At 39.8% G+C, this 144,179-nt stretch overlaps 5 protein-coding genes across 14 annotated transcripts; 2 read left to right on the top strand and 3 right to left on the bottom strand.

Moving 5' to 3' along the window:
• The first annotated feature begins 38,915 nt into the window (after positions 1 to 38,915).
• glrx2 (glutaredoxin 2) lies at positions 38,916 to 48,451 on the top strand. 9 transcript variants are annotated; one of them, XM_063500482.1, is made up of 7 exons: positions 39,037 to 39,153; positions 39,760 to 39,840; positions 39,965 to 39,993; positions 40,094 to 40,160; positions 41,357 to 41,533; positions 47,565 to 47,700; positions 48,197 to 48,451. In XM_063500482.1, exons 1-7 carry the CDS (start codon positions 39,136 to 39,138, stop codon positions 48,331 to 48,333), a joined length of 645 nt encoding a protein of 214 aa, XP_063356552.1. In that variant the 5' UTR covers positions 39,037 to 39,135; the 3' UTR covers positions 48,334 to 48,451. The 9 variants fall into 9 exon arrangements, with proteins under 9 accessions (XP_063356555.1, XP_063356557.1, XP_063356552.1 ...); XM_063500484.1 differs by lacking the exon at positions 39,760 to 39,840; XM_063500480.2 differs by lacking the exon at positions 39,760 to 39,840 and having other exon boundaries at positions 39,086 to 39,153; positions 39,965 to 39,997.
• Positions 48,452 to 48,906: 455 nt separating this feature from the next.
• On the top strand, positions 48,907 to 60,035 carry uchl5 (ubiquitin carboxyl-terminal hydrolase L5). Its single transcript, XM_063500479.1, has 11 exons — positions 48,907 to 49,123; positions 49,544 to 49,607; positions 49,684 to 49,789; positions 50,343 to 50,468; positions 51,796 to 51,857; positions 52,058 to 52,188; positions 52,438 to 52,501; positions 52,590 to 52,692; positions 58,688 to 58,801; positions 58,934 to 59,032; positions 59,658 to 60,035. The coding sequence occupies exons 1-11, from the start codon at positions 49,048 to 49,050 to the stop codon at positions 59,700 to 59,702; spliced, it is 990 nt and encodes a 329-aa protein (XP_063356549.1). The 5' UTR covers positions 48,907 to 49,047; the 3' UTR covers positions 59,703 to 60,035.
• Positions 60,036 to 63,865: 3,830 nt separating this feature from the next.
• On the bottom strand, positions 63,866 to 65,966 carry LOC134647041 (regulator of G-protein signaling 21-like). The gene is made up of 5 exons (XM_063501170.1): positions 65,862 to 65,966; positions 65,672 to 65,749; positions 65,249 to 65,310; positions 64,875 to 65,041; positions 63,866 to 64,731 (listed from the first exon to the last, which is right to left on the bottom strand). Exons 1-5 carry the CDS (start codon positions 65,951 to 65,953, stop codon positions 64,537 to 64,539), a joined length of 594 nt encoding a protein of 197 aa, XP_063357240.1. The 5' UTR covers positions 65,954 to 65,966; the 3' UTR covers positions 63,866 to 64,536.
• Positions 65,967 to 74,977: 9,011 nt separating this feature from the next.
• LOC134646846 (regulator of G-protein signaling 21-like) lies at positions 74,978 to 78,269 on the bottom strand. 2 transcript variants are annotated; one of them, XM_063500835.1, is made up of 5 exons: positions 78,063 to 78,269; positions 77,701 to 77,760; positions 77,335 to 77,396; positions 77,015 to 77,181; positions 74,978 to 76,847 (listed from the first exon to the last, which is right to left on the bottom strand). In XM_063500835.1, exons 1-5 carry the CDS (start codon positions 78,140 to 78,142, stop codon positions 76,659 to 76,661), a joined length of 558 nt encoding a protein of 185 aa, XP_063356905.1. In that variant the 5' UTR covers positions 78,143 to 78,269; the 3' UTR covers positions 74,978 to 76,658. The 2 variants fall into 2 exon arrangements, with proteins under 2 accessions (XP_063356905.1, XP_063356904.1); XM_063500834.1 differs by having other exon boundaries at positions 74,981 to 76,847; positions 77,335 to 77,399.
• An 8,062-nt stretch (positions 78,270 to 86,331) lies between these two features.
• Positions 86,332 to 88,876, bottom strand: si:ch211-117l17.6 (regulator of G-protein signaling 21). The gene is made up of 5 exons (XM_063460401.1): positions 88,800 to 88,876; positions 88,620 to 88,715; positions 88,483 to 88,532; positions 88,216 to 88,382; positions 86,332 to 86,517 (listed from the first exon to the last, which is right to left on the bottom strand). The coding sequence occupies exons 1-5, from the start codon at positions 88,874 to 88,876 to the stop codon at positions 86,332 to 86,334; spliced, it is 576 nt and encodes a 191-aa protein (XP_063316471.1).
• Between the last annotated feature and the right edge of the window lie 55,303 nt (positions 88,877 to 144,179).

The following is a 144,179-nucleotide window of genomic DNA, read 5'->3' as shown; positions in this document are numbered from 1 at the left end:
AAGAGTTCAGCTAGTTTAAGACCTGGAAGTTACATACATGATTTATACAGTCTGTCCATACTGTATGTCTCCATGCATCCGGAGTCTGTACTGGTCAGCATGATAAGCTGCCAACCAGTGAACACAATATAATAATATTTCTGCAGTAAAACCATTCAAGTGTTTGTCACTGAGGACTCACATGAAGTCCTAATAATATGGTCCAGTAGCAGCGGCAGCAGGTGCTTCTGCTGATTAAACCTCTCTCACTGAATGTGGTCTAATCAGTGAAATCCAGTACTGAAGTACTATTTGGCCTGAAAGAAATGTTCCACATACATCACAACATCATGAGTTTTTTTGTCCTGCATGCTAGCGAACTGTATCCACAGCCACCTTGAACAGCATCTTTAGACAAGGAGAGTTTAGAATCAGCCAGAACTGACTGGGCCTTCTTTAAAGTCCTAACCTTTTAAATATCAGGAAGGTCATTCATTTAACAAGACCTTGCAGTCTATTTTTATTTTCATTTCAAAGTTTCAGTGACCCACCATGCCAGCTGATAAGTGGGACCTTAAGAAAAGATTCAATAAGACAGAAATAAAATATTCTCATAAAGGTGCTGCTGACATAAAAACCATGAAGCTCAGGATAAACGTACATGCGCTGGTGGCAAGCTCTTCAACAAATGGCATCCACCTGAAGATCAAAGGTCAGCTCATCATCAATTAAGTGCAAAGGTGTTTATACTGCTGCACAAACTCAAAAGGCTCATGGGATTTTTTTACTGAAATCCATGACCATGTCTTTAGTGTTTGGCACATCCACTACATGCTGGTGAGTTATTATAATGCAACTGGGTTTTCATTTCTGTTTCCTTACATTTAATGAAAAGCATACAATAAAAATATGGGTTTACAACATTTCCTAAAAACAGCCACCGCTGACTGTGGATAAAAATGTAAGACGTGTGTGTGTATCAGTAGGTGCTTGTCTATCAGTCTTAGTTATTGCAGCACAGAGTACTAATTTAAAAAGGAAAAACAAAACCATAAAACTGGAGAACTGTGACAAACAAAACAAAACTCAAGTGCGTCATTAGTTCTTCTACCTGCTGAAGGGTTCCAGCAATATAAAAAGTAGGGGCTGGCTGTTTTATTTACAACTAGTAAGACTGGAATATTGTCTAGTTGTTAAAGTATCATCACAAATCAAAACAAATTCCAAGCTATTTTGATTTCCATCTGCCATTCCCAGTCGTTGGATGAGTTGAAAGCAGCTGCTTGCCATGGTATTTAGGCTACAGTCTGTGCAGTCACAAGTTACACACTTGGACCCTATTGCATTAAGTATTAAAGGGGACATGAAACACTACACACATGATAAGGCTAATTTAATTTGAGCCCTGCTCTCAAAAACTGACATGTAACTCTGTCGTTGAAGCTGAATTTTAGAAATAAGTTCTAAAAGTTAGTTTTAAAAACATGTTTAGCGCCATCTTCTGGGGTCAAGTGGTCAGTTGTTTGGTTGCAGCTAACAGCTAACGCTAACATAAACTAAGTCCAACTAGTGACAGAATCGATAACTCAGAGGGAAAAAAATGACAGTAAAACTACAAATCAGCTTAAGGGGATCACTTTTGTGCTGCCCCTGGGCGCAACAATGAGTTTTATGTTAGGAAACCAAGGATATACTGTTCACTTTCACTCTCTGTGTTTTTAGCAGTAGGTGGCTATTTGCTGTTTGGCTAGCTGCACTCAAACAGGAAAATCCAGCTGTTAGCCGTAATGTTCGGGTTTGTAAAGCACTTTAATAATGAGGACTGTGTGGAGGAGAGACTGTTTGAACCAGATGACAGGTGGTTGACCGGACCGACAGAAACATATTTTTCCTTCTCTGACTCAGTGTACCGAGCGGCGCAATCAGATAATGCAAACAGCGCTATTAAATGAAATAAAATAATCTCGCTCTTCCCAAGCTAATCCAGGCAGTTTTACAACATAACAGCCGGCACATCAGAAAATTTTCCTTGCAGACTTGCTTATGGATGTTGGGATTTCCAATCGTATTCGATGTGATACGCATGTAGTAATCTGAGATTTTGTAAACTATTTGGTTATGTTTGGGAAAAGAGTTTTAGTGTCGTTATTTTCCTCTGAGTTGCCGATTCTGTCACTGGTTGGCTAACATAAACTAATGTAAGTCTATTAGCTGCAACCAACCAACCAATTTTAACTTTAAGCTTTTAAAACTTTAAATTTAAGCACTTATTTCTTAAATCTAGCTTCACAGACAATGTTACATCTCTGTCAGCTTTTGAGAGCAGGGCTCAATGCTGTTTATTACCCTTTATGTGTGTAGCATTTTATGTCACTTTTAATCGGGTAATGTAGGTATGTTTATGTGTATTCAATATACAGAACACATATCTTCATTAATTTGACTGACTGAACTTCAAAACTCTACACTCACCAGCTACTGTGGTAGGTACACCTTGCTAGTATCAGGTTGGGCCAGCTTTGCAGTCAGAACTGCTTTAATTCTTCATAGTGTAGAATTAACAAGGTAGTGTAAACATTCCTCCAAGATTTTGGTCCAGATTTACATGATAACTGCTGCAGATTTGTCAGCTACACATACATGATGTGAGTCTCCTGGTCCACCACATCCCCATGCTTTATCCAGCTGGGTGAAGCCATCAGAAGATGGGTACACTTTGGGCATATAGGGATGGAAAAAAAACTGATTAGAAGACAATCAGCTGAAAGTGTCAGTGTTATTTTTCTGATATGCAGCTCTGTTTGGTTTCAGTCAGCAGTGAGTAAAAATTCCATTAGTCTTATTATGACTTTGAATCAGATATTCTACAGTTCTGTTTTGCATCTGCCATGGATGGAAAAGGGGGAAAGTCAACATTTTCATTATTCATGGCACCAGCACTGAGGCTGGGATTTCTGTCCACAACATTTTTCAAATGTATTGAAATTCAGCATGAAGAACTAGGCTTGTATTTAACGTATTGCCTGGGGCCAAACTGTATTTGCAGTGAAGTTGCCCAGTCCCCTGTGTTGCTAGCTTTCCCAAATGTTGAGTCAGGCTTTACACCACAGTTAACAGTTTATGAAGGCCTTTGTCACCCTCTTGCTACAGCTTGTCCCTTGAAAAGACAGAAGATTTTTTGATACACTCTTTGTCCCCAAACAAACCCTGGAACTTGCTGTACCAACAACCACAAAAGACTGTGTTCACTGCTTAAATAGGAGCCACAAGTTAACACTGTCTCAGTTGTAAATCCACAATCAGCATCTCATTTGTCGCTATATTTTTCTGCATTACAATGGAAAAAATGAGCAAAATGATTACTGACACAACGCTGTGAGCGAACAATCATCAGGTTTAAAAACTAAAAGCACAACAAATTGAAAACAGGAGCATAAAGAAAAATAAACACAAAAAACATAAACCTCAAAAATGTCTTAAATATAAGTCCCAGACTTTACTAGGCTGTTCCAGGGGAAAGCTTTCTTCTCTGTATACTATACTCAGATTTGCTGGCCACATCGCCAGATGGGGGAACAGGGAAGGAAAAAAAGCAGGCTCTGTGTTAAGAGGATTAACTGTCACATAGCTGAATGAATTTGCAATAACAGGTGCCCAACTGTCCTGTTTTGTGTACAGTACAAGGCATTTTTTGATGAAACATAATCAGCCCATTAAAGTTGATTGTATAGATTTTTATAAAAACTGTAATGACAATGTCCAAGTAATGTGACAGCGTGAAAAGGATCTCTGGTAGTGGACAGAAAATCTCATGACGCTGTTTTTGGATGCAGCAGGAGGCTGTTTTCAGTTACAAAGCTCTAAAAATCCACTGGATGTATCCACTTCCCAACGAACAGAAGACCTGCAGAGGTAGAGATGAGTTGGTGAACTCTGTGAGGCACAGCCAGATAAACCTCTGGAGGTAGTGATAGAAATGGTGGCTAAAACAAATTGAATATTGGAGTTACTTTCTTCAGATGGACAAAAACATGACTTCAAATGAACAGACTGCTGCATATGTGCCAGACAAAGCTGTGGTCCGAATTATTCTGTTTCTGTAGTTTGACGACAAAGTTGCAGAGTTACAATACAGTATGGGGGCTGCGAGTCATTTGGGTAAATGACTTGAAAAAGTCTAGGGCTCCCAAAGTGTATTTAGTGGAGAGAAACAGTGAGACAACACAGTAATACTCCAAAAAAATCCATTAGTAATTGCAGACCAAGGATTCTTTCTGTGTTGCTCAAGATAATCATTATATTAATGATTTCCTGCACACTGGAGACTCTGTCCATGTATAATAATCATTTATCTAATATCAGCAGTTATAGCACAACTAATTTTACTGTCATGTTAAGAGGTTACTTATTACTTTATTGACTTCAACGTGCACATGCTTTGGAGACATCTATGGTTCCGATTTTTGAGAATCACCACAGCTGGATGATCTAAACACGGAACAAAAGAGGGCAGCCCCAAAGTAAAAAATCCAAATCTTTAATGTGAAAACATGAGTGGAGTAAACACATCCAACAAGGCTCAGGCAAAATGCAAGAATAGACCATCGGGTCATGCAAAGGGTAATCAACAGTTACACAACGGAAACGACATGGGATTATAGACACACTAAAAATTACTATGTTTGACTACAGGAAGTGCAAGACGATCTGACAGGAAGTACGTGAACAACTGGAGGTACTGAGGAGTGGGCTAGGCTAAGGACAACACAGGTGCAACTAAAGCAGAATTTATGGTCCAGCATAGCAAACACCTTCAACTGACACATTTGTTGGACCATGAATTACACTTAATCAGGATAGGGGACAAAATCAGAAAGGATTAGATTAGATGAAACTTTATTAATCCCTCGGGTGGGTTCCTCTGGGAAATTCAGTTTCCAGTAGCACAGCAACAACAGAAGTTCCAGAATATGAGCAGAAATATACCATATATACACATATACACATATATAAATACAGAGACATGTATAAATATAGAGTATATAATAGGGATAAATAGAATAAAAGGAATAAGAATACCAGGGAATTGCACATTTCAACTATTGTGAGTCTATTGCACTGTTGGATATATAAAAAAAGGAAGGAAAACTAACAAAGACAGGAATACACAACAGCCAACAATAACCAAACAGAGCAGGAAATTGGCTGACAGGAACTAAATATCATATCACGATGAATTATTTAATAAACTGAAAGGTTAGGAAAAACAAGTACAACTTAAACTCCTGTTAGTATTTTTGTATCTGGTTAGTTTCTTTGTTAAGATCTTCAGACAGTCAGAAAATCAAGTATGCAAAGTTAAATCCTATCTATTCCCCCCCCCTAAAATAATGCAGTTGAACGGTGCCTTTATTTAGTGTGAGATTTCTTTGGAGAGTGTTAATCCAAGATTATACTCTGTTACGGGCACAAACAGCTGGAGGTCAAATGGCCAAATTGTAACTCTTGTTATACTTCTTTAAAGTCCAGTTGAAGTCTGTAAATTATGCAAATTCTTTGCAGTCAGCCCAATTGACGACAACATTTACGAGACTTGGACCCAAGCAAACATAAAGTATAATGCAGTCTTAAGCACACAAGGGTGGAGGTAAGAAGCCCTGTTTTGCTAGAAATGTGACTGGAAGCCATATCCATATCATACAATGTTAGTTAGTATAGCTCCTGACACTGTTCTTTATCATCATTCTTTCTTAGAAAATATCAAATATAATAGGATGGCCAGATCAATTAGCATTCATCAAGTATGCTAGCACAGAAATTCTTTCTGGAATATCTACAGAAATGCCAAGGACATAAGCTTCTGCGATACAGGAAGGAAATAAAAGCTTAGCTAAAGCTGCTGCATAGAAAAAGTGGATAGCTTAACATTGGGATTTAAACAGTGGGCTAAATAATGAAATGAATATCTAAAAATAGTAAAGGGCTTCTCATGAAAATGTTCAGTAAAGATACAGGCCTACCATGTGGTTTAATGTACTAATTTACTTACTACAGCTTGTACTGCTGTCATTCCAAACAATGTATGTCATTACAGTTAATATGCATGTATAGACTCACCAATCACTGCATTAGTTAATTCTTTGTGGCATACATTCAAGAAGGCGCTGAGTACATTCTTCACAGGTTTTGGTCCAAATCAACATGACAGCATTGCACAGATGCCCCAGATTTGTCAGTTGCACATGCATAATGTGAATCTCTTGTTCCACCACATTCCAAAGGTGCTCTATTGGATTGAGATCTGATGACTGCAGAGACTGTTTGAGCTCCTGTTCAAGAAACCAGATTGAGATTATCTGATGTTTGTAAAATGTTGTCGTATTGGAACCAGCCGCAATATGATGGGTATAATGTGATACGGACATGGTCAACAACAATACTCAGGCTGGCTCAAATGGTATGGCCTAAAGTATGCCAAGAAAATACAAACCATAAATACATGGCAGAATGGGTCCATAATTCCATGTTGTTTTTTGTTTGTTTGTTTTTTACACCAAAATGAGACCTTATTTTTCTGAATACCATAGCGGAAATGAAGACTCATTAAATTAGGCAACATTTTGTCAATCTTATACTGTCCAACTTTGATAGGCCCATGTGAACTGTGGCCTCAACTTCCTGTTTTTAGCTAACAAGAGTGACACCTGGTGTGGTCTTCTGCTCCTGTAACCCACCTGCTTCAAGGTTTAATGTTCTGTGCATTTGGAGATGCTCCGAATGTGGAATGGTTGTTGATGGCAGGCTGGCTGGTCTGAGCATTTCACAGTCACTTAAATGCCCTTTCCCTGCCATCCTGATACTTGGTTTAACCGATATGCTTAAGTGCACTGAGTCAGCCAGGAACTGACTGATTAAATAATTGCATTAATGAGCAGCTGAATAGGTGTAGCTAATGAAGTGGCCAGCAAGTATATACTTAAATTGTTATATGAATCTATATAAAATATAAAATAAATATAAAAGTAGTCTACATCATTTTAATTCAATAGTAACTGAGTATATGGGCATTACATAAAAATGCATGTGCATGTACTTTGAATTTGTACCCAGGTCCTGCAGGACTGAAAACCTGATGTGCAGTCAAAGTGAATTTCCCTAGTTTTTCCAGTACTGTATAATTTCCCTGTGGCTGCTCATATCAAATTCAAACCCCAGTGCTAATGGCAGTGTAACCTTGTATTGTCCAGGTTTCACTTGCACACCAATCCTCTTTTCTCTGCTATAACTGGCAGCTCTGCCTCCTCTATGGTGGCCTGGACTTCACTCAGCCCGGGCTTCAACTCTATTCTACTTGGCTCTCCAATGGTGTGGTGACCTTCCCAATCCAGGACTGCAAAGTCACTTACTGTCTCCCACAATACCAACAAAATGAGGCTTTATTTGTGAAAATCACTCAATCTTGCTAGCTGTCAGGATTATTGGCTGCCAGTTATCAGATTGACAGAATGTAATAAGACAGTGACAACAAACAGTAGTGCCAAAAGATAGTGGGGCCTACCTTATTGCGTTATTCTTTATCATCAAATATTACAGAGCAGCTGTGTTGGTAATGAGTTGTGTGCTGTGTGCAGTGTATTGACATCACCTCACATCATTTCAGGGTAATGAAGATGAAAATTTGCTTACAGCCTCCTCTTGATAACATGTTGCAATGCAAATTGTGTGGTGTGACTGAGCTGTAAGCATGCGCAAAATACTCCCAACAGCTCTATCTGATGTATGTAAAGCAGTTAAAGCCAGTTTTTAATGTTACATTTCTTTGTGACGCAGAGTGTAGTTTTGGATAATATTGCTGGATACATCTCATGCTGTAGATATTCCAGTATTACATCACTATAAAGACAATAACCTTGTGTTTAGGCAGATAGAGAGAATTCCCTAACATGCTAAATACACATTGAATGTAACCTTTGAAACAAGCTAGTCTGTCTTATTTAATTTGGGGTTAAAATAATTCATTTTTCCATCTCTCCAACTCAGGGCCAAGAAGACCTGGGTCCATATTTTATTCACATTGCAAAACAGAAAACAGATCAATTATTTAAAATGAAAAATTTTATGTTGTCATGAAAAATATTACCTCATTTTGATTTTGATATAAGTGAAGTGTCTCAAAAAGTTGTTGGTAATAAAAAGAGAAAGAGCTGGCAGAACGCTTCACAGTTAATTAACTGATAGCAGGTCAGTAACACAAGTAGAAAAACAACATCCTAGAGAGGCAGTTTCCCAGATGTGAAGATGAAAAGATTTAAATAATCTGGAGAAATCTCTGTGCGTGAATGTCTTCGATCTTCAGGCCTTAAGAGATTGTGTCATCATTGTGATTGGAAAGGAGGCTTAAAATGAAATCATTTTAAGCCTCCTTTCCTTTGCTTTCCTTGTTTGAGTCTGGCAACTTCAACATTATTATTGCTGGAGGCCCCTTTTTGAGACAGGTTGCAGTCATCTTTGGCATGCGTGCTGCCACTAAAGAAGACAGTTTATGTGCAAAAGGCAGAGAGTCACTGTTATGCAGAGAGGTGTGGTGTGGAAACAGCAGACATCACTCATAATCCTTCCACAGAGGGAAAAGAAGAACAAAGATTAGTTTTTACAAATAATATCAATCACGTCATATATACACATACACAATTTTAAGGTCATTTCACATTCTCTAATTACTTTTTCTATAAATGGTTGACCAAACTACTCTTGCCAGCTCACATCCTATAAATGAACTGCATTTGAGGCGGGCTTCCTCTTTACTGGAAAGCCAAGATGGCTACCACAGAGGCTTGACCTGGTTAACTTACAAACATTTTGCTGCATTAGTGCTTCCCAACAGTCACGTTTGTCACATTTGATTGTTCTTGTTTATTCTTTTTCTTTTTTTGTTTTGCTGGCCATAGCTAAAATGACCATAAGTACACTAGGAAATGGCATCCACTGCAAGAACAGAATCATTGTTAACATACACATCCAGAGTCTAAGAATTTCCACACAGTTTAACAGATATATGACCGTATGTATAATACACGACTTTTTATGAATGCACCTTTGTGAGCTACATCAGGGACCTTGTGAGCTTGAGAAATAATTTTAAGTCCTGTAATTTTACCATCAAAACTTTCTGTCAGTTTAGCCGAGGAAAATCTCTGAACAGGTCAAAATGAATCAGGGGGAAAAAGGGGAATCTATTTGACTTTATTCACGTCTTCTAGTTAGTTTAAGTAAAAAGCTGTTTGCCACACTGTGAATGCACTGCTTTCTAAAGTGTATTTAAGTCTGGCTTTGTCACCACCATCAGGAATAAAAGGCGCACCACTTTGCTTTCATTGGCTGAGAGTTTTTAGAGACTTTGATGTGCAGCCGAACAGTCTGTTCAACCTCTAAAGAGTCTTTATTCAGTACATCCTTCACTGGCTATCCATCCACTGTAACATTTTATGAAGTGCAACTGCAGCTGTCGCAGCTACACTAAAGGCACAACTTTCAGAAGTAATGCAGGAATTCAAGGTTGGCTGCTTCCTGGTCTGGGCGATATTACCCTCTGGAGGGAGGGGGCATCAATCACGCTCGTCTGGTGGAACAACAGCACGTATGTGTGTCTGCAGCCTGGGAGTTTGTTTTTTTCTTAAATTTTATTTTTTTTCTTCTTTTTATTTATTTATATTTGCCTTCTTTTGTTTCCCTCCCCTAAACATCCTCCACTGACTTTCATTAAGAGCTCTGTAGGGTTCTTGAAAGTACTATATCACACAAAAGTGAAACAAACAAAGTATTTTCAGACATAATGCATAATAAATTCCAAACATTCCCTTGAAGACTTTATGCGTGCATTTTTTAAAATATATTTGTACTTTTATTTATAAATTTTTTGTCAGGAGACTGCAGGAAGTTGGCTCATTTTCTCTGGAATCTCTGTTGAATAGAAAATGTGGGAAGCAAAAAAGAAAACGGCAAGAGCATTTCAGCAGATGATGAATAAGTGATCGCTGAACCGCAGGCATCAAGAAGAGTATTAATGGGATTTTAACCTCTGCTCTGATGCTTCACTCCCTTCACTTTCCAAGAAACAAACATTTAGAAGTACTATGTTGTCAATTTTGACAGTTTATTCCCAATCTGGCTATTTCCTTTAACCGCTCGATGACCTCCTTTGCCGTGTACCACCAGTACTTACAAACATAATTAATCTTCATTTCAGTTAAACTGTATTTATATTGAGCCATTTCACAACAGCGATTTCCTTTATACTTTAAGAGCCTACAATAATACAAAGAATACCCCAACAATCAGACGACCCCCTATGATCAAGCACTTGGTGACAGACGGGAAGAAAAACTCCCTTTTAACAGAAAGAAATTAGTGAAAAAATTCAGGATTACCTGATCCAGAGCTAATTAATGCTTTATCAAAAAGGAAAATTTAAGCCTAATCAAAGTAGAAAGGGTGTCTGTCAGCTGAATCCAAACTGGGAGCTGATTCCACAGACGAGGGGCCTGAAAGCTTTTTAATATCCTAGGAACCACAAGTAAGCCATCCCTGTGAAAGCAAAGAGCTCTATTAGGGTGATATGGTACTTTGAGGTTTAAGATAAGATGGAGCCTGATTATTCAATACCTTGTAAATGAAGAGAAGGGTTTTAAATTCAATTCTGAATTTAGCTAGTAAAGAGAAACCAGTATGGGAGAAATATGCTCTCGCTTTCTAGTCCCAGTCCGGAATCTCGCAGCAGCATTCTGGATAAACTGAAAGCTTTTCAGGGAGTTTTTAGGATAGGGTTAGGGTTTGTACCTTTGAAACTTGGCGTTGAGCGTCCCAAAGCCTCCTAAATATGATGCAGTTTGCCTCTGCCAGCCTCATCATCCTGTCTTCATTGTGCGCTGCTTCTCATTACCGTTGCCCAGATATTTCTCCAGCACAAGGTCAGCCCCGGTGCATGTGATGTACAACAACAGTTCACCGTTCCCTGCTGGAGAGATAATAAAGTTTGGAGAAAGGGAGCTCCATCCCTCTTGGTTTATTATTCAAATTACCTGGTCTTACTATAAATATACCCAGAATCAGTCAACGCTGGAAGTTGAAAGGAGAAAAAGCAGGAGAACTCAAGAACAGAGGAAAGGTGGAGGTTGGGGTACGTGTGGAAAGGCGGGGTTGATGGGTTTTAAGGAGGGAAAAGTGACAAAGGAAGTGGGGGTGGGTGAACATGTGGGTGGGTAGAAATAAAAAAAAAAGGTGTGAAATGTGTTGGGAAAGAAGAAGAAGTTAAAAGAGAATGAAAGGATGACGAAAAAAGAAAAAAGATCCAGTCTCCCCCCAAACTAGATCAGTTCTGCTCAAATAGATTATCCTCTGATCATTTTCACTCTGGCCACACAGGAGCTGTGCACGATTAGTCACGAACCTTTGGGGAGAAACGTTTGTAACCTCCAAACAAAGCTCGGCGGTGAACAAAGGCAAAAAATGTTGTTATTCCTCCTGATGATGGGCTCCTCTGCTGCGGTGCGGCCAGAATTTTAGAAAAATTTCAATAAACGGCCGTCACGCAAGCGGTGCCTTTAACTAGACGGAAACAAAACAAGCCTGACAGCGCTGCGTGTGTGTGTGTGTGTGTGCGTGTGGTTTTTATTTCTTTCCTTTCCTTTCCTTTGAATTTGGTCATTATTCTGCACAGAGCTGAAAGGAAGCCAAGTGTGGCAGGTGAGAGCATCTTGACTAGACAGCTGTCAAAGCCGCTCGGAACGGGAGGGCATCGCGGAGAGCCGCATCACCGGTGGAGGCCTCGTCGCCCTGACTGCTGAGAGGCAGGTACAGTCGGTGTGTGCAGCACACTGTACGCAGGAGTCGTTACGACACACACGCACGCACCCACACTCAGACACACACACACACACCTGCATGGGTGGTTTTATTGCCATGGCAACCAGTGATTGATCCCCTGAGTTATGCTGTGAGAGAGGGAATATTAATGACGGAGAGCAAGCAGCGCTTGGTGGAGGATGGAGAGAGATGGCGCGGTGGGTGAAAAAGCTGCTAATATACACACAGAGAGTCTCAGACTAATATACGGAAGGATCAGAGAAAACAGCAGAGTCATTTTTGTTTGGCCGACTCACACTGCAGCCCTTCATCCCCCATGCCTGCTTCTACTTCTCATTGCACTGATGACTGTAAGCTGCTGGTTGGCGTGTGATGATTCTGGCTCATGCTAAAGGGTTGCCTTTGTCACAAGGCTTCATTTTGCCATTGATGTTTAATTGTTAAAGGGGAACTTTTTTATAGTAAAGCTTTAGATCGCTCATGGAGAGCAATACTGTAGCCCAGGGATGTCAAACTCATTTTACATCGTAGGCCACATACTGCTCACTTTGATCTTAAGGGGGCCGGACCATGAAAATTCCCCTTTTCTGTCAGTGAACCGAAGTGTAACTACACGCTTAAACATCTTAATGTAAGGGGGAAAAGGTGTCTCAGTTTTTCCACATGATACAGAAATGCTGCTGCAGTATATGAAAGAAATCTGTTGGCATGACTGTTCTGGGCTTAAATTGTAAGAAAAGTTGCCAGAAACAGAAAGTTTCTGTTAATTCACATAAAATGACATTTTATTAGTTAATAAATTGTTTATCTATTATTTAATTACTTTGGTGTAAAAAAAAAACAGCTCTCAATAATATGAAAGACAAATATTTATTTATTTTTTAAAGTGTATTATGAAGAACACCTTACTCTAGAAAAGGTTATTGGCAATGGCACACAGCAGCCGGTCTTGTTTTGTTTCTTTGCACATATTTCTGAAGACTCAATGGCACATGAATAAACCTTGTTCCTGTCTACCATCTGCCTTCACGTTTGCAGCGTTCTTTAAACCGGCATCAGCCAGAGCTCACTTCACTGACTCCAGCAGATTCAAAATGCTGCCGTCTGGATTCTAAGTGGCACCAAGGAGTATGAACACGTCACTCCAGCGCTGGTAAGTTTATACTGCCTGCCTGTCACATTTCGTATAGATTTCAGAATTGTGAGAATTATTTTAAACCATTGAAAGGCCTAGCTCTGAAGTACATGAATGAAGGACATTAACCCCTTATGTGCCTGGGCTTTTACTCAGATTGGTGAATGAGGTCTCTGCTGGTTATTCTGAGGTCTTACCTAGAAAACAAAGTTGGTTATGTGTTGGCCTTCAGAGCTCCTACTCTAAATTGTGGAACAGTCTGCCCACTTAGAGCAGAGCTGGAGCTTCTTCAGTGTCATTTAAATCTCTTCTAAAAATATTAGTTTTTGTCAATGAATATTGGATGGAACAAATGGTTACATGGTTATGATGGTTACATAATTTCCTCTAGGATTAATAGACTATTCTGATTCTGAAATCTTCTCATGTCTTTTATTTTATGCCTTGTTTTTTTAAATAATATTTTTAGATGTCTCTTGAATTTTCAGTATATATTTAAATAATACATTTTCAATATATTTTCAATTTCTTTCTGTGAAGCACTTACTGTTGCTAACAGAAGTGCCGTAACAATAATAATCTCCACTGCTTCACGGCCATTGTGTGAGGACTCTGAACTGAGGAAAGAGGGCTAGGCTAAAAATGATGCCAGTCAGCTCTGCCATTAAACCTACTCTCCAAGGGTCACTTACCAAGAGTTTCAGCCATTATTATGTTTACCTTAAACACAGACTGCATAGGAGAAAATTACAGTATGAGAACAGTTCCTGTTTGTACTCTTGTAACTTGAGGGCACACCGAGCGCTGTCTTGCGAAGAAAGGAAGGGACATGCTAACTTTACTACACATCTCTGTAACACAATGTGTAGAAATCTCTGATTTTTCCAAAAACAGATTTTCTTCATGCTTGTTTACAGAGCACCAAATCACAACAGCAATCAGCTCTGCCCCCACCCCAAACCCTCTTGGCAACAGTGGGGAGGAAAAAATTCTTTTTACCAGGAAGAAACCTCCACTAGAACATGAACGTGACTAAAACAAGACAGGAGCAACTGAAACGCAAGTGTGATGGAACAAACATCAGTATGATGGGCCATGCGTAACTGCTCCTTTTTGCATCCATAATTATTATTACAAACATGTGACTTTGCTGACATGCCCATGCTGGGATACTAGAGAACATTTCTTCACTTCTTTTACTGTTGACTCAGCAGCCAGATTTGTAACGTGGTAAGACCAAAGGATGCGAAAGCAATGTAAAAGCCACAGGTTGTGAAGGTGAAAATAAAAACCATCCATCCATTTTCTTCCGCTTATCCGGGGCCGGGTCGCGGGGGCAGCAGCCCAAGCAGACGACAGACTTTTTGAAAGATAGCAAATGATTTGAAACTTACAATAAACAACAAAAGCAAAAAAAAAAACAAGTGAAAAACATCCCATCACTTCAACTCCTATCTATTTAATTAGGGGGCCATGGAGTTTGGCCTAATTCATGTTTTGAAACACATATTTACATAATGGATAGTCCCATATAGGCTGTTGTGTAGTGATCACAATGCAGGGACTCCAGCAACACTTAACACTTGCATTGTGATTTTTTTTCATCCTCTTCACGCACCTTGGAAGCAGGTGAAGTTGTGACAGAATTTTTTTGTTGTGTAGGAATGTCATTATGAAATCCACAATGCACAACACAAAGCTCAGAGCAAGGCATACTCCATCTTTGGTTCAAGCAAACTGCTTAAGCTGGGCATACACTGTGCGATATTTGGCCCATTTTGAGACGATTTTGGGGAACGGCGCGAGTTTCACCTTAATCGTCTGTCCTGCATCGTGTAGTATACATGGGGTAATGAAAAGCGATTAACACCACACGACCAGCTCCCGATCAGCAGTCGTATGGTCACAAGAAAATTAAACCTGTTTGAAATCCTGGTCGCTCCTCGTGAGGGTATCGCACTGTTTAAGCAGTGCCACGAGCCGATTTAACGCGATCTCTCACACTGCGCATGTGCAAACACAGAAATGGAAGTGAAAAAGACAGAGTAGCATGGCAGTGCAGCATGTGATCCGGACACAAGCGATGGAGGCCCAACATGGAGAACTTTGGCAAACTCATCAGAGCCTTTTCGATGGCCTCACAAAATTATCACGACCGCAACAACCGTGAATAGAGTTGGATGGACATTCCTGCTCAATTGCAGCTGCCTGGACGTTTCTGAACACAGAATGCCAAGTTTCTCTTTGGTGAGCATTCTCAAATTCTCAGATTACTAACTCCCCACTTCCAGGTTCTTCTTACAGTTCCGGGAACAAGAACACCACGTGTTGTGTATGGACGCACAGTGTGACCACTCAGGTCACATCAGAGTATAGTGTGAGAACATGCAACGTGAGCTACGAACTTCTAACCCCTGCAATTCAGTCGTACAGTTTGAGCAGGAGCTGAATAACGCAACTGAAGAAATCCCAGCTTTATGCCCAGCTTTACACAACTAGTGGGATCCTTAAGCGTGGAATATTATTGGAGTATTGCAGGGCAGAATAATGGCATGTATTGGAGGAATTATGTGCTCATGTAAAGTTTAGTGTGGAGCTCATTGTTGAGGTAGGGATTAAAGAATTCCTTTCAGATTCTTCTATGGGAGGCAGAGAATCCAGCATTTCTGGTACTTGATCCATAGCTTCTAAAGACAGAATAGCATCTGCAACTATTTTTGCAACTCTGTCGTAGCACAGAATAAAATTTATGGAGTTACCCTCATGCATAAAAATGCAATCAAACAGATGGATCACAGACTCAAAGGAACAGTATCAAAGGTGTAGCCCTCTGGCCCTAGACAGTCATTACTGTAATGATGGTTATTGCACCAACATGAAGCTGTGGCTGGCTGGGTGAAACTCATTACTACTTTTCTTACTATTTTATTTAGCTGTACTTCATTGTAATATTGATCAGTATGCCTTAAACTCTAATTGGATGGTGAAGTTCCATTGACTGTGTGCATACTTTAGATATCAGAACAATTTTTCCTGAAGAATTAATCTTTTCCAGCCTGTTTCCAGCACATTGTGCAACACAATATGTGATTTGGGGTTTTAACGGTAATGAGGTGTCTGCAGCTGACTATTATTTTCCCCTACCATTGATTACCGAATTCAGCAGCCATCTACTTGCTTTAACACTAATGAGAACTACATGAGTTATCAGTTCCTAAGCTCACTTATTAATGTGACATACAGTGAATCTGAAACAGAGAAATTTTAAAGAACAAAATGGCAACCAGAATTTCACTTTCCATCCATTCATCCATTATTTACAGTGCACCCCTTTTACTCAGCCTCTGTGGGGGCTGCTCCCCAAGCAAACAGACACACAAATACAAGACATTTTTAGTCATCAATTAACCTTTATTTGAACTGTGGGAGGAACTGCAGGGGGAACCAAATCTGGTTCCCCCTGCAGTTCATTTGTAAAAGTCATGTTTCAAAAATGATTAAAAAGTTCAGTCAGGGCCACTGACATTTCCATCTCAAATAATTTATATTTGGACCTTTCCACCCATTCCATGTCCACACATAGAAAGCTGGGTATGGAAAGAGCAGCAGCAATACACCAGTAGATAACAGAGAAGGCAGTAGCGACAACAGACACAACATTAAGTTCACATACAACATTAAATGGAGTTGGTGGGTTGCAAAGTGGCTTGCAGATGTACAACAGCACTTTAACACATAATAGAGAAAGTATCACTGACTTCACTATCATATCAGTGATATGATAGTGAAGTCACATTGTACACAAAGTACACAAAAGCATACAGTTTGGATATGGTGATAGGTACCACCTGAAAATCAATCAATCAGAGAGTTGGCAAAAACTTTAAGAGCGGCCAAATAACGAGTCTGGGGCATTCATAAAAAGAAGGAATGCACGGGGCTGCTCAGCAATACCAAAAGTAAAGATCAAAGAAGACAACAAAATTGGAAAAACTGAAAAACCACATCCCAACAACTAGTCAAGTCAAGAGCTTTCTCCAGGAGTTAGGAGTCTTATTGACAAAGTCTATGAATAAAAGACACCTTTATGAATGTAAATACAGAGGTATTGTACACTACTAATTACACACAAGAATAAAACAGAATAAAAAGGACTGCATAGTTCTGGGGGAAAAAACAGAGGACACCAAGATGAACTCGTACCAGAATCATGGCAAGAGAAAAGTATGGAGAAGGAAAGGCTAATAAAACAGCTAATGAGCTGAAGCAAACAATAATACTGTCTGTCAAATATAGTGGAAGCAGTGTTAATGCGTGGGCCTGTAATGCTGCCATGTGGAACCAGGTTACTATTTGGGATCAACTCCAGATCTTTTATCTTTTATCTATTTTCTTATTTCTTCATGAAATGATGCGGAAACCAGCCTCTATTGATCTATTGATTAGTTCATTTAAAATCCACTGTGGTGATGGTGTAGAAAGGCAAATGTGTTAAAGACGTGATATTCCAAAAACCCTAAGGACCTGACTGTAACACTAAGCTTTATTGGTTAACTACTTGGCACTTAGATTTGATGATTTTTGAATGAAAACGCGAGCAGCTCTGGTGCCGTCTAAAAACAGTCGTATCAGATAGACTCACAAACAAAGGATGATTTTTTGTTTTCTTTTTTGAAAAAGTTTCTCATGATGGTCCAATCGAATGGTTGACTGATTATTTCAATGGAAAAATGCTAGCTCACCCAGAGTCGTATTCTGTGACAGACTCTGCGTGCCCTCACAGCCCTGCAACAACTGATATGTCCCCCCTGAGAAGTTAAAAAAAATCACACACACACTTTAATGCAGTGTGGATACTGTGACTGAAATAGCAGGAGAGAACAACAAAAAAACATAGCCTGCAGATAAGAGACGTATCAGCCACAGAGAAGAAAGCGATAGTGAATTTGTTTTTCCTGTAGGGACCAGGAGAGAGGAGGACAGAACATCTCAATATCAAGGAATGCAAAATCTGTCACACATCAGTTTGTGTAGCAATATCCAATCACTCTGATGATGTAGACAGTCAGCTTCATATGAAAAATAACACTGAGGCAACATGAAAGGATTTCCCTGTCAAGTCACGCTTTTTCTTTTGAGAAGGAATAAATAATGTGTAGAATCAGAACTGAACCCTTTATTATCTACTACCTGAATTCTCGCACTTTAATTATTAATGTTTTTTCCCCCTCTCTAACCAGTTAAGCTGGCTGCTGCAGTCAGTACGTTTTCAGCTTTCTTATGTCGAGGACAATGAGTCTCAGCATGTAAGAAGCCTTGCTGTCTCCGACTTCAAGCCAGCCTTTGGGTTTTGGCTCTGTGAGCAACCCCCTCCCACGGAGAGCCAAAACCCAAAGACTGGCTGTAGCCCCGCAACCCGCTTATTTTTCTTCTGCCGATGCGCCTTCCCACGAAGAAGATTATTGCGTTTCTGATAAAGTGTTTAAGTTGCCGCAAGGTCAACGCTATTCCTGCTCCAGATAAAGCAACACATAGAAACCTGGAGCTCTGCTTGGGGGCTCTGAAACCAGCTGATAAAACTGCACTGGGTGTGGAAGGGGGGGGGTGTGTGTGTTTGTGTGGGTGTGTGTGGTGGTGGGGGGTCCTGAAAAAAAGATAAGAGTGAAAGGAGAAAGAAGGGAAAAAAGAAGAGGAAGAAGAAGATGGGAAAGGTTGGTGGGAGATGGATCGCCAGCTTCCACAGCCAACAGGACATCATCTGTGAATGCTGCAGGCCACCCACACAGGAAGAGCAGCAGCGACAGGCCGTTTACTTATCTACCTTGGCCTACTGAGCCTCGGGGGTCGGGGATTATTAGAGATAAATGCTGCATTTTCCCCTCTGATGTGCAGTAAAGCTGCACACTCTGATGCTTTATTAGTAATCATCCCCTTTATGCTTGCTTCGTACAAAGTCTGCTCTTAAACAGGTGATATTAAACCAAAGGAGACTGTTCTTGGCTGAGCACGCTGCACCAGCAGCAGGCAAATTCAATAACAGCGCGAGAGGTGGTTGGCTGTCTCTTCTGCAAATAAAGTTTTTCACCTCTCTTGATTAGACTGTTGGAAAGGTAAATATTCAGCTCGAGTTTCGGTGCCTGTCAGACAACAAAGCAACTCTGCCCTCCGCAGGATGACATTGAAACTGCGTGAAACACACCTCGTATGGCACTGATGAGGAGACAAAATGGTCACACCTTGTGAAATGAAATGTCAGCTCTATCCTGTTTTTCCTCCCTGAAGTGAACTTAAAAGAACAAATTAATCTGTCAAGCATTCATCCAGAGTATTTACATTTTTATTATTCATTTATGTCTTTTTATGATCTGCATCATCAGTCAAGAGATTTAAAAAAAAAAGAAAAATATATATTATTCTTATACATTTTAATGGTTTGACTCACTTTAAATTTATTATATATGGCTTGAAATAAAGACCATTAGTGCAGGGCAATAGTGCAAATTTTGATTTTGAGTTGATACCAAGTAAACTCAAGGCCAATATTGCCGATACCAATGCCAATATACTGCAAATAGTTTTAACTTATAAAGGCAGCTTTTGCAGGGAAGAGCTGTGTGTCATGACTAATGAGATGACTCGTCGTCAATTTGTGATTTCTGAACACAAAACTGAAACGTAGATGTGCCTCTTTCACTAAAGCACTTTCGGGTCAACTTCTTAAGTGTAAATGTGCTGTAGGCTATAAATAAAACAGACGCGATAGTCAACTCAAAAAGGTTTGGTAGTCTTTCATTTCCAGTACAAAAACATTTGTTTAAACACAGTTCAGTGGATTAAGAGAATTAATTAATTCCCATTCTACTTTTAAATACTCTAGGAAAAACAACTAAGCCTGCTGGATTTAACAGGGAGCCAATGAAGGGAAGCCAATATAGGAAAAATATGCTCTCTCTTTCAGTATCAATCAGATCCTACTGTGCTTGTGTCAATCCGATACCAATACCAGTGTTGGTGTTGAAACTATCTATATTTGGATCCATCTGCACAGTTCATGAGAGTTCCTCTTTCGACATTCCGCTCTGCCCTGGCTTTAAACTCAATCAAACATAAAGGTAACAAAATGACAAAGAGCATCAACATCTCGTGCTCTTAACTGACGCGTGAAGGCGTTGCTGTATCACTGTGGAGCTGCCGTGACTGTCCGGTAAAAGTGTTTAATCAATTCAGAGAAAATAACACACTACAGCAAGGTGCCGCTGACCTTATTTGTGGGGGACAAGAGCACTTCACGGTGTGGTGCGATACAGATCAGGGGAAGCAGGGTTCAGTAAGTGTTTCAGCATCTTCCAAGGGGGTCGTTTTATTTGCCATCTTGTATCAAGAGCTCCAGGATTACTGTGCTCAAGGAGCTGTGAAATCTCTTCCGACACCTCAAGCCACTGAAACAACTGGTGTCCGCCTCCTCTATCACAGAAACACACACTGGTCAGCATCTATCCTGAATAACAAGGAACAAAAAATATAAATAAATAACCCACACGCATCCACACACACACACCAACAGTCAAAAGAATTGGGACCTGTCCTTTTTAGACTTTTAAACACTAACCTGACATGCCACCAATCCAATTTGTGTCAACTGCGGTCCCTCCACCCAGCCCCCCTCGACAACAACAACAAAGACAGCAATTGGTGCTGACAGCAGTCAGGAGAATACTTACTTGACACATTGTCGTAACCTTCCCTAAAACAAATGTCACCGTCGATGGCGGGGCTCATCTCGGCTGACACAAGCCATGTCCGGTCTTTCAGCAGAGGCATTTAAAAAGCAAAGATGACACACAAGCAGGAAGCAGGGCAGCAGAATTCATTTAAAGCCTGCAAATAGAATTGTGAAATTGTGTTTCTGATTTCCTTCAGCTTGATCTTTCATACCGTGATTTGCTTTTTTTATTTTTTATTTTTTGGGGGGGGAGTGTGCGCTCCTGCTGAAACATGTTTGTCCAAGATAAGGCCATACAAGAAAAAAGGCATATATTTGGGAGAGACTTTTGATAATGTATAATTGAGAAAATAATATACTTGGACAATCCCTTGAAAATGTTTCTCATAAATAAAGGAAAACATTCTGCTATTAAGTGCAGCATCAGTGAGAGGCCAAAAATAAAATAAATATATTTTCAACTGTAAGCGATGGACATGGATGTGCTTTAACCGGAAAATAATATAGTACAGTCTGACATACAATGCTGCACAAAACTCCTGAGCCATGCTTCATTTCTTTAAAATGTTCTTTAAAAATTTACTAGAGAGTCTGGATTCTTAGAAGAAAAACAAAAAGTGGTCTTGAGCAATAGTTCTCCAGGTTTTTCTGAACATCTTTCAAAGTGTGCTCTCATTTTCAGTCCAGTCCTTGATCCTGAGTATTTTCAGATCAGTGTTTTTTTGGATGTTATGTCATTTAACACTGACCTATAAATCATTCAAGCATAAAAAAAGATATAATTCAAGGGATGAACCAGTATTGTCCATCCATCCATCTTTCTCTGCTTATCTTCCAGATAAGCCAGTCTGAGCTTCTCTCCTCCAACTTGTCCAGTGGAACACCAAGGCATTCCCAGGGCAGCCGAGAGATATAATCTCTTCAGCGTGTCCTGGGTCTGCCCCGGGGCCTCACCCAGGAGGCGCCCAGGAGGCATCCTTGTCAGATACCCGAACCACCTCAACTGGCTCCTTTCGATGTGGAGGAGCAGCGGCTCTACTCTGAGCCCCTCGCAAATGGGCAAACTTCTCACCCTATCTCTAAGGGAGAGGCAAGCCACCCTTCAGAGGAAGCCCATTTCCGCTGCTTGTATTCACAATCTCGTTCTTTCGGTCACTACCCACAGTTCGTGACCATAGGTGAGGGTAGGGACGTAGATCGATAAATTGAGAGCTTTACTTTTACACTCAGCTCTCTTTCACCGCGACAGACCGGTCTGCAGCTGCAGCACCAATCCGTCTGTCGATCTCCTGCTCTCACATCACTCATGAACAAGACCATGAAATCTTCCACTGGGGGCAGGAACTCGTCCCTGGCCCAGAGTGGGCACTCCACCCTTTTCCGGCTGAGAACCATGGCCTCAGTCTTGGAGGCGCTGATTCTCATTCCCACCGCTTCACACTCGGCTGTGAACCCTTCAGAGCGAGCTTTAGGCCATCACCAGATGAAGCCAGCAGAAACACATCATCTGCGAAAAGCAGAGATGAGGTTCTGAGACCACCCAATTGAAGGCCTTCCACCACTTGGCTACACCTAGAAATTCTGTCGTAAAAATTATGAACTGACTCGGTGACAAAGGGCAGCCCTGGCGGAGCCCATCACCCACCAGGAACGAGTTCAACTTATTGCTGGCTATGCAGACCAAGCTCTTGCAATGGTTGTATAAGGATCAAACTGCCCTTCTGCCCTCCGGGTGTATGTTGTGTCTGGCCCATTGCTACAATGGGCCAGACACAACATACACCCGGAGCCTGGAGAACCACTATTGTATCTATGCAAAAAACAGCTTGGCATTTTGTTGCTAGCAGCCTATCACAAAAATGCAACATTTGTTCCTATTTAGTTGAATCTCCTAAAAAATGTCAAAGATAACAGATATATAAGTACTCACATGGAGTAGAAAATATAAAACTGGTTTATATTTGGAGCTTTTGTTTTTGGCTCAATCCAGTGTTTGAAAGGTTTATGGTCACAGCTTTCAAAAAAGGGCTATCTCAGAAGCTTAGTGTTAGCAAATCAAAAAACAAGCCGTGAGCATTAGATTTCTTGCACATGCCAAACCGAAACAGACAGAAGAGGGACAGATGAGAACAGGTGTAGTTGACATGTAAATGAAATCAAACCACAAAAATATAGATGCATATTTGTACACATAACTTTACCTATATGTAGTGGCAATACCTGGACCCTACAGAGGTTGCATAGTCCAACTCCTCCACATTAATAATGTAGAGGAGCTAAACCGGGCTGTAGAAGATCCTTGACCCATCATATGCTCCTGTGTGCAAGGAGGAACAGGATGAACACTGCCAGAGGTACCTCAAGCAGGTCACTGATGTGAGTGTCTCTGACCAAACAATCAGAAAAAGACTTCATGAGGGTGACCTGAAGGCCCGACATTCTCTAGTAGACCCAGTGCTCACAGCCCAGCACAATGGAGTCCAACAGGCATTTCCCATAGAATACCAGAATTGGCAGGTGACCCACTGGTGTCCTTGCTTTTCATAGATGGGAGCAGGTTCACCCTGAGCACATGCGACAGATGTGAAAGGGTCTGGAAAAGCTGCGGAGAATGTTATGCTGACTGTAACTTTGTTCAGCGTTACCAGTTTGGTGGTGGGTCAGTGATGGTCTGGAGAGGCATTTCCTTGGAGGGACATGCATATGTCTACAGGCTAGGCCACTGCACCCTGACTGCCATTAGGAATCAGGATGAAGTCCTTAGACCTACTGTCAGACTCAACGGTGCAGTAGGTCCTGGGTTCCTTTTGTTGTATGATAATGCCCAGCCTCATGTGGCAAGAGTATGCAAGCAGCTCTTAGAGAAGGGAGGAAATGATACTATTGACTGGCCCCCACTCAACCCTGACCTAAATCCATTAGAACACCTCTGGTCCATATGATGCATCTACACATATACATATCTACAAACATATAGATGAATATCTGCATATGGATCAAGGTAATTTTGGACCCTCCTCTGCATTTTAGTGCTGCATCTTGAAACAGTGTAAAGTACAGTAATTTAGGAGAGGATATGTAGGCCAAACTACACGAAGAGATGACAGTATTGCTGGTTGGAGGTTCTAATCCTCATTGTAAAGGAAACTATTTGGTTAAAAACAAAGACTCTACAAAGTTCACAAAAAGCCAAAGATGTGCATAAAATTTTAACCCATGCAGCAGTTGGCCAGATGTTTTAGTCTGAACCACATAGACTATCCTGCTGGTAGCACTAGAGGCAAGGCCAGAGATTCATGAAAGTTATTGGCTGGAAACAGTGAAAGAGTCTGTTCCAGTACTTTATCTACATCTCTCAGTGAGTATAGCAATGGTTACACTAACAAAAGTTCTATGTTAAAAAGAAAAAAGAATGATGTGGAAATGCTTAAATTAAACTGAAAAATATTAGCAAGTATTATATTCGGCCTTCGGAGTCTTTACTGTCAGCAGGATCTCGCAATTTGTTTGGCTTCCACCAACTAAACACAAAAACGCTTCATTATTCCATTATTCAGTGTCAAACCCCCGCCTGCCTTCCTTCCTTTTAATAAATTTTTTCTTGTGAGGTAATTTGCATTTCAAAACAGTCTCACTAAATTTCCAGAGACAAAGCTGCGCCAAAGATAACCAAAAAAAGAAAGAAGGCAAGAAAGAAAGAAAAGACGACGCTGTGCGTGATTGCACCCTGACAGCCAATCGGCAACCTGACTCATGAGTGTAATCAGGAAGGGCTGCTGGATCTGCTGCGTCCTGCTGGCGAGCCAGTGATTGTCCACTGAAGGCGGGGTGGGAGGAAGTTTGGGATGGTGGGGGTGACTTTGTGGCTGGCGAGATTCATGTCAGCCTCCTGCAGAACCTTGTGGACTGATTACACGTCCAGGAAAATGCATGCGGCAAATGGATATTAAATCAGCACAGCTTATTGCCATGCCAGTATAGGACCGACCCTGAGCATGGGCAAAATGCATCTGCAGCCAGCCCCTATAAACAGGCAGTGGGAAGAATTACATTTCTATGGGGGCTCCAGATGAGTTAGACGATCTTTCTTTCAAAGGCAATGATTAATAGTGATGGTACCATAAATTGCTTCGTATGAGAATCGGTTGTTTTGCACTTGGAAGCCATTCTGTTCTGTTTGAGGTCAGCAGTTTGATAAGCCTTCCACAGTAATAGCACAGATCCAGTGAAATCCACTCATCCTTCAGGAGAGCTGGTGCCCGATCCATCGAAACTTATTGCCATATGCCGTGCACTGATTTTTAAGCCCTTTGTTGTAAAATTAAGCTCCCAGAGACCAAACAATACAAAGAGAAATCTGGCAGAAGTATCTCATTTTATCTCTAACCCAGCATGCTCTTACAGACTGTCTGCTGTCATCTGTACAAAGAAGTCTATTTTTGGACGTGTGCAGGGCTATAGTTGAGTCTGGTCCCCAGACCATTTTCTGACGTCTTTCACTTCTTACAGTGTTTATTTAAGAAGTGCATGTGCCAGTCTGAATTATTAGAGTCATATAAAGCACTCCAATATATTAGGAAATCTACTATCACAAAAGAAAATCTAATAGCATTAACTAAGAAGAAAGCCAGTCTTCCCTTGAAATCTAGCCAATTTCCTTATTAGGGCCTTTTGTCAAAAGTTGTGTTTTATGTTTAGTATTTCAAAAATTCATGAAGTCAGTCTGTTTGTACTCTATTTGTTAACAAATGGCCAGCTACTTCAAAGTTGTTGTTTTGTGCTTTTTTAAAGTAACGGATAAATTAGCTGATTTTTTAATTAGGCCTTTTTTACTTAAGGGTTTTTTTCTAACTACAAACATTTTGTGTTATTCAAGTTTTAAAAAAGAAAATTTCAATTTCTGCAAATCTAAATGATCGTGGCCGTATTGGTGGAGGAAGTCAGTGAAAGAACTGTTCTCTGTGTGATTAGGAACCTTTCTGCATCAGGAAGGTTTCTGGTTTAGACTCCAGCCCATGCCTTTCTGTGTGACTTTACATGTTCTCCCTGGACCAATGTGCATTTCCTCAGGCATTACTCTGACTTCCAGGCACAGTCCAAAGACATGCAAGTTCCAAAAAAATGCAGATGCATCATACACTGAACAAAAATACAAACGCAACACTTCTGTTTTTGCTCCCATTTTTCATGAGCTGAACTTAAAGATCTGAAACATTTTCTACATACACAAAGGACCCATTACTATCAAATATTGTTCACAAGTCTGTCTAAATCTGTGTTAGTGAGAACTTCTCATTTGCCGAGATAATCCATCCCACCTCACAGGTGTGGCATGTCAAGGTGCTGTTTAGAAAGCATGAATATTGCACAGGTGTGCCTTAGACTGCCCAGAATAAAAGGCCACTCTGAAATATGCAGTTTGATCACACAGCACAATGCTACAGATGTCACAGCTTTTGAGGGAGCGTGCAATTGGCATGCTGACTGCAGGAATGTCTACCAAAACTGTTGCCTGTGAAATGAATGTTCATTTCTCTGCCATAAGTCATCGTCAAAGGCGTTTCAGAGAATTTGGCAGTACATCCAACCGGCCTCACAATCGCAGACCACATGTAACCACACCAGCCCAGGACCTCCACATCCAGCATGTTCACCTCCAGGATGGTCGACCAGGTGGAGACCAGCCACCCAGACAGCTGCAGCAACAATCAACCAAACCACCAAAGAATTTCTGCAAAAATTATCAGAAACCGTCTCAGGAAAGCTCATCTGCATGCTTGTGGGCCTCATCGAGGTCTGGACCTGACTGCAGTTCGTCACTTTAACCAACTTGAGTGTGCAGATGCTCACATTCGATGGCGTCTCGCACGTTGGAGAGGTGTTCTGTTGACAGATGTTTTTACTGTTCAGGGCAGATGGTAGACAGCTTGTGTTGTGTCGTGTGGATGAGCGGTTTGCTGACGTCAACGTTGTGGATTGAGTGGCCCATGGTGGCGGTGGGGTTATGGACAATGAACACGAGTGCATTTTATTGTTGGCATTTTGAATGCACAGAGATACCGTGTTGTTGAGATCCTGAGGACCATTGTTGTGCCTAGGGATGGGTATTGATAAGATTTTCACGATTCCGATTCCATTTTCGATTCTGTTTAACGATTCGATTCTTTATCGATTCTCTTATCGATTCTTTTTAAAAAAGGAGAACACTAAGGTCGATTAGCTTAGAACTTTGTTTTATATCTTGAACAAGATAGAAATTTAGGAGTAACATGGCCTTACAAACCCAACAGTGAGATCTTAAGAGATCCACAGCCTACGGCTCTTCGATGGGGTGTCACAGGGTCCCCAGGAAAAAAAATTGTAAATGTAAAATAATAAAATAAATATTCTTCTGTAGCAATAACAAAGTATAACATAAATTATTCTGTAGCAATTACACAAGAATATCCAGTAATGTCTACAATTAAACACATTCACTTACCGAAAATCGGGGGCATCTGCTGTGGCAAATGGGTGCAAGCCTTTTACCACAAACTTAGTCACTGCTCGGTGACATTCGTCTATCCTGGCCTGAAAGGAGACGCTACCGGTAGACTGCAGCGAGAACTGCCAGCGAGCGCCAGCCAGACTCTGTCTGTCTCTCTCATCATGGTCACCTAAATGCAACGCACAGTAATGGCAGGTTTTGTAATAAGGCAGATCGCGCTAACATAATATGCACTGTTAGTTGATTATTTACCTGCCGCATTAACGGGAGAGGACGTGCAAACGTTACCGCTGCTGCTGGGTTGAGATTCACGAGTCCGGAGCGGAATTAAAAACACGACATTCATTTAAGGTTATCGCGTGTTTTGTGAGCAAATGCTTTTGCATATTCGTAGTGTTTCCTCCCTTAAATGAAATATCTACTTTGCAAGTATTTCAAGTTGCCCTGTTGTCATCCGTTCTAGTAAAGTATAACCAAACTTTTGAGCGTTTGAGCCGCTTAGGCTCATGTTTCCTGCCAGGTAAATGACGCTCCACAACGTGGTGACGTCATTTGGGGTGACTGGAATCGATAAGGGAATCGTTTGCAAAAATGGCAAACAATTCCAAGGAATTGAAACAGTGGGAACCGGTTCTCAACAAGAACCGGTTTTCGATACCCATCCCTAGTTGTGCCATTTATCCATGACCATTACCTCATGTTGCAGCATATTGCAAGGATCTGTACACAATTCCTTGGAAGGTGAAAACATCCCAGTTCTTGCATGGCCAGCATACTCACCAGACATGTCACCCATTGAGCATGTTTGGGACGCTCGGCTCGGCGTATATCACAGCGTTTTCCAGTTCCTGCCAATATTCAGCAACTTTGCACAAGTATCAAAGAGGAGTGGACCAACATTCCACAGCACACAATCAACAACCTGATCAACTCTATGCCCATTGCACACCATTTGCCTCACACAGTGCAACACATCTACATTAGATGTGTTGCACTGTGTGAGGCAAATGGTGGCCACACCAGATACTGACTGTTTTGCGACATCTGTAGCATTGTGCTGTGTGATCAAACTGCATATTTCAGAGTGGCCTTTTATTGTGAGCAGTCTAAGGCAAACCTGTGCAATATTCATGCTGTCTAATCAGCACCTTGACATGCCACACCTGTGAGGTGGGATGGATTATCTCAGCAAACGAGAAGTTCTCACTAACACAGATTTAGACAGATTTGTGAACAATATTTGATAGTAATGGGTCCTTTGTGTATGTAGAAAATGTTTCAGATCTTTAAGTTCAGCTCATGAAAAATGGGAGCAAAAACAAAAGTGTTGCATTTATATTTTTGTTCAGTGTAGTATAGTTCGTTGATTTAGTCATTTTGTGTCTACGTAGATGAGAACAGATACAGGAACTGTTTCCTCCCACAACACCTGTGTTTATTTTGTTTAGATTTATTTTATCTATTTTTTTTATCTATTCCACCCCTTTACTTTTAAACTTATGTTTTTTTAACCTTATTCTGCTAGCTTGTTTTGTCACTGTAACTCTACGTAATTTAAGTGTATGTCCTGCATTGCCTTTTGTTTTGACTGCTTTAACTCATTCATTTCATTCCCCAGTTGTGGGAATAAATAAAATATTTATAATCTTAAAAACCATTCTAACCTCTTTCAGTTGCATAATGTGCTTTTTTTTTTGCCACTATGGGGCAGAAAAACATCAAGCTGGAAGGAGAGACCACATATACAGTATATCCACCCATCCATCCATCCTTAAGTTTAAATGACTTGTAAAGTCCATTCTTCTATAGAAGACAGTTGGAACTCAGCTGAAGTCAGGCCAACAGAGAAGTGTTCATTTGTCAGATTTTTCTGGTCTCCATTCATTTCAACCTAAATCTTGCTTTTCAGCTTTTAGATATTCACTTAATGTTGTTTACTCCCAATGCCATCACGTGCTTGGTAAGCATCTGACTGTTAATTGCAAGAAAAAGCCCCGGTTTTCCATGCAGCTGAACAAAATCTCAGACGCTCCACAGATTCATGTAATTTGACCTTTCTAACAAAAATACTGACTGATGCAAAAAGATTGATAGGATTTTCATATTTGGAAAACCTCATTACTGCAGATTTTGGAACAAGTATTGGCTCATAAAAGTCTCGGAGCTTTTCTGGCTGTAGCTTCGGCTCAGCTTTGAGTCTTTTGGACATGATCTGACAGACTTGGACTGAACCCAGGCCCTCCGCACTGTAGCCAGTCTTGACTGACAGTTTTATCAACACATAAAAATTGAGAATCTGACTGCAGCCAAGCTCCAATCCTGACTGAAGCCCACATAGAGTGAAAAAAACCCACAGTGACACACTCTTTACTTATCCGTATGATAGGTGTTATAGATTTTAGTGTTAGCTCATTGATTAACTGACTAAAAATTAGTTATTATACACTATGGCAATTGTCAGTTAGGCAGAAACTCTACAGCACTCAATCAAACTATAGCCAAGAGCCACACTTTGATCAATGAAGACTGCAATTGAGATTTTTCTCTACTATTGGGTTATTTGGCCTGAAGCAACTGCTAACTGTAAAGAAAATATAATCGTGTGCAGAATGTGCAGAGAAACTCACAAAGCAAACAAGTAAAAGCTCTCCCCCAAAGCAGCTATTAATTCACAAGTCATTTTTCAAAGCTGGCAAAGATTAAAGTATTTTACAAACATTCAGGAGTGTGATTTCAGCTGGGCTTAATGGTGGTCTGTTTGATTATATAACCCCAGTTCCAAAAATCTGGGACGCTGTGGAAAATATAAATACTATCTGAATGCTATAATTAGCAATAATTTAATTCATACAACATGGAAAATATTCAAATGTTTATAAAATCAGACATTACATGAAAATATAAGCTCAGTTTGAATTTGATGCCATCAAAACATCTAAGGAAAAAAAAAAGTTGGGCTGAGGCCACCAAAAGGCTGAAACAGTATGCGATACTAGAAGGAAACTGCTGGAGGAACATTTTGCAGCTAGTTAGGTTAATTAGCAACCTGGAATAAACTGTGTTTATCAGTGTGTGCTCTTCAACATAAAATTGCAAAGGTTTTGAATATCTGATCATCTACAGTTCATAATATCATCAAAAGATTTGGAGAATCTGTAGACAGCCTAGAATCAATATTAGATATCTGTGATCTTCATTCCCACAGGCAGCACTACATTAAAAGCAGGCATGATTCTGTCATGGAAATCACTACATGCGCTCAGGAACACTTCCAGAAATCACTGTGAACATAGTTGACTGTGCCATCAGCAAATGTAGATTGAAGCTCTATGTGAACGTGATTCAGAAAAACAGCCATGTTTTCTGGGCCAAAGCTCATTACAAGTCAACTGAGGCAAAGTGCAAAAATGTTCTGTAGACAGACAAATTGAAATTTTAAATTCTTTCTGGAAAAACGCGGACTCCTCTCTGGTCTATAGGAGAGGAACCATCCAGATTGTTATCAGAACTCAGGAAAGGTACATACAGAGCAGCCCATACAGACGAAGTCTTTTCATTGTCTTCTGTATCAGCATGACAATGCTAAACCACATACTGCAGCTATTACAGCAGCATGGCTTCAAAGTAAAGGAGTCCAGATGCTGAACTGGCCCACATAGCAAAATTAGTATGGATCGGATCTGGCCCATACAATGTGCTTACACATGGCCCACGAACCGCAAAGAATGATGGCCCTCTGGTGGCCCAGATCTGGTTTGCCTGATGTGGCCCACACATGGGCCAGCACAAGACCAGTTACAGACACACTGGTGGTCCTGTGCTGGCCCAGAACAGTTTCAGCTCTGTCCCCAAATGTCAGCCTAATGTGTACCTCAATCAAGCCATGTAATAACAACATGTGCATAATAGTGCAAAAGTAGCACGTAGGGATGGGTATCGTTTAGGTTTTATCCGATACCGGTGCCAAACCGGTACTTTTGAAACGGTGCCGGTGCTTAAATGGTGCTCAAACCGGTGCTTAAAGAATGGAGAACACAAAATTGGTCCAAAAACCTCTCATGTTCAGCTGTTTCTTTTGTAAAAAGATAACAATGTTAGCCTTTTCTGAAGCTATAGGGCACATATGGTATTACTCTTGGCTGGAAGCAGTGTTTAAACAATGGAAAAAACACAAACGTTGTCCAAAAACCTCTCATGTTTAACTGTTTTCCACTTTTTCCTTGGTCATTTTAGCCTTTTTGGCCAGGGTGAAGGGAGTATCTGCCATCAAACAAGAAGACAGCCGCATGTAACTACGACGGTGTTTGCTAGTTTACCTTACATGCATTAATGTAATAATGTGGTTAGCGTACTCAACGTAAATTACACACGAACAACATTAAGCTACTCACGCAGAGAAGAACGGCTGCTGCTGCCATCATCATCCGTCATCATTTCTGCTACACTGGCAGGGCTAGTAGGGGTCAGGACTCTCCTCTTCGAGTTTTTGGGGGATGCTGCTAACTCCGGGTCCGATAACAGGCACCACACCCGCAGTAGATGTGCATGGTGTGAGGTTTCGCAGCAAGCTATCAAACACAGCGCATTTCTCAGCTTTAAAAAAAATTGCTATGCGTCGCCAGGTGTTTCATCGGATTTGAGGTGTTACCTCCTTTGACAGTATCACAGTATCGCCTTAAAGCACTTGTTGCAGGCTGCTGAGTTTGCATCTTTTGCTGCGAAGTACAGCCAGACTTTTGACCGCTTTGCCTTGGGCATTTTTAATCTGTAGCGCTGCTCTAAAAGAACGTACGTACCTGGACCCGCCTACTATCCTCGGAAACATAAAATGATTGGCTAGAATTGGCTCAGGAAAAAAGCACCGAAATGTGCGCTGCTTTTCGGTCCGGTTACTACCGTTTATGTCAGAACCGGTGCCATCATGGCACCGGACACCGGTACCCATCCCTAGTAGCACGACAAAACTCTGTTCATACAGTGAATGGACTGATTCTTATGTAGCGCTTTTCGCTATCCCGGATTACTCAAAGTGCTCTATACAACATGTCACATTCACCCAGTCACACACTTTCTCTAAACTGAGTGCTTCCTAACTACATTCATACACCTTCACACTCTTGACATGCAGACTGGAGAAGCCAGGGACCGAACCACTAACCTTCCGATCAGTAGGTGATCTGCGCTACCTCCTGAGCTAGAGCCACCCGGTGGTAAACATGAGTAAACCCTCACTAGGTTTTGGATAAAGTGTACACTCACAAACCTGTCAAACCTGCATTTGAAACGTTGACTACCATAGCAGTATAGTACTGCTACATGGCATTTGGGTCTTCTAACTGAAATAGGAAAACAGGAACATAAATACTGCCATCATTGCCAGACCTGGCCCACATCTGGTTGCCATGACACCAGTCAGTCAGAAGTGCCAGCTTGATGCTGGATCCGGGCCAGACCTGTTTTCTATGAGCCTGGGCCACATAAACCAACAACAATCGAGCCAGATATGGCGTGCCATCACATAAACAGTGCCATCTACGCCAGGCCTGGCCCACATCTGGATGACATACGTCTTATCATGCCAGAAGTTAGCGAACAGTGCCGGCTTGATACCAGATCTGGGCCAGACCTGCTTGCTACGTGGGGACCTGTCTGCAGTCCACACATTTTACCTACTGAAAACATTTGGACCATCAAGTAACAAAAAATATGGCAATGCATATCCAGGACTACTGTTGAGCACCCCGGAGGATTACAAGAATGGGACACCATTCCTCTCCCAAAAATGTGATATACTTGAGGTCGTCAATCAAGACTGATTTTACATTTTTGGCAGAGTACTGAAGAGGAGGGTTTGTGTCAATGTTGTGGACATAAAATGGAATGCCTTTATTGGATAGTGATAGAGTGGACAGAGATAGGAAAGTGTAGAGAGACAGGGGAGGCCGCGGGTCTGATTCAAACCCTGGCTGCTACTCTTCAGCCATGCGGCATGTGGTTGCCTGCCCACTCACTGAGCAAAACTGGGACCCTGAAATGCACATTTCTTATAGTTGTGGATATACTTCCTCAGAAGCGTTTGATGCGTTATTGATTAGCTTCCGAACATCTACCAGGAGACAATGTCTGGGAATGGTTAGGATTGTTGTTATCCCCATATTTAAATGACAATGTGTCTCCTCTATTTGGATCATGGCTGGTTTTCCACTCAAAGCAATGATTTGCTTGTTGGCATGTTCCTACAACATAAACTAAAAATAAGTATAGCTCAACCTCAAGTCACACAGTTTTTACAGGCTGAGCTCATGACTTAAACTGAGATGGCATAGATGTCCTGTTTTAACAATTTTTTCTGCATGGCAAATCGCTCCTATTTCATGCTTATGCAGTACTGACTGCCATGTAGTAGTACACCAGAAGGACTCATATGTGATGAGATTTTTATGTAGCCCTCCACTGATTAAAAAGTCTGGAACAATTACATAAGTTGTTCTTTTGTAACTGCTGATAAGATCATTACAATTCACTTGGCTGGTTCTGGTGTTGCAGTGCTCTTTTGGGAACAAATGCCTTAACAAAATAGTTCCCCTAGAATTATTATGCTCAACAAAAATATAAGAATATAAGAAAACAAGACATGTTAAATCAAACACAATAATGACAAAGTGTAATGTCTCATGTGTTGTATTTCATCTGAGCTTGTATTTGACCTGATTCAGACTAGATTTTTTTTATGATCTATAAAACCTTAAAAGTGATAAAGGGTGTACTTGTTTTATACTATGGCTGTATGTCCTCCAGCTGGATTGTAAATACATAGCGTTTGTCCAACATTGCAAGCAGAATCAGGTGTATTTGCAACAGGTCCACTGAGACGATCACCAGCTGATGTATGTATCCGGGAATAGTCTCCAACCCCACGTGACCCTGACAAGAAACAAATGACACAGATAAATGAAGTCCATTGAAACAGATTTGTATCTCAAATAATGTTAAACAAGAAGAAGCAGAGTTACCCCATGCTGACTCTAATTTGTCAGAATGAAGCATCAGCGGACTAATGACAATGAGATGTGTGATATAGATCACACTAATGGCTTCTCATTCTTTTCTAAAAAGACAAATTATCCGCAGCGGACAAAGTCTATTCTCTGGCTTCTACTGTCAGATTTTAAAGCTCCTCTTAAAGTGTCCAGAAATAGTCGAAACTATGAAATGTCCATGTAAGGCTTTTCTGCGGTTCATTGTCTTGTGTTGTGTCACCAGCATCCTGCAGTTAAAAGTTTACAATGGCAAGGATATTTATGGTGCTTATGTAAACTTGTATAAATCACACTATGCCAAGGGATTGTTTATATGTGTTGGTGGCCATTCCATCACATATGTCTCATAGATTTGATTGGTCTGTAGCATTCAGTGGTGCAAATCCATGTACCATGGACAATTCGTCATATCATGGCAGCATATCACTGCAGCTTGAAATGGTTGCGGATGCCTCATTTGCCAGCCTGTTTTACATGTGGGGGGGGAGAGCACATTTTCCTGTATGTGTCTGAAATGTTAAATGAATTAAGCTTTTTAAAATTCATGTCACTTTTAAGTGACATGAACCAGTGTGAGATAACATGCTTTTATGATGCTTAAGAAGTCCGGTAATAAAAATGTGCTTTCTATGTACATGACATTAATGCATTTAAGGTGTATGTGCCTGTTACTGGTAACTATTAGCCAGTGAGAAACAGTTCTTTTCTTGCATTTTGGCCAACCTTTGGACAATGTACAGTATGGACACCCCAGGTTATGTTGACTGAATGTTTCAAAGATGATCTTTGGGAAGGATGATAATCTATGCATTGGCACACTACTGACTGAAGATGATAGACAATAGAGGCACGTTCCCAGTAAATAAATCCTCAAAATGACTGTCATACACCAGTCAGCCACAAAATTAAAACCATGGATGGGTGAAGTGAGTAAGTTCCTCTTGTTTAAAGGCACCTGTCAAAAGGGTGGGGTATATTAGGTAGGGAGCAAACGGGAAAGATAGCAGTGTAAGGATGTGAGTGACTTTGACAAGGGCAAACGTGTGACATGATGAATGGCACAGTGTTCCTACAAAAGTGGTTTAAGAAAGGACAGCCAACATAGTGGTAGTATAATCATGGGTGTGCAAGGCACAATGAAACATGGTTTCACTCAAATAGAAGAGTTTTTGTAACACAAATAGATGGCAACTTTACCTTTCAGAATACCGACATTTGTCAAGTATGAGATATTTGTTGAACGTCTAAGTGCAGAACATAGTAACTCAGAACGAGTCTTTAATGGTGATTGTTCGCTACTCAGGATCAAACAGGGAATGAAACACGGCAATCAAAATACTAGACATTGCCAGAAAATACAGAATCACTGAGAGATACAAATACACCAAGAAACTTTGTGGTAAGTTATACAGAACTGGGGTGTACACAGTCATGACAGATGAGGGCAACAATGAACAAGGCTATAAGGTAATCGGGGAAATGGAAAACATCAGGGAAACTCAGCTGAAACCAGTCATGGAAGATGAGACACAGGAAACAAAACTAACGACTAACAAAATAAATTCAGAAAGTAACTGAACACGGGTACATCTAACACCGAAACATTGACTTGCTGCGCAGAATACAGGAGGTCAGGAAAATAAACTCAGGGAATCAACTAAAAGGATAACTATAATTGCAAAAGAAAACACAATCTAACTGAGAATGGGAATAACATCATGGAAATAAGGTTAGAATATGAAACTCCAAATGACAGGAACAAATAAGAAACTAAGCAGATTCCTTGATGGCGGGGGCCTCAAAAAAAGTTTGAGGAATATGATAAGAAGTTCTCATTTGATAGGGCTGAGGCCCTATCAAATGAGAACTTCTTATCTTCCACACATCTGCGGGATGTGATGTAAAAACAAGTAATCCATGACAACTTGACCCCACAGTTTCCAGGACTTAAAGGATGTGCTGTTTAAGTGCTAGTGTCTAATACCACAAGAAACTTTCAGAGGTCTTGGGGAATCCATGCCTGAATGGGTCAGGACTATTTTGGCGACTTTGAGGAGGACCAGCACCACATTAAAGTTTGTGGTGGTAATGTTGCGGCTGATTGGCTGGTGTAGTTAGACAGCTCTCTTAGTCTGCCATCTATCAATGCTGTGAGCAAGTGTTTGAACCGTAATGCAATTCTCCACTTTCTTTCATAACCTTTTGGTTCTGTCTCTGGATGTTACCCACTCCAGGGCAAAACTGTTGATGTCTTTGATGCTGTGAATCCGTGATGCATTTCTCCTTTGGCTTTGAAGGAATGAAGGCATTTGAAGTGAAGAACTCCTGTGCTGCCTCGTCACGTATCTTTAGATTTGTTTTTTTATTCAGCCTAGCACAGACTAACACAGCAAATGTTTCCCATTTTGCTGTTACAGTTAATCCTGAATTAACTCCTCCTCCCTCTCCTGTGTTTGAAGAGGGAGGGGGAACAGAAATCTTTGAGGATATAAAAGAAGCCATGCATCCACGCCAGGTTTCATGGCTGTGCTCTACAAACAGAGTGTGAGACCAGAAGAATATTATACTGTCTTTCCGCTGATTTCTTTGCAAACATCCCAGGTTGCATCTTTTTTGGCTTCAGATTTATTGGTAATCTCAAGGCATTTGCAGCATTTTAGAGAGAAGGTCAATAATTTCTCTACACGCAAGCACCTTGTGACAGTGGGGAGGAAAACCAGTGATGATGGCTCTCTGCTTCAGCAGGTTAAGGTAGTGAGGAGTAGAAATGGGTAGAGAGGAGAGCAAAGGGAAAGCTGTGTATTTAAGGTAGCCACACTATTGGATGAGCATATCTGACAGTGCTGTGTCGCTGTTGTTCCGACATCATAAATGATGTCGTTCTAGAAACAAGGTTATTAGAGTTCACTTAAACTAAAGGAAAAACAAATGGAACATTGTTCAAAGCTTCTTCAGACTGACATATACTACCCTGGTCATTCTACCTATAACAAACACATTTTTAGCAAGTAAAAATCAAATGCAATTTTAAAAAAAAAGAAAAAGCAAAAGCAAACCCACACTAAATGACACTAAAGTAAAATGAAAACAGCAGTTTTCCAGGAAGAGCACAGCAACTGACCAATCATGTTTTCATGATGTAATCACCTTGAGACTTAGTTTTCCTACATGGCCCTGGAGAAAGATCAGACTGATGCACACAGTTAATGATTATATTTCAGTCATGGTCATTATTAACAATATTACATTTTGCCAATCCTGTCAGAATATGCTGATGTTCTTCTTACATGCGTGCGACCAGCATGGCACAAAAGCTCCACTACAATTATCAGGAGACAAGGGAGCAAAAACTAACATAACAAATATAAAAAGAGCCCTCCGTAGATCTTAAATGATGGCTTCAGTTAACAGTAGATGGATTAATTGAAAGACCAGATGCATCTCTCAGGTCCAGTGTCAGGTCTTTGCTGGATTTTTTTCCCCCCTTAAGCACCTGATTTTCAGATACTGTTCATCTGTTGTAGATTGTTTTCAAGACCTGGAATTTTTTTTATTTTGTCCCTCCACTAGTCCAGTTTACTCAGTTTTTCAAGGGAAAAACCAGTGGAAACCATGTCAAGATATGCCAAGCTTTCAGCCAATAGCTCTTTGGGAATCACCTTTTTGCTACAAAAATAGTATTTTACGCTTTCCCAACTGATTCAACTAAAGACATTGAAACAAATGATGTGTTTTTGCAACAGGATGTTAGTAACAAAGTGCCTAAAGATTAAATTTAAAATTAGTTCTTCGCTAAGTTGTGTGTTCTGTCAAGAGAACATTGGTTTATCTCTTGATGCTAGAATGAGTCATAGGTCAGTCATAGGTTAAATCAATGTGTTTTTTCTGAAAAAACAGAGCATGGCTCTATGCTGTCAGACCCACTTGTTCTGGAAATAATTACTTTACTGGTTTCATAGTAAAGCATCCATAAAAAATAAAAAAAATACATGTTGCAAAATGTAATAAAAAAAGAAAAGAGCCTCGTTGATTTGTTTATTCTGGCTAAATTCCTTCTTCAAAAAGCTAAAGTTATAAATGTGCCACACATATGTAAATGGTATTGTAATAAAAAAAAACATATTTATATTAAGCAGGGCTGTCAAACTCATTTAAAATCGTGAGTCAGGCACAGCCCACTTTCATCTTAAGTGGACCAGACCAATGAAACTTCATGACAAATGTGTAAAATTACAAAAAAAATTGTTCTAACAGTTCATTATACAGACTGTCCTATAATAAACAAAGTTTTTTGTTTATTTACCATGGACTCACTAGTAATGGAAAAACGGGGAACTTTCCTGTAATTTAATTGTTTATCTGTTAGTTGCTGTGGCATGAACATCAATGGGGCAGGCAGTTAAAAATTAAAAATCTATGCGCTCCTCCACATTTTTTAAAGCTGTCCATTGGTCCAGATTTGGAGTCTTTGCCCGATCAATTCTGGCCCCCGAGCCTTACATTTGCCCTAAAGCTCAAATGACATATTATGTAATTTAATTTGCCAAATGATGTATTCTTTATGAAAAAATGATATCGCCACTAAAGGATTACACTGCTATTTTAACTGTACTTAAAGACTGCTTTATAGTTTGTTTGTTTGGTTGTTTTTTTAATTCGAGCGTTACATTCACGCTGCGACTTGCGTCAGAAACTACTTCCGGTGTCCACGTAAGGTAGGCATCAGGCGTAAACAGTGTAAGTATCGTGCTATAATTGAATAGCATCTGGCAGGGCTTGTGTAGCCCTCAGAACGGCTCCTACACTAACCCTTACTTATGTTTTATCCAGGGCAAAGACGTAGTTGTTTTGTTGCGGTGTGCTCTGTCTTCGCCATGTTTTTTCACGCAGGATGTCTTCGTAGTTTGCTATGGACCGGCTGTCGAAGGTCATTCCCACTTGTTTGACTACAGCAACCAGCTATCGATCTGAAAAATCACCCCCATACCAAATTTATAAAGAAATATTCCTCTGCCTGGTAACGTAAGCAAATAATACTACATGGGTGGACAACATTGCCCGCTCCCAGGAGCTCATAATTCTTGTTAATTCACTCCCGCATGCTGCATGCTTTACCGTCTGTCATCATAACCTCCCGTGCTTTAACATGAAATTAATTTTAAATGACTTTCTCATTAACAAATACACCTATTCGCGGCCTCTTGATTAAAAGGATCCTTCTGAAAAATTCGGCATACGTAATATAAATTAACTTTACATTTTTGCTTTAAATATCAGTCTTTATCCCCGGCGTGCCGGCTGTTATCAGCGTTAGCAAACGCTACCTTTACGGTCTTAACTCGATTAAGCGGTGGTAGCTAAGCATAAGAAACGATAAAAAATGGCATTAAAAGATATGCCGATTATAAAAGAAGGCGGTAACTTTTCATTTAACATACAGAGCCACGTTTTATGGAGCGTTGTTAGTTTGTTATTGCCGTGCCGCCGGCTCAGTGTTGCCAGATCCTAATGGTGTTTGGCGTGTCTTGCCCAGTGCCAAGGAGAAGCGAGTGCACTGCTAATCCTGGATTACCAAGCGCACGAACCTTACTGCAGTTTAAGACCAGCGGCACAAGTGAATATTAAAATTGACCTACAGTAAACATGGTTATAATCAGAGCAGCAGTTATTCTTCAGTTAGATCTTATTTTGATGGCACTGATATGTCCTCTCTTCGCCTCTTCCTTTGACATCTTCAGCTTCTTCTATGGACCTCTGCCTGCTTCTTGTGTGTCAGTTAATTCCACTTGATTCATAAGATCAGCACTGGACCAGTTGCCTCAAACACTGCATTTTATAATCATGTGAGTGTGATTTTTCTTTTCCAGAATGGGGAATTTAACCTCCTCCCATCCAAGGGGTCTGTCCAGCACTGCCTGTTTACAGTACGTTCAGGTAAGACCTGCTACATACAAGCAGCTTGTTACTTTGCTGGGTATGGTAGCGTGCAGTGGGTCTTTGTGTAACTGTTTTTTAGTTGTGCGGGTCTCACAGGCTTATGTATTTTTTATGGATACACAACCATGACGTATTCTGTCTCTCTGATCCAATATATGTTTTACCTGAAGACTTTTGAATTAAACATCTGTCATGCAGCACACCTAGAAGTGACATGTGTGAATACACGTGTTCACAAACAAATATAAATAAATCTGTGACAAGACCCTGTAATGTTTCAGGGGTATGCCCATCTTCTGTAGACTGCATGAAAGTGGGTGTAACGTCTGGGTCTGAAAAGTGAAGCCTTAAATCTGCATTCTTTTTAAGTGCCACCAGGGGGCGGTATGCGTGGCTGCAGAAGCTGAAGGTACTGCAGAAATTTATGAGGAAAACCGGCTCTAATTTAGTAAATTATGGTCATTCATCTTGTGCGGCTGCATTTTACATACTTGCCTCGCCTTGAGTTTTTCTTGTGCACATCAGTTTTACACTTCTCCAGATCAGTCACTCTGTGGTATCAGAGCACGTCATCGTGTCAGTGGCATGTTTAACTTTGAAGGCGGTCTGCTTATGAGTGGAGGTGACATCCTAAAATCCATTAAGACACCACCGACTCATCGATAATTAGAAATGTGTTTTAGCCACATGAAGAATGAGCAATCTTTTAGAAACTACTTAACTTTAAAACAAAGTCTTGTGCATTCAAATTGACTGCATCCTTAAACTTAAAGGCCTTTGCATTCAGGTGTTCCAAACAGGCAAAAATTCGAATAAAACTGGTGGTTAATCAAAATTCTTTCTAAATCTGTTGACTATATTCCAGCTAAAGCTATAGATCTGTGGTTACTGACGTTACCTCCTTTTCCAGCTTACCCTAAAGTGAGTAGAGCAGACAACACTCTGGTGATGAATCATCAATCTGCTATAAAGAATGCAAAGAGGAGGAGCGGTCCTCATGCTGGTGTAGAAATGTGCTTGTTGCCCTTAAAAAGGAAGCCGTGAAACTTCCACCTTAATTCTGCAGTTGGGTCATTACCAGAAGTGGAGATAAGATCCTTCTCGCCCTTCACCAACTTGATTCCTGCTATGCTGAAGCTGTTTCTGGACTCCACACTCATAACTAAGTATTTTAATTGTGTCTGCCCTTTCAGGATGTGGTGTCACAGAACTGTGTCGTGATATTTTCCAAGACCACCTGCCCATATTGTAAAATGGCCAAAAACGTCTTCAACGAAATTGGCGCAACCTACAAAGTGATCGAACTGGATGAGCACAATGACGGGCGGAGTCTGCAAGAGGCCCTAGCTCAGATGACCGGTGCCAGGACGGTAAGAAGGACCTCACCTTCGTGTGCTTTTTTTTTTTTTTTTTTTTAAGTAGAAGAAGAATCAAAACACACATCTCTGACAGCTTGTTTGTTCTGGCAGCTCTGCCTTCAAGTTAAATTTAGGTGGAGTTAACAAGCATCTTTGTTGGGGTTGCAGCCAAGATTGAGGACTTTATAGGCGCTCAGAATAGCTGACTCTGAGTCAGGATGAATCCCCATAGCAAGTCCCATCTTTTTACATCATAGCCTTTGCTCTGTTGCTCTTTAGTCACTTTCCAATATGCGAGAGTTCTGAAAACGTGGAAACGAGGAAGGCTGTCCGCACATGAACACTGTGCATTAAAACAATGAAGCTGAAAAATACATACATAGGCCGTCTGCTTTCACCTTCAGGTGTATGCCACTGCAGCCTTGCTCATGTTCCCTGGCCTCAGCTTGAAAGCTGTGAAAGTTGATAATGAATTTTATAATTCAAAATAGGAGCATCTCAACTCAGGGTCGCTGTTAGGGTATGTATTTGTTTTGTTTTTTATCAGAGAAGTCCTTGTGCTCGTACACGTTATCTGTGAAGTGTTATCGAACCAGATGTTTCAAAGCCCATGTAACTAATAAAGAACAGCACGTAATTTAAATCACCTTGATACTTTTATAGTCTAAATATTTAATCATTACATTTTCATGGCAAATTGAACAACATCTTGCTGCCCACCATCCACAAGGGGCAGCAGCCCACATTTTGGGGCTCATCGATTTCAACAACTATGTCAAACTTGCAGCCCTTTGGCGTGAACTAGCACCTCCACAAAGGCCAGTCTGGACCACTGGATCCAGTATTGCTGAGCATGAGGGAGTATGCTGTCTTTTTCTTTTTAATTACAAAGCCTCTACTCTTTCTGTAATTCCATCCATTTTCTGCTACTTATCCAGGTCTGGGTTGTGGGGGCAGCAGTCTAAGCACAGATGCCCAGGCCACCGTCTCCCCAGCCAACTCCTTCAGCTCTTGCAGCTGAGGCATTCCCAAGCCAGCCTAGAGAGATCTAATTTCTCAAGCATGTCCCAGGTCTGCCCCAGGGCCTCCTCCCACTTTGTTGCCCTATCAAATATGTATGTGCTCTTAAACTGAAAGGTATAAATACGGAAGTGTGTGGTCAATAAAAGATGGCGCAAAGGAAGGCGTGTGCCTCGGATGTAAAAGTCGAACAACGTGTATGTGGTTTATTCCTCCATGAGAAGTACGGGATACCACGGTATTTCCTGCCCTAGAGAATGGAACCCGCAACAGGTTATGGGCCCAGGAGGGATGTGGGAAGCCGGTGGAACCGTCTGTGCTTCGACGGGGACGAGAGACACTACGAATTGTGGGAAACAAAGTTCCTGGGATACCTGCGGCTACTTGGGCTAAGGGCCGCCATTTTGGACGAGCCCGGCGAGTCGGATGAAGACGACAAGGACTTGGATGACAAAAATGAAGTAGCTTATGCAGAGCTAATCCAGGTATTGGATGACAGAAGTCTTTCACTTGTGATGAGAGATGCCAAGGATGACGGACGGAAAGCGTTGAAGATTCTGAGAGAGCACTACGCTGGTAAGGGGCCACCACGTGTGATTAGCCTGTACACAGAGCTAACGTCGCTACAGAAAATGCCCAGTGAGAGCGTCACAGACTATATGATAAGGGCTGAGACTGCCATTACAGCTCTGAGGAATGCAGAAGAGACATTAAGTGATGGACTGCTTATTGCAATGGTGTTAAAAGGGTTGCCTGAATCTTTCAAGCCATTCTCCATACACGTAACCCACAGTGACAAAGCAATGACATTTAGTGAATTTAAAGCTAAATTAAGAAGCTATGAGAGCACCGAAAAGGCCACATGTTCTGAAGATAATGTGATGAAGGCAAATAACTGGAAGAAAGAGAGAGACAATGCAGAAATCATATGTTACAACTGTGAGAAAAAGGGTCATATAGCACGTGAGTGTTACACAAAGGCCGAAAGGAAAGAACAAAAAGAGAAGCAGTGGTGCGGTTACTGCAAAAGCTCAACGCATAAGGACAGTGACTGTCGCCGACGAAAGAAGACTACTGCTAAACACGTAACTGATGCAGAAGATCATAGTTTCGTGTTCAAAGCTAAAGACTGTGTAAATCAAGGGCTGAAACAGAGAGGCCTAATGGTTGACACAGGGGCTACTTCTCACATTATTACGGACATTCAGAGATTCAAAAAGTTTGATGAGACGTTCACACCTGGAAGACACTTCATGGAGTTAGCTGATGGGACGAGGACGAGTGGGGTCGCACTGAAGAGGGGAGATGTGGAGGTCTATCTACAAGACAGCGAGGGACGAAAGGTGAAGGCGACACTGGAGGGGGCACTTTACATTCCCTCTTACCCGCAAGATATCTTCTCGGTCCAGGCGGCGACGGCCAAAGGAGCCTCAGTAACCTTCAAGAAGGGCTGCAACCAGCTTATCCATAAGAACGGGACAAGGTTTCAGATAAGTGAATATGAACGCTTATACTATTTGAACAGTGTTACATCTGATCATCATGTTGACAACGACGAATGCAATGGCTGTCATGATGTAGAGACTTGGCACAAAATCCTCGGCCACTGTAACTATGAAGACTTGGTTAAACTAGAGAACATTACCGAGGGTATGAAAATAAAAGGTAAAACTAAACATTATCAAGACTGTGAAGTGTGTATAAAAGGGAAATTTACCCAAACCAGGAATAGAGAGCCTGATGAAAGAGCAGAAGAAGCATTAGAGCTAGTGCACACTGACTTGGCCGGACCAATAGAACCAGAAGCTAAAGACGGGTTCAGGTACACGTTAGCATTTACTGATGATTACTCAGGCACAATGTTTGTGTACTTTTTAAAGGCTAAAAGTGACACTGTAAAAGCAACTGAAAGATTTTTGGCAGACGTCGCCCCCTATGGGCAGGTAAAGAGAATTAGATCAGATAATGGAACTGAATTTACATCTAAAGAGTTTCAGACATTGTTAAACAAAAACATGATAAAGCATGAGACATCAGCGCCGTATTCGCCTCATCAGAATGGGACTGCCGAGAGACAATGGCGAACACTTTTTGAGATGGCACGGTGTATGTTGATTGAAAGTAACCTGCCAAAGAGACTATGGACTTATGCTGTTATGGCTGCCGCAGTAATTCGTAATAGGTGTTACGTCAGACGCACAAAGCAAACCCCTTATTACATGCTGACAGGAAAGAAGCCAGACATGTCGAGGATGGGGATTTTTGGATCAGTTTGCTACGGTTACGGGCACAAAAAAAAGAAGTTAGATGCGAGATGTGACGAAGGGGTTTTTGTGGGTTATGATAAAAACAGTCCGTCGTATCTAATCTACTACCCTAAAACAGGACGGGTTCTTAAACATAGGTTGGTCAAGTTCCTCACTAAAAGTGTAGTTGAGCACCAAACCCAGACTATTCAGGATGATGACGATGAAGATAATGACCTGACTCCAGGGGACATTTTGCAGTACCCCGCTAGAATGGACAAAACAGGGAATGACCAGAGATCAAATGAAAGTGTGATCCTTGAACCTGAAAGTGACATTCAGGACAATGGTATAAATGATACACAAAACTCAGACAGAACAGAGTCTGAACGATATCCTAAACGAAACAGGAGAAGGCCAGATTACCTGAAAGACTATGTCCAAACTGCAGAAGATGACCAAACATCGCTGACTGTAGATTATTGTTACAGGGTGATGTATAACATACCAAAGACATTTGAAGAAGCTATGCAGTCATCGAACTCTAAGTGTTGGTCAGACGCTATGGAAGATGAAATGAGATCTTTGAAAGACAATAATACATTCACTCTGACCACGTTGCCAGAAGGTAAAAAAGCAGTGGGAGGGAGATGGGTGTATGTGATAAAAGAGAACCCGAATCGGACTAAAACATTTAAAGCAAGATATGTTGCTAAAGGCTATAGCCAAGTTCAAGGCATTGATTACAAAGAAACCTTTTCGCCGACTGCAGATATGACATCGGTGCGTATTCTGATGCAATTAGCAGTACAGTACAACTTTACACTCCATCAAATGGATGTGAAGACTGCTTATTTGCACGCCCCAATCGATTGTGAGGTGTATATGCAGCAACCAGAAGGTTTTGAAGTAAAATCAGACACAGGTGAAAAACTGGTCTGCAAACTAAACAAATCACTATATGGTTTGAAACAATCTGGCAGGAACTGGAATAAGATGTTACATGACCATTTATGTGAAAAAGGTTACAAACAAAATCCTGTAGACCATTGTGTATATTCCAGACAGACAGCGAGTGAGACAGTGATTCTTATCATTTGGGTTGATGATGTAATCATAGCTGCCAACAGTGAAGATGCTATTGGAAACGTGAAACAAATGTTGAATGAGAAATTTAAGATGAAGGATCTTGGTGAGCTCAAACATTTCTTGGGTATTGACTGTATACAAGAGAACCATGAGATAAGACTAAACCAGACACGGTACATCACAAAAGTCCTTGAAAAGTTTAAAATGTCTGACTGTAAGCCACGTTGTACTCCTTGTGAACTCAAAAATGACTTTGATGCACATGGTGAATCAGTTGATTCAGGAAAATATAGAGAATTAGTGGGCAGTTTGATTTACTTAATGACATGTACAAGACCAGATTTGAGTTGGATAGTGAGTAAACTGTCACAATCTCTGTCTGAGCCAAAAGAGCATCATTGGACAGCAGCAAAACATGTGTTACGTTACCTTAAGGGGACACTAAACAAAGAGCTGTGCTATAAAAGAACAGAAGGAAACTTAAATCTTATAGCATACAGCGATGCAGATTGGGCCACAGATTTGAGTGACAGGAGAAGTACAACGGGTTATTGTTTTGTACTATCCAAAAATGGGCCAGTCATTTGCTGGAAAACCAGGAAGCAAGCTACAGTAGCTTTGTCAACGTGCGAGGCAGAGTACATGGCGATGGCCGCCACAGTACAAGAAAGCTTATACCTCTCACAGCTACTTAATGGCATGGACATGAAAAGGCACTATTCACCAGTTACTGTTTTTGCAGATAATCAAGGTGCAATTGCATTGTCCAAGAATCCTATAAACCGTCAAAGATGTAAACATATTGATGTCAAGTATCATTTTATTAGGTCTGCTATAACTGAGAAGGAAGTACAAGTTGAATATTGTGCAACAGAAGACATGGTAGCAGACATCATGACTAAGTCTGTAAGTAAAGTGAAAATGGATAAGTTTACGCATGTTTTGTTTGGAACATAAATGTTAATCTGTGAATGTTATGGAAGTATGTATATCATGTAAATGTGTAATGTACAGTGTTAAGAGCAAGTGGGGGTGTTGCCCTATCAAATATGTATGTGCTCTTAAACTGAAAGGTATAAATACGGAAGTGTGTGGTCAATAAAAGATGGCGCAAAGGAAGGCGTGTGCCTCGGATGTAAAAGTCGAACAACGTGTATGTGGTTTATTCCTCCATGAGAAGTACGGGATACCACGGTATTTCCTGCCCTAGAGAATGGAACCCGCAACACACTTGAAAAATGCCAAACAAACTCACTTAGAAGGCATCATAGTCAGGTGTCTGAACCACCTCAGGAGTAGTGGTTGTACTGTTAGTCCTTCCTGAATAACCAGGCTCCTCACCAGGGTCAGAGAGCCCTTGGAGGTGGCCCATTTCCTCTACTTGTATTCTTTAGGTCACTAGCTGCTCCTACTTTAAGTTGTAAAAATTCATTAACAGCTCACACAGCTGTCAAGTTGGGGCCAAGAAAGAACACAAACAAAGTCTGCAGTGGCATAAACCTGGAGCTACAAATAGACTGTGTGTGGGTCTTGAATGCAAAGACACATTGGAGATGTGAGATGGCACATGAAACTTGGGGAAAAAAACCTAACCTAATCTTAAATCGTTGATCATTAGCAACTCATTCATAGCATGCTAAAGTCTGTATCCGTCTAACACCCTCCCCCCTCTTTTTTTCTCTGTTTAGGTCCCAAGAGTCTTTGTCAATGGCCACTGCATTGGGGGCGGGTCTGACACCAAACAGCTCCATCAGCAAGGAAAGCTGGTGCCTCTGATCGAGCAGTGTGCTTCCTGCTGTGCTGCCACGGGCTCTGAAGGCTCAGGTGCCAGACAGTTTGAGGCGGCCAAATGACTAACCGTTCTTACAGTTTTTATCAATGCACCACTTATCACATGTTTGCTTGAGCTCATGCTACAAGGTGTACATTGCTTGAGCATGACTATAGTATTTATGCATCAAAGTGCAGTGGATACTTGATGTAAAAATACATTTTCATCCAGGGATGTACATTATTATGATAATGATGATGATGATATTGTTTTTAATATTATTGTTATGGCCTCTGTGTAAAGCGTGGGATTGCTGTATTACTCGTACAGCACTTGTACATGTTTGTTTTATTGAACAATATTACACTTCACTGAACTGTGAACATCTTGATGTATTGATTCTACCTTAGCGGTTGGTTTTTATTTCAGGTAACTTTTCATATTTTGCAAGAGCAAAAGAGGTACACTTTGTAAAATTATGCAGAGTATTGTGCTGTTTTCTGCATAAAATGTGAATAAATTTAGTAATTTGTGTATTTTTTTTTACAGTTGTCCTATTGCTTTCTACCACCCCTAAGCAGTCGCGGGGGATTGCTGCCCGTTCCTGGTTCTGCCAGAGGTTTCTTCCTGTTAAAAGGGGGTTTTTCCTTCCTACTGTCCCCAAGTACTTGCTCAAAGGGGGGTAATTGATTTTTGAGGTTTTCTCTGTATTATTGTAGGGTATTTTCCTTATAGTAGAAAGTGCCTTGAGGTGACTGCTCTTATGATTTTTGCTATATAAATAAAACACAATTGAACTGAAGTAGACTGATAAGAAATCCTGTTACAAATATACGCATTTACGGACAATCTTTAGGTCACGCCAACATTAATAAGTTTCTGAATCTTTGACTTTAGAGCTAGACATTGAATTCGTTAAATTAGTAAATAATAATTACTACAAAAAATAGAGTGAATAATGATTTTCACATATTAAATATGCAGGAAATTCCGTTATAAGGTCGCAATGTGTCCCTTCTCCAAAGGGCGCTCCATATGTCAATCCTTCACCTCACATGAGGGCGGGTACTGGTTGTCGTGCCGGGAGAAAGATACTGTTTTTATTATTTCTATATTTGTTTTTATACATTTATTTTTTAACAATGTAGTCACGGATTTTGTTAAGAGGATGTTAGTAATCGAATTATTATTATTTTTCCTTTGCCAATTAAACCATCTCCCGTGCGTTGTACGCTGTGAAACAAAACGCGCGCAACCATCGCGTACACATTGCGCCGCATCACGGTGAGGTCATTGTAGTGCTGCGGTTAAATTAGCCTGGCTAACGGGAGCAGTACACTGCTAAGCTATTAGCATTTCGTTTATGTGTGCTGTAGGCTGAATAAGTAACAGTGTGAAGGATGTCTGGAAGTGCGGGAGAGTGGTGTCTCATGGAGAGCGACCCCGGGGTTTTCACGGAGCTCATAAAAGGTTTCGGTGAGTGACTCGTAGGGTGACGCTAGCGGCTCATTGAATGTAACGTGGCTGTCTCCACAAGCTAGCTAGGTGGTTAACTGGAAACCATAAAGCTAACAATAGCTTCCAAATTGCTACTTCTTACGTTTGTATTGCAACAGGAATTTTCTTTTACATACTGTGCATCTTTATTGCTACCCAAACACCTTAATGTCGAATGATTTGCTTGTAATAATTGTGCGGCTACTTTAATTAGACGAGCTAAATGGCTAGCATTACTCAGCGTTCAAAACAACGCGCGTGAAAGCAACCCCTTTGACATGTGTCGTGCATTTCTCAGCTGTCAGACTACAAATGCTTTTGCTAGTTGTTAGTTAATGGTTACTTGAACGGTAATTAGCAATGTAAATAAATGTTCGCTGCTTCACTTGTCATTGTCAGGCTGCAGAGGAGCCCAGGTTGAAGAGATATGGAGTATGGAGCCAGAGAACTTTGAAAACTTGAAGTATGTTCATCTACACCTCTTATCTTGCATGCCTCTTCTAAAGACCGGTCTTTTTAATGTATGTGTTTTGTTACAGACCCGTTCACGGGTTGATTTTCCTGTTTAAGTGGCAGCCTGGTGAAGAGCCAGCAGGATCAATTGTCCAGGATTCAAGACTTGACCACATCTTCTTTGCCAAGCAGGTACTCTTAGCATCACAATTAATGTCCCTGTGTTCATTTAAGATAAGATAAGATAAGATGACCTTTATTAGTCCCACAGGTAGGAGATTTAGATGCATTTGACTCAATATCTTCACTGCAGAAGCAATGCATTTTCCAGTTAGTGTTGGTGGTGCTTACCAGACGAGAAATGAAGCGGCTCTGCAAGAGGCTCAAGTTCATGCACATTGGAAAATGAATGAGATAATAAATTGCAGCACATCTTACTTGACTGGATAAATCTCACTAAGCCCACACCAAAGGATGCTGCTCCTCAGTGTAACAAAAAAAAAAAAAAGTGTATGTATGTGTGTGTGTGTGTGTGTGTGTACACACACACACACACACACATACATACACATATATATGAATGATATCTCTTGAGCTACCTGATCTGCAGGAAATGTTTGAAGTTATCTTTTTTTGTTAAATGTTTATGATCAACATGCAGATCCCACTTCCACTCTCTTGTCATAGTTTGTTTTTAATTGGTCTAGGTATTTATTTTGTGCCTCTCTGATCTGTGTGTTTTCAGGTCATTAACAACGCTTGTGCCACCCAGGCCATCATCAGCGTTTTGCTCAACTGCTCTCATCCTGACATGTTGCTCGGCGATACGCTGACGGAGTTCAGAGAGTTTTCACAGAGTTTTGATGCAGCTGTACGTCAATGGTATTTTTGTCTCAAATCCAAATTAAAAAGGAAGGGGAAAAATCTAACTGAAAAATAGATTTCAAGACATTTTATTAGTGGCGTTGCTTTCCCCCACTTATCTCCAGCACTGGCAGTTTTATCCTCTTACTTTGACAAATGAAATGACTCAGCCATCTGTCCTTCAGATTGTCATGAGAACTATACTGACTCAGTATAGTTGTTTGTTGTTGTTTTGTTTTTTTTATTGCGTAAAGAGGAAAAATGAAAACATTTTCAGCAGCATTGTAGTGTAGTGGCCTCACAGCAAGCTAGTCCTAGGTTTGAACGGCCATCGGTCACCCAGGGCCTTTTGGTGTGGAGCTCTTTTTTCTGTGCAAGTTCTCCCCTGGTGCCCTGGTTTCATCCCACAGTTCAAAGGCATGTGTGGGTTTGGGTCATGTGTGATTCTAAATTGGCAGTAAGTGTGAATGTGAGAGTAAATGATTGTCAGTCTTGTGACAGACTGGTGACCTGTCCTGGGCATAGATAGCCTTTTAGCTATTCTTTCACACTATGAGAGCTGGGATAGGCTAATATTTTTGTTGGGAAGCCTTAGCTACTCGAAGCACTTAAGACTACAAGCCACATTTTACCCATGTGTACATCGGTTTGCACTCTAGACTCTGAGCGCTCACACCCATGACCACTTTAGAGTCACCATTTAAAATGAAATGCATGTCTGTGGATTGTGGGGGGGGAAATGAATACCCAACCACACTGAGAACATGCAGACTCCACAGAGAGAGGTCCCAGCTAATCCACAGACTAGATTAGGAGTTATTCATGGACCACAGCAGTATCCCTGGGCAAGATTAATTTATTGGAGTCTCAGTGTTGGATAGAAAGCACATAGACAAGGGAAAGAAACAGTTGTAGAATGAGACATGTTGTATAAAACATTCGAGTAGAGTATAAAAGTGCTATATAAGAACCAGTCCATTTACCATTTTAAAGATGTTAACTCATTGGCCTGTATCATTGTCAAAGTTCATGCATTTGTAACAAAGATCAGTTCAAAATTCAACAAGGTCTGAGGATTATGTTTTTAATTGTATACGGACCTCAGCCTCTATAGACAGACATGGGAAGGCTCGGTGGCTCCGCAATCATGTTGACACATTGTTCTAATGAACAGTAGCATCAGTGTGTTTATTATATGTACTTTACGTTGGTAGCAATCAGTAATATAACAATTTACTGTAGTGAGTTGTTAACAATCTATTTAAACACATGAGAAAAGAATTAAGTGGTGTCTTGTGACGACCTGTAAAATCGGCATCTTCTCCTCTCCTCAGATGAAAGGTTTGGCTCTCAGCAACTCAGAAGTGATCCGACAAGTTCACAACAGCTTTGCCAGGTGAGGCTCTGCTCCTGTCATTTCCAGCTGGGGAAGATGAAAAATAAAAGATATTGGTCGATTTGTTTGCCAGTGCACGAGTGTGCCTTTTTTGTAAGACGGGCAAATGTGAGAGTCACTTCTGTTCTGTCCTGCATCCTCGCTTGCTCAATAATTTGTGTATGAGGTTTTTTGTAATTGTGGTTTTTTTGCGTTTGCAGACAGCAAATGTTTGAATTTGACGCAAAGTCTTCGGCAAAGGACGAGGACGCGTTCCACTTTGTGAGCTACGTTCCTGTAAATGGCAGGTTATATGAGTTGGACGGGCTTCGAGAGGGGCCGATCGACCTGGGTAAGCAGAAAAATGTCCTTTGTTATTTTTTCCATTATGGTTTTAACAGCTTAGTACAAACTGACAGTTTAATGTTTAAAGTCCCTCAGTGTGCAGCCCTGCTGTGCACAGCTGATTTTTGTCTTCTTGGCTGTGCTCCATTCCTCATAAAGCTGCCTGTTTTTTATGATGATGTAGAGTGCGTGCTTGGGGTTAGTGCAGGTGTCAGTGTATGTGCTATTATTTTTTTTCCTGTTTTTTTGTCACCAGGTGCATGCAACCAGGATGACTGGATCAGCGCAGTCCGCCCTGTGATTGAGAAAAGAATACAGAAGTAAACATTGTGTGTTGTACATGTATTTCACGAACGGCTTGTGTTAACCAGATACTTTGTAATTACACGTCATTGTTTCCTTCTTCAGGTACAGTGAGGGAGAGATCCGGTTCAACCTAATGGCCATCGTGTCTGACAGAAAAATGATATATGAGAGGAAAATTGCGGAGCTCCAGGCCCAGCTTACTGAGGTGAGAGGCAGCGAAAGGCAACCTGTATAATGCGTCAGCAACTTTCAAAAGTTGGAGATCATAAAGCTCTGCTACACTGGAAGTGAAGAGAAAGAAAGAAATGAGGCAAGAAATGTTTTGTGGACTTCATCTATTCTTTTTTTTTTTTTCCCCCCATAGGTAATACGATGGGTCAGAGAGGGACTCTTTGTAAAAATTCTGTCATCTCATTTAACCCATTTAATTTTTTATTTTTTTAATAACAGGAAATACTTAATAACATTGCAATTTCAAACCCAGCTGAACCAAAATAACATGCAGAACGGGGTCCGTTTATGGGGATATGCAACCGAAACAGACTGCACGTGTGTCATGTTGTTGTTATTACAACAGGCAAAAATGGACTGAAGCACAGTGCTTGCTTGAATATAAACAAATATATCAGGGATGTTGCTGCAGAGGAAATTAATTTGTTCCTCTTGTTTCAAAACAGCCGCCAAATGACCTCCAGAGAGGATCCGAGCTCCATCTCAACCAACTTTCAAATGTACACTTCAAGTTTGAACTACAAAACATTCATAGCAGAGTATACTTTATATTCTTAATGCGGGAACGTTCTATAGATGTCCAAACGTGTCCAGTTCCACAGCAACTAGCTGTGAAACAAACGTAAATTCTCAGTCTTCTCAAACAGGAAACAGACTTTTGTTGCTCTGCCACAGTGGAAAAGCTACATGTTTAAAAGCTTTTCAAAAAACTCACTTTTTATATAAACAAATAAATTGAGATAAATGTGTAACTGAACATATTTGTGATTAATTTCAAACTGAATTTCTGTTATTACTGTGGCTGACCTGCAGTACCCTCATGTCCCACCAGGGGGCCCCCAACGCACATTTTAAATCAGTGCTGAAGTGATGGGACTGAAGTACTGAAAACGTTTTACCTTTTGAATTAATATACAAGCAGAACGGCTGTAGAGGGGGAGAAACAACTAGGGCTGGGTATCGTCACTGATTTCTAGAATCGATTCGTTTCCGATTCACAAGGTCCCGAATCGATTTGATCCACGATTCGATTCGATTCAATTCGATTTGAATCTGGGAAACTTTGACAGTCAGAAATATTATAATTCAGATCAGTACATTTACATATTTTTGTATCTATAAAAAGGAAGCTGACACACACAAGACTTTATCAAAGGTGTAAGCGTCACAGCAGATGCCTTTGTGTCAAAGTAGCTGAAGATAAAACACAGAAAAACATGAAGGTGGTTTTCCTGGCCTGGGATTTTATGAAAATATTCTGCAGTACATCAAAAACGAAAGAAAACCATTAATCAACATATGAACGTTACCTCTGACGTTACAGAGGTTTTATTAGAGACTAGAGATGGACCGATCCGATATTAGGTATCGGTATCGGTCCGATACTGACGTAAATTGCTGGATCGGATATCGGTGAGAAATAAAAAATGTAATCCGATCCATTAAATATCAAAAAAGCACCTCACAAAACTTGCGACATGGCGTAACTCGGCTCATAACCGTAGCACATCGGAGCAGTATGCCTCACATGATAGAGCGGCTGTGTGTATTTGTTAGCAAACCAGCATTTCATCTCCGAGGAAGTTATCCCAGAGAGAAGTAAAGCAAGTGTGTAAGTTCATCTCTGAATGTTTGTAAAGCGTACCTACATTAAGCTTAACAACCGATATATGGAGCGACTGCCTCTCTCTCTCCCTCCCTCTCCTGCCGCTACTTCATGAAACTGATTAATGATCAGCTGATCGGCTTTTCTGTTGCGATCCGTCTCTCTTCTTTGTTTTTGGCCCACTTTGCACCAGAAAGAGGAAACCAGCGGCTGAACAACAGCAGCATGTTTAACCTTGATAAGCTGTTGTTAGAATTTATTTAATATTACTTTCTACACCAGGATCCTTTTCTACGTCGCTGACGGCTGGTAACTGTGCAGGGGCGGATCTAGCAAAGTTTAGCCAGGGGGGCCGAAAGGGCATGAACAGGGAAAAGGGGGCACAAAGACATACTTATCTTTCTTATTCTCATTTAAAATGTCTAGCTTTTAATAAATAATTATCTGAATCTTACACTCAAAGTTTTAATCTGATGTAAAATGTATAGAAGTCAATTACTGTATATAGTAACTGTTAAGTCTACCCTAGTAAGCTATAGTACTTTTTCCTTTGGGAAGATACCATCTGTGCAGTCTGCAATTCTGTAGAAGAAAGATGTTGAATCTATTTAATTATTCTTGAAAAATAATTTATTTCTGTGCATTTTTTTTCACACTGCATCAAATTAAAGTTGATTACGTCGATTAAGCATCATGAGGTGGAGGGTGGGGGTGGTTCCCTTTTTTTTTTTTTTGCTGGGAGTTTGCAACCCTATTAGTTAGGTTGCTTAATATTTCTGCTAAGTACTCTTTAAAATACCAGAATAGGAAGGATGGAGTAGGTTTAAGTTTATTAGATTGATCAGTATTGCTGAACTATGAAATATTTTGGGTGCAGTGTGTTTTTTACATACAGGTATAACAGAATAGCTTTAGTGTTGTTGTTTATTTAAACTTGAGTATGAACTTATACAAAATGCAGCAAGATATTAAAAAAACAGTTTTATTGATTAAAAAACACACTATATCGGATTAATATCGGTATCGGCAGATATCCAAATTTATGATATCGGTATCGGTATCGGACATAAAAAAGTGGTATCGTGCCATCTCTATTAGAGACAAGGCTAAGCGTTTTGCATTTTGCATAATTTTAAAAAGTTTAAATTTGTTCAGCATTGAATGGCAGAAATTAGGTTTCCTTTTCGGAAGTATGTAAAATGGAAAAAAAAAAAAAACAGCGGCCGACAGCGCTGTAAACAACGGTAGACTTGTGCGTAACAAGCAAGCGAATAATGAAGAAAACAGATTTTTAGACGGGAAACTGTTCTTGAAGAACAGAGAGAGAGAGATGTGCATGAAGTGTGATTTTTATCGTGGTGGAAGCAAAACAGTAAAAGTCAGAGGGAATTCATGACGATGTTTATGTGAAGCGTAGTTTGGATCTTCTTTTGCTGCTGGTTCGGTCAATATTGTTTGGAGAGAGATAAAACTAACAGCTTTAGAATCAGCGCAAAAAGGGCGTGAACACAAAGCGCGGACCCGCCGAAACATCAGAATCAGCGAGCTGTCGCCTTTCAGCCCCGACCGTGTCCGTGCATTCAGGTGAGAAAGGCGACATCTCACTGATTCTGATCCGCGGGTCCGCGCTGTGTGTTTATGTCTTTTTGCAGAATCCGTGTACCTGCTCTCATTTACTGTCTTAGCTGTTTGGTGGTTGTTGAAATTTTGTGAGGTTTCACCTGAGATTCTGGCTTTTCGGGCAAAATAATTATATTAAAAAATCGATTCAGGATTTTAATGAATCGATTTCACGTTATCCAAGCCAGAATCGATTTTAATCGATAAATCGATTATAAAAACCCACCCCTAGAAACAACCCTGTTAGGCTTACTGTGAAACAGAAGCTCTGCGGGCCACTTTGAGGCCCATCTATGTATTAGTACATAACAGCAGCCTAACAGCTTTTTAAAATGGTAAAAGGAAAAGAAACAAGCCGCTCTGAATTAAATTTAGGCTAAAGTCCGGCTGCAGATCTCTCCGTGCACTGCTAAGTTCTCCCTTCTCCTCTGTGACTTTTCCTTTTTTGGATGTGGAGCCCAAAGCTTGGGGAACAGAGCTTTTTGCCATTTATGTGTATACAGCTGTGCTCCCCACCACTGTCGAGGTTCAGGAAAGTTAAGACAATAAGGCACCAGGTGATGCACACATTCACTTTTGTGTCTGTGTAAGCTCAACATCAGTCATCATCAATGATGAATAAAGATGAAATGCCCACTGTTCATTTTCATATTCGTCTATTTTTTTTCTTTGTCCCCCCATTATTAAATCAAAACCACAGTGAGCCACTGAAGATGAGCAGAGAGCATCATGTGGCTCTGGCTGTGGTTCAAGACTCCTTTTAGCTGTCAGTATTTATGCTCATTGGTTCAGGGTCAGAGATTGCATCAAAAAGGCACGCGTGGAAAAGTTTTACATCGGCTGCTGGTTTACGCGAGTAAAAACTAAAAGTTAACCCAACTTTTCGAACAACACAAGAACTGCATATCATCTTACAGTAATGGATACACTGCTGAACATAACTGGCCTTTTCTCATTCCTTCTGTTTAATAGTGAGACAGTTCCTTTTTTTTAGTCTCTCTGCACAGAAATTTAGTTTCTTAGGGTTTTTGAAGGCAAACATTTATAGGAACTTGTTTCAGAAAAGGAGTTTATAAGACTGTCTACGGCTGATCTTTATGCTCTGACACTGGTTGAAATGTCAAACCTTATTCCACTGCTTGATAACGTATATTAGATAAAATATTGAGTTTACATGACCTGACATGAGTGAAAGATGGGATTTCATGTTTATGAAAGGGGCTGCACAGATACATGAGCCAAACATGGATATCAGCTTATCAGCAAATTGCCTGACATTTCTCTATCTGTTCACATTCAGTTAATGATTGGAAGTTTCTCAAAATGTGTGATTTGTAAAAGGTTAAGGATTTTAAGTCCCCCCTCCCCCCTTTTTAAGAGGGAGAATCTTTGAACTTCAAATTAAAATGAAAGAGTTGGAACAAATACAACTTGGCACCTTTTGCACTGTTAGAAAGCGGCCTGTCTGTTGCTGTTGTGCTGACCTTTATTTAAATACAGTTCAGGCTAGGGCTGTGCGATATAACCAAAATCTCATATCCCGATATAAGACATCTATCATCCCGATAATGATATAAATCACAAAAATTTAGCATTTTCTGTAAATTCTGTGAATCTCGGGCAGCTCGTCTTGCGTGAAGTGTTTCCAGCTGGGCGTCGTGTACCTGGAGTCGAGTGTTTTAACCGATGCATGAACCGTTTCCTTTGAGTATTTATTACACAGCATGCTGCGGGGAAAAGCCTGTTCTAACGTTTGAGTCAAAGGTTTGTTTTTAGCACCTGGCGGCTCTTTTTTGCTTCTCATCCGTAAATACTCTGCATCTTTCACGTGATTCAGTTTATTTTGAAAAGTCTCAACAGGATCTTGAGCTTTATTGTGAAAGGTTTATGTGGAAAATAAACAAGCGGACACGCGGTGGTTTTACCGTCGTTGTTGCTAACGACAACGCATAAACAGGCGCTTGTCCGTCCGTAGTGTGGTTATATTAAATATAAGAGAAAGAGAGAACTTCAAGAAATTAATATAGCCACTACAGTGACCATCAAAACGATGAAAAAATATTGCCGTAAACCGTTTATTTTGCGACACCACGAAACAAACGATAGCTAAAATGAAACGATAGATGTTTTTATATCGTCATCCGATATATATCGTTATATCGAACAGCCCTAGTTCAGGCTGGTCCTGCTGACTGATCAGAATAGCAGGGGGCGTAGGTGTGAGCTGTTTTTATTTGGGTTTTCAAAGTGGGGCCTGCCAGAGAAGAGCAGGTGTCTTAAGAGAGTGATAAAAGAAAGCTGGCCTCTCTCTGATTGAAAGCTTTAGTCCGTTGCCATGGTCCTGTGCACTGTTATGGGATGTTGCTGTAACTAACCACACCTAACAGATCTGTCAAGGCATACTGATCGCACCCCGAATACACGGGTGCTGCAAGGCTGAAGTCTTCAACCACAAGAGGTCTGAATGAAGGTCAACCCTTCATTCACAAAGGTTTTCTGAATGATGGGTGGAAGAATGTAAAAATGACTAAACATGTTGTTCACTGCAGCTCATTGTCTAGTGTCTTGCTTCTGTTATGACTAATAAAATCTTTGCCTGTGTTATTTTTCCATATCTTAGTGATTAAAGTCGTTCGCAGAGGTTTAGCTTCTGCGTGCGTTTCATCTAAGTATCATCACCATTTGTTCTGAGTGCAAGTAATCAGTGAGTGGACGGAAACCTTCTCCCGTCTTCTGTTTCCAGGATGAGCCAATGGACACAGACCAGAGCAGCACGTTCCTCAGCTCCATCCAGTCAGAGATTGCCAAGTACCAGCTCCTTATTGAAGAAGAAAATCAGAAACTAAAAAGATATAAGGTGGGCCTCTTCTTCACTAATAATTTCATAATGTATTTGTATGTGACGGGTCTTACAGAAAGCCGGTCCATGAAGAAGTAATTCTCCTCCCAGAAAGATTGGTGGATGCGGATTTTTTTTTCTTTCTTACAGATTGAAAATATTCGACGAAAGCACAACTACCTTCCTTTCATCATGGAGCTGCTGAAGACGCTGGCAGAGTACCAGCAGTTAATACCTTTGGTGGAGAAGGTAATTCCCCCCCACTTTCTCCAGCTTTCCACAGCCCTGTTTACTTTGAGCAGGCGAGTGTTCTCAGAAGACTTGAGTACTTTGACATTTTAAAACATTGTTCTTTTAACAAGCACGTTATTTTAATTAATAAGCCGAGTGCTGCCAGCAGGTAGCTTTTATGAGCATTGGCGGAGTGATAATGAAATACCTTTTCTTAATGTGAAGGGCCTCTGTGAATGAAGAATTCCCTTTTGAGATTTTGGTGAGGGCATTTCTTTAAGAACACGCTGATTAGTGAAACTGTGTAGAAAGCCAGACTGTTATTGGCTTTTGTGTCCACTAGGGGGCAAACTTGATTTGAAAAGTAGGCGCTGTCTTTCAGTGAAGTAATTTCTGTTTATTAATACAGGACCTTTTCATGGGAAATAACTTTTCATTTCATTAATTGATTCCAACTGGAAAACAAAAACAGAAAATAAATGCATTTATTAATCTATTAGTAACTAGAGCATATGAGTTTAATTGTTGTGACTATGATAGTTTAATGGGAAATAACCAGAGGAATTACACAAAGAAATTACATGTGAAATGAGAAGGTCCTCCGTTGCTATTAATAAAAATGTCTCTGGGTTTGTTTCCCCAGGCGAAAGAGAAACAGAGTGCCAAAAAAGCCCAGGAGGCCAAGTGAACAAGAACACACTCTGATTTATACACACACACACACACGTCCATCCTGAACCCTACAGTCATCCCCCCCCCCCCACACACACACACACACACACAGATACTGTACCTGTCACATTTGTATTAATGACCGAGGATGGTCTGCAGCACACTCTCACCATGGCAACCCATTAAACCATCCAGAGACTGAGGACTGCCCTTCGGGTGTAGCCGAAAGACTGTCTGGCAAGGAAAAAAAAGAAAAATCATGTGTCCATCAGCTGTAATGCATGCTCGAAGGAAAGCTGTTATCAAATGATGTTCTGTCTTATTTTCATAATAAAAATGTCTAGATGTTTGCGGACTGCTTGCTTTTATGGACCTGTATTATGCGTTCCCCTGATGTTTAGATGTGTCTGCAGATAGTTTACCTATCAGTGCTGTGTCGCTAAATTTCTAGTAGTGGATCTTTGGCTCCATCTGGTGGTGTAGCAGTGAAATAGCAGGGAATGTATTTACTGTACATCTCGAAGGCCATGTATCAAGACTATTTTTTTCCAGGCTTTGTCATTTAATTAACATAGCTGTAGTACGAGTGTGCCACTGTTTTTCTGCAAGATCTCCTACTTAAGCAATCAAACATTCAGATCTTTGTTTTAGAGCTGGACCTGATGGGAGGACACAATCAAGCCGCCAGGTCCTTATAAGTGCATCATCAACAATGGACTGGAAAATTAATGACGTCTGTGTGGCTTTTGGATACATTCCCATTGCAGTGTTTTGATGTTTTTTTTAACACTGAAGGCAAAGTATCCCCTCTTAATTTGTCAAGTAAATCAAATTTGGGACGGCGGTGTACAGAAATTGGCTGCGCTCGAACAGTGTGTGCGTCTAAAGGCCTGTGCAGACTGACGTATGTGCAGAGTGCTGACCAAAGTAGGACGTGGCCCGTTTCTAAATTTGGATCCAGTATTTACACATACACCTTTTGAGTACTTCTGGGATCTGATCCCAGTAGTCTGTTGCCATGATCGTCCATGGCAACAAATGAGGACCCACAGGTTTTACTACCAGTTTAGAGAGAGAGGCAAAGACAGTTTTATTTTCTTGCATCAAGCCGTGTGGATCAGCAAAGGTGTTCACTGTGATGACATTCCAGTTTTGCAGCGCGTTTGTGAATACCTTTACCAACACCCTGTGCGTTTCTTTTTTTTTTTTTTTTGGACTATCTGCTGTTGTGTGCACTAATTGCCATTGTGTTTTCACGCCTATTGTATCCTTTATTTGGCTGTCGTCACAAAAATGAGCGTGATGATGTGGTAGACAGATGCAGATGTTAGATAAAAGAATTAAGATTCTAAAAATAGCCAGTCATCTGCGTGATGGAATGTGTGCTGGGTAGGTCTACTTTAAAGGTCAAGGCAAGTTTATTTGCACAGCTCATTATCACATATGATTCCTCAAAGGCCTTCAGAGGCCTGAAGCGATGACGGTTCCATAATCAGACATGGAGATAATGTGTGGCAGAATAACATCAGTACTGGGCTCACAATTCACTTTTTTGTATTCCCTGTCTGTTAAGTCTCTCGGTTGCTTTCATTTTGTTCAGCCAGCATTTCAAAACCCAAAAGAACTCGATTTCACAGTGACGCATAAGCATTGAGAAACAGGAACCATCGAATGTTTGGCATCGTTTGTTGACTAAGATTAGGAAGATTGATAGGTTTTTATGATTAGTCTTTGGGGAAAAAAATAGAAACTCTTGAAGAAATACTTCTTCCAGACCTCTTTTCTCCTTTGACAACTAGATGTGCAAACTGTATAAAACGTCTAGCAGTGCTTTGGAGATGTATGTATGGGCTGAACACAAAGCATTAGTTTACTTTGTTTTGGGGGTTTATTTGTTTTCATTGAGCATTAACCTTCAGCTCACTCTTCAAACAAAGTGCAAGAAAGCAGCTTTCATCTGTTGTGGTGAAGAGAGCTAAAAATGAAAGCCAAGCATTGAAATTAAAGCTATTTACTGTAAATTTGTGTTTCTACCCTCACCTATGTGGGCAGGGACTGTAGAAAGTCACCAACAAAAAACAGTCACAGATGCCAGAGGCGGAAATGGGCTTCTTCCGGAGGGTGTCAGGACGTGCCCTTAGAAATAAGATAAGTCATTTGGGACGGACTTGGGGTAGAGTTGCTGCTCCACGTTGAAAGGAACCAGGGGATTTGAGTAGACACACCTTAGGCAAGGTGTTTCAGACATGTCCAGTCACTACGACATACTGGCTGGTTTCAAAGTACCTCAGTATCCCCCCCCTAAGGGAAGGGGGTCTCCAAGGCAATGGAGGGCTCGGCATCTGTTTAGACTGTTGCCACTGCAAACTGCACCTGAATCAGTTGAATAAAATGAATAGATACATAGAAGCATGGAAGGTTTCCAGGTATAAATGAAAGGATCAGACAAGTAAATATGATGTGACTAGATGAAATTTTCACCTAAATTACTGGCGTATCAAACTTCTCTTGAGCATCCATAGCCTAAACATCCCTCACCCCATAGTTGTCCTGCAGTTTTATGGGAACATGAATCCAGCACAAAAACAAAGAAAGAGCAGAGTTAAACGCACTGGTATAAAATTGCTGGCTGATGGTGCTCACATCACAGAGAACAGCAGAACATATGGTTCTGGAGAGCTGCCGCTTTAAAAGATGATTCCGTCTCGTCACGACAGCAGGGCAGAGGTCTGACAGAGAGAGCAGAAGCTAAGGTCTGGGTGTCTGGCCACTGTCAGCCACCACTGTGAGTTCACAGAAGAGGACTCTCCCTGCTGTCAGTCAGGCAGCCCTCTTCCCCTACACTTATAAATTTAAACATAAGGGGTTACTGTTACAGTGTGCGAACTCAACTGTACAAAAAGGAATGCAATGTTCCAGGAAAGACGAGGAATGTTGTTGTTGGGCAACTGAACATGCAGCACGTTATCTAATAAGTCTGACTGCTCTGTTAAACATTGCGAGGCATTTATCTTACTAATCATTTGTTATTGCTATTTTAAACAAAGAATTTGGGATTTTAAAGGTCCTCTAAAACTCTGTATTTGTACGTATTTCTTCAGCATTTCAACATACATTCATTTGTATTTTGAATGTAACACTTTCCTCGAGCTCGCATTACTGTGCACAACCTCGACATGCCGCACGAACTGGGAAACATAACTCATATGTAGAAAATGTATGGAAAGAAAATATAGAACAGCTAAGGACATATTTCCCTTGAGGCCTGGTGGAGACCAAAATTTGAGTTTAAAGACTAGAAACTAACTTATTGTATCAGTATGTTAGGTAATATGGCAGAAAGTAAAAAAACACCAACAAGTGTGATTTCAATACTGCTGGTGTTAGCTAGCTAGCTAACAACAGTATTTTTAGGCACAGGTGTTCAAGTGTGTGAAAATGTCACCTCAGAGTAGAAGAATTTAGTATTATATGTGTTATATGTATATGATAATGTGTTCTGTCATGAACTCTGCAAATGCTGCATAAAAAGAGCTGGCGTGACAAAGGCAGTCATTATTTCCGTCAAGTCTTTCCTGTTTGAAACACTTGACGTTGGGTGTTGGGTCTGAGCCAAAAGTACTCTGTCAACACTTTGCAAAACGAGTACCTATGTATGCTTTAATGTACATAGCGTACTACATTCAGTTGTAAGTATGCAAACTCAGACAAACTATATTTGACTATATTTATGCTGTAGTGTGGTTTAAAGCAACGGTATACTAAACACTTCGCACATATTAGCTTTGTACCCTGAAAAGATGTCGACTATGTTTGAGTTTTTCTTTCAGGCCCCAGTTACCCCAAAAAGTTAGCTTGGGCACAAGCTAGCCTCAGCTAGTTTATTTACGTCAGCTAGCTTTGTTTTTTTTAATTCATTATTTTAAAAATTTACTGTTGGAGTGAGTTAAGAAAAACTCACTCTAGCAGTAATGTAGATTTTACATTTCCGAGTAGTCTGCTAAAAGAGGATCCAGCTAGAGAGCTATCTTAAATCCCTTTTGCTGATGTACTCCTTTTTCAGAGAACTCGTACATTCTTCAGTGCTACATATTTTGTGCATTAAACTGGTAAACAAACACATCCAGAATATTCCAGTGTTGAGGAAAACATTTTAATAACCTAACAGTCCAGCTGCTCAATGCTTAAATTCACATTAAACACATAGTGCAACATCACATATTTACAGTATCTTACAGTATCACAGTAATTTCAGCCCAAACATAGGCATTAGATGAAACTGTGTCATATAAATTACAATTGTAATTTTGTTTTAATGTAAACTGCTGCAACCAGCAGAGAAATGCAAACTAGAGTTACACGTGAGGTGTGTTTGACGTACAAAGCCTTCAAATGGATACCGTGACAGAAAACACTTCCTGTCACTGCTGTTGGTTTGATGTAAGGTAAGAGATGCAGAGTTAAATGGCAAGTGTTTTGACTTTGAATGCAGTGGCACTAGATCAGCACTGTCTGCATCATTGCTCAAAATGTCTATTGGTACTGAAGAGAAGGTTCAGGTAATGGCTCAGTGATGAAAGCTTAGCATTAGTCCCATCTGCGTGAGACAGTCTGTGCACTGTCTGCAGCGACATACAGGATCCGGCCCAATCATTCCCGCTTCCTCGTTGAGAGCTCTTGACAGCACTTTGCATTTTCCACACTCGCCCGTTAATGTTTATGCTACGAATTTGCATTCAGCTGTATTATACCGAGGTAGCGCCTGGAATGAACACGGTGGACAGTCTATTTACAGTCACAGTGGTAAGCAAATGACTCCACAAGTGGGTGTCTAGTTAAGTCTAGTCTAGCTAGGACTTAACGTCCATGTCCTCTCTTTCTGCAGCTGCATACAGTTCTTTGTAGAGGTCAGAGCTGATAAACCTGGGGTAAGAGTTGTTCTCCATCAGGTTGTAGATTTTCCTCTGAGCTACCAGGAAGCTAGTTGCAGTGGGCTTGTGGAGACTCTGTGCGATGGCATTTTTGGTGTGGAAATCCAAGTTGACCTGTGACCAAAGACAAAACATCCAGAATGAGCCTTTGACCCCCATTTTAACAAAGAATATCTTTATTTTTAAAAGTGCGTGAATTCTGATTAAAATCAGCTTAAAGAGAACAAACAAATCCAAAGCCATCTGTTAGCCGTTACCTCCTTTGGCGCTTCACTTTTAATGAACTCCTCGTAAATGCGGTTGGCCTTGGATGCCATTTCCTTCCGTGACTTGATCTTCTTGAACTCCTCGCAGGCCGACCAAAACTCAATGTTCTCATCGCAGAATTCAGACCTCAGAAAGATGCAAAATGCAATTTTCCCATCTGCGTGAGAGAGAGAGAGAGAGAGAGGGAGATGAGAAAGATTAGAAAACTACTTCCGTGACACCTACTGGCTCTTTGCCCATTCATGTAGGTGAAAGGAGTGCCAGCTTTGTTTTACTGATGACTATAAAAAGATTTCATTCGGCTCACAGTAACCGTGTAACCTTAGTGACTCAATGTGCCAATAGAAGCGTGAATGATACTTACATTTATGACTGAGCAGCTTGTCAAGCGACTGCGCCCATTGGTTCACGTCATCTACGCTTGGCCTGAGGGTAAAGAACGCAGCTCACGTAAGAGATAATTATAGTAGCGCTAACTACTACGTTAGTGAAGTGTCACTGTAAATTCCTTGAATTGCTTATCAAAGTTGAGTCATATTGCATGATCGTGTTGCATGATTGTTTTGCAAACTGTTTGATGATTACAGCCATTTGATGCTCTCATATCTTTTCCATTAAGAATTTAAGGACTTATATGAGCCATGTACAGTTCTCACTTATATGCATAAGTGAGAAATATGCCAAATCTTAATTTACATAAAATGCAAATTAACTGAACACCTGAAATTTGATACATTCGATGCACAGAAATCATTTTAAAACAACTTGTAAAACAAACAGGGCTTACCGGCAGAGTCTGTTTTTCACACGCTGTGTAGAATTTGTCTTCAGGAGAAGTCGTATTCTGTTCCTCCAGTTTTTCCTCCTTTATAAAAGAAAATTAAAAAGAGTTCACTCATCTGCTTTTAAAGATGTGCAATTCTTTTACAAGGACATAGTGACCAGGAACGTGCTCATTAAACACTGGATAAACTTACTTGATCTCCTTGTCTGCGGCCAGCTCTGTTGGTTTCATGCAGTCAGTAAATGCCATGTTTGGGGATGACACACTAGCAAGGTTCTCTCTCATTGTTCAGTCCTCCTCTCTTTCTCCCTCTTGACTTGTCTGGCAACTTTATAGCTCAGAATCATGCGTGGCAGCAAGGCGGAACTAGAACGGCGGGTCTGTAACGTGATTGGCTCTCTCTGAGTAAACAGCAGCTCGCCCCGCCGTGACTCTCGGCCCGAAGCAATGATAGGCTGTCGCTGCATAAATATTCCCTCCCTGAGTTGCCTGCGGGCTTCCATTTTTAAGAGTAAGGTCAAGACGTGACGTATATGGCACACTCAGTGCCCCTGTTCTTAAAATAAAGTTGTGTCGGGAGAGTAATGGAACTTTTCTCTCCTTTTTCTTCTTCCCCCCTGTGTTTATAGCCAGACACAATCACAATATCTTTAAGACTGTAATTGGCGAGTTGAAAACAAAATATATTTGAAATGAATAGATGAAACAAGTGATTCGTTGTTACTTGAAACACTACCTTCTGTGTTCATGTTTAATTAATTACTCATAGAGGGTGTGGATCAGTCACTTCGCATCCTGACTCCTGTCTTGATGGCATGTTAGATATGGGCAAGTTGGAACAGACGTGATGATGTAATATCCTCTGTTTTCATTCCTCACATTTTATCCTAATAAAAAAGCTTTAATTGAATCCACCAGTACACCTTAGGTGGTTACCTCCGGTATTGTTATAAAGCTCAAAAAAGGTTTACTTGTTTTTAAAGCATAACCTTATCTAGAGGGGAGTACTACCTGCTTTACTTGAAGTGTGTTTTAGTCAGTTAGAAACACAGCCGTTAAGGAACTGACCATTTATAGCAGAGGGTTACGGAGGCGAGATTTTGTGGATAAGGCCGTGCCTTTTGAGGGAGCTCTCAGAGGGATCTGAGCTGCAGTAAGCTGCTGCTAAAGAACTGATCCGCCTTCACCAAACACATGCTCAAACATGAGATCTTATTAAAGCGAAGACAGCCAAAAACTTTCAACTGAGTGGCACTCCAGCCCAATTATGTTAGCACGAAGGTTTCAGCAGTCACATGTGAGAGATTCAACTTATCAAAGCTTTCTCAGGCACCACTATGAATACTGAAAGGTGTAGAATAACGCTGCTGACTGATCAGACACGAGATTACGAAGTATGACTGAGGTATCTGATACTGATCACGTTGAGTTTCTGTTCTGGAATCTTCCACTGATAATGGATTAGATTTTATATAAAACATGGATACAGCCACCATGAGCCCACTTACACACAAGATTGGCATGCTGATTTGACTAGCAAGACACAGGCTTGTTTACTAGACAACTAAACGGTAGACACTTTAGAACTGTTGCTCAGTGAGAAAAAAATGACATCCATGTCACCCAGAGCCTCAAGGCCTTAATTATTCATAACTTTAATGTGTAAAACAATTTAAATGTGTAATTTACATAAAAATGCATTCCCTTACAAATGTCAGGAAAGGAAAATGAGGGGCAAAGACCACTGTTTTTACCAGGCTACAAGATGTTTGTTTCTGATATAAATGTGAGCATTTGAACATGAAAGTCTGTGAAGATTGAACTGAGTTTGAATCAAACCAATAGTGGCCGAACGTTTTAAGCCCTACTATGTTGACTTTGTTTTTGAACTATGGAGCGTGCCACTTGACTAAAATCTACACAATTACAACATCTTAAAATATTATCAAGCAATTAATACCTTTAGTAAGCCAAAAAAAAAATAAAAAATGTATGTATATATATATATATATATATATATATACACACACATATATATATATATATATATATATATATATACACATATATATATATATATATATATATATAAAACCAATACTTGTAAATGTTAATGTTATCAGCATTAATTTGCACTTGTAGGTTGTCTGTGAGATGTATGCATGTAACTCAACCATATAGCTCTTAGCCGCTAACATTTTATTTTCTACCTAGTATTTAAATGTTTTCTCTTAGGGTAAAGCCTTCTTTTTCTTCGGTCTTTTTTATCATTTTCTTCAAGCAGCCGCGTGCTAGCACTGGAAACTGAATTGATATGAGCTCACTTTTGAGCCAGAAAAAAATTTGATGTTGCTAGCATCATAGGGCTAGCAACATCTAATTCTTAAATGGACTTAATTAGGTTAATTCACTTAACTATATGTAATTAATGGACCAAACTATTTTTGGATGTGTATTAAATTTAGCTACACGCAGAATAAATACTCCGTTTCTATGAAAAGAACTCTGGTCTGTAAGCTAATGCTATTCCAGCTTTCAGGGGCTAGGTTTCGACTACGTTACTGATATTATTGAAAGGACATTGTGTTCTTCTTACCAAACGTGCCAGTCACGTTTAAACCTGCGTATCCTTGTACACGCATTCTGTTGATTTCCCTATTTTGGCACAAGTAGCCAGGTGTCATATAAAGAAGATGAGTAACTGTTTTGCTAAACCTGCAGGCCCGGTTTTTATATACCCATATCACCTTCACATGGCGCTAACCCTGTCATCTTTCCACTCGCTTGCAGTTTGTACCTAAAATAGTATGACAACATTTTCATGACTGCAGTTTTGAATGCAGAGTCTGCACGGTTTTGTGGAAAAGTAAAGGAAGAATAAAAATATTACTGCAGAGCTTCCATTCATAAATATTACTACTCTATGTAATGACATATACCTGAGCAGTGATCAAGTAGGAGAAGTGCAAAAATAATGTGATGGTCCACTTGGTTCAACCATCTGGACAACATCTATCACGTTTTAAAAACGTCTGCTTGTAAAGGTCACCTGTTCAGCTTAGTGAACCCTTTGTTCTGGGAACTTGAGTTGAAAGTGACGTCACATCCCAGAACGCCTAAAAGAACGTTTCTGCCATTGAACGGGATGCACGTATGTAAAGAATCCTCACATTTTGTCCCCCAGTATTGGCGGCATTTGCAACTGCGTCACCTGCTGTGTACTGTTGTGATAATCGCTGGCCTCCCTCCTTCTCTCTCAGCTCGGAGCTCTGCAGGGTGAAAACATTGGTGTTCGCCTCACATGTTTATTATGATGTGCAGACAGTGTATAAGCAGCTGTCTGTCTAGAAGTGGATGAAGCGCAGGGCCAAGTTTCCATTAAGGCACGAGTTGTGTCCAAAGGGGGCTTACGCAGAAGAAGGTGATTCCCAGCACCGGTTTGCAGAGTTTGTCCTCTTTGTGTTTGGACTTTACAGCTGCACTCATTAACCCTTCCAGGTGATTTTCTTTCGTGCTTTATGGCTGTCGGCACCAAGCCAAGTGCCTAAAGTTAGCATGGAGCTCCAAACCCTTAACGAAAGATTTGCTCCAGACCATAGGGGGGAAAAAAATCCCTAAGAGCCATTCTGGCTGCTTCACGCGCACTCGTTCCAAAACAAATAGGTGCTAAAAATAAATGAAAGAAAAGCTTTGGATAGTGTTTGCTTAGTAATTGACTTTCTATATTTTAGCAGCAATGTGTGCTACTTGTCATTAAAGTTCATCTCATAAACACAAGATAAAATCCCAAGTGGGCAGCTGCAGACACATTCTGCAAACTAACACAAGCTACTATCACCGTTATTTCAAAGCTAGTTTGTCTGCTCTGAAGCACCTGATACTGGTTAATCCTACTTGTTAGGAGAAGCTGATTAATTATTGAACTGAATCGTTAAAAAAATTATATCATTAGTAAATTGCAGGCTATTTATCATGAATCAGCACACAAAGAAAACATAGATAAATATATAGATATGTTTCCATTATACGAGAGACTCTCCTTTATTCTTCATTGGGCATGAGGATACATACATTGTTGAGCACTATTCACAAGTAACTGCCATTTCTCCTAGTTATGTAATCTAAAGAGGCTGCTTTAGTATCTCAGATGAGGAACTGATAAATCTTTTTTTTTTCTTTGAGCTGATGCCTCCGCAGAGCCAGTTCCGCTTTAGTGACTTTTAACAATCAGCCCATAGAATAACAGAACCAATCATTCAAGCATTGGAGTTACGTAGCACAAGTGTTGTAATTTCCACAGGACACAGTGCATTTGCTTTGGGATTATGGGTGTAGCTAACACCAGTATCAGCAAATATTAGCCTTCTAAACCATAGGGCTATTTTCGTGATGTAAAATGGACACGAAATAAACAAAAGGTCTTGGACTTGCTTTGGTAATGAGTTTACCATCCTTGTGTCAAAGACTACATAAAAATGTCTGGTGGCACGAGTTTTCCATGCTTTGGGCACATACCAAGAAATGCCAGTGAATTTCTTGTATGCTTACCCATGTGGGTATGTACTGTGGAACTGGGGTACTGCGACACAAGAGATCACGAGGTCAAAAAAAAGCATTCTGACAGCAGTGCCCTCTGTAGCATGACTGGTGGCGTGTGTTATCTGTGGAGCGTCCTGTGAGTGTCTGTCTATGCCCTTGTTTAGACATTGGATGTGTAATATTGCTGGCTTAAATCCCACTGATGTCATCCTGCCTTTTAAACAGGTAAATTTTATGTTAATGTTCCTCGTGGATTCCGAGAGACAGATGTATGGAAGTTTTGGAGTCCAAGAACGGAAAGTACATAAAATGGCACATGAGGTCATAGTGCATGCTCACTGAGTGCTCATTGAACACATAATGTAGCAATGTGTGCTATCCTTTGAGCAGCCAGACCTGTGCTGGGTGATTTGAATACTTTATTGGCATTTGGTTTGACAAAGTAAGACTATTGCCGCAACTTTTTATTAAGATGAGTTAAGATGCCATCAGATTAACAGAAAGGAGAGGTAATGGTCATGTGACGTCCCCAACTTTAGGCCTGATCTTGAGTATATTTGAGTATAAAAGTGAAAGGTTCTGCATCGTCACTTATCTCTGACCCCTATTTCCTGTATTTTTCTGTATCAGCAAAGTTAAGACGAGAATAGTATATACTGTCCATTGTCCTTAGTCAGTGCTGGGCCCTGGGATAGCAAAAACCTCTCCATGGCAACTGATTCTGCTATGTTGTTGTTTTGGCATATTAACAGGAAGTACAGGTTGCTGGCTTACTCATAACAGTGATCCTGTCCAAGTGAAAAAATAAACAGTGGTGCATACTGGCAGCCTGTTTCATTAGCACAAGCATGTTGCTCTAAAATTTGCCTCCATAATTGCTAACTCGGTGGCTTGAGACTTAGGTCCTGGCACATCTTACACAGAGGTTCGAAAGGTTTTGTGTCGGGTGGGGTGACAGAGGATGTCAATTTCAGCACATTCTACTATGGAAAGCTGTTCATTGTAATTTTATCGTCATTATTTATTCATTTGTTTATTATGCGGACATATTTAAGCTTCGGAGTCATAAAAGTCGTAGCTGGTCACTGGCAGTTGAGGATGATAAATTTCATGGGTCCACAGGGGAAGTACGGGCCGTCAACAACATAGAGGACAGCACTAACCCATAAAAACTCTGAAAGAAATACAAGAGGACATGATATTGCTCAAGAGGCAGACAGAGCCAGCAACAATTCATTGTGGCACCAATAAAATAAACACAAAAGCCGTTCGTTTATATAGTGGAGGCCAGTACAGAGTCAGGGCAAATGAGTAAAAAGTCAACTACACCTAATCTAATCTGCATCTACAATAAGTACCCACATATGCAGATGATGTCACCTACATAGTAACAACTTTTATTTTGCATCTTCAGTTGTTCAGTCAATCACGTTTCTCTCAACACCACAGTAATAACCATAAAGTATGAAGCTGAAACATGAGAATGATTAGCCAAGCTTAACAGGAAGCCAAAAACCACCAGTTTCAACTTGAAGCTGTTAGTTATAGCGTGTAACCCTGGAGCTTTCTTCAATTTCATCTTGGGTATGATTATAGACACTATATAGGCACAATAAGTCACAGATGTCAAAACACCTCTAAAAAGATGTCGTACTAGAATGTGGATTGGCCTTTATGCTAAATTCTAGTGTCTTTACACAAGAAATGCTTTAGTCAGTTTGTCAGAAATGGCATCTTTGTATAAAATCATGTATAAAATCCTTAAAGGCTTAAGTCAGAGGCGTCACCGCCAACTTAAAGCTCTTACATTTATTTCTGGCTTAATGCAAAACACACAAATTAGTTTTCATTAAGTTGTATTTAGTTTTGGTTCTAAATATCAAAAATTGTTGGTATGAACTCTAAGCTGTCTCACATCTGCAATCCTTAGCAGTGGTACTGTACAGATTGCACTCTAAGCAAATGCATATTAGGACATGCAGTAGCAAAAATATAAGTGACTGTTAATTTAAGTGAAAACAGTCCTGATGCTTCCAAGTAAATATTGGCAGGGTTTCTCTCAGAGGTTTTACAGTATTAAGGTTTTTGTCCACTTAAGACTAATGAAGAAATAAATGACTGATTTATGATTTTCTTCTGTCCTCGAACAGCCAGCATTCACAAGCATTTGTAGATATGGCCAATTTTTATTTACTTTTTACTTTGTTTGTAACAGGTTTCCCAGTAAATCCTAAACCTGATAAGAGGACAATATATGGTAACAAAGTTCTCAAATTTCATGCCAAGGTTTTGTATATTGGAAAATATGTCATGTCAAATAAGTAAGTTAAAGAGATATGAAAGGGGAAGCTCAAAAGCAACCAATATCTAACACAATGAAAGCCATAATATATGCACATGTGACTGTGACTGCAATATGCCTTATTTCACTCTTACTGACCAACCATTCTTGACCTGAGTGGCACTCTTTTATTCAGGGAAACCCAATAATTGCAGTGTAAACTGTGTGACTAGCTGTTGTTAATGAGAAAACATTAAATAGTTACATTAGCTATTTGACAATTTCTTTAAAATCTTTTTTTTAATTGTGTGCTGTATTTAGCTGAAATCCTAGCTACAGCGACGCTCATCAATACTTACATTTTTTAGCTGCATTTTCAAAATTAAATTTTCTCTGTGGGGTAATTTAGCTGTTTTTCAATGCTTTTATTGTAAACTACAAACAACACTGATTGGTAGTGTTGTGGATGTGAAATGTAAGATATGGCCAAAGTTGTGTAATGAATTCATATTCTACAATGGCAGGCATGTACTGTATTGGGAAGTCAGACAGAGAGTGCATGCAAAATGCACTGCGTGTAGAAATGAAGGCTGCACCCGTAGCAATGATGTTAGTCAAAAGTTACAAGAAATTATTAACACATGCTGCACAATACAGATATTTTTGCACCACGTTACCGGAAAAAAAAAATCCCCCCCAATGTGAGGCATTGTCCTTATAGTGTTGACATGCCCACATGAAGGTGCACTTTGCCAGCTGAGCCCAGTCCAACAGTGTATTTGTGAAACAAGCACATAATTAAGTTGACAACAGTGTTGATGGGGGTGCAGTTTAATCAAAGACTGTACCACAGCAAATCACCTGCTGCTGTGTTGACAAGCGTCCTGTCCTCAACCACGCAAACCCTGTTGCTGCTTGTGTTTAAGCATGCAGATCATCCTCAAAGGAGACCAAAACAGTTAGCATTGCTTTGGAGGCCTTCTCTGCTTTAGTGTACAACTGCTCTCCAAAAAGGTGTTTTAATTGTTACTTTGTAGACTTTGTAGAGCAGGTAATAATTTAAATTCCGTTGGCTAATGTGGTAACATGCCACATGTGAGCTTTATAATGCATTACTCTCAGTGGCAATTAAAGAAATCTCATTGTGTCATTCTGCCTGTTCATTAGACCTTGGAGGAATGAACCACAAAGAGAAACCTGACCTAAGGCAATGCCAACATTAGATTTTGCACCTTTAAGTGGTGCAAACATACCACATAATAATCCAGGACTGAAAAAATAAAGCGCTGCAAGTCCTTGAATGGCCACTTGATGCTGGCCTATAAGGCTGTATAGAAAAGACTGACAAAGATTCCAGTTCTGAAAAGTGAACCCAGTGTGGAAATACTTGAAACTGTGATGGTTTCAAATAGCTAGCAGAGAGCAAATCCTCCGATTAAAAAAAAAGAAAAAGAAAATTCTATACAAGTTCATTTGTGTAGAAATCTATAATATGATATCTTGCTCTGCAGTAACTAAAAACTATCAAAAAACCTGATGAGATTGCGGTCTTTTTGGATTGTCTCAAGTCATAATCAATAAAACATGAAGTTAATTTTGTATATTAAAATCAGAAAATCATAAAAGGGCTAATTAGACCATTAAATCATCAGAAAAGTAGTTACAGTGGTCACAGGGAGCTGGCTTTTAAGGGCTTCCTCAGGGCCATTAAAAACCACTTGTCATCTAGTTTCACTTATCATACCTGCACGCTATGTCAATCTTTTATTTACAGTTTATGGGCTGCCTCCAAACAGTCCACAGAGACTTGCATGGAAAATTTTTACAGCTCAGCTCTTTACATTTTATTAGAACTTAAAGTTTGCATTATTATGGGTGTGGCTTCACCTTCTCACCCTATTATGGTCTCTTTTAGCTGTAAAAAAAAAAAAATCAAGATAGTGATGGCCATAAAGCTAAAATTGAGTATATTAAATGCCTGCGTTACTTCAAGGTGGCTCACACTGTCGTTTTATACAGTCTGTGCATCAAGCCCAGTGTGAAGATACTGAATAATTACGATTTTGGCACAGAATTCTTTAAAATTACCAAAAAAAAAAGTTTGTAATTATTGTGTATTTTATTGTGTATTGTGTGAATATCATGCCACATCTTCAGCCTGTGTGAGCCTTGTTAATCTGCTCCAGTGACGCCTGTTCAGCTGCACTACATTCCAGGAAGGAACAGAGAAGGTACAAAATCAGGCAGAGAAAATCTCATTTCTCACAATGTCTGATTTCACAAGAAACTGGAAGTTCGTGCCTTCCTGTTTCTGAAACAGCACGTATCTGTTACGAGCTTAATTTTCAAGACACCAGATGCCTTTCAGTGATTGAAAAAAAGAGGATAGCAGGAAACTGCGAGAACTCAATATATTGGTCCGATATCTTAAGGGTATTTTTTTTCTAATGTCATTTCATAAACTGAAATTAAAACTGGAAGTTAACACTCGTTGTGATCTTTGAAAGGATTTTGTTAAATGAATGAGCTTAATCTGTACTTAGGTACATACATTCCCACGCATATATGTTTGCATGCGAATGTTTGCATATGTCTGTTATAACACAAAACCCACGACCACATGCAAACATCCCATTTCTTTTTGAATGAAATGCGTTAAGAACTGTTTCACTCTCTTGAAGCCTTCTTTAAATAGACCACAAAACTGTAATCAGAATTCTAAAAGTGACATTGTGAGTGAGAAGAACCTACACCGCAGGGTGGTGCACAACACTGAAAAGTTCACTTAGTTGCAGGTAGGCAATTAAAATAATGTAAATGTGGTTCAATGTAATAATTTAATGTAATTCAAATCACTAACAAGTTTAACAAGTACTTAAACACTGCAGCAAACTTTGTACTCAAATGGTGACAATGAAAAATAAATAACACAACATTTAACTTTTTAAGTTAACTTAACTATCAGCTCCCTAAGAGTACATTCACACAGTGCGCTTTGGACATCAGCAATCAGACCTATTCTCATGGTATAAAAGGAGTTTTGACATCCCGGCATGCAATGTGAGACATCCTATTTCTATAATCATTCCACGCCAGAAAACTTAAATAAACAAAATCACAACTCATGACATTTCAGCGTTGTAAGGACTCTGCTTAGATTTTAGTCTTTACGCACTGCGTCATTAGGCTAGACGTCAGCGGCTAGAAACGGCAAGTTCAGATCCCACACAAAAAATATACATGATTAGGCTTCTCGCAATCACAAAACTATACCATTAATAGTTATTTTTATTGAAACAAACTATTTTTACTTTTTGTAGTTTCAAAACAACCCTAAAGGATATTAAATATCGGCACAAAATAACCCCTATAGACAGCTTAAACTAAAAAAAAACCTAAATCATCAGTTTTTCAAACCCCATATTGGTGCAATCTACATTATTTAAAAAAAACAGAAAGTGTCCATGAGTGGCTCTTGCTAGGTGGCCTTCTACATGCTTTTACTGATGATGTCTTATCAGTATTAAATCTATAGATTTGTTGTCTTCCTTGGTGCTGTCATCCCGTAACTGGGCAGCTCTTTTCATGACAGCTTATTCTGAATCAGTGACAGTAAAAAACACTACATCTAAAATGCTCGCTCTCTTTCCCTCTTTCTCTCAAAAACACGCATGCACACACGCATACACACAGTTTCTCAAGTGTGACCGTGGCATGTTACATCCTCTATCCTTATCTGCATAGGAAACACGTCTCCAAAAAAGGCCAAAGGGCGTCTACTGAATGGTTTGCTTACGCAGCTCTACAGTCAGACCGAGAGGCAACCAGCCCGCTGATTCATTCACTGTCAAAAGTGCGCACACAAACTGATGATCCAGTGCGAAAACGCACACTACGTGCTTGATATTGAGAAATCTGCCTGTGCTTCTCATTCTTACATAGTCCTCAGGTGTGTGATGCTAAGTGTGAGGTGGCAGGGAGTCGGGGGGAGATACTTCCGTGACGGGGCTTGAGGGCTGATTCTGGACACTGAGGAACAAGGCCTCTGCACGCGTGTGCTGCGCCGGTCGGCCCTTCTTCCTTCTTTGTCGTCAGTCCTTCACCTGAAGGAGCTCAAACATTCCAGTTATGGGTTTTATGTCCTTTCTCTCCCCTCCTCTGGCCGTGCTTTCATCCCTTCGTGGCGTCGGCGGCGAGGCTCTCCAGAAGAGTTCTATAAATGTCCGAGCGGAGGAACCGCGGGTACGAGTCTCTTTCCATCAACCCGTAAACGATCTTCTGAGCGTCGTCAAAGCAGTGCATGGTGGGAGTCTTGACGTTCCTTTTGATCTGCTCTCGGGTGTGATAGTCGATGTTGATCTGGAATGAAGCACAAAGATAGGAATGAGGGGATTTGAGCCAAGAGCAAAAGATGTGAGATTCAACATTTTAGCTGGCACTTCTCTCCTCTTTCAGAGGACTGCTTGCACTGACATATAAAGACAATATGTAAGGGAAACGGTGTCTGTGTGTGACTCTGAAGTTACCTCTTTAGGCGATTCTGCTTTAATGAACTGCTCATAAATCTTCTTGGCTCTTGAGGACATTCGGAATGAAGACTTGATCTTTTTGTAGTCCTCACACGTGAGCCAGAACTCAATGTTCTCGTCGCTGTATTCGGACTTGAGAAAGTTGCGAAAAGTAGCCAGTCCATCTGAGGTGAAGCAAATAAAACAAGTCCATTTTCAGCTTTTATTTAAAACCAAAGAAGAAGAAAAAACCCAAATCAGTCTGCCCAAACTCTCATTCTTACAAACACAATATTGTTTTAGCAGCATTCTCACTCTCTGGGGAAAAAGGAACCTACATTTAGACTCGAGAAGTTTTTCCAGTGACTGTGACCATTGTTGGGTATCTTCTAAACTTAGCCTGCTGGGAGAGAATGCAAGTTGGATTACTTAACAGAATCAAATTTGAGCAAAGCGAAGTCGTAAAGGGTGCGAGTCATACAGAAGCACACTCATTAAGAAAGCATAGCAGATGGGCTTATCGAATTCAGACAAAAATGCCGAACCCTGGGATATGCCGGGTTGGTGTGCGTGCTGTGCCAAAGCAAACATGGTGTCTCAGGATCATTTGAATCCTTTCAATAATGCCATAGATGGAAATCATAGGCGCAGGCTGGCTATTTTAAAACTGAAATGTATGCAAAACACTCCATAAGTCTCCTTACCTCTCAGAGCTGGAGGAGTGAGAGAACATGCACTGGAGTCGGCACATAAAGTTCTTTCCACTGTGTAGGGAATAAAAAAAATATATGAATATATCCCTGTTGCGTTTATTGCTGTTCGATTAGCTTTCAATGAATGTGTCAAAGAATGTTAGGAGTGCTGGTGTTTAGACAAGACAGTGACTCGTGCCGTTATATAAGACAAATGGCTATTTTCAGAGATAGTATGAAGTATTTTTAACATTTTTTTTATGTCAGCACACTATTTGCTATTGAACAACAGCTCGAGATTTTCTCGTCAAGCTCCAAGTCAGCACATTTACTGGAAACTCCAGCTCAGCATTAAAGTCAAAAGTTTCACTCACATGTTTTTGTTTCTCTTCCTGTCATCTCTGTCCATGATGAAACGCTGTGTGTTGGGTGGTTCGACGATTAAGCTTGGCATTGTTTTATTAAGTCCACTCTCTCGGGCTCTTGGTCCTGGTCATGCTGTGGCTGAGAGACACTTAGGAGGATTCCCCCTGCAATGCAGCTTTTTATACCAAGGTTTCCTGTTGACGGTCTGGGGTTGATGGGATACATCAGAAGCTCAAACTAAAGAGGAAGCACCCCTTCCTTCCCTCCCTCTCCTCCTCCTACCTCACAGTTAGAAACAACACATACTCACTCGGTGCTTTGCATGCATGTCTCCCTCCCTCGGCTTGATGCCTTACTCCCTATTATGTCTCTGCTTCTTTTCCTTCCCTTCTGCTGTTGCTGCTCCTTCCCGCCTCCTAACTGGACTAGCCAAACAAACAGCACTCTCTGTGGCTGAAAGCTTGCTGTGTTCCCATTATTTTTAGTCTGCCAGCACAGATGCAAATGACAGCAACAGTGACTTTGATAGGCAAATTGTGACCTTCGCACGCTGTTTGTGTAGTGAGTCCATTAAATGGGATGTAAAAGAGAAGGCGGTTGAAACCAAATATCGGGATTGTCCTTCTGTCTTTCATATTTAACATTTTTTGATCCCAAAAAAGGGAAATTCGTCAAGATGTGGTAGAAATGTGCACAACACAAGGCTACAGTCATGAGTGAGAAAGAGGAAACAGCAAATTGATTGCAACAGAGAGGCTCCGCAAGGCTACAGGAAGCCAGAAAGACTGTCAGAACATCATATCCTGACCACTCTCATCTTTCAGCAGCAGAGTCATTACTTTATTATTGAAGCCTTCCACCATCGTCAAACTGCAGGCTGAAATCCTTATATGGTGGCTAAAACTAGTGTAAAAGGCAGAAGAAAAAAAAGTTGCAGCTTTAATCCAATGCCAAATATCTCCAGAAAATATAGAAGGGTTTGGAAGTGTCTCAAAAAAAAGAGGGCATTCTGTCAGCCCTCACATCAAGCATGATTTGTAGACTACAGGAAGAAGAAGAAGAAGAAGAAGAAGAAGAAGAAGAACAGAAGAAAAGAAACGTACACTTAAATTTTAGGCAGATTTTACCGTTAAAATGAAGAAAGTGTAACATCAACCCACACAAAAGGTAGACATCCAGCAAAGTCAAGTACTATGATAATGAGCATGATGTCATTGCCAATGTCAGAGACCCATACATATTTGAAGGACCCCAGCGTTTTACATTTGAGCCTGTTGTTTGTTTAAGGGACAGGGGAACAGACGGGGAGTGAGGAGAACCAACCGAGGTCAGCCAGAACTCGTGGCTGTGGCCAAAGAACCTTTAGTGAACTGGATGCGGTCTTGGCAAGAACTAGCATTAGCTGAAATTAGCATTAGTTGTGGTGACCCTTCACATTTCACGTTCCTTTCAGTTCTGCGATGATCTACAACAGATATTTTCTCTGGCATTTAAGTAGACATTTCTGCTGATAATTGTAGCACAGAAAAGAACTGTGGGAATTCAATCCCAAACTCTTATCTTAAAGATAAACTAATTTATGTGTTTGTCTTTCGGCTACATCTGAAGGTTTCAAGTAAACTGTTTGGAGCAAATGGTTGGATGAGAACAGTGTGCTCTTTAGTAGAGTAAATACCAGAAGGCATTCTTGGTCTCATGCTCATAAACTTTGAAACTTCTAAATGTGCTAATGATATTGCCAGAGAAAGCCCCTGGTTTAAGGTGTTGTCAGTCAAGGTTTCAAATGATGATTGTTGAGCGAAGGTCCTTGTTTGAAACCCACCTTAAGATGGAAGCGATTTGTCTATTTGGATAGACAAATGGATGCTGGGCTTATACAGGTGTGGTCAGAAGTTTACATACATTTATTGGAATGGATATAATCGGAATTTGGGGCTTTTCTGGATTTTTCTTAGCTGTTCTTTTTCTGGTGTGAAATAACTGTACAGCATACTTACTCTTAAATACTTACATAGTCTTTAATCACTTTAAAAACAAGAATTGGGTATGCAACTTTGAATTTATTATGGATATTTTCCTAATCCACACAGGGTGAAAAGTACATACACAGGCTCAAACAGCCTGTGTATATACAGTGTTGGGAAGGTTACTTTTAAAATGTATTCCATTACAGAATACCGAATACATGCCCCAAAATGTATTCTGTAACGTATTCCGTTACGTTACTCAATGAGGGTAACGTGTTCTGAATACTTTGGATTACTTAATATATTATCATGCTGTTTACAACTACGTGAATGTACTATTGCTGTGATTTATTACTATTACTGAAGGTCCGCGGCTCCGAACCGTAGTAAAGGGACCTCTGACTAATACGGTGGGTTCCGTGTCGGGCTCGTAGCTGAAAACTAGCTTTACTTTGTTGTCTGGGTCAACATTGCTAGCGAGAGACAGAGAGAGGCGTTGAAAGGCTGCTCCAACGGAACTTATTGTTTCGGAAGAAAACACGAACACAGTGTACAGTTGAGTCTTAATAGCTTACTTACAAATGGGCTCGTCAGGCACTCTTCTTGGCTGCAGTGGTTATTATTATATTTACATGCTTCCAGCTCCCGTTTTTGCTCGGTGACAGCTCGGACTTTTCCTTTCTCTCCCTCCCTCGCTCACAGACACATAACGTGTATGGTAGTCCATTCTCACTGCAGCACGGACTACACTGCCCATGAGGCTACATTCTTTAGGGCTATGCCTGTAGCATTCTGCCTTTTAGCTTAGCACAACAACAACGACAAAAAAGCGCTCTCTCACCCAGGAAACACGCAGAGAGAGAGAGCGTCACCCTGTAACCATGGCAACCGTAACGCTGCCGCCTGGAACAACAGAGCGTAGCTGTCAAACAAACCCAAAAAGTACCGCCGTGTAATCCATTTATTTCAGCAAAGTAACTGTATTCTGAATACCACCTTTTTAAACGGTAATTGTAACGGAATACAGTTACTCATATTTTGTATTCTAAATACGTAACGGCGGTACATGTATTCCGTTACTCCCCAACACTGTGTATATACAGTCCAAGCAGGTTAGCGAATACCTAAGAGGGAAAATGGTAGATGTACACAAATTGAGAAGTCTTCTTTGGAGCCATTTCTAAACAATTGCAGATCCCAAGATCAAGATCAAGATCATCATAACATAAGTAGAATTTTTATAGATGTGACACAACTTTGTCAAGCTATAGAAGAAGGACATCATTCTTAGAAAAGAAGAAACTAGTTAGGATGTTTGGGAACAAACAGGGACTGCCATTTATTGGAAAAAGCAGGAACACCAGTGTCACTGTCTATTATGAAGCAAGTTTTACATCACAACAAACTGAAAGAGCGCCAACCATGAAACAAGCCCCTGTTTCAAAACCAACCATGCCTTACTGAAACATGCAGTCAATCTTGACAAGCCAAATGCCTCACGAAGAAATTCTTATGTTCATGCAGGATAAAGATTGACCTATTTGGCCACAATGACGCTATGTTTGGAAGAGTAAAGGTGAGGGATTCAAACCTAAGAACACTGTACCAGCTGTCGAGCATGGTGGTGGTAGCTTCATGGGTGGGTCTGTTTTGTTGCCAGGAAAGTGGATGTAGTAATGAAGGAAGAATACTTCCAAACTCTTCCAACTTCCGCTCAGATAACCAGCTAGATGGTTGAAACTTGAGCACAAGTTGGCACTGCCTTCTTAAATGGCCTTATCAAACCCCTGACTTCAACCCTGTTTAAAATTTGTGTACTACACTTAAAAGCCAGGTCCATTCCAGGGAACCAACCAATTTATGAGGAAATGTGCCAAGAAAAGTGGTTAAACATACAGCCAAAATTACACCAGAACCTTTTTGATTGCTACAAAAGGCGTCAGGTCAAGAGCAACTTGTTAAGAGACATTTAACCAAGTAATAATATTTGAACCTGTGTGGATTTGAGAAAATCCAAAAATAAATTCAGTTGTGCACCGAATTCTTGTTTTTTTGTTTTGTTTTTTTTAGAATGATTAAAGATGTATGCTGCACAATTGTTACACCATGGAAAAAAAATTCATAGAAATTGTTAAAAGCCCAAAATTAACATGATATTTATGACCATGAAGAGTTTAAGTAAACCTTTCACCACAGCTTCATTATTATTGTTTTTGGAGTCCACCTATAACAAAATTTGAAAAGAAAAAAAACATCCCTGATTTGAATTTTATCCTTTGTACAGCACGGGAACTCTTGCAGGAAGTTCCTGTTTGACTAGAGCGCTTATAGGTCTAGTTTGCATATGGGACCTCCTCCGGTCTGTCGAAATGAAGGGGCTACAACTGTGTTAGCTGGGCTAAAACACATTGTACTGGCATATGCTGGCAATTCGGGTAGTTTGCAGCAAATCTTCTTCATATATGCTTCAGTTTGTACATAGTAGCCTGTTTGATTTTGATACCCTTTGGGCTTCAACACTCTGGTGGTCAGTTTGGCACAAGTTGAAGTTTGCCTGTAATTTGCAAAGGCTTTTGATCTACAGAGTTGCAGAACTTTTCAACAGCATTGCTTTCACTGCAATGTATCGCCCAGTATAGGAAAATACAATCATGGGACATTAAATAAGCAAGGTCGCTCTGGGTTATCACTCATTGGTTACAACTCTAACCAATGTACTGACAATAGTCACTATGGTCGGTTTACATTTAAAGCAAAAAAAGGTTAGGTTATTAGCAAATGTAGCCCATAGCCTTGCACTGCCATGTAGACCCTAGCTTGGAGTGTGACCGTACTGAGTCACACCATCTGCCTCTGCCTTCACATGTTGCAGAAGATTTCCTACTCATTTTGTATAGAGAGAGGATGTTGGTGCTTTATTCATTCTCATCCTTGACCACACAGCACAGAAATGTATGTTCATTTTTTTCCAAAATCAATAGAAACAGCTTTGCATTGACAATGTAGCAAATACACAAAACCAGACAAAAATAGCAACTCTGCAATCTTATTAATATTTGGTAGTGTGAATAGATTTACTGTTAGAGGTGTGAAAGCCCAAAGCAAGTGTATTTCACAGATCTAAGATGCTAACTTTGGTTCCTAACTGGGGAATTTGAAGTCTTTAAAGCTTTTTGAAAGCTTCCACTCGAAACCTGATGCCATAGGCTACCCTGTTATAATCTACCCTTAGGCTTTGCCTCACTGACGATTCCCTTTTTTGCCCAAACACGGTTATAAGTACTGAGGCGTTGCGATAGAGTCACCAAACACTGAGAGGTGAAAGCTGCATTCCCTGTCTGAAGTTAAAATGTGGAGAGGCACATCCGTGTATACGATTTAACATTCAGCATCCAGCTCTTATAGTAAAGTACCTCCCCGACTGTAACCGTCTTGACTAACACTGTGCCAGCAGCAGTACTCACTTCCTTTTCGCTACCATGGTAACGGTTGTGGGCTATGAGAAAACAGTGACAGATTGTGTGCCATGTGATGGAGGAGATGTGAGACCTCTGTCGTTTATCAGGAACAACCCGTGACACTCGGTGTACTGAGAGTTTTCTGACGTACGACTGTACACCTGCAAATAGTTTCAGCCCAAAATTACAATCAAAACCAAGTCAACCATAACATTTCCTACAGTATCCACATAAAATTAGGGTGAGCACTTTCAACCTTTTCATAGCACACATGGATTTTGTCCTGCTTTAAAACTCATTTTAACCTTTTAACTTAATTGTAATGCTTTCAGAGTTTACATTCAAAAATATATAATTATTCCCCAAAATACTGACTTTATTAAGCAATTTGCTTACATGTAAATTTTCCATGTAATTTGCTACATATGTAATAATAATGTAAAACATTACATTTAATGGAATCTGTTGATTGGTGTACATTCGGTTTATACCAAGAATATTCTTTTTTAATGCTTAATTATTTGATTAAATATACCTTTAAATTTAACATTTCAGTTGCATTTTACACAAAATTATTGCTTTATGTTCATGAGGGAAAATCATTTTTTCTTTTTTTGTGTGTAATTATGAGATTAAGGATCCAAAATAAACTTTCCAATAGCTATATCCTCTGAAACACAAGTGGCCCTGGATATAATAAATAAAAATAATAATATTGTTATTAAAAGAAAGAGTTGTAGTTATTAGTCCATAGAAAAACAGTATGAGTGGATGTGTCTCTATAAAGATATTTCTCCCTGAAGTAGTTTGGTATCTGAAGCTTTCTGGTTTCTCTCGGCGACTATGAAACATGGATGTTGGGACATGACTAATTGTAGGTTCAGTTGCAAAGTTTTAAAGTTTGCATTTTCGCTGTAGCCAACTCGGCAACTTAAAACTGGAAGAGCGAGCGGCTAATTTGACTGAGACTTTATCATCCTTTTTTCAATCTAATGGCAACCATAATTTACAAAATGAACATGATATAGAAAACACTTCAGTCTAGTGACCGATACCATAGAAAGTCTTTATTGAGGTCATGCATCGAGGAAGCCAAGGGGTCATGTTCCCATAGTACCATAAAGGATGTTCTGAGTGTATGATTTCTGTTTCTATTTCCCTCGATGTCCAAATAGCATTAGAGCAACCTTTCTCACATCAAAGTAAATAGTTTGCATGGAAAGCAATTGCCAAAACCTTTGGCTTTTGTCTGAAAACTTAACTCTTCCATCGCTTTTTAAAATCCATATGCATTTCTATCTAATGACTAGTAACTATAACAGGCAAACTCAAATTGAATATACACCTAAAGGCCCAATCTGTTGTCCCTATAGTGGCTAGGTCAGCTGACTCACAGACGTGTTTAGACTCAACTGCCATGACACAAATGACTATTTGTGTCATGTTGAAGTGGATGTTGATTGTAAACTAGCTAACACAGGGAAACAATATAGCAACATAGTTTCACAGCCTTCTTCACTTGTGTTGGAACTACAAAAAAGTGAGCTTCATAGTTTGTTTTCATACCTTTCATTGGTGTTCTCTTTCATGAACTCTGGGCTTTCACCTTTATGTTAAAAAACAGAGCAAATACCTCAATATAGTATTTTAAAAATAGGATTTCCAGTCATAAAGCTATTAGTCTTTGACCAGATAGAGTTCAAATATCCTTTTGAGTAATGGTATGAGGCGCTTACTGTTGTAAAAAATATAAGCTACTGTCCTTTTATTATCAAATCTGATAAGTGATGAAGCAGATTCTCTATGACCACTTCCTCTTTTTGCCCCACAGTACTCATCATGGTTGGAAAAACTGCTTAAATTTGTTAACAACATCAGGCCATGAGTACAAACCGATGTGACAAAAACCTTTATTAACGTGGAACTGTTTGACATACACAGTCTCTCTATTTTCATCTGAACAAACCTTTCCCAGACTACTCTTTCTGGCTTTTTAAATTTTTTTTCACAAGTATTTTCCCCAGCCATTGTCTGTGGGTGATGAGATTATTCCCCTAACAAGGCAGCACATTGAGGGCTGATCTGTTACGCATCAGGTTGTCTGATGACTCCTGTGTTGTCATTTAAGCCCTTGAGTTATTATTAGCTGCCTCAGTACTCCTTTTTAAGGCACAATCTTTAGGAATAAGGCCGTTTACAGAACAGAGCGGGATCGAGGGTTAGAGTGGGGGGTTACTTTTTTCCAGTTTAGTAAACCCTGATGTTGGTGTACAGAGTCAGGCCCACACCTAATTAAAGGATATAGCAGACATGTGACTGAAAACAGAATCCCTTTGCTGGGTAAGCTGTGGAAACTGTTATCCTTTATTTTGACTCATGCCCTTCCTCATGTCTCAGTTAGTCAGTCAGATAAATATAATTCTGACTATATTGGAATAAAAAGAATACTTATAGATGATGAATGACTACAGTTACTGACTGAATTAGCCAAATTTGGGCAAGAAGTCCTAACATTTCACATCAGAAACAAGCTTAACTTACCTAGACTTTCAGTTAACACATACAGTATTTCAAAGAACCTTGAACTCTGCAAAGTCCTCTAAAGTACTAACACATACCAACATTCTTTATACGTACATATCTCCACACTCACATTACTTTTCTGTCACTGTGTTTGCCTTGCTGTATTATAGTCCACAGCATTTTATCAGTACAAAAAGAAAAAATGATATTGCACACTGTTAAAAAATATTGTTTTATGTTTGGGTTTAGAGTGAAACAGTAAATTAGTTGATCCAGTGTGAAATAAAGTTTCGGAGCAGCTGAATAGAAAACAGGCATGGTAGCTATCTTTAAAGGTACCACAGAGTCCTGGATTTGCGCTTTAGACTCAGGTAGGCATCTGAGTGCAGGAATCTGGGGCAAGAGTCTCTTTCCATCAGCAGGTAAACATGTTTCTGGGCCTCGTCAAAGCAGGAAAGGCTCGGTTTCTCAAGTGCCTGCTTGATCTTCTCTCTAACATGCTGGTCTACATTGATCTGAGAAGGAAACAAATGTGAGAAGTCAACATATCATCATGTAATGTGTTCCCAAATTGGCTGGGTTTGTTTCCAATTTGTAAAAAGGTGCTTGAAAAACGTTAAATCCAAAATAATTAAAATGCCACCACCAAGATGTACAAAATACACCCCTGGAAGGAGGTAAGAAAATACCTCTGAATCCTAGGGTTACATTTTTAAGAAAAAAAAGTCTATTTTGTGGTCAATTTTATTACTGGTACAATAAAAAAACATTAAATCAAACATTAACTTGGTAGCTCTCTTATATGCTTTTCAACTCATCAGATGAAACTCCATGAAATTCAGAATTCTAGCTACTGAGACAGATCACACACGCACTACTTGTCCCTAAAGACTTTCCTTTCCTGTTTCTTTTCTTTCTTTCTTTTTAAACTATGTTATTTCTTGCTCCATTTGTATTTGGATTCTGCTTTTTCTTTGTAATTGAAATACTTCATTCTTTCAAAGAAACATTAAAGAATATATAAAACATTTAGCTTGCCATTTAGCTGAATGATTACTATTGTATTGGTCTTGCTTCACTTCAAGTTGCAACTAACTAAAAAAGAAACCATTGTGGAAGTTCCTTGAATGGCTACATAAGTCAGTCCCCCATAGACTTCTATATTTCCAAGAAATACAGCATTAAAAACATTTTAACAGCCTGCTCCAAAAAAACCCTAACTTTATTATCTGTGGGTAAAATCCCTCTTTATGACAATGTTTTTTTAAAATACCTTATTCATGTGGATGTTGGAGGTAGGAGTGTGACTGCTTATCCTGTCACAGGCAGCTGGTGGCCTTAGTTCTCTAACTCCAGTTATTAAAGTGGACTTCTTCCTCTTCTCTTTGTCTATTGTGTTATTGCCTTTTAGAGGACTTTAATTAAATTACCTAACAAATAATATGCTGTGAGGTACAACCTGTATTAGAAGTTTGTGTTTCAATTTCCGATTGCAGGTTGCTAACCTAGCACGCTAGCTATAGCTGATAACTTAAGATTCCAAACTCCAAATATGGCCACATCTGACTCCAAAAAACTAACATAAATATCTAATCCTATAATAATGTGTAGTAGAATTAGTATCCAAGTATACGTTGCTTGACAACCCCACATGATACATGTGCTGCTTACTTGCCACCGCTAAGTGATTTCTTACTAGCAATGTATATATTTTGTGTGCAGTCTGTGGTTCACAATGGGAAAATTCTGTGCCATATTTGAAATGAATAAAACACTACATAACCTCCCTCCATACTCTTCTACTTTGGTACTTTAACGTGTTTGTAGGTATTTTTACGTGTTCGGTATTGTTCTTACTGTCTTGGAGCAACTGTGACAACATAATTATCTCTGGGATTTCTTAAAGTATTCTGATTCAGTGCATCTTCCCTGAAAATATGGCACAGCAAATACTGTACTAAAAGCACCAGAAGCACTGGAAGTTATGAAATTTGGTAGTCATCTGCATTGCTTCACTGAATTTATAAAAGTTTTGTACAGTTTTTTCTCTGACGCAATCATACTTTCCTTTTTTCTGTAATGCCAGTTTGATAAAATGCCGTTTATATTTGGGATTACTTTTAGTTTACAAAGTTACTCAGAAAGGCCAAGAAAGTAATTTCTTCTTTTAAGCATGAAATATTATTCAGCTCTGGTATAACGGACAAACTGACCTCTCTGCAGGCTGTAGGCTGGATGAACTCCCGGTAGATCTCGTCTGCTCTCCATTGAAGGTCTTCTGGTGAGGTAGTCAACCTGAACTCTTCACATGCAAGCCAGAACTCAATGTTTTCCTCACTGAACTCAGACTGCAGAAAAGAGCGGAATGCTGCTAAATACTCTGCAAAGAGGGAAAGGGTTAAACATACAGAATTATTAATTACGTGAAATTCATTTGTAGAATCACATGGCTCAGTTTCGTGAAGAGTAACACTTCTTACTTTTGTCCTTTAGCAGTTTTTCCAGGTGAAGTTTATGGTCAGTCTGACAACTATAAGGAAATGATATATGGCTATTATTTTCTTTCTAATATACACCATGGAGATGAAAATAACTAACAGTTCCAATCATATGATACCTTAGCTTTGAAGAGTACATCTCATCATTACATTTCTGTACACTGACATACTGGATATCCTTCTTACGCCTCCTGCAGTTCAGTACAATGTCAATCCTTAAAAACAAAATCAAATTCAATATGTTTGTTAATGTAAAGTTTATAAATGTAAACTTAGTATCATTAGTGTGCTTGGCTTACCTTCGTGGCCGCTGCATGTTGGGCATTAAATCCTTAAATTCGTAAAGTCGAATCCTTGAAAATAAGAGTTTGGGCATTTTAACATCCCTGTAATTCCCTGTAGGGAGATACAATAGCCTGCTGTGATATGTGTAAAAGTGCTGTTCCCTCCTGGGCTTGTCCTTAAACTGCCAGGAAAGGTATACCTATGACGCTGTGGGCCTGCTGGTACCTGTATCTAAACGCCAATTGGATACGAATACAAATGTCTGTTGTTAGACTCATCTACCCTTGTTACTGACTCACAGCTGTAAAATTCCTATGGGAGAAATTTTTTTCCGTTACTCAGATTTCTGGAAAAAGGTATTTAGGTGACTGATTGACTACGTGATGTGTGTGTAGTCCATATAGGGTGATATGAGCGTTTGCCTTTTTGTCTTTTACTTGTCTGTATGGAGATTCTAGATGCACTACCTATGCCATATTTTAAATCAGTACTTCACAAATGGTGTGCCGAGACATGGGTGTGCCGTAAGGGAAGTCCAGGTGTGCTGTGGGATCTTGTGAGAATCATACTTCATTGTTACAATGAATGGCTGGACAAAAGTCACGAATTAGCAGTTAATTAACTGATCAGTTGTTTGCATGCATTCATGTCCCTGAAAAAAAGGCACAACTTTTGTTAAAGGCAACCGACTGACCGTGATTGACAAGATTTTCTTGTGTGAAAGAGGCTATGATTAATTAACCACCAGCAGAGATGACCCACGATCTTAAAAACCCAGAAAAAACAGCTGTATTGGGATGTAAACATGCAGTAAAACAGGGATTGGATATTGTATCTATGTCCATTTTTTGTTGCTATGTGATGACATGAAGAGAAATTCAACCAATTGGTGAAGATGTGATAACACATACAGTGAGCCCAGAGGTATTGGTACAACAGGTCAAATAATCTTGAAAAGGAAGGGCGCCAACGACATGATGCCATCAGATAAAAACATAGCTGACAATGGCTGCAGTGAACAATGTTAATTGTTTTTAACAGTGTTTCACTCAAACATTTTTGACACTGTTGTAGCAGTGATATGGTATAGAGCTGTTATATGTCTACAAAGCATCTACGGATTACCAAGACAATCCCATGCATCCACATATTTTTTTCCCCCATCAAAAATACCTATGACCTCATCTTCTGATGCTTCTTGCACACACTTGTTGCCAGGTTACAAATAAACATTTTCCTTCCTAGTTCAATCCCCACTTTATTTTGACTAGTTGGTGAGAGACATTAAACATGGATGAGCGCAGAGAAGATTCAAAAGTTGAATAGTTTTGAGCTGAGTGCAGAAGCAAAAATGAACTGGGGGTTTTTTCTTTTTGCCGAGGACTCTGTGAACACGGAATTTCATTTGTCTAGATTTGTCTAGAACATTAGGCACTACAGGTCAGTTTGTATTTGTAGGCACAGGCCCTAAGCCACCCACTGGCAAACATTAGCTAATGCTATCATTGTGCACAGAAAATAAAGAGGAACCAACCATCCCTTCAGAGACAAACCTCACCTATTTCTGAATCAGAGTGCTGGATCTGAATCAGAGGGAGCAAAAGTGTGAAACTGTCTACATGACAGTCTTGATTTTCAAAATATTAAAGGTATTTGATGAATTGGATAAACAGACTTGTACATTTACTTGTGTAAAACAATAAAAGTAGAAACAAAGACAAGGCATAAAAAGACTGGAATGTGATTGAAAACTGCTAAAGTACCACACCCTTGAAACACTCAAAATATATTCTGCATACCAACAATAAATTGAACGTCATGGTAACAAGTGGCTTTCAAGTGAGAGCGGCATAACTCTAACACCCTAAATACTGGGTTGCAAGGCAATACATTGTAGAGCTAATGCCCTCTGATTTTAAGCAGGCTCCTGGACAATTGACCACCAAGTTGGGCCTTTGAAGGTACTGTTGAGGAACAGGGCCCAATAAGTCATTTGCAGGAAGCTCTTTAGATCAAAGACAGCATTATTTTTGTGCTGGCTGTAAGAAGGACAACCAAAAAATGAAAAAGAATAACTCAAAAAAAGCTGTTTTGAAAATGTGAAGGTCTGAAAAACATGCGCACAGAAACCGAAACATGCACTGAGTCATACAAGGACAGAGTAGCAGCATTTTAAGGCACAGGAAATTAGTAGGGAAGTTTCTATAAGTACTGAAACTCCTGAAGCGACAGACAGTTCTGAGAACAACTCCTAAAACGCAAATGTCCCCTCTTTACTGTCCCCATCAGCCTTAACATGCAAGCCTTAAACTATATTTGTAAACCGGCAAGACAAAGTTCCTCTTCTCTGATCACCCATATTGATTTACTAATGGAAATTTTACAACACACAAAGTCGGTGCCTGTGTGCATTTTTGGGTGGGTGTGTTAAATCAGGTGTATCCATTTGGTGCTTTTCAGGATTCCCTCAGGGGTCTCGTTGTTGGGTATACTGTTGTGTTTGTGGTTAGGAGAATGTTGAAGTGGGTTTATTTCAAACTTTCCCCTCTAACACTACAGGAGCTGTAGTAGATGCACGTGTGAAGCTGGAGATTTAAATTTTTAGTAGCCGACACCCTTAATATTGCATGCTTGATTGAACTGCACTTTCACACCAGGGCATGAGAAAATCCACAGAATACAGAACAGCTCTTTGTTAATCAATGTCTTCATCATGGGTCCACTGAGTTTGTGAAATTGCAACGTTGTGTCGCAAGTTCATGAAGTTGTAACAAATAAAAATGGCATTTTAATTGTCTATATAAAGTATAAGCATTATACAATACTGTACAATCTGGATTATCATTGTTACATTTATTAGCTTTGATATATTGCCCATTTCCAGGTTAATGTCTCTTGTACACCCAAATAGGTTGTTAATCTGCTACCTGTGCATAAGCTATAGATAATAGCATGGCTAGCTAACTAGATTAAACAATAATCTTGAATCATTTAAAAGAAATAAGAGCTTTTGATAATGCAGAGAAACATTCAGTGAGGCTATAAATCACATTAAAAAAAATCTATATCAAAATTGTAAGCCATAGATTATTAGATTTTTTTTCTTTTGCTGTCCTAACTACAGAAGCAGTGTATATTACCACGCCTAGCTACCTACTAGCTTCTGCAGTGACCTTGTAACCAGGTGTTTTTCAAAAGGACAAGATTTACATAGAGATATTTTACATATAGTTATTTTGTGAGTCTATAAATTGTATATGTATATAGAGATAATAGTTAAATAAGGAACCAAGATAAAAATATACAGTTGTCTAGAAAGAAAATATTATAGGGTCATTTAGACTAAATGCAATGGCATTTACTGAACAACTGGTTACACAAAGTATTTTTTTCATCTGCGTTCTTATGGAATTAATGTAAATCAAACTTCAAATTTTGAACAATTTCTTTCTATGTTAAAGTGTAGCTTTTGCCAGAAACAGAATGTGTTTCAGGTGTGATACACGTAAAAGTTCTGTATTTGCAGCTGTTCAACATAAGTAGCAAACATGACTTTTAAAGTTCCTTTTAAGTTTAAAGTTCCTTTTAAAGTAAGTTTAAAGTGGAAGCATTATGTAGGCCTGTACATTTATATATGATAGAGGATACTACAGCATCTGCTGTGTTACAGGAGAATTATAGACTAAATGAAATACACTAAACAAGGGAAGGCCTCATGCTTTAACATATGCTGAAATCATTTCTTTAGTCAAATGAATGTAAATAATATGACCCGAATAAAGGCTAAAATAAATTATGATAAGTCCATACAATTCAATTTCTAAACTGGAACTCTTTGGACCGTGGATAGAATTAGAAAGGTAAGGGTTGTATGACTATCCCAAGGATCAAACATACAGAAAGGACCATCACATTGGTTCATTTCACTATAGGACTTGTATTCAGCATTCTTTTAAATAATAGACATTGAAACATGATTTTAAAGCAGCGTTTAAGCTTCCCAGTGCATGAATTGACCTCAGCAATTAAGGTAATTTCTAATAAAATAGTAATCCCAAGCATGCCTTTATCAAGTATGTGAAATATCTGAATTTGAATCCCACTGAAAGTCTCTGTGGGATCTACAGAAAAAAGCAGTTTAGGCATAGAAGAAAATTAGTAAGCTGGAAGCTTTACCTTAAGGAATAAGCTAAAACTGGAAGTTTAAATGTGTTTGAGGATTGAATCATTTTCCATTTTTTAACATCGTGTCTCAAAATATATCTTAAAAATGCTCTATTTAGTTATCTTTTTGAAATAGTTTATCATGACTGTCTGATATTTTTTCACTGAATTAAATTTGCATTAATATCTTGGTTAATTTATTTATCTCACCCTGCTTTGTTTTTGTAGCCTTTAAAGTAAATGTTCATGTGTGCCTGGGCCGGCTTGAGATTTTGCAAATGGGCAACCACCTGCTACATGAATTATTTCCTGTTAGTATTTTTATACTTGATGCTGTTTCTAAATGAAAATGAAAGGCAAATGATAAGAGACCAGAAAGAAGAGCAACAGCTAGCCAGCTTATCTCAGTGATCCTGACACAGATTGTATTCCTTGTAAGGTAAACTACGCGGGATCCATTCAGTGGCCCAGGTGTCATTCAGGAGATATTACAACAAAACCACTCCACAACTTCATAAAAGTATGATTGGAGTCATAAAATATTCCAGAGCTTACATTTTTTTCATGCAATTTACAAAAAAGTGGAAAAAACTGCTCTGTGCTAATTAGCTTGTGATGAGTGACGCTAGTAATGAGTCGTCTTCAAGTTAACAAAACAGGCTTCAGTTGTGCCCTTTTTGTTCTCAATTTAAATATATAAAGTAATACGATTTTAATAGACTAAAACCTCAATTGTTTGTATATATATTTGTATATAGATGGTGAAAAATTTGAACTTCCGCAGTGAAACACTGGAGCTTACTCGGTCAAGAGGTGGGTTATCAATGAGACTCAACCATTTGATTACAACACATTAAAAAAAAAAAAAATGCAGGGTAGGGCACTTCCACTTCTGCGGCTGCCTGTGACACTTGCAAAACGTTGTGGCTCTATAGCCTTGTCTTCTTCAGTCTAAAACATCAGCTAGACTGGCTGACAGTTTAATTAAAAACAAATGGAAACACACAGTGGGTTGATTTCCTCTTGTGTGGCGGTTGCCACGGTCGTACAACAGAGCAACCGAACAATGTGCCTTTTTGCAGCAGTAACTTTATTGTAGTTTTGTATCATAGGGCACTCGGGTGATTTTGCCTACACTGTACGTGAGTTTCATTCAGATTTTGTGGTAGTTAAAATTATTCCACATGAGTTTAAACTTAATTTACAAATGATCTAGAAATATGTGAAAATGTTTATTTTACTCAATTAATTATACCATCTTTAGTGACTCCTTTTTCTGTTTTCTACTTTACTTACTGTGTCTGTTAACGTCATTCTAACATTATATCTTTGCCATTTTCCTGGTCAAGTGCAGTCCTTAGAAAATCAAGTAATGTTATCTGTAACAGACTGTTCTGAGGTGACAGCATGGAAGCACAAAACTACGTGTCATTTTAACGCTAACTAATTGAATCAAATCTTTCGCTGACACATAGCAGTATAAAATCAACAAACACAGGCATCTGACTGAACAGATAGCATGGTCGTGAACATTCTTCTCATATTTAGCCATTCAGAGGAGCTATTTTTAGACTACTAATATCTCTGTAGATCTTGTTGAACCTGACACATACTTTCCATCAAATCAAGTTCATTCCTACCTGCGTGCAAAAGAACATACAAAAAAAAAAAAAAAAAAAAAAAGCTTTATGCGTCAATCCGGTTTACCTCATTTTTAGGGTTTCTCAGTTTAAATTTGTATTCTCCCATTAAATATCTAATGGTCTCACCGTTATAACTTATTAAACTACATAATGGCTACTGTTAATGCAGTAGCAGTGGTTCTGCAGCTTTGGTTTTGGAAGTTAAGGAGAAACAATAAAAGTTTTTAACAAGGTTTTAAATACCTAATGAGGATAGAGACAGTGCTAGCTAGCTGCTGTTTACCAGGAGCAGTGTTTTTACTCTTGTTCTGATTTAACCACTTATTTGCATTTTAAACACCGTGGTTCTTCTTTTCTTTGTGTAGTATGTTTTTTCCAAGTATGTTTACTGCATTAGAATTTCCCCAGATTTTCAACAATGTCCTTCTTTCTTAGTCTGCTGCATAAAACTACCTTTTGGATGCTTTCAGCAGTGCGGTTGTGACATTAGCATTACATAATAATGGAAAATCATGAAACATTTCAACATATCAGGCCTGACTGACTGACAGGAAGTGAACTTGGTGAGACAATAACTCTAGCAGCTGTAATAATGTGGTGAAAAAAAAAACGAAACAAAAAAAACTAGAGACCATAAAAGGTTCTGTCACTTTCACTTAACTTTGTAGGAACAGCTTACAGTAATTATGTTTAATTAATTTGTTACTAGGTAAAAAAACAAAACAAAAAACGCCAGCATGTTCTCATTCTACGCAGATGACAGAGAGGTATTTAAGATTTTGCTGTGAGTACTGGGAACGCTGTTGTTACTCTTACACGGAATTCAAACAGCTCTTTGTTCTTCTTCTGTGAAAGTGTAGAAATCAAACTCTATTTTGTCATAGATGATTTCAGGTCATTATAGCTACCAGCGCTAACCCTACTCTGAGCCCAACCCTATGTTTTGGAGAAACACATGAATGTCAGATTGATTATTTTCCTTGTTCCCTTGTTACAAAAACATATGAAAAAGATGTCATAAAACAAAAATGACATCTTTTGATTGCCTACGATGATGGTGTTACGGTTGGGGACTTCACCACAGGTGATCTCAGAGGGTTTAGTGATACCCCTCACCACTGGAATCCTCTGAGTTATCAGTAACCCCTACCTCTAACCTAGCCTAAGCAATCAGAAATTGTAGTTTGGATATTGAATCGGGGATGGGGTTCATTCTCATCATCACCCAGTCACTTAAACCCTTCTCTGACCCTAAGCTTATGCTATCAATTTATGTATTTTTTTCATTAAATTATCTCAGCCATCTTGGAAAAAAGACATTTCTGTAAATATATAGAAAGGCACTTTTTGCTTGCTTCCAGACCACAGGGGTAGTTTTCAGGGCTAGATTTGGGGCTGACGTAAGCCTCACAGTGATAAGAAGAAGAATAGCATTGATGTTGCCCACAGATCTGAACATATCCTCTTCTGTGCTTGCTTGCCCTGTGGGGAATAACAGCTTTTAACTAGATTTTATCTCATCAATCACAGGCAAGTTAAAATTGGCACCAAGCTTTGTTTGCATACATGACTCAGGCGGCTCAAGAAAAGACCCTTTACCATTTGAGTCATCATACGACACAATCGTATCAACCCGAGGAGCTAGAAGAGAGAGAAAAAAAGCCCTATCTTTGTTTTTGGAAATGATTTCTGCCAACCACATAAATGATGGCAAACAAAAACAACTGTGGTCACTGTGACATGCCGTCCCACTGAGCCTCAGGGTCGCTCGTAAAAGTGCCGCATTGGGAGTCGGAAGAGACACACAGAGCTGATCCTCCGTGCTGTCTGGAATGAGCTTTTCCATCATGTTGGACATGGTCATATCTATATGAGGTACAAGTGTGAATGAATAACCAGCTTGCGAGAGGAAGTGAGGAATTCTAGTACTCTTTTCTACAACAAGGCTCTGTGTTTCAAATTTAAAAAGCCCAGAAAGGGATTTTTTGGGAGTCTCTTTTAGTTTCTTTCACCGAGTAAACAAAAAATGTTTTGTGATATAATTTTTTGTGGGGGGGGGGGGGCGGCTTCACACAGAGACATGACTCACAGTTCAAAGGAAGCGCCTATGTAGGTTTTGTTTCTTGTGAAGGACAGGTGTGATGAGGGGCCGGTCAGGTTTCATTTTCAACATCGTTACAGTTCGAGAAAGCTGTATGCAGCGCGATGTTAGCTGCGCACATTGCATTCAGCATGATCATATTCCTGCTTTTCCACCCACGATTAAAGATCAGCTACTGAGCTCTAAAGCTTTGCTTTTAACCCAAGTCTAAATATGTAAACAACTGACGCTATTAAATATAATAGACAATATCACAAGGTGCATGCTGAGTCTGCAAAGATCTTCACTCATAGTCCTGCTACATTTAAAAGCATAAAATCATGTCTCTTGGTGTGCTGACCTTCAACTTGGTCACATTGAAAACCACCTCTGTCTCAGCAGCCTGACACTGTGAGGAATCGGTGTCGCAAGTGTTTCACCAGAACACTGTGTGGAAGTGAAACGGCTTTCTATAGCTGATGGACACGAGGCTGTTTTGGAGGGAAGTCAGACTGTCGTTTTCTTATCATGTCATCTACATTCCCCAGACTTGAGCCTGTGCCGCAAGCGTCACTCTTTGTGTCAGCATGAATTTGTACCACATGACACTTTCCTGTTTTTAGAGCATAGCTAATGATGAAATCTCTCAAAAGTCTTGTGAACATACACAACCTGGTGCTCATTCGAGTCCTGCAGTGTTATGGTACAGTGGTTGTGTTCCTACAGGTAATGGAGCCTATTTGCACTCCAAAAACCCCTATAGCATGTAGTAACTTGACTATGTGTAGATCGAATGATGATTGGCTGAAAAGTGGGCTGGAACAGGGAAGGGAGTGCCAGTAAAAGTCATCAAGAGTAGAAGAAGTGCAAAAAAAAGTTATCAAAGATCAAAAAAAGAGAGCAGGGAAAGAACAGAGATTGGCTGCAGTGGAGACTTTTCATTGTTTTTAACACTCAGCCTCAGTTTGGCCCTTCTCTGTGGCTGCTTGAAGGACCAACAACGGCACAAACAAGAGTGGCCCACACACTGGTTGTGCCTACTTAAGACTCTTTGGAGCACCCAGCAACCAAAGCTCCACAGCCAACAGAACCATGTTCCAGGATAGTAGAACCTCAGAGGGTTAAAAAGCTTGCTGCCTTTCCTCAAAATAAGATTTGGAAAAAAAAAAACCCAGAAAGCCTCCAGCTATAATTACACAACATGCTAATCATAACATGCGGTCTCAAAGGTACCAAAGATGCAAATGAAATAAAAAAAAATAATAGTTAAAAATGTGCAGTATAGTTTACTCTGCCTGATCCATGTCATACCAGTCTCATATGAGGCTGAAATGATAAGAGCTGGCATTTGTCTCCATCTAGTGGTTGAGTGTGAATACTAATCTATAAGAATATGCAAGTGAAGCAAGACTTAATTACCCAAACAGTTGATACATAAAAAGGAAACTACCCTCAGGCACAAACAGTACCTGGTCAGAGGGCCCGGTGGCGCCAGTGTCCGGCAGCCTCGCCTCTGTCAGTGCGCCCCAGGGTGGCTGTGGCTACAATGTAGCTTGCCATCACCAGTGTGTGAATGTGTGTGTGAATGGCTGGATGACTGGATGTGTAAAGCGCTTTGGGGTCCTTAGGGACTAGTAAAGCGCTATACAAATACAGGCCATTTACCATCTAGAGGCCACCTGTAGGTACTACTTTGTTTTCATTTGATTGGTTCGTAATCATAATACTCATAAAATGCTGGAAAAGATTTTTTTTTCCAAAATGATGCACTGTGTTGCCAAAAGTATTCACTCACCCATCCAAATCATTGAATTCAGGTGTTCCAATCACTTCCATGGCCACAGGTGTATAAATCTAAGCTCTCGGGAGCTGACATCACAGAGGGGGGTCAGTGGATGCTGAGGCACAGCACATTGTAGACACAAACACAAGACCAGGGGTGTCCAACTCCAGGCCTCAAGGGACGGTGTCCTGCAGGTTTTAGATGTGTCTTTAAACCAACACAGCTGATTTAAATGGCTAAATTACCTCCTCAATGTGTCTTGAAGTTCTCCATAGGTCTGGTAATGAACTAATCATTTGATTCAGGTGTGTTGACCCTTCAGGTCGAGAGTTGGACACCCCTGCACTAGACACTCGTTCCAGTTTTGCACCAATTTTAACCCCTGACTATGGCACACGGTTTTGCCCCTTTCATCTTTTTTATGAGACATCCCCTGGTGATTAAGACAGATATACGATTGCCTTTCAGTTATGGAAGGCATGCAGTGACGTGTTTGTCTGACTGCACTGTGCCAGAGTTTGGTGGAGTAGGGATTATGGTGTGGGGTTGTTGTTCAGGAGTTGGGCTTGGGCCCTTAGTTCCAGTGAAAGGAACTCTTAATGCTTCCGCACACCAAGACATTTTGGACAATGTCATGCTACCAACTTTATGTGAACAGTTTAGGGATGGTCCCTTCCTGTTCCAACATGACTGCACACCAGTGCACAAAGCAAGATCCATAAAGACGTGGATGAGTGTGCAAGCTGAGTTCTTCTACACCAAAACACAGTCAGAGAGAGTCCTAACCTCAACCTTTTGGATGAATTGGAGCGGGGACTGTGAGCCAGGCCTTCTGGTTGAACATCAGTGTCTGACCTCATGGTCAAAAGAATGGTCAAAAATTTCCATAAGCACTCATAAACCTTGTGGAAAGCCTTACCCGAAGAGTCGAAACTATTATAGCTGCAAAGGGTGGGCCGACATCCTATTAAAACCCTATGGATTAAGACCAGGATGTCACTCGAGTTAATATGCGTGTGAAGTGCGTGAATACTTTTGGCAGCATAGTGTGCCTTAGTGTATCACTGAGGTTGAATGGACGTCTTGAGAGTACTTCCTTCCTCATGAAGCCTATAGCTATTATTAAATCCTTCCTCTTTCCTTCTCTCGCACATTGTGTTCCCTCTTTGCACCCTATTACCACCGACAGCTGATAAACAAAAAACAACAACAACAGCGATAACTGTGTCAAATATTCTCTGTGAATGATACAGCGTGGTTTTCTCCACTTTGTTTTTTTCCCCCCACACTAACACACCCGTTGGCACACTAGCTGGGAGAAAGCTACACGGGAAAAGTTGTTGCATCCTTAGATTACAAGCTAGCGTAGAAATAAAAGCACTCTTTCATCACTTGCCCCGTATCTCTAAAGCGTCTGTGCTAAAGCGCTGAAGGTCTGCCACAGGAGAAGTTAATCTGTGGGAGTGTGTGTGTTGAGACTGTGTAAAGTTGGGGGAGAAGGAACAGTTTGTGGGAGTCAGCAGAGACTCGGTTGCCTTATCTCCCACCCACTGCGAACTCTGCCACTCGTGCCCCTCCGAGTCCCAAATTCCCGGGGCATTATCTCTGCCTCGGCTGCTCACATTACATCGACCTGCTGGGGCTTCTCTGCCTCTGAGCCTTCCTTCTTTAACACGACCCCCATCTTTTTTCCTACCCTTCTTTTGCCCTGCCATGCTTCTCTTCTCAATCACTTCCTGCTTCCTCTGCCTCCCTGCATCCCACTGTTCTTTTCAATTTTCTCCAGTGTTTGTGCTTTCACTTATTTTTTTCTCTATACCCTTCCTCCTCTCCTTACTGCCTCTCCTAATTCAACCCCCCGCCTCCCCCCCCATTTCATTGTAAACTCACCACAAATCCTTCTTTTTCTCATTACTTGTCTCCCCATCTTCCACTCTCCTCCCTATTCCTAATCCTTCTCTGCTTTCCTTTTTTTCCTTTTTCTAAATTACAGATTCTCTTTTCTTTTTGTCTCCTTCTCCTCCTACATTTTGACCTTCACTGTCAAGCCCCTTTTCTCCCATCCCACCCTATCCTATCTTATCCCGTCCTATCCTGTCTCTCCTGAGTATTAAGCCCATGCTGAGTTCCACTAGCGCCAGAAATACAATCAGATAATGCCAGACCAATCAGACAGGCAGAAGTTAGCTCCCTGCAGGATTGCTTGCACAGAGCGACTACATTCTGCAGATGCCGTGTGTGAGGTCCACAAAAGGTTTCCGTGCATGGCTCATTCAGGAAACATAACATAAGGTCAGAAAATAGCATGTCACAATCTCTTGTTTAAATGATGCCCTCCTCATTTTGATGCATCTTTTTTTCTTTTACTATAAATGACGGTTGTTGGGAATTAGATGCTAATTTCCGTCATGAGAAATATGTGTTGTTACATTTTACTTTACACTTTTCTTGTCTTTTTTTGTTGTGCTATGAAAACAGATATTTTGCCTTTCAGGGAAAATAAATGACACATTTACATACTTTGCTTTTGTGTGGGATGCTTGTAACCAGTCTTGTAACCACTAAAAGATTAATATCTGTAAGCTCTTCTCTGCTGTTAAAGTAACATAACAGAAGTCACTAAAAAGCGTATGACTGACTATGCTTAAGAAATACAGATGTCCACAGAGAGTCGGTACATTTGGAAAGATCATCATTTATTAACAAGTTTCATGCTAACTACTAGAGTTGTTAGCAACCCAAGGAGGACCTGTTCTGCTCATTTCCAACTTCATGTAGTTATTCTTGAACTCGTCTGCGGTAGCAGAATAGTTTTGCATAATTCACCGTTCAAAGTAGCAGATGCTGGGCCATCTTTGCACTCTGCACCATGACAGTGAATATGCTATACATATTGTTATTGTCTGTGCCATGTCACTATTGTCTGTTGTCTGTTCTGTTATGAACACCGGGAGCAAAATAATAGCACGTTTCCTTGTATGTGTGCACATACTTGGCCAATAGAGATAATTCTGATTGTCAGTCCACCTTCTGTATCCAGGTAGCTGGTTTAGCTCCCCTCCCTCAGATCTGGTTTCTTCTTGGAAGCAGCAAATCTGAAATACGGGTCTTGGCTGTTTGCCTGAGAGGACCATATTAAGGATATCCATATCTGTCATTATGACATCTCTTTGGTAGCTGAAGCCTGAGTTTTTGGTTTAGAGGCATTATCTCTACATGCACCTTGCTTAATTTGAGCATTCTTCACTATAACGATATCTGTGCAATATATGTTCCATTGTAAAGGGCTATTTTATTCTATGTGCATGAGAGAACGTGATGGAAAGAATGAAAAATCCTCTCTAACCTTCACTAAGCACCCATTAACAGAACACAGGACACATGTGTGAGGCAAGCAGTCTTCTGAATGTTGGGTCCAATCGTCACTCTTACCTGAACTGAACTGAGAACCTCCTGCATCTCCATCAAAGGGACATGTTCAATCAGCATGGGCTGCAAACTTGAGAAATAAAGTCACTTCTTCTTCTTTTTTTCTTTTTTTTTTTTAGAAAAAGTCACTTCAGCTGGGATTTACTATATGCTTAAAAGCAAATTTTTTTTAAACCATAACCGCCCTCCCCCACAAAAAAATAAATAAAAAAATAAACAAATAAATAAAAAATTATTTTAACCAGCATGATGGTGTCAGCTTGCTTCACATATTGAAGCTACAACAGTATGAAGAATGCTTCATTGCTTACATTGATGATGCAGTGGTGCTATGTGTTATGGAGATTTCATGTAAATCACTGATTCCCATTATGTAGACCGTGGCCCTCTGGTGGACCAAACGTATACTGCAAGTGTACAGTGTACAGAGGTATGTACAGTTTTATTGATCTATCTATCAGATAGATAGATAGATAGATAGATAGATAGATACTTCAGTTTCTCTTGTATTTTGATTCAACCGAACATTTAAGGTCGGATGGGCCTCTTTGGGATTTTCTGCTTTTGAAGTGGGCTGCAGCACTCTTGACTTTGAGAATGGCTGATGTAAATTATTCCAGTCTTATTCAGTGACATTAGCTCCCTATGAAAAAAATCACTATGGAATTAAGTCTTAAATCACTTACAAATAGTGACTCCTTGCTGGAACATGTTACTTTCCATGTTTTTTACACTTGTTGTATAAAATCAGGCCCAGGACTCTTGACGTCCATTGTTGGATTTGTTTACTTTTCATAGCAGGCTGTGGTGTGCTGATTAGGAGAAGCATTCATATAGCTGAATCGGTAACTTTGGAGAACACCTCGGTGTATGCTTTTCTTTTTTTCTCTTTGAAATGCCTCTTACATTTTCAGTTTCATTCCAAATATTTCCAGAGTAAGCTTTTCATGACACTTCAGCACTTGCAGTTCATCAGCTCTTCATGTATGGTTACAGTATCTCTTCTGCATTCTCAGTGACCGTCCTCCATAGAGGAAATCAAACCTCTTGTCAGGCTCTATTTGCACTTGAAAGCACTTGAGGTCATATTCTCAAAATGCTTTAAACCACCTACAAGGTGTCAGAAGACTTTTATATTTTTATAATGAACATCTTGAAAACTGACATTATCTTTAGTTAGCTTGGCTCTAAGATTTAAGCCTCTTTCACAGAAGCCATGGAAGTAATCATTAGTTGATAAAAGTCATGTCACAAATATATGAACTATTTTTTTTTTTACACATGTAATGCAGCCCTGAATATTTGTAGTAGTATCACTGTCTTTAGGTCCCTGTTGTCCTTCTTTCACACCTCAGTAGCTACAGTATGGGTTGTACTTTAAACAACACTTTGAGAAAGTTGTACAAGATTTTTTTCATCCTCAAAAACACTTTTGCGAGTAATTTATTTTAATTCTTTTTTTTTTCTTTTGCTTGAGAATAAAACAGCAGAGATTCTGTTTCTCTTAAAGTCTGTTTTTCAATGAGACCACATGAGAACACAATATGTCTTCATACCCAAAGTGGCTCAAACTAGGTGTTATTTACCTTACTTCTGAGGGGTGTACTATCTATGGAGCAAGCTTGACCTAGCCTTCATCAACAAATGTTATCTAGAGATGATGATTTTAAACTTTATCTGTTAACTTGGGCTGTCTGCGTCAGGCTCGCTGTGACATGTGACATTAAGATCTCCATTTGTGCAAACACGGACCTGATTCAGGCAACTGGAGCAAGTCATTTACAGTTTTAGAGATTATAAGAAAAATATAACAGTCAAGGCAAGAGTGCAAACCTACCATAGACGGTATAAAATGGGTGTCAAACATCAGAGGCCAGAATTAACCTGGAAAAGACGACAGTTGAGCGCCCTAAATTTAGTCGTTTTAGCTGTGTTTTCATAAATTTTACAGCCTGTCCTATTGATGAAGACCTCCCCGACAGCCATTCATGATACAGCAAAGCAACAAAGTATACTATATACTATTGAATCTTCTGTTTTTTACAATGTGTCTACAATAAAATTAATAAATTAATTAAAAAAAATAATTGTATTGTATAATTACAATACAATCATTGCAACAGGCTACCAGAACTTTTCCAGACATTTTTACACGTGTATTTCCTACAATTTCCTACAAAAAAGGCCAAAGAGTCGTGCTGACTGATTTCTTTCATTTACTGCAGCAGCATTTCTTTTCGAATTGGTCCACGTAAGTCCTCAGGTTGAGTGTTTTTACCTTCACCATCTTGAAACTGAACATGACAAGCAGGAGGCATGCCTGACTGTGAAACCTCATGCTCATTAACCAATTATTAATCCTCAGCTCTGCCTTTTAGAATAACTCTAATTTAGAAAATTGACTATGTTTTTTTGTTTGTTTGTTTTTGTTAAATATGATCTGAAATTAGTGACTGGAACCATAAACTCATCTGTAAAGTATTTATTGAGGTCAAATCATTTTCTTACAGACTTCTAGAGTTTGCCCCCTACTGGCAGTTAAACAGAACGCAAGTTTAAGGCATTTTCTTCTGTCTAACCTTTTTAGGTCTGGAATCTAAGTCCATCTTTGATAATGTCCACATGCTACAAACAATTCTTATTCTTATAAATTTGCCAGTGAATATATTTATTTTACGACTCTATTTTAGCAAACCAGCTGAACTGTGCTGGTCCTAAACGCCAAACTTGATATTACAAAGCATATTTTATGTTAGCTGGTTTGTCAAATCCAAAAACTCCAGTCAGACATAACGGGTATCACAGTGGTGCTCATCAACTTTTTGCTGTTAACCCAGGCTTTGTGCTTCAGGCTCTGTGCATGCTCACATAGAAGAGGTGCTTGACACAACATTTGAGAAAATGGCCACAGTGAAGGCCACACACACTCATTGGCAAACACACAGGCTTGTGCGTAGAACTATTTTTTAACCACTAATCGGCCACAGCAGCTGCAGCACTTATCCAACAAAAACAACAATACAGCGCTTTTTTAACATGATATTTACTGTCAATATTTTGACAGGGAGCATACAATGGTCTGGTGGTATCACATTGTACAGTAATCAGATGATTGGCAGCCTGTTTTCAAGCTGTGCAGCAAACAAACTCTTTCCAGAGGCAGCAGGTTATGTACAGCCAGACTAAACTAAATCTAAACCCGTGTGATTCACTACTGCAACAATAGAACATATTTGTACATTTCCTACTGCCATAAAAAACACTTTTCAAATATACACAAAGAGAATTTCATCAGGCCAAAGAGATGACATCACATGTTACATCCTATCATATTGCTTAGGCGCTGTTCACATCTTATTAGTTTGTGTGATTGGATACCAAAAGACAGTGTAATGAAAAATTAACTTTCCCAAAACATATTCTAAATCATTTAAGGGTGCGCGTTTACAAATGACAGAATTTACCCTTGATGTTCATCCAAACAAATGTCAACCTTTCAAGGCGTGATATCTTTTTTTTTTTTTGAATTACAGGCGTTTTGTGCAACATCACGCAATCCAAAACAAAAATTGACTTCAAAAGCAGCTTAATACATTATTTAGATCATGTTTGGCTTTTAGATCCTGTCAGTCTCCATACCAACAGCTCTGTATCTCCTTTCACTCCTCCTTCGTCTGACAGGCAGGCCTTTTTGTTTAACTGAGTTTCTAAAGAGTCTTCTGAGGTGCAAAATCAATCATTCAAAGAGGTGTCAGCCGTGTTTTTTTGTCTTCTTCTTCTTCATCTTGCTTTCATTGCTGTTCAGCCTGCTCTAGGAGATCTTGGTAGATTTCTGATTTCAGAAATCGTGGGTAACAGTCGTTTTCCATCAGGCCATATATCAGTTTCTGTGCCCTGTCGAAGCAATTTGGCCCCGGCTGAGAGATATTTTTACTGATTTCTTCTCTGGTCACACAGTCAATGTTTATCTAGGTTCAGAAAACAGCAGCTTTTATTTCACCCTTTCTTTCTGAATATATTTTTACATCATGTGTTTAACTGTAAAAGATAAACTGTGTAGCACTGAATAACAGAGAGTGAAAGATTTCCTTTTATTTGAATGTTTTTTTTATAGTAAAAGTGAGTCAAATCACCACCAACCGAAGGTGATTTGTAGATTCACAGGTCTGACTTTGTTTACTCCTCAATTCACAAAAGCCATACCTGTCTAGGTGCACCAACTTGGACAAACTCAGTGTATATCCGTTTGGCAGCAATGGTCATTTCTGTCACTCTGGTTATTTTCTTGTACTTTTTGCAGGCCAGCCAGAAAAGAAGGTTCTCGTCACTGTACTCTGTCCTCAAGAAGTCCTCAAACACCAGCTGGCCAGCTGTGCAAAAACAACAAAAACACTTTGAAATACAGACAGTTTCATTTCAAACCCTGAAGAAGTAAAGACTTGAATTTTTAAGGACCTGTGTGTTCAGACTGCTACAGTTTTATAACTCCACAGGCTGGATTTTTTTTCCTTTTCTGTATTACACCACAAAACTCAATCAGTCGCTTCCAGAGCTCAGGTAGCTCACATTTGTTATGCTAACAACTGCATATATAAAACAGTATATCTGGTAACACCCTAAACATACAGTAAAGGCACTTTAGCCTATTATTTGTGAATCATAACATGCCATAGGCCGTTACATTATTATATTATATTTTAAAAGTGTCTTATAGTGTTATATAAATTATTCCAAATTGTCTAAATTGGCTAGTGGTTTGTGTCCATCATGGTCCAAGGAAAATATTTCTGAATTAGTTTTTGTAAAACTTTAGACTTTTTATAAACTTAATTTATAAAAAGTCTAGATTTTCGATTCCATAAATTATTTTAAAAAAGACCTTATATTCCTCAAAAGTATGTGACCAACAACTTGTTTTTGTTACCATTTCATATTTTCATTTTAAATTGCTGGAATTATTATTAACTATGTAAGCTGTGGAAAAATTATGCTTAAATCATTGGTTTCACTTGTGCTTACTGATAGTTGTTACTTTGATGTCTTGGAAAAAAAGATTATTGATTAGACAGCTGTTTAAAAAAAATATCTTTGAACTGTGCTGTGTGCTTTCACATTTATGCTACCAAGTGAAGTGTTTTTTCTAAAAGTTCAAAATTGTCCTGTTCCAAAACAGCGGTGGGGTAGTGGAGGAGGGAGCCACGTTAACTTTCTTGCCTGAGAGTTTTACAAATATCATTTGATTGATAAATACATTGTTCACTACAAATATGTCACAAGGTTTAGACATTAAAAGCTACTGGGTGACATTTAGAAAAATATCATGGTTTGGGTTCAAATACAGCTGCTGCCAGATGCTGTTTTCTTAGTTACCATGGTGACACAAATTTGAAATGCATTACTACAAATATATGTTGTTCAGAGACAGGAAAAAGTGTAATAATTCATGCCCACAAAGACCACAAAATATTTCTTTTTTAAAGATTTTTTTTTATGACTGTTTCACAAAATGCCATGAGACCTGACAGAGCCAAAATAGGATCAATTTTAAACCTTAACCACATATGGCAAGATACAAGATAGAAAAAAAATTCAGCTTGTTGAATAGTTAAATTAAAAATGATCTTGTTGAACATTACATTACTTTTGGCAGCCTTCCTAATCATGCTGAATCTGTAAGCTACTTTGCAACCCACCTAAACCCCAGCTCATCTATTTCAAGCTATTAACTTTATTTTTGACTTTATCAGTGTCATGTCATTGTTGCCAATTGCTCTCTCTACTGAGAGAAGCTACTACTGCTCTCCCGACTGGGGAGGACTCAGAGCAGAACCAAATCACCAAATATACAAGCAGTGTTGGGTGTAATGCGTTACTAAGTAATGCGTTACTGTAATTAAATTACTTTTCCACTGAAAAAGTAGAGTAACTAATTACTGTTCATTTTTAGGTATTTTAATTACAGTTACTTACAATGTACTTGCGTTACATTGTAAAATAATTAAACTCGCTGAATATCATTATTTAATTTCAATAATTTATCTTCTAAACGTAGAAGTAAACTCTGCCGCTTTAACATCGCTGTAGTGCAGCTGCACGTCATTTCGCGCCAGTTTGCTGCATAGTCGTATTCTACAGCGGAAGATGTCGGACTCGGCTGAAGCGTGTGGCTGTTTTATGACATGGACATATTCCCGTCTCTTCACTTTTCTGAAACAAGCAGACAAGAACATTACAGCAATATGTAAGCTATGTCCTGGGGAGAAAAAACTATTGGCTGCTGTTAATAGCGAGAGCACGAGAGCACAGACGAACACTTCTGAGTGATTGTGTTCATCATCCATGGATAACACCGCGGCAACTCCTGCTAAGCAGGCAAAACTTGATTTTACTTCAGCAGCACAGAAAGCGTCTGAAGGTGAGCTTAAAAAAATGATTGCAGGCTACATTGTGGAAGATATGCTACCGCTGCGTACTGTAGAGCAGCGGTCCCCAACCTTTTTTGCGCCACGGACCGGTTTATGCCCGACAATATTTTCACGGACCGGCCTTTAAGGTGTCGCGGATAAATACAACAAAATAAAACTAGTACCGGTACCGAAAAAAATAAGATTTATTCATAACGCACGTGAAAAGACCCAGGAAAACCGAGTTAACGATAAAAACGATAACAAAATAACGCTAAAAACCGATAAAAACCCTGAAAACCATACATTTCACACCTGAGCCTCAACTCTCGCGGCCCGGTACCAAACGACTCACGGTACCGGTCCGAGGCCCGGGGGTTGGGGACCGCTGCTGTAGAGTCTCCGTCTTTAAAAAAAATTATTTATTATTTAAAGAGTTTAATTTCTATTGTTTGTCCACTCAAGATTTATAGGGATTTTAAGAAGTATTTAGTTTAATTACTTATTTAGTAATTAAGTTACTTTTCTGACACAGTAATTAGATAAGTATTTTAAATACAATATTGACTAAGTAATTAGTAATTAATTACTTTTTTAAAGTAACTTACCCAACACTGTATACAAGTCAATGAGTTCTTTTAGACTGAAGGTCTGAAACTCAAGCTCTATTCCTGGGACTCTATCCACCTCTTTAGATTATCATTTCACAATGAATTAGCTTATATGATGGCTATTTTACATCCATGCGCATCGTCATGATTCATCAGAGTCATTGCGGCTGATTTCAGTGCAAATAAATGAAAGATCCAAGATGGTAGCATGGACGTAAACTTGAAAATAACTTTTTACACTGATTTGAAGGATTCACATCTAGTCTACAGGAAACAGCAGCTCATTTTGACTTTTCTGCTATTTCAATTTCACTGTCTGTCACCAGAAACTTCTGCCCTGTGCTCTTCAAAAGAGGCCTCTTTTGTTCACTGTAAACTGCTGTAAGCTCTTGAATCAGGAACAAGTTTTTCTGACGACAGGGACAAAAAATTGGGTGAAAGCAAATTTAAATGAATCATTCACTTTCAAATTTATAAAGTATTTTAGGTAAATTTCATGAGAGCAACAAGCCTCCTCTGAAGGTTAAGCAATTCTGTATCTTTCTCTCACATTCTCCTTTCCTCCTAACAGTGCTCGTAAGCTCAAAGAAGTCAGTGAACAAAGAGACGATGCAGAAAACTGCCAGGCATTGTGGTGCATGTCTGGAGGCCCTTTTAACTTCAAAACCTTCAAAAACCGAACCCCGCGTGCTCTGCCTCTGCATCATATAATTGCACACACCAATATTCCTTGTTATCTGCTCCCCACACTCCTTACCTTTGTTATGGGCGTATTCATGGAGCTCTGGTGCCAACGCAGGTGTTAAATACTCAGTTCGTCTTAGGGGAGCACAAACAAGCAGCTAACTGTGAGCACCGGTGTTATTCACAGAAATCGCTTTACATAAATCACAGCTGGCGCTCTGACAGTAATTGACAGGAAACAAAACACATCCAGAGGCCACTTGTTCCCGTCTACAAATCACTCCGTATCTGAGCTTTCAATCACAACAGAGCTGACTGGTTAAATTCGCATGAGACGTAAAGGTATATGAAAGCCATTAGAATTTTTTTCTTTTCCTTTTTTTCTGCCCCTGTTTACCTATTTATCAAACGTGTCATTGCAGTCCTTCAAAGGGAAATGGAGCAAATGGAATGCGAGATGAAATTTATACTCTGGAGGGCAGTCAATCTTGATGCCGAAGACAACAGGCTAAAATATTACAGATGGGCTGAGTTCATTTCAGTGGAGTAATGAGAGACGAAAGGCAGCGTAAAGAGTGAGAAAAAGAAAGAACTTATCTGCCACCTCTGTCATTTTCAAAAAAAGGGCAGGAGTGTGGTCAGGTGATAGCCGCGAGCGGGTGCTGGCTTTATAAATGAATAAGAGTTGGTTGAAATCATCCTATCTACACCGGCAGCTCAGATTACGCTTCTTATCTCGGCCAGTGTCGTCCTCCTTAAATATATCTTCCAAATGGGTTTGATGAACTTGAGGGGAGAATATATCCTCGATCCTCCTAAAGAAGCCCCGAGGGCAATTCACCAAGATTTGCAGGGCCGAGCGGTGCAGAATTGAGAAGGTAGAAAAGAAAAAAGACAGAGAGAGAGGATGAGGAATTGAGAGAGAGCAGCCTTTGACAGGACAATGAGAGGAGTAAGTGGCCTTACTTTTACACTCCAGAAGACGGTCAAATGACTCCCCCCACGCCATGACATCATTAACAGGAGCCCTGCAGAGCAAAATTGAAAAAAAAAAAAATCTTCATGAGACGTACATCTTGTCAAACAGACAGTGTACATTCTGTACAAAGGACCACGGCACATTCACGTCAGAGATAAGCTGATAAAAAGTTAAATCCCAAATTGTACCTACTTATTACATTAGATTAATTAATTAACGTTTTATCTCTTAAACGTCACTTTTTAAATTAACTGATATAAATCATTCATATTGTCAGTTTAATAAAACTCCAAATGGGTACCTCATTTTGTCATATTTCCAAGTCTAGAGGATGAAATTAATGACAATGAGTAACATCTTAGCTGATATTGGCTCCTAATTGAATACCAGGTATCAGTACAGTGAATGACTTGATATCTGATGCCAAATATTAGATCACTCAGTGCTTCTCCTGGATGTGAGTTCATTCCTGACTACAGCAGTGAAAGAAGTGTTCAGATATTTTCCTTGCAAATTTTTGCTTTTACGTATCATCACAAAGTATGTCGTAAATACTAACTTCATAATGTGAAAATCATTGGTTTGATTGGTCGCCTATAAAAAGGAGTGCATGATTTTACCCCAGAAGGATGGGACCATCAGCTTAATCAAATGATACAGCCATGCGAAAAATTAAGTGCATATTTACTGTTTCCAAAAGAAATTTTGAGGATAAGTAGCAGCCAGATGCTGCACCTGATTAAATGATTGTCATCAAGTGTGAGCATTTGTATAAAAACATAAGAACCTGAATGCAGTCTGGAGCATTCAGGTGTGTGTTAACACAATGCCAAAATCTTCCCTGGAGTGGATGGATGCCCCAGAAAATTCCCCCAGAGAAATTCATGTTTAGAGGAACTGCAAAAAACCCAAGAGCTGCATCTCAGAGTCAACTGGCCTCAGTTAGCGTGTTAAATATTAAAGTTTATGACAGAGCAATTTGGAAAAAGCTGAACAAGTACAACAACAAGTATAGAAAGTCTATTCTCTCTAACAATAACTTGGCAGCAAAGGTTTGCAAAGCTCCATCTGAATAATCCGCAACCAAATTCTTTGGACAGATGGACCAAATTGGAAATGTTTGGTCATAAAGTACAATACCACATTTGTAGAAAATCAAACACAGCATATCAGCACAAATACTTCATTGCAACTGCCAAGTACAGTGGTAGAAGGGTGATGATTTGGGTTTTTTTATACTACAGGAGCTTGACACCTTACAGTCTTTGAGTTCATCCTGAACTCCTCTTTATACCAAAGTGTTCTAGACTCAAATTGAAGCCATTGTGCTGACAGCTAAAGCTTGGCAAACGAAAAGAACAATGATCCCATTCAACGGCAGGAAAGCTTTCACAGAATGACTGAAAAACAAAACTACCATGGTGCTGCAACGGCCCACTCAAAGTCCAGACGTCAACATGACTGAAACGCTGTGGCAGGATCTTAGAAGAACTGTGCATGAATGAATGCCAACAAACATCAATGAACTGAACCAACGCCAAAATTCCTTTGCAACAACATGAGAGTCTAATAAATTAACAAAAAAAACCCCAAACAAACAATTACTTCAAGTTATTGCTGCCAAATGTTTTTCTACAATGTACAAAAACATAGGGTGTATGTAGTTTTTCACAGAACTGCATAGAGTACTGTGAAAACTTTTTCACAACTTTACAATGTAAAACATTTGAGATAGCCACCTGTCATAACAACCACTTTTACGTTAAGTGTCCCTGTGGTGTTAACACATTTCACCACAAAGGTCGCAAAGAACCCAGGATGAGCGTATGCTGACTCCTGCACTGCATCCAGAGCCTGAGCTTGCTTGTAGCCTCCATTGACCATGTTTCTACAATGGAAGTCTCTATGGGCTTGTTTTCACCTTCGATTGTGTTTCTGGTTTTGTTTCAAACTTAAACATTAAAAGACTGACAATGCATTTCAACCCATGTTACACAGTGAAGCAAATGTAATGTAACGAGTAGGGTAACAAATAACTCCATTGAGAAATAATACAACACAATGTATTACTTAAAAAAATTATATTGAGTAATGCTTCTCCTTCAGAAGATTCCTGGATAAGACGTAAAATGTCTTCAAAAATATCTATAGAGGTTCAGTTGCCTTTTTCTGACTAGCAACCCCAGCACTTCTTAAAGGAGGGTGAACAGAACAGTTCACTCAGAGGCAGGATAAAAGTCTGTACCTCAGTTTTAATGAAGTGTTTAGGTCAGTTGACGGAAAGTGCAGGAAAGAGCCAAAAGTCCAAAAATGCAAAAACTCCAAAGGAACCCCCCACTTTGCTGTAACTAAAATTGCAAAATTTAAGAGTCGTAAGAGTCATAAGCACACTGCCCACTAGAGGACGATGGGCTATCAGGGTACCCTCATAAAGTCTGTTGCTGATTGGTTGGTCAGGGACAACACACCAGTGATTTGCTGGAGGTTATGCTGTAGCTGTGGCAGTGCTCATCCTGAACAGATATTGGTCCTGCTGATGGATTAAGGACCTTCTACGGCCCTGTCAAGCTCTCCTAGATGAACTGCTTGTCTCTTGGAATCTCCTCCATGCTCTTGAGACTGTGCTGAGAGTCACAGCAAACCTTCTAGCAATGGAAAATATTGGTGTGCTATGCTGGAGGTGTTGGACTACCTGTGCAACCTCTGTAGGGCCCAGATAATGCTTGATGCTGCCAGTATTGACCAGCCAAATGCAAAACTACTCCAAAACAGTCAAAAAAGATGAGGAGGGTGACAGTGTCAGTGACCATTCTTTTTTGGGAGGTTGTCTCATTGCTGTGCCCTTAGTGCACCTGTTATTAATTTCATGAACTCCAAAGCAGCTGAAACTGATTAACAGCAACCTCGGCTACATAACTGACCGGATCAATATCCCAGAAGTTTAACTGACTTGATACAATACTCATTAAAAAGTGCTGCTTTAAATTTTTAGAGCAGGGTATATTGATACAGGTTGGATAGTTCACTGGTGTGGAAGAAGTGTGATAGAACACAAAGGGAGGAAGCAGAACTAGGAACAAAAGGACCGGGTTCATGCAGAAGCATTACTTTTATGAGAATACTTGTTTAGCCATTAGGCAAAACAGTTACTCCCTACAAAACTGTTTTTAGCATCTAAATAATACAAATGCTGCTGAAAATTATCAATACTGCAGTTTGGAAACAACAGTAACTAAATATCTTACACATGAGCTGCTAACATTATGCAGATGGCAGTTAGACAGCTGTGGGGACTGGGGGTACTAGCATGGACTGAAAACCCTGTAAGTTTAATTGTAACTCGTCTACAGTGAGTTAGATTTATGTCAGAAATCTGTTTTTTATGGCAAACCAGCAGCATCCTCTTGCCATTAATACACTTGTTCAGAGATTCTAAATTAGATGAAGCTTTAATGATTCTTGTGGGCAAACTGGGTCGTTGCAGCAGCAGGGAACCAGACGAGAATAAGTCAGAGCGGTAAATGTTATTCAAGGAATTAAAGCAAGTGAACGTGCTGAAAAGTAGAGCAAATAAATAAAAAAAAATCAGCGACAGACTCACAGGATCAAATACTTGGCAAGACCTAGTCACGCTATCTGACATTCGGATGGCATAAGAGCTGCTTTACAGATTATGTCAATGACAGATATAAATATGGATTGTAAGCAGGCAGGTACAGTAGCTTCTGCTCGTAGGGAAACGTGTGCTATTTATATCTGTGACAGCTCCTCAGGATTCTGTTAGATACAATTTTTTTAATGCAACCTCCTGTATATTCCCATAGGCTCTTCTAAATACAGCATACATATTCATAACCCGGGGTGGGCTTTCAATTACTTGCTGAATTATATAAGGCTTACAACTATTTAAAGTAAGTGATCTAAGGGAGCACTAATAGGAACAAACAGGAAAAATGGCCAAGATCTGACGGGAGGAATATGACGCACTGATGATAGCAAAGGTTTCACTTTTTATGCTCTTAAACTAGTCTGACAGTACAAAGTGGTAGAGCAAGGACTAAAGCGTCCAAGCTTTTGAGCGTAAGAAAAGACTTTATACTGTGTTAAAGAAATGTTCCAATAAATACTTGAAGATGAACCAGCTTGAATGTTTTTGATACTGTTGTTACTCAGTTTCTCAGAAGTAAAGATGATATTAGAGCCACATATGCTCCCATCCAGATTTGATATCCTTTTAATGGAAGCTGTTGCATACAGTATTTTGGCAAGACAGTGCTAAACCCCATACTGGAGCTATTACAAGGGCATGACTTTGTTGTAAAAGTGTCCAGGTACTGAGCTGGCTGCAGTCCAGACCTGTTTAGTCAGACCTGATTGGGCACATCATGGAATGAAAAATATGACAATGAAGACCCAGGACTGTTGAGGAGCTGGAATCCTACATCAGACCAGAGCGGGACAACATTCCTGTCTCAAAAATCAGCATGCAACACAGTGAAATTGCCACTAAATTTAAAGTGAGCTGTTGTTTGTTATCAACAAGTAACATGTCCAACCTAAAACATCTGATATGTTTTATATATTCTCCTATTCTCTGAATAAAATTAAGGTTTATGAGATTTAAAAATCATTTCATTCTGTTATTTACATCTTACACAGTACCCCACCTTTTTGAAATTGTGGCTGAAATTGTGGCTATGAAATCAACTATCAAATACTTTGCGAGCAACTTAAAATTTACAATAATACACTAAGGAATTCAAGAAATTCATACTTCGCCAAAATAATCAGTAATAACAAAAATAATCCCAAGGTCCTCTTCTCCACCATAGATCACTTATTTAACCCTGATTTTAACAGCTCCCAAAGAAGCCCCACAGACTCACTCTGTGAGCAGTTTGCAGACCACTTCAGGGGAAAAATCAACACCATCAGATGTGATATTTTATCTTCTCGTGATATGATTTTAAACACATCTGAGGGCTCGATTGTACCTGAGGAGACACTGGACAGCTTTGTCCTGGTTAATGCTGAGAACCTTAAGAAAGTTTTCTCCACAGTGAGACCCACCACATGTCTTTTAGATCCAATCCCCTCTCCACTTTTTAAAACACTTTATGGATTTTTTGAAGCTGAGCTTTTATACATGATGAATTGCTCTCTTCAGTCGGGTGTCTTCCCTGCTGACTTTAAAACGGCGGTGGTGAGGCCCCTTCTGAAGAAGAGCAATTTGGATTGCAATAATTTTAATAACTACAGACCTGTATCCAACTTACCATTTTTAAGTAAAATTTTAGAAAAACTTGTTTTTATTCAGATTAATGATTTTCTGAATGATAAACAGATCCTAGAAATATTTCAGTCTGGATTTCGGGTGAACCACAGCACAGAGACCGCTCTCCTAAAGGTTTTAAATGATATTAGATGTAACTGGGACTCCCAAAAGCTCACAGTCCTGGTGCTACTGGATCTAAGCGCAGCTTTTGATACAGTAGACCACGCTATACTTTTAAACAGATTGAAACACATGGTGGGCCTCTCTGGTACTGTACACTACTGGTTCACTTCCTATCTCTCAGACAGAACTTTTATGGTGAGTATGGATACATGCTCCTCTAAGATCCATAAAATGACATGTGGTGTGCCTCAAGGGTCGGTTTTAGGCCCTGTACTTTTTAATTTATATATGCTCCCTCTTGGCGGCGTCATCAGGAGGCATGGAGTGAACTTCCACAGTTACGCTGATGATACTCAGCTGTATATCTCCGTGTCTCCTGATGACACCAGACCAATGGATGCCCTTTTTAACTGTATTGTAGATATAAAATCTTGGATGGCAGAAAACTTTTTACAGCTTAACCAGGACAAGACTGAAGTTTTAATCATCGGTCCTGAGGCTCAGAGAGAGAAACTCTTGTCTAAATTACAGGCATTTTCACTATGCCCTTCACTACAAGTGAAAAACCTGGGTGTTATTTTTGACTCTGAGCTTGGTTTTATCCCACATATTAAACATGTAACCAAAATTGGATTTTATCATCTAAAAAATATAGCCAGAGTCCGCCCTATTCTCTCTCGGGCCAACACGGAGATGCTGATGCATGCTTTTATTACCAGTCGCATTGATTATTGTAATGCCCTGCTCTCTGGTCTCCCCAAAAAGAATATTTCACCTTTGCAACTTTTGCAAAACTCTGCAGCTCGTGTGCTGACGAAGACCAGAGGGCGGGCCCACATTACACCGGTTTTACAATCGCTGCATTGGCTCCCCGTGTGTTTCAGGATCGATTTTAAAGTTCTTTTATTGGTTTTTAAATGTCTTAATGGTCTTGGGCCTTCTTATCTTTCAGATCTGCTTTTACCATATGAACCCTCACGGACCCTGAGGTCCTCTGGTACTGGCCTTTTGATTGTCCCTAAAGTCAGGACACATACTCACGGAGAGGCAGCTTTTCAGTCGTATGGTCCTCGACTGTGGAACAGCCTGCCGGAGGAGCTCAGGGCCGCAGAGAACGTTCATGTTTTTAAAAACAGGCTCAAGACCCACCTTTTTAATTTAGCTTTTAACTAACGTTATTTATTTTATGCTTATTTATTCTATCCTGTTATTCTATTTATATTATTCATTTAGTTTTACCTAATATTTACTGATTTTATTCTTATTCATTTTTTATCTTCTTACTCTGTTTATACTTATATTTATATTATATCCCACTCTTATTTATTTTATCGTTTTATCCTGTTTATATTCTTATTAGGTCATATCTCCAGTGTTTCCTCGGAGGGGGTTCTCTGCACCGGGGCTGTGATCGACCGTGGCTGCTGGGGCCCTGTGGGTCCTCTGAGCCTGGCCGGGGGGCTTCTTAGCCTCCCTCCTGCTGTGTGCCCAGCCTGGAGGCTGCGGTCTGTGACCGGCTCCCGGTGCAGACAGCTCCCTGTGATAGTGTTTCCTCACTTGGCTAATACGTACCCAGCCCAATTTTACTCTTTAGGTGTGTGTGTGTGTATGTGTGTACGTGTGTGTGTGGGGGTGGGGGGGTGGGGGGATGTGTGTATCATGACCGCTTCTGTTAATGACAGTGCGGGGAATGAGTGGGAGGGTGAGGTGGGCTCCTTTTAACCATGTAAAGCACTTTGTGCTACAGTTTGTATGAAAAGTGCTTTATAAATAAAGATTGATTGATTGATTGATTGATTTTTGCTTTAGCTTGTGCTAAAGTTGATTTGGACTGAACACAAATTGGCTGATGCTTAGCAGTTCAGGTTGGAACTTTTGTACGTATAAAGCTAAATAGATCTCATTTAACAATTTCAAGTCACCAGGTGGCCAATTACAGTTAGGCCTTCTATTTCTGTAGGACTAATATTTGAGACTGGAGTATAAAAATAAAAACTGAGAATGAACTGAGAAAAGAACAAAGGAAAGCGCTGAGAGGAGCAGGTGCAGCAGAGAAGAAGCTGCTGGTGTGTCTGAAGCCACTGGAAGACATTGCTCCAGGGAGGGTACTCTTTAAACACTGCTCTGCCCTGCTTCTTTAAAAGATACACATTCAGAAATGTGCACATCATAGATGAATGTCCTGTGTCCGAGATTCAGAGGGTGCCTGGCAACCAGAGCTGTGAGCTTTTTTGGGGACAGTTTTTAGAGCCTCAGTTATGGGCATCATAATTTCTTTAACAGTGCTTGAGAATAATTTTCCCATATGCTAGGCTATAGAGAGCTGTCAGTGTGGAGAAATATAGAAATCAAGAACACTTCCTGATGTCAGTGGATTTTTTTCTCTCTCTAGGATGTCATTAAGTCAGCAGCATCAGCCTGACACTGTAAGCCAGGCATCAGTACCTGGTGCAAGACTGCTCCGGGCAGCACAGTCCAGCCTGCTGCGGCAAGCCAACATTGCAGAGTTAGTGTCACGCACTTTTCTGCTGTGACAGCTGCCCAAATGACTGAGCATAACAGACAGATGCTGGAGACTTGTGTTGCTTGCAAACTAGCAGATTTCCCCCATATTTTTCTTTCAGATTCTAGTTAACAGATTAACATCTGTTTTTGCTGAATTCTATGAAACATTTAGCTGCAATGTAATGCCCTGACGAAGGTAAGCATATGAACTAGAGAACCTTTTCTTCTTTTAAATTAAATCGGAGGTTAATTCCCTTCCATCCAAATAAGTGAAAAATGTAAGGGAAGAGAACGCCGCCGTGTCCTTTAATGTGCATTAAGGTTGTCAGAATAGTACGATTTTAAATTCGATAAGAGGAAAATCCTGGAAACCATTTTTTGATATGATGGGAAAGATTTTGACCCCGTCGTTCAACAACAGAAGTAATGACGACAAAGTCAAATGCTGACAAAGTTTACTTGTTAATTAACAACTAATTTCCCCTATTAAAAGTAACTTTTTACAAAGTAAGTATTTAGGATTCAATATAAAAGGTGCATTTGTTTTAGAAATTATTTGATCATCACGAATGGTGAAGATTCGAAGATTCATATTTTAAAACCTACTAATAAACAAAGGATACAAGAAACAACACAATACCTGGCATCTCAATGATTTAATTATTGTGGAAGAGCAGTATGGAAAATGCAAAAGAGACACACACACACAAAAAAACCCCACAGATCGCTCATTCTCAGTCTGCATTTCTTTGCATCCTTAGCTCTGCTTTTCAGGCCTGAGGTCTGTCTGATTGCGCTGCTGTGCTCTAGATGTTACTATTTATTTACTCAGATTAGTTCTCCAAACTCTGAACCCTCTGCTCAGTTCAGCTACAGTTCCCCGGCTGCCGTTCACAGACAGCAACCTGACGGATTCTCTACGTGTCCATAATCTGCTCTGTCATGGCTTAATATCCCATCTCTGACCTGTAGTTATTCTTCTTTTATCTAACTATCATTGCTAGTCTCTATTATAATGTAGTATAGTGTTATGAATGTTAACTACTTCAGCTGTTAGTGAGGGGAGGCACTGTGTCCCTGTCTGTCTGGAGCCGTGCAGTGTAAAGCTGTGTGTTAGCTGGAGGAGGCAAAGACAGAACTGCTTGTGTTGATATTGATGCTAAACATCCAGAAGAAGAAGAAGAGACGAGAGGTGAGGGTGGAGGTGGGTCTCAAAGTAGCTTGCAGATGCATATAGCACATCCAATATGAGAAGCTGTCTTTACTTTTTCAAACCCTTTTGCTTTTTTATGGTGTTGACAAGATGCTGAAGGCAGAAAATGCCATATAAGAGATTAATAGGAAGGCTCAAACTGACAGCTTTGGCACATATTTCTGTTAGATAATTGTGTAAAAAGCTCAGTTGTCCAAGCACTGTTGCTCTAAATCACTCAACTCCTAAAATTATTCATAACAAAACAAAACTCAGCCAAAGGCTGTAACATCTTTAAGTTCTGTTTGCAGTTTCATGACCATTATCAAGCAGTCCTTCAGAAGTACAGGACAAGGCATCAGAAGTAAAGGCTATCCTAATGCAGGCACTCAGTTTTTGGAGTGCATCATATAGAACACAGAGCACATTCAGCTCAAAGTATTCTCGCTCGTCTTTGGCCCTTTTTCATGTTTTCTTTGGGAGGGAAAGAGTGAAGGGAAAGAGAGCTGCAGGCATACTGAGAAACACAAAGGAAGAAAGTTCCAATAAAAACGGCACAGATCACAGGAGCCCCATCAGAAACACTTGTTCTCCAACTCGCAGACAAGAGAAAACCATCCGCAAAACACATCCCAGTTTTATTTTAGCAACATGTTTTCTGTATGGGCGAGATCAGAGAAAGTCAGTCATTACCGAAGAACAAAGCAGACCGGAGGGGAAGTAAAACAGTGAGAATATTCAACAGTACCAAAAAGCTCAGTGACACACAACCTCTTTGTCTTGAAGCGTGAAGCCAATTTGAAGCTCATACTTACAACATGTGTTTTCTGTTGCCGAAAAGTATTTTTCTGCCGTTGTGCAGATAAGTGTCCTCCTTGTCGGGCTTCTCTTTCTTCCTCTGACTTACTTTACAGGTACAAGTCTGTGCATGTTGAGCTGCGCTACAGGCGTTCCCAGGGTTGACAGAAATGTCACTTTTCACTCGTCAGTTTTTAACCGCGCTCTAAAACAGAAGCGAAGCCACAGGACTTTGGCACCAAAAGCCCACATTTTGTTGCTTTCCACAGATGTGTTTCTCAAGCTAGCGTTTATAGACATTTAGAAATTTGAATCATTTAAACTGAGAAAGAAAGATAGGCCTCAAGCAAATCATTAGTTCCTAACTCCTCCCTGCTGCTGCATACCTGTTTGGCTAAGATTTTGGCCCTTCGAGATTGCCATGCAACCGATGTGAGAAATCTGTTAATTAAACAATAAAGCGCAAACATTTTCTTTGCTCATACTAAAAAATGGCTAAGACAATCATTAATATTATTTAGTGAGATGAACATGTCCTCACTATTTGTAGCAGTAGGTGTTACGCTTTTCAGTGACCCAGTAAAATTTTCTCATGGAAGCAATTTTGAAACTGTCAGAAGAACACTGGCCAAATCCAGAAATAGGAAACAGGAGGTCTGAGAGTTTGTGAGCCACAATTGGATATAGAAAATTGTAGAAATGAGCCAGTATAATAGAAAGGGATCAGCATTAAGGCCTTAGGCAAAGGAGGGACACTAATTACACCAGTAAATATCATTCCTAGTTGTTTAGGAATGGTTAAAATAAAAAGAAACCCAGGAGGTAATGCTTCAAGTGCATTTGCTGTCTGACAAAATGGCAGATTTCACAATGTGTGAGTATAATTACTGTAGATCTGTGTGAGTGGTTGTTGCTATAGCAACATAATATTCAACCAAAGCAAACCAAGCAACAAAAAAAGCAATCACTGCTGGTGACAGAATATCATACACTTTTCCTTTTTTTGCAGTATTTTGTAATATTTTGAATCCACTTTGTTATTCTATTGGTATCAACTGTGAGTTGTTCTTATAGGAGAGCTGATTTTGCTGATTTGTTGATTGAGGATTTAATTCAGGAGACACTCTCTTGATTGGACCTAAATGTTATAAAAGAAGTAAAATGGTTTTGAAGCCCATCAATGTCAGACGGCGTCTGATTGTTATGGGGCTGCAGTCGGCACCAGTAACGGCCTTAATTTGGGTCAAGGATCGCTCAGTGTCTTGACGGACAGCCAATTGGACCCTACAGCTCAGTGCTGGTGAAATATTTTGGGGTCTTTGACTTGACTTTTTTGTTCCATAACCCTCAGGATCATTTAAGAAATTCCAAATGACTAATGATGTCTTACTGCCTCCCACCTCAGCAGCGATGGTGTGCTGCGAGAGACCCTGCTTATGCAGTTCAACAACCCGACCGTGTTCAAAAGGTGAAGGTTTTTCGCCTTTACCATCACAACGTCATGACAGTGTGACTGCCTGACAGAAAATGACAATGAATCCACATTTTTGCACAGATGTGGCCTTTTAAAGACACGTCCTAAAGTTTTGATCAGCTGTAAATCACCCTGTTTCAGTTTAAGAGTTGTTTTCAATAAATTGCATGCTTAAAACAAATGTTTTGTCTCACTCCCATTTCTTCTTTTTGCATGTTGAAGCTCTACTTGGACCCTTATTAAGATCCAACCATGTAAAATCTGATTTTTCGCCATTTTTCAAGTGGTCTTAAGCTTTTGATCTGGACTGTATAATTGGTGTGTCACTCAAACTACAGGCAACCTGCTAACAAACAAAACAATCACAAAGAGGTTTTCACTGCAGAGCTCCGGACCTCGTGCACTGTGGTGCTACATGCCAACTGCTCAAGTAATACACATTCTTATGACTGGTGGTTACTGGGAGGGTGACTGACGAGTCTTTAGGCCTGCATGACTGGGACTTTACCAGTTGATTTTACCGGCTAACAAGTAGATTTGCTGCCTAATATTCACTGAACAGGGATGAAAGCCAGTCCTAGAGGAAACTTAAACTCCAGTGTTCTGGTTGAAAGTTGGGCAGTTTTTTACTTTCACCATGGAAACACTCCTAAGTAAGAATGTGTACATGAGTTGTTTGAGTGTTTGAGTTGTCCTCTTTTATGTTTCATCCTGAACAACTAATTGGGCAACCCAGTGTTTGTATATTTGTTATTTAAATGGCAAATCCACACTGCCTCCGCAACGTTCCCGTGTTGTGACTGTCTAATCAGCATGCCTTTGTTTGTGAGTGTCCTCCTAAACTTTTAATTATTTGCTATATTATCCCCATCATCCACTCTCCTGACCTTCAAACCTAACTTACTTTCTGGCTGACGAAACTTTACTGAATGTTTGCACTGAGCGTGAAAGTACAAATTTATTTCTTAGATGGCTGTGAGTTAGTTAAATGTCACTCTGCCTTTACTGACTCAACCTCATTTTATGATTTAGGCAGCTAACTATGCTGTAGGTGTGTTCTTACAGGCTTGTCACCTCATAACTATCGCCGTCTCTTTCCCTTGCATGAAGCAGGCATCTGTATAGGGAATAGGAAGCTCTTTGACCCAGTTCACTCTGAAACATCAAACTCCTTGGAGAAAACCATTGGCAGAAAGAGGCAGATGCTGAAGTATCAGGCAGAGGTTGAGGTGTAATGTCCTCATCTAACACGGAGAGAGAAAGACATGGAGAGGGATGGGGCAATGAAAATGACTGATGGGAGCACAAATGGCAGAGCTGTGATCAGTAGGAAAGAAGTGGAGAGGAAAAGAAGGGAAACGGGGGACAGCGCTGACAGCTGAGCGGGCCTACCTGTCCGCCCATCTCTCGTTTTCTGTCTTGATTTGCAAGTTCTCGACGGGACGCTTGCCGGGGCCAACCCGGAGAACAAGAACAGATGTCATAAAACACCGCTGCGACTGGGATTTGCATCTGTAATGACCTCACTGGAGATGCTGAGAGTATGACGTTCCCACCGCAAACCTGTCACATATGCACTCTGAGCGGTATTCATCCCTGTATCTGCCAACCTATCACTATCACCGTGATGGAAAACTGCTTTTTCTTTTTGCCTTTCCCACCAAATAACATATCGCTTGGCTTTTCCTCATGGCCCACAGTCTTTGTCTGAAGTTTACTTGTAAAATCTTATGCAACATCATTTTGAAATATAACTTTATACATATAAACTTGGTCAACACACTCTGCAGGTATAAGTGAAAAAGGTTGCAAAGCAGGTTTACAAATCCGGTCTATACCGGACTGATAATGTTTACGCTTTAAGGTTGCTGAGCGAGTTCAGTGTGTGGAGATCAAAGGTTCAGATAAAGAGCAACAGAGTGATTTTCCAATAAAAGCCTGGCTGACAATGAGATGAGATGGAGTGGTTATATTTAAGAGTGACCCAGATGTAGCTGTATCTCCAGCTCCACTTTGTAAATCTACAATAAGCATATTACCTCAGACACTTCTGAGGAGGCAGAGTGGATTTCAGACATTAACACAGGTCACTGTGGCTGTTTTCCTATATTAATTTCATAGTATGGCATGATGACACCAGGTGTTATGTGTTATTGACTGGTTTATGATTGGCTTATAAACTATGCCTGTTTCACATGGACGGTTCTTGTAAAGTGGATGTTCATACTTATATGCCATACTCTAGACTTATAGTAAAAATATTTATAGCTCAAATATAAAGTTAAAATGGATAGTTATATAGTACTGGTTTTAAAGAACATATAGAGAGCCCATTTGGCAATGGTATAATTCATTAACCGTAAACACTGAGACTAGCTCGTGTTCAGATTTACTCCTCTTTTAGTTTCACTCTTATTTATATGTTATAAGTTGCTTGGTAAGACTCGCGTTCTAAAAGTACTAATTTATATTAAAAATGAGTTAGTCTCACAACCGCCACATCAAGTACAAGTTACATGTATCCATTCCGTCCGATTATAATTGCGAATGCCTTTTATCAGCATTTCATAAAATCATTTATTTATCACTTAAATTGTAGAAAAAGTGATTCGTAAATATAAACATTTAATCATATGTTGACAATAGGATAACATAATGATTTTATAATAAATTAAATTAGCTAAAAATTTGATGGTTGTTATAAAGTGTTATGTTCATGTTGGTACATTCTAGATTTTCATGCAATACTACCACTACTACGAATAATAATAATGGTAATAATGGTGGTTTTGCCCCAAGGTGACATTGGTACATACCATCTCCACGTTTCACATTAACAAAATTGAAAGCTAGCAGGTGAATACAGAACTACATGTAGCTGCTTGAGAACAAGATATAGTCCCCCGGACTGAAACATAGACAAAAGAGACAGAGGGTCGAGTGAATGCTACTGTTGGTCTCTGCCTGCTGCATGTGTAAATATGCAACTTCTTGCTATCATGTGCCTCTTTTAAAGATAGTAATACATCAGTCTTGTATGTACAAATTCTTTTGTTATACCAAAGCAATCAGATAATCATTGATTCCACTCAAAGTCCAGGCCAGTGTAATGCAAATTATGTCTACTGACTACAATTAAGAACAACTAACATGACGTACTCTGGGATTCAGTGAAATAAAAGCCCTCGCCCTAAGTAGATAACCTTGGCTTAATTAAATGAAACAAGACGCTTCTGTGAAATGTATTTCAGTTACGTTAAACTCCAGTACATTATTTTATATTTTATATTTTACAAAACACAAATAAATGTGTCTTTATTTAAAGCTTTCACTTACTGGTGACGTCTTTCTTGCCCAAAGAACACAAACAACTGTTTTGACTATGTATGAGCTGCTGAAGGACAGGTCTCTCATGCTTGCTCACAGGGCACATATTGAACAATGGGAATATAACAGTTTTGCATGGAGAGAACATCTGCTTAGAATTTATTCATCAAGGTCCGTCCTAAATAACCCACCTTTGCTTATAAGAACCAGGTAATTGAACTCTACATACCCATATTCATTTGCATAAACCATTAACGTAAGATGCCAGTAATTTGGTAGATGAAGGCCACGGGAGGCCCACATCCAGCCTAATAACACCCTTGGATCACAACAAGCTATTTAAAACTACATACACAGGTAATTTAACTTTGGTATCCAGTGTGCAAAAGTCTTGAGCCACACCTCATGCCTTTTTATTTTGTTGGAAAATGGGTGCAAAGATTTATTGAAGCATGTACAAGAAAATGTAGTTTATACAATAAAAAACTGAGTTTCTGGATCAAAATCTGACAGCACTTTTATGCCTTAATAATTCTATGAATTTTCAAAGAGTCCCAACCCCACTGCCTAAAATGTAGCCCCAAATCAAGACAGAGCCTCAACTGTGTTTACAGGATGGACACACTTACAGAGGTATTACTGTTATGCCTCTCCCCTGACGCTCTCTGTACATATTGACTGTGAGTTTAACCAAAAATTTCAAATTAGCATTCATCACCGACTAGTTGCTGCTGATTTTCTATTCAGTCCTTGTGTAATTTCGTATGCCCCAGCCTTTGCTCCCTGTTTCACTTCCTGAAGATGGTTTCTTGACAGCCACATATCCATTGAGACTATTTCCAAGGAGGCTTCAGTGAACAGTAGATGGATTAACTGAAAGGCCAGATGTATCCCTCAAATGTCCTGTGTCAGGTGTTTGCTGGATTTCTACTGTTTTGTAAGGACATGGCTTTCAGATACCGTTCACCTGCTGTAGATACTTTTGTAAGCCTGCCACTTTTTCTTTTGTCATCCACTTGTCCAGTTTCCTGAAATTTTTAGAGATACAATTTAAAATTGGTTCTTTTGTCTGCTGCTATGTGTAGACATAACCCTGTCAGGTGCCTTTTTTTACGCTTGAATGATTCATAGGTCAAGAACTATTGCTCAAGATCATAGAAACAACAGGAAAGTCTGGCTTCATGGAAGCAACATATAAAGAAACCTTTTTGCACAGTCCTCTTATTGGCACATTTGCTTTAAAGCAAAAGCAAACATTTGAAATGATTTGGACTTCTTCTTCTTTTTCTTTTTTTTACATCATTTACACCCAAATCCACGAGACAATTGGGGAGACCAGAAAAACTCATTTTCAGATATATTTAGAAATAAATACAAAAAAACACTGTGTTTATTTTAAGAATAAAACAACAGAAATAGACATGAAGATGTAGGAAATGCTGCTGTATTATAATTAACAGAGGCTATAACTCTACCAATATTTTAAACAGAACTGTCGCATGAAGCTGTTGCAGCTTATGCTGCAGTATAAATAACACAGACAAATGATGTTTCTGGGAACAGCTAATGGCATCATGCTCATCAGTAGTGCACAGTATAACCACGTGTAATAATGTTTAATTGCCTGATGTGACTGTAAATAACTGCGAAAGGCCAAAATACATCACTGGCTGGAGGTTGTATTTCCTGGAGTGTTAGAGGATTTTTTTATGTTAGGGCATGAAGTTCTGTTTTAGTAAGTTAACAGTGGGTTTCCAAGTTTGCAGCAGCAGTTTGGAAAAGTGCATTTTGTGTTTTAACAAGACATCACTCCCGAGCTCCAGTCTGTCTTCATGAAGAAGCTGCCAATCCGGGGTAGTGTCGAAGAACTTGACTCCACTGCTTTCAGTCTCGACCTCACTCTATTCAACACCTTTGGGATAAACAGGGATGCTGGCTGCGAGCCGAGTCTGGCCTCGCTAATGCTCTTTTGACTGAATAGCAGAAAATCCTTGGAGTCGACGAAGACGTTTTCGTCAACGCTGGGCGAAAAGTCCTCTCAGGAATGCTGTTATGGCAGAATAATGTTGTAACGTGAGCTGTTTAACAATGAAACGTAGGACGAATGCTCAGGTGTGCGCATAGCTTTGCACAGTATCTGCCTTTTGTCAAAGTTTGCGCTCAGATGAAGTCAGGGAGATGGAAAAATGGAGGCAGAGGCTGGGGAAATGAATTCAAAATCTGCATAAGTGAACAATTTAATTGTAATTAACTTCTCTTAGAACATAAATGGTCTGGGATTTTAATTTCTAATCAATTTAATCTCCCTCTGCATCTGTCTCGCACTTGTTGTCCCTCTGATTACAGATGGAGAGCAACACAGCGAGTTGATTAGCCTTCCTCACCCCTGTTTGGCTGTGTCACCCCTATTCTCTAATTACATTACGTTTGACAGAATGCTCACGGGGCACGGCCTATCCAGAGCGCGGTTGGAAATACACGCGGCTTTGGGTGTGATGTAAAAAAGTCAAGACAGTGACAAAAACAGGAAGCAACATGCAGATAGGAAAAAATATAATTTCTCTGTTTCTGCGTCTGGAGGGGGGAATCTTGTTGCCGCAGGCCGTGAAAGTGCATCTCAGGAGCCCTCACAGCCTACAAAGGTTTATTTATTTTTTTGCCTATTTTAATGCAATTCTGCTGTGAAGCGATAAATAACACCCATGCGGAGCATTAAAAGATGGTATAACAGAACTATTGCAGCTGCTGTGAGGATCAGGAGTGAAAACCTGAGTTGCAGGTAGGGTAAATAAAGCTCTCTGCTGGTGTTGACGCTTTTATATCTTTTTTTTTTTATGTTTCCTATGGCGTTTTGTAGATGGTACAATACAGCTCCACTGTGGGGAGCTGTGTCTCTGCGTCTGCTCTGTCTCGCTCTGGCTTCCTTTCTGTCTTTCCCTTTGCCTGTCTGTCTCTCTGCCTGTCTGTCTCTCTGGCACATGGCATCATATGCAGTGGCTGTGGGCCGTTGTTCCTCATGTTAAAAGCTCAGCTGGGAAGTCTGAATCCCTCGGACTAATGCTCTGTGGCCTCAGCGTTTCACAGCTCTGTAGCTTGGAGTGACCATTTGGGCGAGGAAAGTGTGCACGTGTGTGTGGCACATGTGTCTGTTTGGGTGTTTTGCTCTTTGTGTGTGCTAATTCTTTAATTTGCATTCATCATGCAGAGAGATGAGACAGCTGTCAAAGTGAGTCTGAAATGCACATGTGTGTGTGCATGGCGGTAGTTAGGCTATGTGTGGTGGGAGTAATCTCTCTCTTGGTCTTCATGCATATGCAATTATCCTCTTCTCTGTAGGCAGAGTTTGCATTAGTATGAAATAGGTGCTTAACTACAAATTAGTGACTGCATGGCAGGTAGCTTTTATGGGCAAGGAGTGTTTTTGTCTTGTTTACGAAGATGAATGGCCAAATACAAATACAAGACCAACTATTAATGGAATCTCATTTGCAGGCACACCTCTCTGCGGGACAGCTGAAATGAGTTATTCTTTTTCTTAACATTTTTGCAGTTGCCTGTGATTTATTATCCTTCTCACATTGTCAAACAAACTCACCTGAGTTCTTTAACAACATGTTTCCTTATAACAGCTATCTTTATAACACTTCAGCATCATTATTCAATCTGATAATAAGAAGACATGCCGAGGAGGTGAACGAATTAAACGATCACCGCACAGGATCTAACAAGGTTTCAGTACTCTAGCGATTTAGCAGACAGGGAGAGTCGAAGATAACCTGAGTGAGTCTGAAGGTCTTGGCATGTTAGTCCTTAGGGGTGAGACAAACCTTTGGGGTCCCACACCTAGCTCTAGCTGTTCTGCCACATGGGGGGCAGTGTCAAAAATATTTGCAACAAACTTCTTCTAATATGGGCTCCATTTGTTTGTGATTGTGTTGATGTAGGTCCCTGAGCTAATCATCTGCCTTGGAGAACACCAAGGGGAAATATGATGGGGAAATAATGCCTTTGTAGACGAGTAAAACCAAGTGTTAAAAAAATCATCTCAGCTTTTTTATCTTTGATCTTTTGTGGGTTTTTTTTTAACCAATCAGCACTTCACCTACACTGAACATAAACGCCATTGAGCGAAACGCTATTGTCTTGCATGCAGGTTTCCCTAGCTGCTGCACTGGTTTCTTCCTTTAGTCCTTCTCTTTGTGTCCAATGAGCTTTGTAACTTGGGGCAGGTGGGGATGCAGGTGAATGAATCTTGTTAATATTCGGGCAAAGCTCCATAAAAACATGCCGCTAAAGTCCCCATAGTGCAACAGATCTGACTGCCTCTGATGCAATGGCATAGATCAAGGGTGCTGAGCATGCAGCCAGCTAGCTAAAGGGTCAAATCTGTCCCACTGGATGGATTTGTAAAGTGTGACAATCAAAACAAAGTTATTATTAATTACCATAAACTCCAATATAGATTTCATTTTCCAATGAATGGAAAATGGAAGACATGCTGAAAACAGTATCACAACACAGACTGAAAATTTATTTAAAAAAATGAAAATGTATTTTTAGACCTCACTAAGATGTATAAATAAAAAAATAATATTTTTGCTTAGTTCAGCTGGATTCAAACAGCAATGAATAATCACCACGGTAAGTAAGAGACACATTCTACAGCTAGCAGTTCAATATTCAGGCCACAGAAATGTTCTTTCACAGTAACGTGTCCAGGATCTCACCACATGTCAGTCATTTCTTTGCAGTTGCTCCAAGTTTCTTACCGCTTAGTTTAACATGCCAGTCGGCCCCAAAAAAGTCCTGAAGCCAGGTATGTTCACGCTGTGGTCAGAAGTGTCACTATGGCAACTTCTCTCTGCAGCACTCAGTGAAGCGCATCAACAAAATTGAGTCTCAATCAACACACCAAGTTTGTCCATATTATTTTCCAAACACCTCATTGTTTGAGCACCTCTAGCACTGAAATCCAGTTCCTCTGTAGTTTCTCTGGGATTGCACGACTCACTCGGGGTTAGTAGATCTGGAGTCCGGCAGAGCAGTCCGGCCCATTCCAGATCAAATTCGGCTCAGTTATGGTCTCGATTGCCTGATTCGACTCTCATTTATTACAACATCACGCCAATTTTTAAATGACGGTCCTGTTTAGAATAAAACACAAGTTAAATCAAGTTGTACTTCAGAGCTTACCTACTTTTGCATTGAAGAGCTGCTACTGTATGAATGTGCGGTGTCCTCATTTTCCAACATAACCCTTGCTCTGGTTCCATTCACACAATTTTAGGTGTGCAGAGAATTTGAAACAGGGTTCCTGTTACATAAAAATGTACTGTCTTGAACCTGTCTCTGAAAAGCAAAGTAACACTACAATAATTTGAAACTTTGAAGCAGCTCCATCAGATGCAGATGCAGATGCATATTTTGTGGGGGGCGTTTCAGCAGATAGCTCACTTCCTGGTCCATCCATCCATTCTTCAAAAAAGCTAATTAATGTATATCCATCTTTGAAAAAAAAAAGCTATATCACTGTCAGATTGTCAGACTGTTTTGGGATTGCTTTTTTGGCAATGCAGTTCTCATTTTACTCTCTACAATCCTGCTCAAATTTAGTTGACTAATAAAATCCTGAATATAACAGACAGACAAGTGCAACCTAGAAAGCTTCCAGCACCAAACACTACATTACTTTGCCAACATACTCTGCATGTTCAAGCAGATATCTGTCTACAGAGATCAGAAGCAAATGATTACTTACTTCTCAAATATAATCAAGTGTCTACGTACTGAATTAATTCCACTGAAAATATTACTTTGAAATTAATCTTTTTTTTTAATTCACAAGGTTCAATTTAAGATTTGACATGTGAAATTGAGGGCATACTGTACAATGTTTCAGAACATGTTGGGAAGAAAATCCAAATAGAAAGAAAATTCGATCTCGTCTGTTTTCTTGATGTGTTTCTGAGGTTACTCGTCTTGAATGTCGACTGAACCTAGCACAACAAAGATATAATTTGGTCCATTTAAGTTCCTTATACGCTGGATACACTTTGAAGAAAGGGAAAAGAAATTTCTGGAATTACAAACTTGTATTAGTGGGCAATTTCAAAGAGAATTCAAAACACACATATTCAGGTAAATGATTTTCAGAAATGCAATACGTTCAGTCATAACTTTCAACATGAAGTATTCATGATTACATTTTAAAAATTCAGTTTCCAATAAAATCTTTACAGCCTTTCTTTTCTTTTGAAAACCTCAAAATCATCTGAGTAATACTCATACCGGTACCCTGGCATTCAAAAAGAGTCATTAGTGTGGGGCTGTTTGCAGGCAGAACAGCACAGAGTTTAACTCAAACGTGATGGAAACAAATTGCCACTCTACTGCACACTGGTTTTGTCCAAAATACAGCAGCAGCAGGTACACAGTCACACTTAAAGCTTTCACTCACCAAATGTTCACACACACATCACACATTCACACAGTACAATATTTCTCTCCAGCGTACCCCTCATTACGTCTTCTCGGTAACTAATGATCCTCACTTTCTATACCCAACAAAGAGAGATGCCATTCTCCAGTCTTACAGGCTACAAGACAAGACAAAAGCAGCAACTTTGTTGTACACTTTCCTCCACCAAGAAGAAAAAAAAGAACAGAAAGAAAAACTGGGCCAACAGCAATTAAATAGCCAAATTTCAGGGTTTGTTAAAGCCGAAAAAGTATGTTCATGGGGGAACGAAAAGAGGCAGGCCCCTTGTTCTTCAGTCAGAGAACAAAGACTCCCCACCCTCCTTTGCATTTTTTTTTGCATCTCTCCAGCCTGAAGATACAGATCAAGACTAGGTAATTATCCTCTGATTGAGTATTCATAAACGATTATGCTATTGTTTTGTCTTTAATGATGCAAATTACGACTAATTACCTCACGTTAATGGATACCGAGAGTCTTAACAAGCTGTGGAATAGTGCAATTAAGCAACTGTTTATCTAACAGTACCATGTGTAAATATTAGTTGTAGGTGTGTATGTATAGTTAAAGTGAATGAGGCCATCTTTTTTCTTGCTCATCATCTTCATGAGTTTGATGGATGTGTAAGGGGGGGCTGACTCTGCATGAAGATAACTAATTCCATTAGTAGGCACATGAATAATAGCACAGCCTAAAGAGAAACCCCCACAAATCCTTTAAGAGGTTTTATATAGTTGATAAGTAAAGATTTATTTTTTTTATTCCTTTATAAAAGCCATACTGAAAGTATTTAAAGTTTGTTGTCAAAACAATTATTTCCTAATTTCTTCTTAGTAGAGGTCAGTTGCCTGAATTAGTCAATTCCCTTCTTTTTCTTGCTTTTTTCCCCTGTCAAAAAGCCTCTCATGGACTCCAGGGAATCATGTCGCAATTTGCTGCTGGCACTTTCATCATTAAAACTTTTGTACCAGCCTACAAGCCTACAACTCTGCTCTGATAAGATTTTCTTGAGCGTGTGAATAGAAAATGAGTTCAGTTACAGATGAGCAAGGAGAAAAGACAAGGCAGGGCTATTATTCTGAAGGCTGCAGCCTTACACCAAGTCTAAAAAAAACATGTTAAAAAATATCCCTGAATGGTAAGAAATGAGATGAAGACCTAGTTTAGCCTTTAGTGCTACTAAATGAATTAATTGCAACTGCAATTAGCCATTAATGCTACGATCGGATTGTGGAGTCTCTGCCACAAGTTGATTTAAAGTAGTCGCATCTCTCATTTCCTGCTATATTTCAAAATGGAGTCTAAAGCAGCCAATCACAAGGCTAGAGTTGTGTAGCAAAATAGCAGAGCAGCAGAAATAAATGGCAATAAACTTCCCGCCTACTCTTTTTAAAATGAAATAAAAAGCAATTAATTGTCTTAAATTTTTCCTTTTTATTTCTTATTATCTTTAGCCAAACATCCATTAGACAAACTGTGTCAGCGCATGTTTAAAGAATGTGTGGGCATTAATACAATCATCATTGTTTTCTGATGCTAGTTGTAGGCTTTATCTGTTTATTCTCCCCACACAGCTGTTCAAATACTCTAGCCTGAAATAGCTAAGTGGGTGTAAGTAATTGTTTTAACCAATTGGCCCGTTTGCAAATAAATACACAGAAAGTAAAATCACTCACTAAATCCTTTTTCCCTGCGTGAACTGATTTTTTTCCCTTCTTATATTAGAGATTGTACAACCAATATAGAAATGGGAAAAAAATGTCCTCAAAACAATGTGGTAAAATCTTCTTGTGTAACTGAGGTCATTTGGGATGCTGAATAAAGCCCTCAGATTGAAATTCTGTGCAATTAAAAGCAGATAAATGTGTGGCCACATATTATGAACAGTTTTGCACATGCTAGGGTTAAATCCATTGACCTGTTTCTGTTAACAAGGTCAGGCTTGTTTGACATCAATTGCTATTTAAGTCACTGCCTTTTTTATTCATTACGTTGCTAGCTCAGGATGTTTCAGGTAGAATGCAACAAACTGATGCTCTTGTTGCAACCGTTAACCGCTTACATGCATTTATATTGTCTCACTTTTTTTCTTTGCTTTCTGTCTTCAGAAGCATGCGGTGAACAGGATGTTACAGGCATGGCCCTCTAAGGGTGAAGCCTATTGGTAAATGTATTGCGGACTGTGGAAAAAGGATATATGGAACTGCCCCTGGGTGTTTGTGTAGTTGGAAAAGGGGAATTACGAACGGCTACCAAAAAAAGAAATATAATAACTCCCACGGCAGCCAGGGATGTGTTGGCGATGCATGTTGTGAGTAAAGTGTTAGAAGCCCACTGTGCACGGTGTTTGCGCCTCTGAAGAAAATAAAGTTCCGGTGAAGAAGTTTCCACTGGCTCCTTCTGTCTCTTCAATCGCAAAGTTGGCCCGTGCAGTGAGCTAGTTATCGGCTACGAGCCAGTCACGGGATCCGAAATAATTGCCAGAGGTCTCCTTACTACGGTTCGGGGCCGCGGACCTGGCGAGGTAACAAGGAAGACCTAGTTTGCTGTGTCTTTTCGCAGCTGGATACTGTTGGGTGCATATTGGACACATAAAAAAGTAGGTGAAATCTATTTTTTAACTGAATTTAGATAATCTTGTTTTTTTTTTTTTTTCTTATAATACGAAACAAATTGACCTAAAAATATAAAAATTTTCTATATTTGGTTCTGACTCTAAACTGTGACTTCATGTGTAATGGGGGAAATTAATTTGATAAATAAAATAAAATTGTACTTAAAGTGACTTTGAATATTGTTGTTTTGAAGGGGAGCGAAATATTCAGAACTCGCAAATACAATGAAAAAATCTGCATATTACATGATAATGTACAAACTTTACTATTATGTAACATCCAATTTCACATTGCCATGCCATCGCAGCCAAGAACACAAACTGCGGTTCATATCTTTAAAAGATATTTGTCTGCCATCAGAGATTTGCTGTTCCACTTATACCACAGTAGCTAACACTTTAATATCCCTATAAGGTCACTGAGGGAACTTTTGCATTATTTTGCAGCATCACCAAATTTATAGGACTTTTGCATTAGCGTGATGAGGTGCCTTCATTTATCAGGCATTTCATTCACTGTATTAGCCAAAAACAGACACTTTACACTTTTGTGCAGTCATTTTATCTTTAACAGTAACTCATTTTAAAGAAAAAAATGTACATCAACTGTGACAGCATGAAATGAGAAATAACATGATAGTGAAGTTTAATGCCCACAAACACACACACACTCACACACACACAAAAAATTCGCAATCATAAGGCACATCTACTTGCCTCTTCATTTTCATTAGACCCAATAAATATGATATTAAAAAAAATTCACCATTTTTCTAAGTGGCAAAGGGTTATTATAAGGAAGACAAACAGGAGGACACTTTCCTCTGGATGAAGAAGTGGATCAATGAACTCACCGCACACTAGGACAGCCGACTGTGAGTGCAGAATATCCTCACATTTCCATTTGTTTTGCAATTTCCGAGTAGAACTTGCTGCACAAGCTGATGTATGACCTCTTTTTAGTTCCAAAGAGAGATGAAGGGGTACTTCCCAAAGTCTGATCTGCATAGGCCCATTCTCTTAGTGTCCTCCTCAATCATGCTGGTTACCACGATTGCTGCAGAAGCATTAAACTACTGTGAACCGAATAATTAAATTAAGCTTGCACTGCAATAACTTATCGGTGATATGGGTGTTATATAGTATACGTTTTCATTACTAAATTGAATGAATTAGTCTAACTTATAGTTCAACTATATCAGTAGATTTCTGAGGGGGCACAGTGACTTTATTGGGTGGGCTTGGACCCCTGAGGCCCATCCATAACGCCGAGGCTCTGAAGATCCATTCTCCAAAGTGCCTCTCTTCTGTTCCCAGCATCACCACTGAACAATACATATCAACAAATGACCAGCAAGGAAGCAATCTAACTGAAGTAGCTGTTATGTTGGTAGCAAGCTAGCTGAAAATATCTAACACCAGCCATAACAAATACATGTTTTTCTAAAACAAAAAAGGCCATCTGGCTAAAGGGATATTTACCTAATCAATTGAAAAGATGGTTAACTACAGCAGGGTGTTTAATTAATGAAGGGATTGTTTGGTTTGTGGACTCTAATCCGGCCTTGAGCAGTCTTTCTACTGGCTAATGCTAGCATGGCTGCTATTATAAATGAATTGCTAATTCAGGTTGTAAATTCACCCTAAACTATCAGGGATGATATAAATCAGCTGGTCATTTCCATGCTACTTTATCAGTTAGCATTACAAATTACCTCTAATTGTGCAGAGTAGCTTGTTAACAGCTAACTGGCTGATGTTCGCTTGATTGCACATACATATAAAATACATTGGACGTAGCTACCATGATGTTACCCATTAGTTTATTATCAAAAACTACTGATATTTTTTGCAGACCTGCGACCGTGTACTTACTGACATTAACTTGTCAGCCATTTTGAATTTGTAACTATCCTGAAAGATTGTTAAAAACCTATTTATCAGTATTTTGTGTCAAGATGGGTAACAAGCCCCAGGTACTGGACTCTGCCTGGAACTATAGTCACTGGATCAAGTTGGCCTGCTTAGGTATTTGCCTGATTTTTATTACATTTTGATATTGACATGTCTCTGTGCATTATCCCTAACACCGTCAACCAGTCAGCATAGCTCATTCTGAATAATGACAGTGAAACTGAGGTGAATTGTTGAGGATAATTTTCCATCTGTAAGCACTGGTTTTAACGTGGGCAGACTCACACTTAGAAAATAAACTTGTGATGTGAGAATGTAATCAAATTGTTGATCGGAGGGAAAGTAGTTTAAAAGTTTTAGGACGCTACAGTCTAGGGTTGCCAACTCCCTGAAAAATAAATAAGGGACACCTCGTGGCCAGGGCCGGGCAACCCAGTTGTCTTCACCCTTCCCAGTGTGGTGAATTTTGTAGCTCTTTTTTTTTTGTGTGTGAAATTATGTTTTTAACCATTTGACGTGAATTTGATTTAAGTAGATGCATATTCTTTGTGATATGACCATATGGGAAACAAATGATCATTTAGCCATTTATTTTTAGCTCAAAATGACAACATTAACACAATAAAACAGGTCTCTTTCTTAAACAGAAGCCTGTCATGCTTAACTTTTGAGAATATAAGTAAATCTTTCTTTAAAAGAACTCTGTCCTGCTTAACTTAAAATTATATAAATTAATAGAAAACAATAGAACGAAAAACATTCTTGTAACAGTGCACATATAGTGCATTTAGTACAATTGGCTTCAGTTGAGGAATTATTTCAGCTTTTCTAATGCTAATCAGCTGCTCCCGTTTGTAAACCCGTTTGTTCCCATGATTACGCATCATAACTCATCATCAATATGTATTACTTTTATGTATTAGTCATCTATTTGTTGTAATCATCTATCCTTGCAGTTGTTTATTACACAAAATAAATTATATTATCACACTTCTGGCCACATAGCGCTGATATTCACTGCACATGCCCATATTAACCTTAACCAGAGGGTTTAAAAAAAACAAACCAGTGTTTGCATACTATATCTGCTTCTGCCGTGGCCTGGTGGACAAAAAATTGGTTAAGGGAGCTTTCACGCCCCTCATGTTCTTCATGTGCCCACCATTAGAAGCATGCCTATGGAAAAAGTGTGGCGGCACACAGTGCAGTGCGCTTTATAGGTGTTGTCATGCACTTTTCCAGCCACGTGTTTTCCTTTTCCCATTCCTCCCTGTACTTTTGCAGCCTTTTTTTCTTTCTCTGAGGGGAACAAACATTGCTGGTCTAATGCTGGGCTTACACTGTGCCATTTTTGGCCCATTTTGAGCCGATTTCTGAGTCGTGCGACCGATTTGGTGATCGGCCCGATTTTGGCCTTCATCGTGCATCGTGTAGTATACGTGGGGTAACGAGAAGCGATTAACACCTCACGACCAGCTCCCGATCATCAATCGCTCGTGAGGTTGTCACCGCAGCCGCTCACACTGCTCACGTGCAAACACGTAAATGTCGGTGAAAAAGATGGAGCAGCACGGCTGTGCAGCATCATGTGATCTGGACACAAGCGATCGAGGCACAAGTTGTAGAACTTTGGAAAGCTCATCCGAGCCTTTTCGATGCGGCCTCACAAAATTATCACGACCACAACAACCGTGAAAATAGTTGGATTTACATTGCTGCTCAATCACAGCTGCCTGATCAATGTTTTTCATTAGCAATTTAGCAAAGTTGATGGTGGTGGTGTGCGTGTCTGTGTGAGTGAAAGACAGAGAGGGAGAGTGAGCGACAGATTTTCTGTTATAACCTTTATTTTATGGAGGCACAGTGTGAGCACTCAGGTCGCATCAGAGCATCGGGCGGTATAGTGTGAGACCCTGCATCGTGACCTACGAACTTATAACCCCTGCGAGTTAATCGTGCAGTTTGAAAATCGCACAGTGTAAGCCCAGCTTTAGGTGTACTGTCGTCCGAGACTTGCACCGCAGTGTCGGCGTTTGTTTCCCTGTTGGCCATGCTTCTTGTTGTGGTCATCTGTTGTCTTCCGGTATTTTCTCCGTAAGCAACCTTTCCTCGACCAATGAGATAAGCGGTAATCTGAATGGTCATACTCGAATTGTCATAAGTGTGCTGTCAGCTCATTGGTCACAAAGCAGGAGAGGGGCTGGGAATTATGTTTTCAAACAAAGCGTTAATTCCATTAACATTTATAGACTACTTTTGATTCTCACTGTATTACGGGACAAAGTGCGTCCCTTATTAGCTCAATACGGGACGTGTACTTTTGTTTCTAAATACGGGACGATTCCGTTTTTTAAGGGACGGTTGGCAACCCTACTACAGTCTAATGTTAGCTGGCATGACGTTAGCTTGTAACTTTATGTTGCTGTTTAGCCATCTCTTGTCAGCTGTGCAGAGACAGGAGGGTCGCATATCTGATCTGCCGACAATAATTAACTGTGACAATGTGGAGATTAAATATGTTCATGTAGGATTTCTTATGTTAGAATCCTCACTTCAGTTCACGAGTGAGGCTTAAGGTTAGGAGGACGAGGATGAGACTGAGATGAGAATAGAAACAAACCTTTCAGCTTTTCATGTATTTTGAAACTGGGTTTTTTTGGAGGCCTGGAATTTAAACGTGTCTGTCTCTAAAGCACTTAAGGTCAACTTCTGTTGTTAAAATGTGTTATAGGCTATAAATAAAACAGACATGACAGTTAACAAAAAAAGATTCAGACGTGTGTCATAGTGCATGTTTGAGGTATATTTTTTCATGTGTAAAAAACATTTTTTGAACACAATACAGTGAGCTACATGCTGAAGTTAGAGGATAGAAACAAGGTATAGATCCTGTCAGGCTAGTATCTATCCAACATCAATACTAGAATTAGTATCGATATTTGAATCGATCTGCCCGCCTCTACTAGACTGCATGAATGTAGCATTGACTGCTTCACCACAAGTGAATGTTCTTGTCATTATACATACATTGGTCTCCCAGTTGTACAGCACACAATACAGAGATACAATACGTATAATCATTTCAAATATGCTAGTGTCCTAACAGTATAAAGCACTTTCAGGCGACTGTTGTTGTAAATTGGCACCATATAAATAAAATTGGATGGACTTATTAATGCAACATAATACCATGCAGAACAGTCTGTACCTCTCATCACTGTTTTCTTATGGAAATCCCAAGCAACTCTGCAGCTCACCAATAACAGTGGTTTTTACTTTAAAATGAATTAAAATGGCCAAAAAATGTAGTACAACCATCTGTTTTCCCTGTAACAGTTTTTCCCTTTTCTAACTGTTATTTCAATAATAAATGCTCATGGATTCTCCGTCTTATAACGCTGCATGTCCTTTCAAAGTATCCTGTTTCTGTAACAATATGAATATTCATTACGCGGTTGCGCTGTGGCTTTGTGGGCATGTTTATTAGCTGTCTTTTAAACTTTTTGCATTCCCTTTGGAAGCTGGCGCTTGTGAGTGCACAGCAATATGCTCACAACTGCTTGCACCCTGAATCCTGACAATTTGTTTTCCTTGAGGGACTGTAATAACTTCAAAAAGAGAACATTTGGCCCTTGCACGTGTAAACAGATGCGAAATGGCATGTACAACTTAAAAAAAAAAAAAAAGAAACACACGCAGGCTTTTGTGAAATGCCACACGGAAAAGCAAAGTGATGACTCTGTTTTTAATGCATGTACAATGGCAAGCCCTGTATTTTTGTATCTGCTGTTTGATTCATGGAGCAACAGAGGGATGCCTGCCTGTGAATAAGTCAGGAGCTCTTCCCTCTTACGTTTGTGCAGCTATTCCTTTTCTTTGTACCCACACAGAAAGCTCTTTAGTGGCAGCAGTGGTCTCAGAGGATAAAAACGTGATGGTGAGCAGTCCCTTCCATGTCTCTTGGTGCTCCACTCAGGCTAAATTACATGTCATTGCAGCCCAGTTTCATCACAGCCACTTGTTTTGTCTTCTTTTTTTGATTTGTTTATTTGGGTCTCAAAGTCTTACAGAAAACAACGTGAATTCTTGCACAGGGGCTGTATTGCCTCTAATGCTTGCTGAATATTTCAAGGCTGTAGCTTTTTTTATTTTATTTTTTTCCTTTTTGCCCTTTGTGCTTTAGAAGACCCTCCTTTTCAAGGGTATAGTATCCTTCTGGTACTATTTATAGCCAATGCGCACTCATACACACACTCAGTCAGAATGAGAAGCAGGCATGTGTGTATGTTGTGCACGAGTGTGTGGTTCGGGGGCCAATTTGATATTGGTAGGTCATTTAATAGCAAAAAAAAAAAAAAGGTAGTGAGAAATGAATACTTTAGTTCTCCATGAATCTTTACCCTCTGCAAATTGTAGATACAGCTCTCTCATGTTGAGCGCCTGGCTGTCCTTATTATCTCCCCAGAATGCCATCCTGCAGGTTGTCCCTTATTTGCACTGCATTGTTTGGTGCCTTTTCTAAAAAAGCCGCCTGCTCTAGCTGAAGAATGTGACACATGGCGCCTAATGGCATGCATCAATGACATGCCAGCAGGAGAGCGAGAGGCTTCCTTCCTTCCTGCCAAGCTCTGCGATCAACTTGGAGTCTCACCCCAAACGACAGAGCAGAATAAGTCCTCAGATAGGGATTAGTATGAGAGCAAACCGCAACGGGACAAATCACAAATAAACAAATGCTGGATGTTGGATTTGGTTTGGACTGCGTTGGACACGCAAGCTAATAACACATGCAAATACCAATGCGAGCATGCATGATCCTTTTTTTTTTACACTTAAGTGAGCACACACCCACCCACACCCACAGAGACACAGTCGCACACCCTCCTCTCCACATGTATCTTAGTAGTGGAGTCACTGAAGCGGAAACTCATGTTTATGAATGTGTAGGGTTTTTGGATTGCAGTTGTTTTGTTTGTGAAATTGGTAAATTGGCCAACCTTTAGTTTCAGGTTTTAGTAGACCTGCGGGCTGTATAATAACACATGAACGGCTCAACATTTTTCTCTACATAATCATTACGAAAAACAGTGCAAGCTTGATTGACAGAGCTTGTTAGAGGGCTCTTATTTTTCCAATCAGCAAAGTAATTATAAAGAGAGCCTCTTGGGTTCCCCCCATGTAATCTGGTCACAGTGGCTAGATCACCCCCTGATAGGAGAATGATTGCTGAATCCCCCTCAGATGTGTTGCCTATGAGCCTGCTAACTCTCGTCCCGCTGTCTCCATTAATGAAAATATCCCTAATATTACCAAAACGTGTTCCTCCAGTCATTTAAATGTACGCCACAAAATATTAGCTGTGCAGCAAACCAACTAACAAGCTACAGCAGGCGGGAATGATGTAAACACCTTATGGAAAATGTTAAACCCTCCGGTAATTTCTTATAATCATATTTATAAGCAGCGTTTACATGGGAAGGTCACATTAGGGCGAAAAGCAATTATTCTAAGAGCATTTGCCAGGTAGAAAAGACATGCGTGGCTGATAGCAGTTGGATATGTGTTTTCAGAGAAGCGAAATAATTGGCGTGTTACATAAAGTTGACCCCGCGTTTTAGCAGCATCTGCAGAGGGGAGTCAGAAAAAAGATCTTTCTTATTCCAGACTTTTAATGCAGCTCGGTGTTAGGCTAGTCCTCACCCAAAATGTCATCTTTGGTGTTAAAGAGTTTTTCGTTTAATCTCCATCTAATCACATGGTACCTGAAAGCCTTCAACACCTTCTGAAATCTGCAACTAAATCTATTAGTTTCTATTTCTCAACATAAAAAGAGGTGTTAAAATAATCGTATGTATTTAATATCTATATATACCCAATTGATGAGCTCTATTATGTTAGCCAATATGGTTACTGCTATGATTTGTTAAGTCCTGTTTTGCCCATTGCCATCTTGGTTTTTTGAAACCATACCTGATGAGTTACAGGTGGATCTTAATGAGACACCGACGGTACTGCTGGGTAAAACCGTAGTGACTTGTCAATCACAAGAGGCCCTACCTGCTTCACTCTGAACGGGGACCTTAATTTCAAAATAAACATTGTGTCTGGTTAACCAAGATTTCTATGTACTTGAATGATTTTTCAAGATATTGAAGTTTCTCAAGTGATGTGAGAAATGTTCACATTCCTCGAGATTTGTCTGCCATATTGGTGTAACAACTGGTTGCTAGGTAAAAATGTGTATTCCTTGACCAGCTAGCAGTAGTTCCTGGAAGTTGCTGGCTGTTATTGGGCAAAATCAGGTGTGAAGTAGGTGCTGGACCAAAAATCTCCTAATAATTAATTTTTTCCTTGTTGGTCTTTTAAGAGGTTTTTAAGAGGGGCTTTCGAAATCACTTTCTTAGTGACTGCCTTCGACCTCCAGGAACTCCTCCCAACTGGTTGGTGATACTCATTTTTCTTTTGTTGCCAGATGGTTGTGAACTAGCCTCTTAGCCTGTTTGACTGGGTCTTTATTGACTTGGTCCTGTCACGTTGCATGTCCAAAATGGCAGGCAAGTCAACATCATGTGGTTAGCGCTCACGTGTCAGCAAAACCTTAATACTTATTGGCTAATGATTTGTGATTGACAAGTTGTTAGTCAATGAGCAGTCAGTTTCAAAGACGTTTCCACTCCTCACTCAAAACATTTGGTTTCAAAACATCAAGATGGTGATAATGAGACTGCTCTTCTGAGAGCTTGACAAACCAGCAGGTGACATCACAGTGACTACTTCCATCTTTTATATCTGTGAAAGTAGGGTCATTTTCTCATAGATTATTACAACCAGAAGAATCCTTTGCTGGCCATTAGAAAGAATACAGACTTAGACCATTTATCTATCAGATCCTAGGTACCTACTTTATATAAGATAACAGATAAGATAAAATAAGAAGGTTATGTGAACATTATGAATGCATGATAGAAAAATAGAAACAGGAGCAGAAACAGGTCCAGGTTTCTGCAAATTGCACACCATTTGCTGAATGGTCTTGATGGCTATCAGATGGAAGTAATAAGTGTCCTCATAACATTACCAAATGTTGTAAAGTGAATTCTGGGCAGTAGAAGGTAGTACATATAATGAATAAGGAGTCTTTCATTTACAGGAACTGCTTTAGAAATTGCACCTAATTTAGACATTTTATCCACACAAAGACTTGAAGAAAACTAGTCCAAGGGTTACCAAATTTGTCACAAGCAAGTTCACCAATGAACATATTATATAAGTTTTAATACATAACCAAATGCAAAAATTTCAGGGTGGTTTAATGAGAACATTTAATGGGAACCCATGTGCCAACTATTTCTTTTATTTCACGTCAGAAGCATGAAAATGATCCCAGCATTTTCTGTTGCCCAGTAGAGAATACAGTACTCCACAAGCATGCACAGTATTCCACAAGCCTGCACGGACGATGCATATCAACATATGGGTGGCGATATAGTGTGAAACATGGAAGATAGCTTACTAAGTGGCAGTGAGATTGGTGTGGTGGAGAAAAAGCTGAGCTGTGAGAAGGCAAATTGTCACATTTTTAATGGCAATGCTGACCAAAGCAAAGTGATGGCATGGCCAGTTATCGGGTTTAAGCTTTGCAACCTTTTAAGATGCTAAAAACGTTCCGGGTGCAGCAAATTCTTCAGCTTGAGCATAATGCATCGAGGAAACCTGCCTTATTTCTTTTAAAACCAGCTGTCAAAAGGTGCTAGAGTTGGATCTCACTATGTTTTTGAAGATGCAGGTGTCTGACAGCGCAGAAGTCAGATGTATTTTTAATTGGATGTAACAGGCGTATGGCAGTTCAGCTTCTCACTCTGGATGCGACCAAATGGATGAATATTGCTTTTTGTTCTGAAGCTGCTCAGTACTCTG

Source organism: Pelmatolapia mariae, linkage group LG17 (assembly GCF_036321145.2).
Source record: "Pelmatolapia mariae isolate MD_Pm_ZW linkage group LG17, Pm_UMD_F_2, whole genome shotgun sequence".
NCBI classification, from domain to species: domain Eukaryota; kingdom Metazoa; phylum Chordata; class Actinopteri; order Cichliformes; family Cichlidae; genus Pelmatolapia; species Pelmatolapia mariae.
Note: the sequence above shows the minus strand (reverse complement) of the source record. Positions and strands in the feature narration are given on the sequence as shown.

Bases quoted from the DNA above. Each gene is read 5' to 3' on its own strand.
- glrx2 (XM_063500482.1), top strand. The intron at 39,841-39,964 runs GTGAATATTAAA...TGACATCTTCAG, and splicing joins GTTTAAGACCAGCGGCACAA to CTTCTTCTATGGACCTCTGC. The intron at 40,161-41,356 runs GTAAGACCTGCT...CTGCCCTTTCAG, and splicing joins CCTGTTTACAGTACGTTCAG to GATGTGGTGTCACAGAACTG.
- LOC134647041 (XM_063501170.1), bottom strand. From the start codon at position 65,953: ATGAGAGAGAACCTTGCTAGTGTGTCATCCCCAAACATGGCATTTACT. The intron at 65,042-65,248 runs GTAAGTATCATT...TCTCTCACGCAG, and splicing joins CAAGCTGCTCAGTCATAAAT to ATGGGAAAATTGCATTTTGC. The intron at 64,732-64,874 runs GTAACGGCTAAC...CTTTGGTCACAG, and splicing joins AAAGTGAAGCGCCAAAGGAG to GTCAACTTGGATTTCCACAC.
- si:ch211-117l17.6 (XM_063460401.1), bottom strand. From the start codon at position 88,876: ATGCCCAAACTCTTATTTTCAAGGATTCGACTTTACGAATTTAAGGAT. The intron at 88,716-88,799 runs GTAAGCCAAGCA...TTTGTTTTTAAG, and splicing joins AACATGCAGCGGCCACGAAG to GATTGACATTGTACTGAACT. The intron at 88,533-88,619 runs GTATCATATGAT...ATTTCCTTATAG, and splicing joins ATGTACTCTTCAAAGCTAAG to TTGTCAGACTGACCATAAAC.
- uchl5 (XM_063500479.1), top strand. From the start codon at position 49,048: ATGTCTGGAAGTGCGGGAGAGTGGTGTCTCATGGAGAGCGACCCCGGG. The intron at 49,790-50,342 runs GTACTCTTAGCA...GTGTGTTTTCAG, and splicing joins ACATCTTCTTTGCCAAGCAG to GTCATTAACAACGCTTGTGC. The intron at 50,469-51,795 runs GTACGTCAATGG...TCCTCTCCTCAG, and splicing joins CACAGAGTTTTGATGCAGCT to ATGAAAGGTTTGGCTCTCAG.
- LOC134646846 (XM_063500834.1), bottom strand. From the start codon at position 78,142: ATGCCAAGCTTAATCGTCGAACCACCCAACACACAGCGTTTCATCATG. The intron at 77,182-77,334 runs GTAGGTTCCTTT...GCTTCACCTCAG, and splicing joins AAAACTTCTCGAGTCTAAAT to ATGGACTGGCTACTTTTCGC. The intron at 76,848-77,014 runs GTAACTTCAGAG...GCTTCATTCCAG, and splicing joins AAGCAGAATCGCCTAAAGAG to ATCAACATCGACTATCACAC.